This window comes from Chenopodium quinoa, unplaced genomic scaffold (assembly GCF_001683475.1).
Source record: "Chenopodium quinoa cultivar QQ74 unplaced genomic scaffold, ASM168347v1, whole genome shotgun sequence".
Taxonomy (NCBI): domain Eukaryota; kingdom Viridiplantae; phylum Streptophyta; class Magnoliopsida; order Caryophyllales; family Amaranthaceae; genus Chenopodium; species Chenopodium quinoa.
Genome location: NW_018744702.1, coordinates 1,742,586 through 1,886,764, shown reverse-complemented (window position 1 = coordinate 1,886,764; position 144,179 = coordinate 1,742,586). Strand labels below are relative to the sequence as shown.

General features: G+C 38.0%; 3 protein-coding genes across 4 annotated transcripts; 1 reads left to right on the top strand and 2 right to left on the bottom strand.

Moving 5' to 3' along the window:
- Window positions 1–55,552: 55,552 nt before the first annotated feature.
- On the top strand, window positions 55,553–58,950 carry LOC110702785 (protein trichome birefringence-like 38). Its single transcript, XM_021880532.1, has 5 exons — window positions 55,553–55,925; window positions 56,234–56,405; window positions 57,007–57,185; window positions 58,081–58,239; window positions 58,412–58,950. The coding sequence occupies exons 1-5, from the start codon at window positions 55,645–55,647 to the stop codon at window positions 58,728–58,730; spliced, it is 1,110 nt and encodes a 369-aa protein (XP_021736224.1). The 5' UTR covers window positions 55,553–55,644; the 3' UTR covers window positions 58,731–58,950.
- A 5,696-nt stretch (window positions 58,951–64,646) lies between these two features.
- On the bottom strand, window positions 64,647–68,299 carry LOC110702784 (alpha-galactosidase-like). The gene is given in 16 exon segments (XM_021880530.1): window positions 64,647–64,990; window positions 65,110–65,250; window positions 65,343–65,392; window positions 65,475–65,565; window positions 65,648–65,730; window positions 65,821–65,885; window positions 66,046–66,100; window positions 66,103–66,128; window positions 66,251–66,316; window positions 66,461–66,519; window positions 66,644–66,719; window positions 66,853–66,956; window positions 67,186–67,220; window positions 67,347–67,403; window positions 67,497–67,555; window positions 67,878–68,299. Coding segments are annotated over 16 exon segments (1,266 nt in total). The 5' UTR covers window positions 68,087–68,299; the 3' UTR covers window positions 64,647–64,900.
- An 11,187-nt stretch (window positions 68,300–79,486) lies between these two features.
- Window positions 79,487–99,939, bottom strand: LOC110702783 (katanin p80 WD40 repeat-containing subunit B1 homolog). Of its 2 annotated transcripts, XM_021880528.1 has the most exons (19): window positions 98,622–99,939; window positions 98,057–98,242; window positions 97,697–97,827; window positions 96,799–96,916; window positions 96,472–96,698; window positions 93,997–94,099; window positions 93,044–93,114; window positions 92,855–92,929; window positions 92,607–92,750; window positions 92,239–92,461; window positions 91,596–92,105; window positions 90,307–90,360; window positions 90,076–90,200; window positions 88,660–88,806; window positions 86,773–86,847; window positions 86,538–86,650; window positions 83,656–83,772; window positions 80,399–80,467; window positions 79,487–80,319 (listed from the first exon to the last, which is right to left on the bottom strand). In XM_021880528.1, the coding sequence occupies exons 2-19, from the start codon at window positions 98,082–98,084 to the stop codon at window positions 80,253–80,255; spliced, it is 2,397 nt and encodes a 798-aa protein (XP_021736220.1). In that variant the 5' UTR covers window positions 98,085–98,242; window positions 98,622–99,939; the 3' UTR covers window positions 79,487–80,252. The 2 variants fall into 2 exon arrangements, with proteins under 2 accessions (XP_021736220.1, XP_021736221.1); XM_021880529.1 differs by lacking the exon at window positions 98,622–99,939 and having other exon boundaries at window positions 98,057–98,261.
- Between the last annotated feature and the right edge of the window lie 44,240 nt (window positions 99,940–144,179).

The window sequence follows — 144,179 nt, the reverse complement described above, 5'->3', positions numbered from 1 at the left end:
CCTCGGGACATAATCTCGTACTGGCAAGATGACTCTGGAAGAGAGTTTGCTTACTTGAAGGGTTGTTTTCCCCATGAGGTGTTTTTTTGGCTTGAATTGTTCGCTGTTCTGGAGATTCCAAGGACAGAAGATCATGTACATCATTTCAGGTGGTCATCACCGAACCAGAAACCGATGAATGCTTCCGTAGTCTTTTTAATTTGCACTAGGATTGGGTCGGGAAAATATAGACAAGTCACTGACAGTAACCATTAGGGTTTATGGTTACCATGAAGATGCTAAGTTCGGTTTTGAGCGGCGTCAGGAGATTTAGGTGACACTTCACATGTCTTTGCTGGGGGAGGCACCCGAGTTTCTGGATGCCTATGACACTTTCAGGATTGAAAAGCCCATGGATACTAAGGTCTGTATCTCACTTTTGGTTGTTTTGGACTGAAAAGCAAACTTTTATTGATTGTTTGTTTGTGTGTTTTTAGACCCTATCATTGACAGACCTGCTGCATGACTGTGATATCCCTGTTACAATAGCTAAGAAGCTATACCAATTTCACCACCTCGACAAATTTCCCTCCCTCAACCTTTCCGCCGTCAAGAAGCACATCTGCCTTTGGACTCGTCTAAGGACTTGGGTGGATCGAGTCTCTCAATTTGGCGATTCAGAGTTAAACAAGGAGATCAAGTTGGAGGAACTGGGTACTCTCATCGATTCCTTTGAGAATAAGTATTTAAGCAGTCTCTTGGGCTTTTGCCACAACAACATCCGTGTTGGAAACATACTGAGATTGAAGGTTCAAAATCATGTATACTTGACTGTAAGACTACTTTATCTATTGCCTTTTTTCAAAATATGTAATTTGTTCCCCAAAAAGAATACAAACGTTGATATTTGTGTATGTTTGGCTTTAAAAAAATAATTTCTGGTTGTGTTTTTTAACTTTTGATTGTTGTTTTCAACTGCGTAAGTGCTCTGTTGTTGTGTGATTAGGAAAATAAAATACTAATTAGTGATTGTAAACTGTAGTTTAAACTGAGAGATAATTAGTGGTATTCTTGAATTGAACTTCTGAATGCCGGTGTAGTTGGACAGCTTCTTAGAGTCAATCTTTAGTATATGTTGGCTGTTTTGCTTTGGTTTCTGATTGTACTGGAGCTCTCTCAATCTGTTTGTTAGTCTGCTGCTGTAATCCCTTGCACTGAATAGATGGTATGATGGCATGCTTGTAGTGTAGGGCTGTTTTAGCATGGCCTCGTGTACTTGTTATGCTCCTGCAGACCTAATATTTCTCTGATTTAGCTAGTTTTGTATCCTGCTGAAGTCATTCATGTGTTTAGCAAGCAGATGGAACTAACTAACTTTGATCAATTGCTACACAGACGATCTATCTGAGACATTTCAGCAAGCTTAGCTTGCTGTCTGACCAACAATGCTGCTATTCTGAATTTCCTTCCAGCTACTTCTGATAGGGAATAGAATCAATTGATCTAGTAATAATGAGCTGATTTTCTTTAAAAGGAATTTCGAATTTGTAGCTTAAGAGGTGTTTCGGATGAAAACAATCGAATCTCGGAAGATCCTTTTATCTTGAGGGAACTTGGTCTCGGTCCGAACGACGCAGGAGCCGAGGGTTTCCTGCACAACAAATACACGTAAACTAGCCTCGGGGGGGACGCCGAGGAAGGCCCCTCCGATGCTTAAGTCAGTATATTAGAGAGAGAAAGCTGTGCAAGAGTTTAGTTGCTTGAGGCTTATTGTCTTTGTCTTTGTCTTACTCTTACCAAGAATTGACCAAATTGTTGGCTTTTATACCTTGGCTAATGAAGGAGGCGGATTGGGCCCGGAAATCAGTTGGGCTGGGCCAAGCTGATTGGGCCGTTGACTGACCTTGACATGGCTTTGAGGATGTTGATTTTTGACTTTAGCATATTTGGAGAGTTGAACCTTTGCCTTGGGCTTTTAATTGGATCATTCAGTGACCAGGCCCAATTGGACTAAATTGGACCCAAACAACTTGCCCCCCAGACCCGATTTGGAAGGATGACGGGTCGGGTTTGATTTAACCAGAAAAGGAGGGAAGTGAATGATTTGCTGATCCAAAAATGTGAATTTAAACCGTAATTAACCCATGATTAATGAGATAACAACAGTTAATGTGGATGATTGCGGAAGTTGGACGGGTAGTGGGCGATTTAACTGCAAGGTTGTGTGTTTAACGGTTACTTAGTGGGGTGCTTGAGAGAAATTGAAGCGCAGACTCCTTGAATTCCAATTTCTGGAGATATAAATAGAGGCGCGTCTTCTCTCCCCACTCACTCATCAACACAAACCCAGAATTCTCAAGAACGCTCAAGAGCCCGCATCAAAACTTCGCAAATTCCCCGAGCATTAAGCTTAGAAGCTGAGACTTGTCATTACCAATTCGTAAATCGGCGGCTTTTGCTTCAGATCAAGGTAAATTCCTTTGATTTTATTTCATCTTTCTTCGACTTTGCACTCTTTCCCCTTTTTCGACTTTTTCCTTCGAAATTCGTCAATGGTGAGGGGAGTTAGAGGTGGAGCCCATGCTCCAAGAAGAGCAAGGCTAATCCCCGATCCCAGGGTCAGGATTGGGACCTGGAATGGACGAAGGACAGAGTCTGACCCTGCTGAAGGGGTTAGGGCGACTCCCATTTCTTCGGCTCCTCCTCAGAGGGCTGAGGGGGTGAGAGCTTCAGGACGGGATGGTGAAGTTCCCGCTGTCCTTTGGGATATCCTCCCAGGGTTTTCAGAGTGGGAGGATGCCGAAGTAGCTTCGGCCATGATAAAGAACCGTCCCTACTCATGGTGGGTAGAGAACGCCGATCAATATCGATTTGCTGAGCAAATTGAGTTGCACTACGGCATTTTTGAAGCTGATGGATATTGGTGCCGAATGCCCTCAGCATCCGATAGAATCCATCGTCCACCCCCGGGGTATGTGGGGGTGTACACGAGACAGCTTCAGTATGGGCTGAGGTTCCCTTTGGACGTATTCGTCCGAGACTTGCTGATCCATTACAACATTTCCCTGTGCCAGCTGACCCCCACCAGCATCCGAAGGGTAATGACGTACTTATGGGTCTGCAAATTCTTCAGATACGTGCCGAACCTGCACTGCTTCAGAAAGCTCCATCGGCTAGTGCCAAATATTCAGAGTGGGCACGGAAGCCATGGTTCTGGGTGGTATCGGATTGAGTCTCGGCCCCCGTTCCTAACCATGTGGCCGAACGACTCTTCAGACAAGGACTGGAGAGGTCAATGGATTTGGGTTAGGGCGCCCACGGAGCCGAGCCATCCTTATGTTTTCAGCGCTCCCCGGTATCTTGCCGAGCCGGATCCTGATATGGGAAGTTTAGGTCCTCCCGAAGATAGCGGGCCAGACCCGAACCTTAATCAGCAGAACATCTTCGGCAAGCTGCCGAACCGGGGAGGCAGCGGCCGAATGCAGCATATCCCGGAGACTTGGCTCCCCGATACGCACTATGTTTTCCAAGAGAATATGCTGGCAGCTGTCGGCCTCAGCCGAAAGTTTAGGGATGGTAATCTTCTTCGGCTGGGGCCGAGGCCTTTTAATTATCTCTTTTCTTCTTTCATTTTGCTTTCTTGTGATGTGCCGAACTAACTGAATTGACTTCTCCCCTTTTCTTTTTCAGAACGGGACGAGACCAACATCGGCATTGATTACGCTCGCCTTGGCGTCAACCGAGAACGAGTCGTAACTGATCGGGCTCCCCCTATCACTGAACCAAGGCGCCGAGAGGTTCACCTAGACTCTTCCCACTTCCAAATTGAGGCTGTTGCTCTGTACCAGAGGCAGAAGCCTTGGTGGAAGAAGAGGGATCCCTTGTTTCAGCTGCTGGAAGAAGAAGCTGAAGCTGCCCGTACAGCCGAAGAGGTTGCACGGGTTATTGAAGCTTGTGAAGGAGGAGAAGGGTCCTCCAGAGCTGCTGAAGCCGAAGCTGCAGCTAGAGCAGCTGAAGAAGACGAGGCTTTGCTGAAGACCTCGGTGAGTTTTTAGACAACTTTTTTCTTTTTTTTTTTTTTTTTTTTTTTTACTCACACTCTTCTTCCCCCCTGTCTGTTACAGTCTGAAGAGAGTAACAGACACAGAGAAGGCAAAGCTCCTGTTCGTCCCGAAGATCAAATACAAGAGTCTTCAGACTCAGATATGGACGAGCAGCCCCTTCTGAAAAGGCGCCGAAGGATGGCTATCATCGGCCCTCATGATTTTCAGCAGAGGCCGATGACCATCGGCGTCGCAATAAGGGAACCTGAGGAAGGCAATGGATCGCCGAGGGTTCCCCAGCCAACACCCCAATCTCCTCAAAAGACCCCTCCACCACCTCCTGAGATGGAGGTGGATCAGAGAACTCCCGGACCTAAGGGAGGGGTCCAAGAAGAAATCAAGGAGAGTGCTGCTGAGCACGGAAATAAAGATGCCGTGATGTCAAGTGCTGAAGGCTTCACGGCAGATATCGCAAGAGAGGTTGAGGCTTTCGTCCTCACCCCTGAAGAAGAGGAGGTCATAGTACTTGACTCCTCTGAGAAGGACGATGCTGAGACAACCAAAGCTAATCAAGCTCCATCGTCGTCCTTCCCTTCTTTCCAGACTCTGCATTCTGGAGAAATGGGTTTCTCGGCCCCCCGAATTCCAATCCCAGATCACATCTGGGACCTCATATGGGGTCAAAACCGAGAAGGAGCTGCAGCCTACTTCGGCAATTTTGCTGGCATGTCCGAAGTAGACAGGGCAAGGATCTGGTCGCTGAAGGCCACTGCTGGGATGGGCGAATCCAGTAGATCAGTTCCTGACCCAGCCAGGTCTAACCAACTGCTGATGATGCAGGTAATTTTCCTTGCCTTGATTTCTTTCTGAACTCAACCTTTCAGCTATTATTTTTTACTTTTTTAACTTGTGCCCCTGTTTTCAGTTCGTGCACAATCAGACTCTCACTGTAGAGCTGATAGATTCCCTACAAGATAGGGTGGACGCTGCCGAGCACGATCAAAGGGTAGCCGAGGAAGAGCTAAAGCTTGCTAAGCTGAAGCAGGCAGCAGCTGAAGAGAAGCAGCAGGAGGTTGAGGAGTACGGTAAAAAAGCTGCCGAAGCTCTGAAAACCTTCTGTGATGCTATGGAGATGGAGGTTTTTCCCCCACTGATGGAAGGGGAAAAATTCCTCCAAGAGCACCTGGGGGTGGACATCTCCAAGTTCAAGGCTGCTATCGAGAGCCGAATCCAAGGAGCTGCTGCACAGGCTGAGGTGCAGCATCAGCTAGAATCTCTTGAAGCCAGCAGAATGGCTGCTGAAGAGATGCTCCAAGCTAGGGATGTCCAACTCTCAAGGGCTGCTGCTGCTGCTGAAGCTCAAAGAGCTAAGCTACAAGAGGCTGAGGATCAGCTCACTGCCAAGAAGGAAGAAATGGTCCAAGTTCAGGCCGAGGCTTCCCGGGTTCAGCAAGAGTTTACCGAGCTGAAAGGCTCCTCCTCCAAGCTCGTCGATGAGCTGAAGAGATCCGAGGAAGACTTGGAGGAGACGAAGAAGAAGTTGGCCGATGCTGAGGCTCTACTCAAAGTCCGTATCTATACCCAAGAAGAGTATGAAATGGGTTTTAGAAACGGGTTCAGAGTGTGCCGAAGGGTCTGCCTTCATGCTGAGCCGAAGCTGGACTGGTCCAAATGTGCTGAATGGGTCCAAGATCCCGAAGACCCTCACATGAAGTATGCCACTCCAATCGAAGCTGAAATCCTTAAGGCTGAGGAAGCCGAGGAAGAAGCTGAGAGGATGGAGTTGGAGGCTGAGCAGAGGGAAAGGGAGGCTCGGCAGAGTGCAAAGCCTGCTTCTTCTGCTGCTGGAGCTGAGACCACCATTGGGCCCAATGAAGCTGATCAGTCTGATCCTCAGGCTGAAGCATAGGAACTCGGGCAGTCGTCTTCAGAATCTTGCGGTTCATCATGTGCTCAACTTTAGACTCGCCGCTTTCTGAGTTTTTTGCCTTGTTTTTTGCTTCAGCTTGCCTTGTCGTACAGCAGTTTTACTTTTTGCTTATGTACGTATTTCGGCAGCTGTTATTTTCCGCTTGTGGGCGGCTGCCGACTATTTTTGTAATTCAACACTTTTATTTCAAAGAAGTTCACTTTCTCAGCTTTCTTGTGTATTTTTTTTTCTTCGCTTTACCAGTCTTCGCACTTTATTGCTTTCTTTGAATGATCTTTCAAATATTTGCTAAGTGCAGAACTTCGGCTAGCGAGAATCATTTCTGCTGAGACTTCTTTTTGCCGTTTGTACTCGGATGTTTTCAACTTGTGAAAAAAACTGACATAAGTATCAAACTTCGGCTGAGCTGAAGGGTATTAGATCAGTTGTGCCATTTCTCTATTTCCCTCTGCCCCCCCAGAAATCTGAAGATGAGGTCTTCTGAATTCTGGAATGGCTGATAATTTTTCTCGGCTAAGCCGAGGATCTTTGAACACTTTGCTTTATTTTCTACATCTGTTTTTAAAGTACTGATTTCCCACCTGAGAGTTTTCACTCTAGAGATGGTACTCTTGTGACACTTTCTTCAATTCATCCAAGGGAACAACTATCCGAAACACCATGCCGGGGCAGCAGTTTATCTGAAGTACGAGGCATCATCATGCAATACTTCAGAGTTGCAACTACCACCCGGAACTGATTCATCCGAAGTACAAGGCATCACTATGCAATACTTCGGGGCTTTATCAGTTCCTATTTTTTAGGCTATGTTTCGGATAAGTCTATGGCCTTTTTGCCCAAAGGAACAGATTCTCCGAAGTACAAGGCATCACTATGCAATACTTCGGGCTTGTATCCTTTTTTGGCAGGTTTTACGGCTTGCCGAGGTACAAGGCATCATTATGCAATACCCCGGACAGCGCCGAATGAAACCTTGAATTTTTGAAAAACCGTAGAAAGCATAAAGACTTAAAGAATACACGCAATCTGAATGAATACTGGCTCGATGGCCTTTTTACAAACAAAATCAGTGTACTTACATGGATTGTACTATCCGAAGGATTTACACATAGTATTTTTTGAGCACATCGGCATTCCAATGGTTTTTCAGCTCGGTGCCATCCATTTGTTTGAGTCTGAAGGTACCGGGCTGAAGCTCTTGATAAATTTCATAAGGTCCCTCCCAAGATGCTGAGAGTTTGCCATGAATGCGACTTTTTTGAACAGCTGCAGCATTCCTCAGAACTAAATCCCCAACTCTGAGAGGTCGTTGATAGACTCTTCGGTTGTAGGACTTACTCATTCTGAGCTTGTGTGCAGCCATCCTTTCTCGGGCTAGATCTCTAATCTCGTCAAGGAAGTCGAGGGACTCTTTCATGAGCTGCTCATTTTCCTCGGCTGAGAAGAGATTCACTCGTAGGCTTTCTGAGCCCACTTCCACTGGAAGCACTGCTTCGGATCCATACACCAGCTGAAAAGGTGAATGCCCCGTTGCCTCCTTCTCGGTTGTCCGGAGTGACCAGAGGGTTCCCGGAAGTTCCTCTACCCACTTGGACTTTTGATCCTCTACTCTTTTTCTGAGAGCGTTAAGGATCTGTTTATTCGCGGCTTCGGCTTGGCCATTACTCTGAGGGTGGCAAACCGCGGAGTAAGCCAATTTTATCCCGAATTGATCAGTGTATCGGCGCAAGGGCAGGTTGTCAAACTGTCTGCCGTGGTCGAACACAAAAACTTTTGGGATGCCGAACCGAGTTATGATGTTCTGCCAGATGAACTGTCTGACAGTTTGCTCAGATATGCTTGAAGCAGCTTCCGCTTCAATCCATTTGCTGAAATAGTCGATTCCGACTATCAGCCACTTTCTTCTGTATGGGGCCTCGGGAAAGGGTCCCAGAATATCCAACCCCCATTGTGCAAATGGAAGAGGATTAAGAATTGGCTGGAGATCTAGGCATGGCCGATGGATTACCGGTGCAAATTTTTGGCATTTCTCGCATTTTCTGACCATGTTCTTTGCATCCGAGATCATTGTAGGCCAAAAATACCCTGCCCTGAGAGCTTTGTGGGCTAAGGTTCTCCCTCCTATGTGGTTTCCGCAGATGCCGAGGTGAATCTCTCGGAGAATATAGTCGGCATCCGTTGGACCCACGCATTTCAACAATGGAGCGGAGAAGGATTTTCTGAGGAGTTGGCCGCCGAAGACGAGGAATCGTGAACTGATCCGCTTTATCTTGGAGGCCGAATTCCTATCCTCGGGGAGCTCGTCCCTGAGTTTATAAGCCAGGATGTCATCCATCCAGCTCGGCTCGAGTGCAGCGCAGCAGATTGATATTGCTTCGGCTACACTCTTTTCTCGGCGCACCTCCACATAGACAGAACGGCTTAACTCAGTCAGAGTTGAGCTTGCAAGTTTGGAGAGTGCGTCCGCTTGAGCATTTTGACCCCTTGGGATCAGCTCTACTTCGAAAGATCTCAGCTTCGCAATTGTCGATTTGATCCTTGTGAGGTAAGCTGCCATTGAAGGCTCTTTAGCCTCATACTCCCCCCGGATCTGATTGGCGACCAGCTGAGAATCTGTCTTGAGGTAGACATGCTCGGCTTCCAACGATATGCACAGGTCTAAGCCAGCAATGGCTGCTTCATATTCGGCCTCGTTGTTAGAGGCTTTGAATGAAAATTTTAGTGCATACTCGAAGGTTTTGCCTTCGGGAGAGGTAATGACGACCCCTGCCCCCGAACCGTTCACGGTGGAGGACCCATCCGTGAAGACGGTCCAGATTTTCCTCCTTGCATCCAGAGTCTCCTGATAGGAGCACTCGGCCAAGAAGTCTGCCAAGGCTTGCGCCTTGATGGCTGTTCTCGGCTGATAACCGATACTGAACTCGGTGAGCTCGAAAGCCCACTTTGCTAGTCTACCGGATTTTTCAACCTTGCCGAGGACTTTCTCTAACGGCTGATCAGTTAGAACCGCTATTTGATGAGAATCAAAATAGGGTCGCAACTTCCGAGCAGCCACCACCACTGCATAAGCCACTTTTTCTAACAATGGGTAGCGCGTCTCGGCATCCGTCAGGGTGTGGCTGACGAAATAGATCGGCTGTTGAACTTTTTCTTCTTCCCTTAGCAGCACCGCGCTTACCGTGGCTGGACTGACCGCCACGTATAAGTATAGGATGTCTCCTACGAAAGGCTGACTTTTGTTCGTCTCCCCATTCAATGCCTTTTGAATTTTGGAGCTTCAGCGCCTTGAAGAAAGGGAGCCCTTTGTCTGAGGCTCGTGAGATGAACCTGGACAAGGCAGCCATTCTCCCGGCTAGACGCTGAATATCCCTTTTTGTCTTCGGCTCGGGGAGGTCTAAAGCAGCTTGTACTTTGGCGGGGTTTGCATCAATCCCCCTCTTGCTGACCATGAAGCCGAGGAACTTGCCTGACTTCACGCCGAAGACACATTTCTTCGGATTCAGCTTCATTTTGTATTTTCTGAGGGTGGCGAAGGTTTCGGCTAGGTCCGTGACATGATCTTTTTCTTTTATGCTTTTGACGATTGAGTCGTCAACATAAACCTCCATGTTTCGGCCTTTTTGCTCGGCGAAAACCTGATCAACCAACCTCTGATATGTTGCCCCCGCATTTTTCAATCCGAAGGGCATCATTCTGTAATTGTACAACCCGGAACTTGTTATGAACGCTGTTTTAGCTCGGTCCTCGGGGTGCATGAAGATCTGATGGTATCCCGAGAATGCGTCCATGAAACTGAGCAGAGCATGCCCGCTTGTCGAGTCGACCAGTTGGTCGATCCTCGGCAGCGGATAGGAGTCCTTGGGACATGCCCTATTCAGGTCCGTGAAGTCAACGCACATCCTCCAGTTACCATTTGCCTTCTGAACCATTACAACATTGGCCAGCCACTCCGGATACTGACAGGGTTCAATGAACCCAGCATCTAGGAGCTTATCGACCTCAGCTGCGATGTTCTGGTTCTTTTCGGCGGAGTAGTTCCGCTTTTTCTGCTTAATGGGTCGACTGGAGGGGTCGACATTAAGCCTATGGGAGACGAAGTCCGGATCAATCCCGGGCATTTCTGCGGCTGAGAAGGCGAACACGTCTCCACTGGCCCGTAGGAGTTGGACGAGTGCCGCACGGGTGTTTGGCTCCAGTGACGACCCGATGCTAACACATCTGTTCGGATCTCCTACGGTCAGTTCTATTGACTCGGTCAGGTCATCCGTCTCCATGCTCTTAGAGTCGGATTCCTCGAATTCCGGCCTGCTATCAATATTAGCAGACTTTCCTGACCGCGGCTGGCCATCAGAGTCGTTCGGCTCTGAGGCGGAGTCAGCCTTTTGGCCCCCATCAGATTTCTCGTTGTCTGGGGCTTCATTAGCCGAAACGTCTGAGCCTCTCGGCTTTTTGGCGTTTCGGTCCCGGTGCTTTTCCTCCCCATCGCCACGGTCGCCTCGGCGAGACGTGGATGGCTTGAGGTGATTGCATCGGCGGGCTTCTTTTTGACTGCCCTTTATTTTCTCGGAGCGTCCCTCGTCTGAAACGTATATCATGATTTGATGATACGTGGAGACGACTCCTTGAATGCCGTGAATGAGGGGTCTCCCCATGATCACGTTGTATGCAGATGGAGCATCTACGACCAAAAATTCGGCCATGATATTCCTAGCTGCTCGGCCTTCGCCGATGGTGACAGGAAGTGTAATCTTCCCGTCGGGATACGATGAAGAGCCGTTGAACCCAGACACCGGGTAGGGTGCGGGGTCCAGGTGCTCGGCTCCCATCCTCAGCTGGTCGAACGCTCCTCGGAAGAGGATGTTCGCCCCGCTACCGCCGTCGACGAGGGTCCGCCAGACGTTGCGGTTGGCGATGCCCAGAATGATTACTAGTGGGTCATCGTGGGGGTATACCACCCCCTCACAGTCTTCGGCTGTGAACAGGATGTTCGGCGCCGGTGACTGGGACCGCCGAAGCTCAGCCTGATGAATCTGATGGGTTAGACCCCTCAGTTGGCGTTTGGCTGTGCCTCGCGAGATTCCCCCGGAAATAACTAGGATGTCGAGGGACTCCTTGCCCTGAGGTCCCTTATCCTTCTTCCGAGCGAAGTTGAGGTCCTGCCGAGAATCTTTTTCAGCTTTTTTCTCCTCGCGCCTGTCCGCGAGGTATTGGCTCAGGTACCCCTTGCGGACCAGATCCTCAATCTGGTCCTTCAGCTGGACGCAGTCCTCGGTGCGATGTCCGGGTGAGTCATGGAACTCGCACCACTGGTCCTTTCCCCTCGTCTGATGCCAGGGAGGCAACGGACGAGGTTTTTTGAATCTCCCCTCGTCCTTCGTCGTGCTGAAAATCTTAGCACGGGGAAGGGAGAGTGGAGTGTATGAATCGTACCTTCCCGTGTAGGGAAAGTGTCTTTCCTTCTTCGGCTCGGCAGCAGAGGACGGTTCTGAGGCCTTAGCCTTCCCTTTCCTCTGCGCCGAGACTTCTGGCTGCTGCCCTTTCGGCTTCTCAATTCTCGGACGAGACTGAGACCTGGATCTGTTCCACTCCTCGGCTCGGATGAACCTATCCGATGCTTCCAAGGCTTCCTCCAGGGTCTGCGGGGGATGCATGACCATGAAGTCCAGGAACTTTCCAGCTTGGAGGCCGTTCCGTAGCGCGAACACGGCCAGGCCTTGATCCAGGCTTGTGATTCCGGATGACTCGTTGCTGAAGCGAGTCAGATAGTCGCGGAGGCTCTCGTCCTCCGCCTGCTGCAGACTCATTAGCTCTGCAGTGGTCTTCTCTCGGCGGTTGGCCGTAGAGAATTTGCTCTTGAACTTGTTGGAGAGGTCGTTCCAACCGGTTACGGAGCCTTCCTTGAGCCCTTTGGTGATCCAGGATTGGGCAACACCTTTGAGGGTCGTAGGAAAGTATTTACACCAGGTAGCCTCAGACCTCGGGTTCAGATACATGTGCCCCTCGTAAGAGGCAATGTGATCCTTAGGATCTGAGGTACCATCGTAAGTAATATGTGCCGGGATTTTGACCGTTGGCACATGCTCTTCCAGAATCCACTTCCGGAAGGGCGAGTTCGATGGAACCATGACCGCCTTCCCCTTGTACCCGGCCTTAGGGACCTCGCTCCCTCCTCTCACAGAGGTGGAAGTGGTTTTCGTCCCCGGCTGAGACAAGGTTGGGTGGGGTCCGGTATCCTCTGGGAAGGTGAGGCGGCTATGCACACTCACCTCCCTCGAACCCAAGCGTTCGTGAATGCTTCGGCGGGCGAATTCCGGGTCCTTGGAGGGCCCCATAGAATTCTGAGCTTCAGAGTGGTCAGAGGGTTGAGGGTTCCTCCTCCTCTCCTTACTGGAGTTTCGGGTGTCCCCTCGCCACCTCTGGCCGAGCTGTCTATGTGGTGGAACTTGTCCACCATCATCCTGACCGATCCTCCTTTTCAGGTTTCTCGGCTGGTGATCATCAGGCATCTGGATTGGAGCCCCTTGAGCTTTAAGGAACTCCATGCAGATGGCCACTGCTCTGGCCACTTCCTCGGTGGAGGGTCCGGAGGGAGGAGTCTCCTGCGGATGTGACCTGGATTGCACGCTATGGCGCGGCGGGGAGTTCCTCGCACCTGAGCCACTCGGTCTCGGGGATGGCCCCGGCTGCCGAGTGTGGTGCGAGGTGTTCTCCTCCTGGAGGCTAGGACCTCTTGAGGCTCCCCTTTCCGGAGAAATGGGGGCCTCCGATTCGGAAGAGGCTTGCTCCGGGGAGGGATAAACCGGCTGGCGTTCCCTCACCGTAATCCGGCCTCCTCCCTTCTTAGCCTTCTTGGAACTCTTTCCACTCTTAGTCATGGCGACTGCCGGAGTGTTTGATGACTGACGCGAAATTTAGTAGCGTTCCCCACAGACGGCGCCAAATTGTTTCGGATGAAAACAATCGAATCTCGGAAGATCCTTTTATCTTGAGGGAACTTGGTCTCGGTCCGAACGACGCAGGAGCCGAGGGTTTCCTGCACAACAAATACACGTAAACTAGCCTCGGGGGGGACGCCGAGGAAGGCCCCTCCGATGCTTAAGTCAGTATATTAGAGAGAGAAAGCTGTGCAAGAGTTTAGTTGCTTGAGGCTTATTGTCTTTGTCTTTGTCTTACTCTTACCAAGAATTGACCAAATTGTTGGCTTTTATACCTTGGCTAATGAAGGAGGCGGATTGGGCCCGGAAATCAGTTGGGCTGGGCCAAGCTGATTGGGCCGTTGACTGACCTTGACATGGCTTTGAGGATGTTGATTTTTGACTTTAGCATATTTGGAGAGTTGAACCTTTGCCTTGGGCTTTTAATTGGATCATTCAGTGACCAGGCCCAATTGGACTAAATTGGACCCAAACAAGAGGTGTTCAAGTAATCAAGTGATTTAATTTGCTGATGTGTGGAATTGTGAGTTTGATGTTATTTTTTCATTTGGCTTATTACAGTTTTGATGTAAATGATTAGATTGGTGCATAGAGCATAATATGATGTGATAGATTGTGAGACAATACTTGCTGTAATTGGTGCTTAATAATTAAGCAGCTTTGACATTTTGAGTAGCCATTTTTAAATTTTAGTAAATTATATGAGCTTTATTGTCCAAGTGACATGCTCTGTCCGAATTTAATTCAAATAAAATAATTAAGCAGCTTTGACAATTTGTGCTGGTTTATAGGAAAGAGAGGAGAGAAGAAAAAAAATACTAATGGGCTGGTTGGGCCGGATGTTGTGGGCCTTGACCCGGCCCGTTTCATTCTTGTCCGAACCCATCCTGTAGACACTCAAATGTGTCTCCCCAAAACCAAACTCAATGATGAGTACCTTTCACGTCGAATCATAATCGAATGAAGTGAAAGTGTGGAAAGTTTAGTGTTGCGGATAGTTTTAATTTCTTTTCTCTTCTCTCTGTTTTTTGAAAACCTATTTTAAGAAAACAGCCAGTTTGGTTGGTCCATGATATGGGTCCAATAGTATTGTAGTTGGATAGGGCTTGAAAAGACCTTTCCGACGATATATTATAAGCTCAATTCCGATGAATATTGAGGAAGTTATGGTCAAATTACTAGACTGGGCCTGGTTTGAGTTTTATATGCGGCCCAATGATCTAGATGAGGGCCTAATATGGATTTGACATTCCTAATGCAATTAGGAATGGTTTTGGTCTTCTAGATTCTTCTAGAAAGTTCTTTTCATTCCTAATTCAATTAGCATTGATAAATTGACTTTTGTTGACTTTTTAGAGTTTTAATCATAATAAAAGAATGTTTTTGAGGAAAATACGATTTATCCTCCTGTACGACAATTTCTATCTGATTTTTAGAAAACGCGCCAATAATTAAGTTAGCGCCAAACGCCAGCATTAGCGCCTGACGCTAAGCTTGGCGCCTGACACTAGCGTTAGCGCCTGGCGCTAAGGTCAGCGTCTGGCGCTAACCTCGTTTTACACGTCAGAACTCTGTTTCGAGTTTTTATCTTTCTGGCTGATGTTCTCTATAAATAGCCTTGTAAAAACTCCGTTTTAATTCACCAATTCTCGCCAACTCTCATCAAGAAATTCTTGATTACTCTCTCTCTCTCTTTTCTAAACTAGCTCTTCTCAAAATACAAAATTCCGCATTCGCAAGACTTAAATACACCTAACCATATTCGAAGTTGCCTTCGCCGTAGACGTGAAAGGTTTTAATTTCTGAAGGTTTGATCCCTATTCTTTATTTCAATTATTTAATTTAATTGTTTTAGTTATTATTTTCCTTGAAGTTACTAACGTGTGTATTTTGTTATTAGAAAGAGATACGAGGCATCCAAGTAAGTGCTTTAATGGTTTTTATTGATATTGTGATGTAGAAATCATGCTTAGATTGTTATTTTGATTCCTAGTATCATGTTAGGATGGTTTCCTTAATTTGATGTTTAGGGTGACAACAATAAAATCCTAATATCATATTTAGGGTAACTTTAATATCAAGTATGATTAAAAGTATGATGCCTTTTATGTTCTTCCTAGTATTTATTCATGTTAGTATCATGTTAGGGCTATATATTTGATTTTTAATGTTTGGTGACATGCTAGGGTTTGTTATTAATCTTGTTAGTATCATGCCTAGGGTCTTGCTATTAATATTATGCTTTATTATTAACATGAATATTATGATTATAATTGTTATAATAATTGTTATTATGATTATTATGTTGCTTGATTATTTTAATTGTTATTGCTTGATCACACCTTTTATGCATGTTTAAAGGGAATTTGTATTTGTAATCACATTTAATAAGATTATAATTCAAGTGATCGCCAATAATAGATTTCTTTGTGCATTAATATTCAACCAACATAGATAGACAGGTTTAGGGTTGAACCTATTGATTGCATGTTAGTCAGAAAGCGCACATGAATACGATCAGAATAAAGTAGAGGCCTATTATTAGGGTAGGTTCAATCTCTTTTAGGTTGGATTTGTACCTTCATCCCCGAACTACCAGTCATGGTTTCAGACCTATTGGAGTTGACGATCTCTTGGATCGTTAAGGGGTGTAACCTTCACCTCGTGAACGGTTTACAAGTTCCTAAAACTTGTTGGCGACTCTTTTTCTCTATCTTCCTTCCCTTTTGACGCCACCGTACTTTAGTGTATGATCACAGTGGGGTTTAAGCTAGGGGTAATGCTTGAAATATTCCCTACAGTTTTTGGCGACTCCGCTGGGGAGGATTTCTATTTTAATTCCTGAATTTATTTCGGCAATGATTTAGAATGAGTGGATGAGACTGGAAAAGTTCTAAGTATTTCATGTGCGTAATTTTGATTAACATTATTGTCATATGCATAAAAAAGATCTCAATTGAAAGACCATCCGTAATGAGTTAAAACATAGGATTTTTTACACGTAGGAAATTTGAGGAATATCTTTCATAACTAGGACCGAAATAACACTGCGCGAAACTGGAAAATTTTATCGAGCACAGAAAGCTGTTGAGGCATGTAAAAATTAGCGTCAGCGAACAAAAGTTAGCGCTAGAATTTTGACTGTAGCGCCAGACGACAGCTCTATCGCCAGGCGCTAAAGCCAAAAGTTGGCGCCAACCTCTGTTTGCTGGCGCCAAACTCTTCCAATACCGAGCCAGAAATATGCGTTCTAATTTCGACCAGTTTTTAGCATTGTTTGCTCGATCCTAATTCCTGATTGAGTTTTTCTCACTTTTCTGAAACCTATATGTGTTCTACATATGGACACAACCCCCTGGGAATTCATGCTCCATCTACCTGATTGAACGCTCTGAGCAACAAAGAGTACATCCGAGAATGTTGAATTCACCAAACCATGGAAGCGAATTTTTTCTAAATTCGCGGTATCCCATCCACTCGCGCCAACCCTTCACTGTTAGGCTTCCGCGCGGTGCATCCGGACAATTAACCATGGACCCTCTATTGACTAACCCATATCCCGAGCTTTAGAGAACTAGAGCCATGGTTAGGTTGCAAACTCATTGCATCATATTATGCTTACTTGACTAATTGCGCATTATTTGTTGTTTATACTCTATGTGATTTTTTCTAACTGTTTGTTTGACTTGTGCTAAGATTAAATAAATTAATGACTAAAAGAACTTTGCCTAGTTAATTAATTAATTAATTAATTTGAGTAAAATAAAGCCTAATATCTAATCAGAGTTGACTTAGTACGACTTTAGGCATACCCTATAGAGTAATAATACTAATAGCAATTCCGGATCAACGTTCCAGCACTGGCGCCGAGATTTGGACTGCAGCGCCACTCTGTGGAGTGTAGCGCCTGGCGACAACTCTGTCTTCCGGCGCTACACTACACAGTGTGGTGCCAGTCCTGTCGTTTTGGCGACAGTTCGGTTTATTGCTCGAGTCATCACCTTGTGTCTAATTAAACAATTTGCTAATTAATTCTGTTAATTATACCTTGTTAAGTCATTAATTGAGTCTAGTAACATAGTCTAGCCACATGGTCATGACACGAGTCCAAGTATGTCACCTACACTCACTAGTTTAACACATACCTTGTGCATGTCACCATGACCATGTCTTAGGTTCATGCACGAGTCGGTTTCTTCCGTCATTTAAGTTGGGGGTACATTCCATTCCTAATTCTTCATATCCCTCCATCTACATCATCTTTTTTTCACTTCCTCCATCCATTGCATGTTGAATAAAGTTTGAGTCAAATAATTAACAATGAATATCCCCAAATTCCTTTTCCACAGTACTTGGTCGAGGAGAGAAGGGCGATTAATCAAGGATAACCTCTTTACTCAAGTCTTACTTTTTGATAAACCTATTCGTCAAAAGAGGAAGGCTAAAAAGATAATGGCGACTCAAGAGGAAGTTAATGAACTTAGGATTCAATTGACTGACGTGAATGAGGTGTTAAAGGCTTTAACCTTCAAAATCGATGACCCTATGAAGCAACAACAAATGAACCTCATGCAAGAAAGCTTGAACAAGCTATCTAGTGACTATAAATTTCAGGGCATTAGTTCACAAGGAGTCTCGCTGGACAAGGAACTTCTTCCGCATAATTTTAATGTCAACGACATCCCAAAATTCAAGGCAACAGATAACCCTTAGTTTCATCTAAGAGCTTTTGAAACTATAATGAACATTAAGGGGATTGATAAGAAAGTATTTCATTCTTTGTTTTCTTTATTCCTTGAGACCGTTTGTCAACAATGGTTCTTTTCCCTTGACAAAGAGAAAACCTCTTCTTGGGATTCCATAGCAAATGCTTTCATAGATAGATATAAGTGTAACATTCAAGAAGAAACAGACCACAGACAGCTTGAGATGTTAAAACTAAAAGAAAATGAAGGGTTCAATTCTTTCTTCAACAAATGGAGGGAAACTTTTGCTAATATGGTCAAGGTTCCTACCGAAAAAGAATCTGTGAGGATGTTTATCAAGAATCTCTAAGGGAAGTATTCAAAGCACTTAAAATACCAATAAAACTTGAATACTTTCAAGGATGTTTATAATATAGGCATTGACATTGAAGATGACCTTCTGAAAGATAATAGTGCGAGACGAAAGAAGAACGACCATCCTTCTTCTTCCTCTCCCATTAATGAGGTACATGCTACGAACGCCTCTAAACCGCGAATCTAAAGGTCAAAAAGAGTGTTCACTCCACTTGGTATGAGTTATGAAACAGCTTTTAAGAAGCTATATCACAAAGGACTAGTCATGCCCATAGGGCCCATCAAAGATCCAGTTCCAGAAGCCAGGCCACCCAAGTGGGACCATAATAAGCACTGTAAATATCACCAAGGAAAGGGTCATGACACTGAGGAGTGTTGGAAACTCAAAGAAGCTATTCAAGATCTGATCAATGACAATAAAACTTCCGAGGTTCTAGCCATTGAAGAAGATCAAACATTCTTCGATCCATCACTTCTTATCACACCTGTAGGTGAGCCCATGATCGAGACAACTTATATAACCTCTCTCGATGAAGTGGCCATAATTGAGGAGGATGAAAGTCTTTTCTTATATAATACCAGGGAAGACTCGTCAAGTATAAAAGAGGACGTTCGAAAACTGCAAGATGTCGTTGCCATGCTCTTAAATGTGGTAGAAGGACTAGCAAATTGGGTGAGGGTTATCGAACGAAATTCTCGCCAAGTATTTAATAAAGAACTCAATGCTCCTAAGCCACGGGAAAAATGGACCATTGAAGAATACACACCAATAGGAATGACTTACAATGAAGCTTTTGACTGTCTTCACGATCAAAGTCTCATTCACCCCATTGGTCCCAGTCAAGACCCTCTGCTTGAAAAACGGTTTCCCAATTGGGATCCAAATTCTTATTGTCGATACCATAGAAGTCGTGGTCACACCACCGAAGTATGTCTCGCCCTCAAAGATCGTGTTCAAAATCTCATTGATTCAAATCTCCTTCATGTTCCCCCGCACGACAAGAAGGCCAAGATTAGTAACAATAAAAACAGTGGCTGTAAAGGAAAGAAGAACGACTATCCTTCTTCTTCCGAAAACACCTACTCTAGTAACAATATTGGTACTTTAGACCTTAATGAAATCTTAGCCATGGATAATCGAGGATTTAGAAAGCAACTGAGAAAGGATTTCACCCCTATTGTAATTAGCTACGGTGATGCTTTCGATCGACTCCATGTCAAGGGACTCGTTACTCCTATTGGACCTATTCAAGATTCCCCACTTGAGAAGAGATTGCCTAGTTGGAACCCAAATGTACGCTGCAAGTACCGTCAAGGTAGGGGTCATACTACTGAGAGCTGTTGGAAACTAAAGGAAGAAATCCAATATTTGATCGACAATAACGGGCTTCCAATACCTCAAGTCGGCAAGGACACCAAGTGATGATAAACACAAGGCAAGAGGCGAGCTGCAACAACAAGATTTCATGATCTTTCTTTTTTCTATTTCTTTTTCATTTTTTCATCTCCCCAATAAGTCTAGCATAAGCACCTTTCTTTTCCCTTAGATTAAATTTGTAGATTATTTCTTTTTTCATTTTAATAAAATGAGAATTTATTTCCTTGCATATGATCATTACATTGCAAAAAAAAAAAAAAAAAAAAATCATGTGAAAACTAAGCACAAGGTATACCAATGATTTGAGGCACCCCTTGTAGCCACATCATATCACATTTCACCCTTTAAATATGCAATCCTTTTTTGATAAACCACTTTGAGCTTCGTCTAATGATAGACCTTTCATTTTTTCAACCTACATCTACCTAACTTTGGGATGGGATAGTGTGCAACTTATGAAATTCTCAATATCATAAAAAGCTTGAGTGACTTCAAAAGATTAAAATAGCGAAAAAATAAGTAAAAAAAAAATACAAGTGTACAAAAGGGCAAGTGTTCCAATGTCTTTGACATGAACATGCCTTTGATATGAATACGTCTCAGATTGCGTCTCTTATCGAGTGCTCGGTACCGTGCCTGAGAAACATGAATGCCAAGTGAGTGATAGACCGCATGATCGGGATTGCCCACACTTATAAAAATGAAATAAATACTAAAGCAAAAGAAAGAGCTAAAAAAGAGTAGAAAACCTCAAGCATGAAAATACAAATATTCAAATGCAAGGTTGCACACCTTGGGGGCTTATCGAGGGTCTTGAGCCTTTATCCCCTTCTTCTATAACCTTTAGCCTAACCACGTTACAACCTTTGAAAGACCTTTTTGAGGTATACACATACTTGTGCGATGTTCGGCTAGAGCTACGTCCGGCCTAATTCCTAACGAATACGTAGGCAACCTCACATCGAGGTGCGACTGTAATAAACATTCATTCATATTCACATTCACACACCATGATCATATCAAGGGATCTCCTATGCTCATCCCTACTTACTTAGAGCTAGACTTGGGGGCTTGATCCCTACATCATTAGCTTACCTAGCCTAAGAGTCACCACCATTTGACTCTTTTCAATAATATCTTTCCACACACTTAGCCTTTGCGGCCTAACTTTAGTGTCACTATCACACACTGCACAGACACATGACCAAATATACTTTCCCTTAGGAACCCTTTGTCATGAAATCTTAACACAACGTTGAAGCATGTATTGTCATATCAAAATCACTCATCAATCATAATCATCATTGCATCGAACTATGAAGTGCTTAGCCTCCGCGCTTAAGTTACCTAAATATTTTCATTATCGAGTCAACTAGGATAGTCTAAGATGTTAGAATCCTTGTACTGTGAGAAACAAAATTTGACTAAGCTCATTCAACATGCACCTTCAAAAACTTCGCTTCTTTCTTTTTGGGTCTTTTTTTTTCGGGAGAAAGTCAGTACCCTCCACAAAAATGACGGAATTTTTTTTTCTTTTTTGCATTTTTGAGTCTCACGATCACATTATAAAGCACACACGAGTCATGTACACATTGAGTCATGTCATGTCATATCACCTTGATTTGAATCTAACACATGTGTCAAACACTTTGAGTCGAGTCAACCTCGAGTCAATCACAGTGAGTCAAGTTTATACCTTGAGTCGTGTCGTGTCAATGAGTCAAGCAACGCTAAGCCTTAGGTCAACCCTAAGATAATTAAAGAAATTACCATAATCCTATAGTAAAAAATAAATACAGGTGCAGCAGAATAGAGAAGACCCTACTCCAGCGCCAGACGAAAACATCTAGCGTCTGGCAACAGTTTTTAGCGCCTGGCGCTAGATCCCAGCGTCTGGTGACAGAGCCAATTCTTGGCGCCAGAGATATTTCAGCAGCGACGGAACGCTCAACCACTCTGAACGGTTATTTCAACCTCTTTCAGCAAATTTTGGGTTCCTTGGTACGCCAGTTAGCCCCTATAAGAAATTTGACATGATTAAGTAGTCTGTTTGATTACAATCGCAATAAGTGATCGACCTGACAAAAGATCGTCTCACTTAGCTAAAAGCGCCTAAGCATTGGCTCATTGCAGAGACACCGACGTACTGGTTCATAAATAACAGAGACACCGACATACTGGTTCATAAACAGCAGAGGCACCGACATAATGGTTCACAAGCAGCAAACCGCCAACGTACTGGCATAGCGGAAGCAAAGTTCAAGCGAGCTTTAGAGATCGACAAGCGTTGGTCATCGGAAATTTTTTCTTCGGAATATTATCGCAATAAACATTCAAGCTCTTTTGTTCAGAGACGCATGGAAATTTCATCAAAGCTCTTTTGTTCAAAGACGCGTGGACATATCATCAAAGCTCTTTTGTTCAGAGACGCGTGGACATTTCTTTCAAGCTCTTTTGTTCAGAGACGCTTGGACACATCATCAAAGCTCTTTTGCTTAGAGGCGCATGGGCATATTACTTCAAAGCTTTGTTCAGAGACGCGTGGACATATCATTCAAAAGCTCTTTGTTCAGAGACGCGTGGGCATCCTATCATTCAAAAGCTCTTTTGTTCAGAGACGCGTGAACATATCCAAAAAGCTCTGTTGTTTAGAGGCGAGTGAACATCAAAACAGCAAGATACGCGTTTCTTAACTCTTTTATCTGTTTAACTAACGCTAATTTGCAGGTATCGGCGTTACAAGAATGATTTAGGATTGCAGAACGTTCTGAGTCATTCTCCGTCCCTATCGCTACTTTGACTTTTGTTTTCGAAACTTGCGTTTCTCCAAACTCAGTCAAATGGTGGCTTATGTAGACACCCAAATGTGTCTCCCCAAAACCAAACCCAGTGGTGAGTACCTTTCACGTCGAATCATAATCAAATGAAGTGAAAGTGTGAAAAGTTTAGTGTTGTAGATAGTTTTAATTTCTTTTCTCTTCTCTCTGTTTTTTGAAAACCTATTTTAAGAAAACAGCCAATCCAGTTTGATTGGTCCATGATATGGGTCCAATAGTAGTGTAGTTGGATAGGGCTTAAAAAGACCTTTCCGACGATATATTATAAGCTCAATTCCGATGAATATTGAGGAAGTTATGGCCAAATTACTAAACTGGGCCTCTTTTGAGCTTTATATGCGGCTCAATGATCTAGAGGAGGGCCTAATATGGATTTGTCATTCCTAATGCAATTAGGAATGGTTTTGGTCTTCTAGATTCTTCTAGAAGGTTCTTTTCATTCCTAATTCAATTAGCATTGATAAATTGACTTTTGTTGACTTTTTAGAGTTTTAATCATAATAAAAGAATGTTTTTGATGAAAATACGATTTTATCCTCCTGTACGTCAATTTCTATCTGATTTTTAGAAAACGCGTCAATAATTAAGTTAGCGCCAAACGACAGCATTAGCGACTGACGCTAAGCTTGGCGCCTGGCGCTAGCGTTAGCGCCTGACACTAATATCAGCGTCTAGCGCTAACCTCGTTTTACGCGTCAGAACTCTGTTTCGATTTTTTATCTTTTTGGCTGATGTTCTCTATAAATAGCCTTCTAAAAACTCCATTTTAATTCACCAATTCTCGCCAACTCTCATCAAGAAATTCTTGATTACTCTCTCTCTCTCTTTTCTAAACTAGCTCTTCCCAAAATACAAAATTCCGCATTCGCAAGACTTAAATACACCTAACCATATTCGAAGTTGCCTTCGCCCTAAATATGAAAGGTTTTAATTTCTGAGGGTTTGATCCCTAATCTTTATTTCAATTATTTAATTTAATTGTTTTAATTATTATTTTCCTTGAAGTTACTAACGTGTGTATTTTGTTATTAGAAAGAGATACGAGGCATCCAAGTAAGTGCTTTAATGGTTTTTATTGATATTGTGATGTAGAAATCATGCTTAGATTGTTATTTTGATTCCTAGTATCATGTTAGGATGATTTCCTTAATTTGATGTTTAGGGTGACAATAATAAATTCCTAGTATCATATTTAGGGTAACTTTAATATCAAGTATGATTAAAAGCATGATGTCTTTTATGTTCTTCCTAATATTTATTCATGTTAGTATCATGTTAGGGCTATATATTTGATTTTTGATGTTTAGTGACATGCTAGGGTTTGTTATTAATCTTGTTAGTATCATGCCTAGGGTCTTGCTATTAATATTATGCTTTATTATTAACATGAATATTATGATTATAATTATTATAATAATTGTTATTATGAGTATTATGTTGCTTGATTATATTTATTGTTATTGCTTGATCACACCTTTTATGCATGTTTAAAGGGAATTTGTATTTATAATCACGCTTAATAAGATAATTAATAACCTTGTTTAGGGTTAATTTGATTATAATTCAAGTGATCGCCAATAATAGATTTCTTTGTGCATTAATATTCAACCAACATAGATAAACAGGTTTAGGGTTGAACCTATTGATTGCATGTTAGTCAGAAAGCGCACATGAATACGATCAGAATAAAGTAGAGGCCTATTATTAGGGCAGGTTCAATCTCTTTTAGGTTGGATTTGTACCTTCATCCCCGAACTACCAGTCATGGTTCCTGACCTATTGAAGTTGACGATCTGTTGGATCGTTAAGGGGTGTAACCTTCACCTCGTGAACGGTTTACAAGTTCCTAAAACTTGTTGGCGACTCTTTTTCTCTATCTTCCTTCCCTTTGGACGCCACCGTACTTTAGTGTATGATCACAGTGGGGGTTCAAGCTAGGGGTAATTCTAACCCCATCCTCCAAACTCGTCGGAAACTAACCACCCTCTCCCCACCCCCTAACCCACCGGAACCCTAACCCCAGCCTCCAAACTCGCCGGAAACCAACCCACCAACCCCCCTAAACCACCGAAAACAGTCGGCCGTTTTCGCCCCCTTTAGCCCTGCAGCACCACGACAACCACAGTGCACCAGCCACGCACCACCACACAACCGTAGCACGACGACCACGCATCTCACTTCCCTAGTACCCCCACCATTTTCACCCCATTTACCACCGTTTTCTCCCCTTCCCTGCCGGATTCCGCCTACCCATCCCTTTCCCTGTCAAATTCCACCCCTTTCCTCGTCGAATGTCACCCCCTTTCCGTTCCCCGGTTTTGGTGCGTGAGAGGAGAGACATGGGGTTGTGGTTGTGGTCGTGGAAAGTGAAGGAGCATGGGAGGGTGGGTGGTGGCCGTGGTGCCGACACCAGGGCAGGAATAGGGGTCTGGGCGGTGGTCGATGCTCCGGGGGAAGGTGTTTGTGGCCGTGGGTGGGTGGGTGGGGTGAGTCGTTGCTGTCATGGGGGAAGGTTTTGGTTTTTTTTTTTTTAATTTATTTTTTAATCTTTAATTTTTTTTAATTTTTTTTAACCAATCATTATGTGACACGTGTGCAACTAATCACAAGCAGTGGCGATTCCAGGATTTTTCATTATGGGTTCGGATTCTCGGAGCTCATTACTTCATTAGATAATCTAGTTGATCGATATATCGATAAATATAACAAGATATACAAAATAAAAGTATGATTGTGTAAAATAAAATACTCCACATGCTTTGACTTTAATGAAAAGGAAAAAATATTCAGTAACAACAGGAAATGAAGCAAAAATAATTATTGAAATTTACAAGGTACTCCGTAGTATATAAGGATAGTTTTACAATGACCACATTGTAGCCACTATAATATTTTGATCCATACCGTTAATTACTATTATTAGATCCACACCCTCCAATTCATACTATGGTGTCTTGAATCTTAATTAGATACATACTACCAATAATGATCAGTAATCGTGCAAGAATAACAAAAAAGTAAATACATATTTAATAAATTTAATAAAAAAGTAGAAACAATATAATGAAAGTCAAATGAAGCAACAAAACAATCATAGTAACAACAGGAAATGAAACAAAAATAATTATTGAAATTTACAAGGTACTCCGTAGTATATAAGGATAGTTTTACAATGACCACACTAATTTTGTAGCCACTATAATATCTTGATCCATACCATTAATTACTATTATTAGATCCCCACCCTCCTATTCATACTATGGTGTCTTGAATCTTAATTAGATACATACTGCCAATAATGATCAGTAATCGTGCAAGAATAATAAAAAAGTAAATAAATATTTAATAAATTTAATAAAAAAAGTAGAAACAATATAATGAAAGTCTAATGAAGCAACAAAACAATCATAGAAATTAATAGGAGGGTAGTACTATATAAACTGTGCAGTTTTTTTTGGAAAAAAATAAAAAAAGCAAAATGGGTTTGGCATGGGATTAGATCCCGCGTCAACTAGTGAGAGTCTTTCATAATAGTTCTTGACCGCTGAACCACAGACAATACATAGTACCATTTAGTAGTTGCATATTTATTTATCTTATATTTATTTTATCTCTAAATTACGAATTTTCCCCAAATTCAGTATGGGTTCAGCTGAACCCACTAAACCCATACTGGAATCGCCACTGATCACAAGTGAGCAAAATTTACCTCTTCAACCGGTTTCAAGTCATTTGGGTGCAATAGAAATTAATACCCCCCTAAAGTTGAGAGTGATAGATAATAAACGAAAGTTGGGATTAATTTGGGCGGACGAGGCAACGTTCAGATTAATGGGAGCGATTTTTCCTTTTACCTTTTAATAAAAATGAGCATTTATTTTCTTGCATATGATCATTTCATTATATCGCATATAAAAAAATGTCAAACTAAGTACAAGGTATACTAATAATTTGAGGCACCCCTTGTAGCCGCATCATATCATCTTACCCTTCAAATATGCAATCCTTTCTTGATAAACCACTTTGAGCCTCATCTAACGATTGACCTTTCTTTCTTCAACCAACTTCTACCTAACCTTGGGATAGGACAGTGTGCAACTTAAGCAATTTTAAAAAGCTTGAGTGATTTCAAAAGTAAGTGTAACAAAGGGCAAGTGTTCCAATGTCTTTAACATGAACATGTCTTTGATATGAACAAGTCTCAGATTGCGTCTCATCGAGTGCTCTGTACCGTGCCTGAGAAACATGAATGCCAAGTGAGTGATAGACCGCATGATCCGGATTGCCCACACTTATAAAAAAAAGGTTCAGAATAAAAAAAAAAAAAAAAAAAAAAAAAAAAGAGAGAGAAAGAGCTCAAAAGTGAGAAACCTCCAGTATAATAATACAAAGATTCAAAAGCAAGGTTGCACACCTTGGGGGCTTATCTAGGGTCTTGAGCCTTTCGTCCCCTTCTTCTTTAACCTTTAGCCTAACCACGTTACAACCCTCAAAAGACCACTTTGAGGAATACATATACTTGTGCAAGGTTCGACTAAAGCTACGCTCAGCCTGATTCCTAACGGATACGTAGGAAACCTCACATTGGGGTGCGGCCGTAATAAACATGCATTCACATTTACATTCATAATTGATCATATAAAGGGATCCCGTATGCTCATCCTTATCTACTTAGAGCTAGACTTGGCGGCTTGATGCCTACATTGTTAGCTTACCTAGCCGAAGAGTCACCATTTTTTGACTCTTCTCAAAATACTTTTCCACCGTTAACCCTTGCGGCCTAACCTTTGTGTCATTTTCACACACTGCACGGATACATGACCAAATAGTATTCCCCTTACGAACCCTTTGTCATGAAATCTTAACACAACGCTGAAGCATACTTTGTCATATTAAAATCACTCATTGTTATAACCATCATTGCATCAAAAATATGAAGTGCTTAGCCTCTGTGCCTAAGTTACCGAAATGCTTTCAAGATAGCCTAGGATATTGCACCCCAAGATACAACATCGACGCATATAGTTGCTTAAATCATTTCAACATGCATCGTAACACTTTACTCTTGTCTTTTCATTTTTTCTTTTTAGGGGAGAAAGTCGGATTCCCTTCATTAATAATAAAAATGACAGAAATTTTTGCGCAAAATCAATCACAAATTTTTTGCATACACACATATGCACATAAAATGAAAAAAAAAATGCAAGGATAATATAGTCATAATAAATAATAGTTTGTATGTACAATGTGTCTAAAATGCAAATACAATCGGTAAAGTCCTACAAAGTCAAAATAAATACAAGCACAGGTACAACTATAGCGTCGGAGGGCGCAAATGAGGAGGAATGTTCATTATATCGAAGAACACCGCAGACCAAGGAGTATGCTTCTCACCAGCTCTAGACTCGCCAGTAGGCAGGAACCTCAACTTAGGGCCAGTCTACCCAGGCTCACCCTGGTACTGAATCGACAAAGGTTGAGGCTGATGTGGCTGCTGCGACAACGAGCCAAACTCATACGTCCCACCACCCACCGGAGGAGCCGCCGATGTCGCGCCTCCCTGGCCCATCGGCCCAGTCTGTGCACCCTCACATGAAGAACAGGAACCTTCCAATGTATCGGTCCGAGCAGCATGAGATTGGACACCCCAACCACAAGAAGCAGTGCGGCGACGCCTCAAGACAGACCTGGACAGCTCCCTCTTAGTCTCAGGTCTTGTCCGAGTACGTGAAGGAATAGGTTGTTCCTGCAAAATTAAATCAAGTCAGATGCAAAGAAAACAAGAGGATAAACAATACAAAATAAAGGAAAAGATACCTCCTCAGCAACGTTGTCACGACGAAAGGAAGCTAGGTTTTTCATCCTCACCAGCTGACTTCGAAAGGCGTCTATACACCTCGCCATCGCTGTCACCACCTTGCGAGAGAACTATAAAAAACAAGGTCAGTAACAATACAAGACAAGTATAAATAAATAGCAAGCAGGTAACTCACCCGAGTCTGGTGACGAGGAATAGACCGCTCGACGAAACGCTGATCCTCAGATGCTGGAGGAATCATCTCCTCAACTAGTAGCCGATGGACATCCTAAGAGGAACGAACTCAGCAGGAGCAGCCTATCAAAAAGCAAATCCAAGTAATTAAAATCCACTTGGGGGCTATCTAGCAAAGAACTAAAGGATAAAAAGCATACCGCCGCCTCCTCGGATAAAACAGGGGTCGGAGCAAGCAATGGCAGTAAATCCTCCTCATAACACCGCCCCGGACGAGCATGAGATCGCCAAGGGGTACCACAGGCGACCTCTCCGCCAGGTTTATCAGCATCGCCTCATGGAACATGTGTCGAGACGAAGGAGTAGGGACGACAAAGATCTTCGAAGAGTGTTGAATAGCCACTCTCTCATTAAGGTACACCACGGCCTCGTACGTCCCCTGAAAGTAGCGACGTTCAGTAGTGTACTGCGCAGCTAGGGGAGGAATAGCAAGATCGGTCCATGGCCGATACACTACATCAGGCTCCTGCAAAACACGTCTGTAAGATAAAAGTCAATTAAAAAAGCGATACAAGAGACAAGCGTCTAAAAAGAACATACTGAGAGGATCAATTGATGCCCTGATAACAAGCGTACATGGGCAGTAATGCCCTGATAACTGATGCGACCTCCCCAACAGCCGCCAATAGGGAGATCGCGAGGAGATGGTCTCGCTGGCGCTAGCGACGAAAAATACTCGTAGAACCAAATTTAAAAAGACTAAAGAAGATCAGCAAATGAGTGGAAAACCTTCTGCATCGCCAAACGACAGTTTTGTCGCCTGGCGACGAGCTCTGTCGTTGGCGAAAGAAGAGAGTTTTATTCCTTTTCGAACTCTGATTCGTTTCTATCGATTCCGGACTATTTTCTTAAAAATAGGGTCCCTGGGCCTCCATTTTCAATAATCAACTCTCAATCAGAATTCTCTAATTCTTCTCTTTCTCCCTCTTTCTAGCCTTTTATAAACACAATTCCTCATACATTAGCACTAGACACACCTAGCCAAGTTCGAAGTTGTCTTCGCCCTAGACGTGGAAGGTTTGATACTTCTGAGGGTTTAGTCCCAAATCTCTATTTCAATTAATTAATTTAATTTTTGATTTAATATTTTCCTTGAAGTTACTAACGTGTGTATTTTCTTATTAGAAAGAGATACGAGTCATCCAAGTAAGTGCTTAAATTGCTTTATTGATATTGTGATATAGAAATCATGTTTATATTATTATTTTGATTCCTAGTATCATGTTAGGATGCTTTTTATGATTTCTATGATGCTTCCTATTTTCTTTCCTAATATCATGTTAAGGTTAAAGCTTTGATTTTTATTGTTTAGTGACATGCTAGGATTCGTTATTAATCTTGTTAGTATCTTGCCTAGAATCTTGCTATTATTATGCTTTATTTTTAACATGATTAAATTTAATTATTATTATTTTGATGATTATGATGATTATTGTCATGATTATTATGATCATTATGTTGCTTGATATATATTTGTTGTTATTACTTGATCACACCTTTTATGCATGTTTAAAAGGAATTTGTACTTGTAATCATGCTTAATAAGATAATTAATATTCTTGTTTAGGCTTATTTGATTATAATTCAAGTGATCGCCAATAATAGTTTTATTTGTGCATTAATATACAACAAACATAGATAAACAGGTTTACGGTAAACCTATTAATTGCATGTTAGTCAGATAGCGCACATGAATACAAGCAGCATAAAGTAGAAGCCTATTATTAGGGCAAGTTCTTTCTCTTTTAGATTGAATTTGTACCTTCATCCCCGAACTTCCAGTCTTGATTCCAAACCTATTGGAGTTGATGATCTCCTGGATCGTTAAGGGGTGTAACTTCACCCTGTGAACGGTTTACAAGTTCCTAAAACTTGTTGGCGACTCTTTTGCTCTTGTTTCTTTCCCTTTGGACGCCATCATACTTAAGTGTATGATCACAGTGGTGTTCAATCTAGGGGTAATGCTTGAAATATTCCCTACTTTTAGTAACCAAAAAATCCTAAGAGAAAATTAATATCAACATGTGAACTTGCCCTTTGATTTTTAGCCATAAAAATTTTTACATTCTACGTTAGGGTTTCGTAAGGAAAAAAAAGGTGACATTATTAGGTAATATGAGTAAATCTTGTACATCATTTTATTTTCCAAATGCAACATATTCTTGCATGAGTGCGTGACTACTAGCAGCTATATAAATGGAGTACTAGTGTAGACACCCATTTGTGTCTCCCCAAAACCAAACCCAGTGATGAGTACCTTTCACGTCGAATCATAATCGAATGAAGTGAAAGTGTGGAAATTTTAGTGTTGCGGATAGTTTTAATTTTTTTTCTCTTCTCTCTGTTTTTGAAAACTTATTTTAAGAAAACAGCCAATCTAGTTTGGTTGGTCCATGATATGGGTCCAATAATAGTGTAGTTGGATGGGGTTTGAAAAGACCTTTCTAGCGATATATTATAAGCCCAATTCCGATGAATATTGAGGAAGTTATGACCAATTTACTAACTGGGCCCGATTTGGTTTTTATATGCGGCCCAATGATCTAGAGGAGGGCCTATTATTAATTATCATTCCTAAAGCTATTAGGATTGATTATAGTCTTTTAGAATACTGTAGAAGGTTCTTTTAAATCCTAATGGAGTTAGGATTGATAATTATGTTTTAAAGAATTTGAAATTGAATAAAACTACTCCTTTTAAGAATCCTTGTTTTGTACGAAGTGGAATATATTAAGATTTTATTTTTGTGCCTCATAATATTTATCCAAATTTTATATTGTTGGATAGATCTTGAAACTATCTTTCCAATGATGTATTATAATATTAAATCCGAGTTATAACGAAAAAGATATGAATGAGACATGAAACTTTATCCAAAACTGACACCCTTCCACTATTTTGGCAATACATTTTTATCTACAAAATATTTTAATCTGATTCTAATTGGGTTGGAAATTATACTTTAAGAGCTTTCCAAGGACATATTATATGCCTTATTTGGACTTCCGGATCAAAAGATATGATAAGAACAAAAACGCGTTAAAAACAGGCTTGGCGCCTGACTCCAGGCCTGGCGCCAGCCATTGGCGCCTGGTGCTAGCCATTGGCGCCAGGCGCCAATGGCCAATGCCTAGCGCCAACCTCGTTTTGCGTGCGCCAGACTCTTTTTTGTTAATTTTATCTTTTTGGCTGATTTTCTCTATAAATATCGTATTAAAACTCCGTTTTCGATAACCAGATTTCACCAATTCTTTTAATTCACCAACTCTCATCAAGATTTTCTTGATTATTCTCTCTTTCTTTCTCTTCCTAAACTTTGTTTTTTTCATACAAAATTCCGCATTCGCAAGATCTAGAAACACCTAGCCATATTCGAAGTTGCCTTCGCCCTAGACGTGAAAGGTTTTAATTTCTGAGGGTTTGGTCCCAAATCTCTCTTTCAATTATTTAATTTAGTTGTTTTGATTATTATTTTCCTTGAAGTTACTAATGTGTGTGTTTGTTATTAGAAAGAGGTACGAGGCATCAAATTAAGTACTTTATTGATTAATTGATATTATGATGTAGAAATCATGTTTAGGGAAAAGGTTATAATATCAAATATATTAAATATGATTGCTATGATGCCTTTTATTCTCTTCCTAATATTTATTCATTTTAGAATCATGTTAGGGTTAAAGATTTGATTTTTATTGCTTAGTGACATGCTAGGGTTTGCTATTAATCTTGTTAGTATCATGCCTAGGATCTTGCAATTATTATGCTTTAATATTAACATGATTATGATTATAATCGTTATAATTTATGATTATGAATGTTATTAGTATTATTATTATTTTGATGATGATTATTTTATTTATGATGATGTTATTATTATTACAATTATTATTCATGATATTGATTATTTATTATGTTGCTTGATATTTATTTTGTTATTGTTTGATCACACCTTTTATTGCATGTTTAAAGGGAATTTATACTTGTAATCATGCTTTATAAGATAATTAATAATCTTGTTTAGCGTTAATATGATTATAAATTCAAGTGATCGCCAATAATAGTTTATTTGTGCATTATATTCAACCAACATAGATAAACAGGTTTAGGGTTAATCCTATTGATTGCATGTTAATCAGAAAGCGCACATGAATACGATCAGAATAAAGTAGAGGCCTATTATTAGGGCAGGTTCAATCTCTTTTAGGTTGGATTTGTACCTTCATCCCCGAACCCTTATTTGGTTCATGATTTTATGGAGTTGACGATCTCTTGGATCGTTAAGGGGTGTAACCTTCACCTCGTGAACGGTTTACAAGTTCCTAAAAAACTTGTTGGCGACTCTTTTTCTCTATCTTCTTCCCTTTTGGACGCCACCGTACTTTAGTGTATGATCACAGTGGGGTTCGAGCTTGTGGGATTTAAGGCTTGAAATTATTCCCTACAGTTTTTGGCGACTCCACTGGGAGGATTTCTATTTTAATTCCTGAATTTGTTTCGGCAATGATTTAGAATGAGTGGATGAGACTCGAAAAGTTCTAAGTATTTCATGTGTGTAATTTTGATTAACATTATTGTCATATGCATAAAAAAGATCTCATTGGAAAGACCATCCGTAATGAGTTAAAAACATAGGATTTTACACGTAGGAAATTTGAGAAATATCTTTCACAACTAGGACCGAAATAACACCGCGCAAAACTGAAAAATTTTATCGAGCACAGAAAGCTGCTGAGGCATGTGGGAAGTAGCGTCAGGGGCCAGAGCTTGGCGCCAGTAGTTGTAGCGCCAGACGCCAGTATTGGCGCCATGCGCTACAGTTAAAAGCTTGCACCAGTCTCTGTTTACTGGCGCTAACCTCCCCCAATACCGAGCCAGAAATATGCGTTCTAATTTCAACCGGTTTTTCGTATTGTTTGCTCGATCCTACTTCCTAATTGACTTTTTTCTCACTTTTCTGAAACCCATATGTGTTCTACATATGGACATAACCCTCTGGGAATTCATGCTCCATCTACCCGATTGAACGCTCCGTACAACAAAGGGTACATCCGAGATTGTTGAATTCACCAAACCATGGAAGCGAGTTTTTCTAAACTCGCGGTGTCCCATCTACTCGCGCCAGCCCTTCACGGTTAGGCTTCCGCGCGGTGCATCCGGATAATTAACCATGGACCCTCTATTGAATAACCCATATCCCGAACTTTAGAGAACTAGATCCATGGTTAGGTGGCAAACGCATTGCATCATATTGTGTCTACTTGACTAATTGTGCATTATTTGTTGTGCATATATACTCAATGTGATTTTTCCTAACCGTTTATTTGACTTGTGCTAAGACTAAATAAACTGATTAATGACTAAAGGACTTTGTTTAATTAATTAATTAATTAATTTGAGCTAAAAAATAAACTTAAAATCGAGTCATAGTCCCTTTAAGTCAACCCGGATTTTTATTCCCGTATACTGCACAAGCGTCAACTTGTTTTGGTCATAGCTGGAGTTCTAGAAAGAGCTACGAGTTGTATAACCTATGTATCTGTAGCCCCGAGTTTTATCTTTAATTTGGCGTTGGTTTTATCCAAATGAGATCACAGATAAAAAGTTATGACTGAAATACCACAGTCTGTCAAGTTTAATGCATATACGTGAAGTCTTAACTTAGTCTTTGTTTGAGTCTAGTCACATAGTCTAGCCACATGGTCATGACACGAGTCTTAACATATCACCTACACTCACTAGTCTTAGCACACACTTTGAGTACACATCACCATGACCATGTCTTAGGTTCATGCATGAGTCGGTTTTTTTCCGTCATTTGAGTTGGGGGGTACATTCTATTCCTAATTCTTCATATCCCTCCACCTCCATCATCTTTTTTTTTTCACTTTCTATTCCATCTTTCTTCACTCCCTCCATTCATTGCATGTTGAATAAAGTTTGAGTCAAATAATTAACAATGAATATCCCCAAATTCCTTTTTCACAGTACTTGGTCGAGGAGAGAAGGGCGATTAATCAAGGACAACACCTTTGTTCAAGTCTTACTTTTTGATAAACCGATTTGTCAAAAGAGGAAGGCTAAAAAGATAATGGCAACTCAAGAGGAAGTTAATGAACTTAGGAGTCAATTTACTAACGTAACTGAGACACTGAAGCTACTCACCCTCAAGGTTGATGATCCCGTGAAGCAACAACAAATGAACCTCATGCAAGAAAGCTTGAGCAAGCTACCTAGTGACTACAAATTTCAGGGCATGAGTTCACAAGGGGTCTCGCTGGACAAGGAACTTCTTCCATATAAGTTCAACGCCACTGACATCCCTAAATTCAAGGCAACAGATAACCTTTACTTCCATTTAAGAGCTTTCGAAACTATAATGAATATTAAGGGTATCGATAAGAAGGTTTTCCCCTCTCTGTTCCCACTATCTCTTGAAACCGTTTGCCAACAATGGTACTTCTCCCTTGACAAGGAGAAAACTTCTACCTGGGAATCGATAGTAAACGCTTTCATTGAAAGGTACAAGTGCAATATTCAAGTTGAAACCGATCATAGACAACTTGAGATGCTAAGACAAAAAGAGAATGAAGGTTTTACTTCTTTCTTTAATAAATAGAGGGAAACTTCCACTAAGATGATTGACGTCCCCACCAAAAAGGAATCTGTGAGGATGTTTATCAAGAATCTCCAAGAAAAGTATTCAAAGCATTTAAAATATCAACACAACTTGAATACTTTCAAGGCCGTTTATGACATCGGAATTGAAATCGAAGACGACCTCGCAAAGCAAAAAGCTATTAACAATAGTAACCACGGTGGCTGGAAAGGAAAGAAGAGAGACAATCCTTCTTCTTCCGAAAACGCCCACTCTAGTAACAATGTTAGTACCTTTGATCTCAGTGAAGTTTTAGCCATGAATAACCAAGGATATAAGAAGCAACTAAGGAAAGACTTCACCCCCATTGGGATGAGCTACGATACTGCCTTCGATCGACTCCATGCCAAAGGACTCATTACTCCCATTAGACCTATTCAAGATCCCGCACCTGAAAAGAGATTGCCTAGTTGGAATCCAAACGAACACTGCAAGTACCACCAAGGTAGGGGTCATGCTACTGAGAGCTGTTGGAAGCTAAAGGAGGCTATCCAACATTTGATTGATAATAACAAGCTTCTCATGCCTCCAGTTAACAAGAAGAGCGAGTGATGATAAAGGAAACAACACAAGACAAGAGGCGAGCTTCAACGACAAGATTTTGCGACCTCCTTTTTTCTATTTCTTTTTTATTTACCCTTTTCCCTAATAAGTCTAGCATAGGCACCTTTTTTATTCTCTTTAGATTTATTTTGTAGGATTATTATATATTTTCTTTTAATAAAAATGAGCATTTATTTCCTTACATATGATCATTTCATTATATTGCATTAAAAACAAAAAAAAAATCCATGTCGATTAAGCACAAGGTATACCAATGATTTGAGGCACCCCTTGTAGCCACGTCATATCTCCTTTCACCTTTCAAATATGCAATCCTTTCTTCATAAACCACTTTGAGCCCCGTCTAACGATATACCTTTCTTTTTTCAACCTACATCTATCTAACCTTGGGATGGGATGGTTTGCAACTTTTGCAATTCTAAAGAAAGCTTGAGCAAATTCAAAGATTAAACTAGCAAAAAAAAAAGCAAAAAAATAAATAAAAGTGTACAAAAGGGTAAGTGTTCCAATGTCTTTGATATGAAAATATCTTTGATAAGAACACGTCTCAGATTGCGTCTCTTATCGAGTGCTCGGTACCGTGCCTGAGAAACATGAATGCCAAGTGAGTGATAGACCGCATGATCGAGATTGCTCACACTTATAAAAATGAAATAAATGCTAAAGCAAAAGAAAGAGCTAAAAAAAGAGTAGAAACTCAAGCATAAAATTATAAAGATTCAAAAGCGAGGTTGCACACCTTGGAGGCTTATCTAGGGTCTTGAGCCTTTATCCCCTTCTTCTTCAGCCTTTAGCCTAACCACGTTACAACCCTTAAAAAGTCCTTTTTGAGGTATACACACTTGTGCGAGGTTCGGCTAGAGCTACGTTCGGCCTGATTCCTAACGGATACGTAGGCAACCTCACATCGAGGTGCGGCCCTAATAAACATGCATTCATATTCACATTCACACACTTACACCATGATCATATCAAGGGATTTCCTATGCTCATCCCTATTAATTTAGAGCTAGACTTGGGGGCTTGATCCCTACATCATTAGATTACCTAGCCTAAGAGTCACCACCATTTGACTCTTTTAACAAATAATATCTTTCCACACACTTAGCTCTTGAGGCCTAGCTTTAGTGTCACTATCACACACATCACACATACATGACCAAATATACTTCCCTTAGGAACCCTTTGTCATGAAATCTTAACACAACGCTGAAGCATGCCTTATCATATCAACATCACTCATCAATCATAATCATCATTGCATCACAAAGTACGAAGTGCTTAGCCTCCGTGCCTAAGTTACCTAAATGCTTTCATCATTGAGTCAACAGTTGAGATAACCTAGGATGGATTAATCCTTGCACCTTGAGAGATAGTATCAAACAACATTTGACTAAGCTCATTTAACATGCACTTTCAAACACTTCGATTCTTTTTTCGCGTCTTTCTTTTTCGGGAGAAAGTAAGTACCCTCCACAAAAATGACAGAATTTTTTTGCTTTTTTGCATTTTCGAGTCGCATAATCAACACTATCCACACACGAGTCATGTACACATTGAGTCATGTCGTGTCATATCACTTTGATTTGAGTCTAACACATGTGTCATTTCACTTTGAGTCGAGTCAACCTCGAGTCAGTCAATCAGTAAGTCAAGTTTATACCTTGAGTCGTGTCAAGTCGATGAGTCAAGCAACACTAAGCCTTAGGTCAACCCTAAGATAATTAAAAAGATTGGCAAAGTTCTATAGTCAAAATAAATATAGGTGCAGCAGAACAGGGAAGACCCTATCACAGTGTTCAGCGACAGAGTCAATTCATGGCGCCAGAGATATTTCAGCAACGACAAAGCTCGAAACCTCTCATAAAGGTGATTTCGACCTCATACAGCAATTTTGGGTTCCTGGGTACGCCAGTTAGCCTCTCTAAGCAATTTGACATGATTTAGTAATCGGCTTGATTACCTAAAGTGATCGACCTGATGAAAGATCGTCTCACTTAGCTTAAAGCGCCTAAGCATTGGCTCACTAACAAAAAGCACCGACATACTGGTTCATTCGCAAAAGGACACCGACGTACAGGTTCAAAGCAACAGAAGCGCCGACGTACAGGCATAGCGGAAGCAAAGTTCAGGCAAACTTTTAAGGATCGACAGATGGAGGTCTTCGGTAATTTCCTTAGGAAAATTATCGCATCAAATGAGGATGACTTCAAGTAAAGTTATTTTCGACGACATTCGCTAAGATTGTGGAAGTTGTCACTAAAGATTTGAGAAGATAGCATGAGATGGGCGGTCTTCGACGACATTCGCTAAGATTGTGGAAGTTGTCACTAAAGATTTGAGAAGATAGCACGAGATGGGCGGTCTTCGACGGCATTCGCTAAGATTGTGGAGGTTGTCACCCAAGATTTGAGAAGATAGCATGAGATGGGCGGTCTTCGACGGCGTTCGCTAAGATTGTGGAGGTTGTCACCAAGATATGAGAAGAGCGGTTCATGATGAGGCGGTCTTTGATGAATTTTTCTATGATTGGAAAGGTTGTCACTATGACTCAAGAAAAGGCTCAAGATGTAGCAACATTGATCGACGGGGTTTCCTAGATTGTGGAAGATCGTCAAAACAAACAACAAGATGGCGTTCCATAGATTGTGGAAAGTTGTCAAAAAACAATTGAGGATTGTTTCAAGAGAAGCAATCTTCGATAGTATTCCCTTGGACGTGGAATATTATCAATGCGGATGAGGATTTGTTTCAAGAGAAGCAATCTTCGATAAGTATTCCCTTGGATGTGGAATACTATCATAGCGGAGGAGGATCGTTTCAGGCGAAGCAATCTTCTAATTTGGAAGCAGTTACAAGCGTAGCGGTTTTCAAGCGGGATGGCATTCTCTAGCTTGTAGGAGGTCATCAAAGCAAGGATACAGCAAATCGATTACTTTCAGAGACGTGTGCTCGACGGTGCAAGATACGCGTTTCTTAACTCTTTTATCTGTTTAACTAACGCTAGTTTTGCTGGTATCGGCGTTATAAGATTGATTTAGGATCGCAGAACGTTTGGAATCATTCTCCGTCCCTATCAGTACTTTGACTTTCGTTTTCGAAACTTGCGTTTCTCCCAACTCAGTCAAAGTGGGGGCTTCTGTAGACGCCCATTTGTGTCTCCCCAAAACCAAACCCAGTGATGATTACCTTTCACGTCGAATCATAATCGAATGAAGTGAAAGTGTGGAAATTTTAGTGTTGCGGATAGTTTTAATTTTTTTCTCTTCTCTCTGTTTTTGAAAACTTATTTTAAGAAAACAGCCAATCCAGTTTGGTTGGTCCATGATATGGGTCCAATAGTAGTGTAGTTGGATGGGGTTTGAAAAGACCTTTCCAACGATATATTATAAGCCCAATTCCGATGAATATTGAGGAAGTTATGGTCAATTTACTAAACTGGGCCCGATTTGGTTTTTATATGCGGCCCAATGATCTAGAGGAGGGCCTATTATTAATTATCATTCCTAAACCTATTAGGATTGATTATAGTCTTTTATAATACTCTATAAGGTTCTTTTAAATCCTAATGGAGTTAGGATTGATAATTATGTTTTAAAGAGTTTGAAATTGAATAAAACTACTCCTTTTAAGAATCCTTGTTTTGTACGAAGTGGAATATATTCAGATTTTATTTTTGTGCCTCATAATATTTATCCAAATTTTATATTGTTGGATAGATCTTGAAACTATCTTTCCAATGATGTATTATAATATTAAATCCGAGTTATAACGAAAAAGATATGAATGAGACATGAAACTTTATCCAAAACTGACACCCTTCCATTATTTTGCCCATATATTTTTATCTACAAAATATTTTAATCTGATTCTAAATGGGTTGGAAAGTATACTTTAAGAGCTTTCCAACGACATATTATATGCCTTATTTGGACTTTCGGATCAAAAGATATGATAAGACGTGAAAGGTTTTAATTTCTGAGAGTTTGGTCCCAAATCTCTCTTTCAATTATTTAATTTAGTTGTTTTGATTATTATTTTCCTTGAAGTTACTAACGTGTGTATTTTGTTATTAGAAAGAGGTACGAGGCATCAAATTAAGTACTTTATTGATTAATTTATATTATGATGTAGAAATCATGTTTAGGGAAAAGGTTATAATATCAAATATATTAAATATGATCGCTATGATGCCTTTTATTCTCTTCCTAATATTTATTCATTTTAGTATCATGTTAGGGTTAAAGATTTGATTTTTATTGCTTAGTGACATGCTAGGGTTTGCTATTAATCTTGTTAGTATCATGCCTAGGATCTTGCAATTATTATGCTTTAATATTAACATGATTATGATTATAATCGTTATAATTTATGATTATGAATGTTATTAGTATTATTATTACTTTGATGATGATTATTTTATTTATGATGATATTATTATTATTACAATTATTATTCATGATATTGATTATTTATTATGTTGCTTGATATTTATTTTGTTATTGCTTGATCACACCTTTTATTGCATGTTTAAAGGAAATTTGTACTTGTAATCATGCTTAATAAGATAATTAATAATCTTGTTTAGGGTTAATATGATTATAAATTCAAGTGATCGCCAATAATAGTTTATTTGTGCATTATATTCAACCAACATAGATAAACAGGTTTAGGGTTAATCCTATTGATTGCATGTTAATCAGAAAGCGCACATGAATACGATCAGAATAAAGTAGAGGCCTATTATTAGGTCAGGTTCAATCTCTTTTAGGTTGGATTTGTACCTTCATCCCCGAACCCTTATTTGGTTCATGACCTTATGGAGTTGACGATCTCTTTGATCGTTAAGGGGTGTAACCTTCACCTCGTGAACGGTTTACAAGTTCCTAAAAAACTTGTTGGCGACTCTTTTGCTCTATCTTCTTCCCTTTTGGACGCCACCGTACTTTAGTGTATGATCACAGTGGGGTTCAAGCTAGTGGGATTTAAGGCTTGAAATTATTCCCTACAACTAGTTAATTAAGCTTCTCATTTCCACCAAAAAAAAAAGAAAAATAAGTTATCAAAACTTTCACACTTAACTAATACCTACCAATAATATGGTTATTGTCTTATTTAATTTACAAGGCTTCCTTAGTACTACAAATTCGTATGTATATTAATTATCTTTAATTAAAGTCTAAATAATTTTATATATTCTTTTGCAAATTCTTATTTTACATCAGTTATGTTTGTAGATATTTTTATAGTTGGACTTCTCTATTTATTATAATCTTAAGGATTACCATCACATATTAACAATACAAGTATAGCTAATATTAGTTGGAAATGTTGTAAGTAAAATTGGCTAATAAATTAACCTTCCTAAAATAGATTATAAAATATAAAATGGATTTTATTTATTCTAATGTGCAGTGTAATGTGGGTTCTTGAAAAACCTTTACGCGGGAGGTTGTGTAGTATCCTCCTACTCAAAAATGTTTTCTCTCTCTAGTTTGCAAAAACTCTCTCAAGGGTCATCAAGGATTTCCCTTCTTGCTTAGGCAAGGGGGCCTTGGGAACCTTTGTTTATGATTTTGTAAGCTTTCTTTCTCAAATTGTTTTTTCTTTTATAGGTATTCAGCCGTCGAGTTTCGTTCATGCCCTGTCCTATTTTCGTTGTCTTCCTTTTTGTTTCCCTTTCCTTATTTATTTCAAGTTCAATGGATAGTCCTTCCTTTTCTGTCCTAAGTCCAGTTCCAGTCAGTAACGCTAATGAGGGTACTCATCATGGTATTAATGAAGATCATGAGGGTATGCAAGCCCATGATGGTTTAGGCTTTCATGGCGCTAATGATCTCAATATTGGCATAGGTGTTCATGTTGCTAATAAAGCCTCTAGTGAAATTAATTATCGAAAAGTCCAATCAATTAATGGTGAAGGTTTCAAGAGTGATGTTCTTACCCTTACTAATCATGGTGGTATTGATCATGGTACTAATGATCTCAATGATGTTTCGACCCCTACTGATACGAACATGACATTGAATCAAGATGATTCTATGCCTTCAATTGAGGTTACACCTAGTGAAGATGTCCATATGTTGAATGAAGACATAGTAAGCAATGATGTAAGACCTCCTACTTTAATCAAACAGTCCTTTCTAGAGGCTGTTAACTCCTCTTCTCAATGGTTCTCTGAGGCTCAAAAAATAGTTTTCACTTCCACTGAATAGGAAGAGGAAATTTTACCCCCACCCGATCCTTTAAAAGCAGTTTCCTTCCAAAAAGAAACTATAGATAAATTAAGAAAGCCATGGAAATTAACCTTGATGGGAAAATGTTTGGGAATTTCGGTTAGACCATCATTCATAACTCAAAGAGTTAGAGCCATGTGGAGACCTAAAGGTTCTCTTGAAGTTATTGAATTAGGAAAAGAAGTTTATCTTTTTCGATTTTCTATTCAAGATGATTATGATCGAGCCATGTTAGGTGGGCCTTGGTTTATCCTAGACCATTATCTAATGTTAACAAAGCGGAAACCAAATTTCCAACCATCGATGAATCCATTCGATAGAATGACTGTTTGGATACGTTTCCCGAAATTGCCAGTGGAATATGATACTGATTATCAGGTAATCCTCTTTAACATAGCCCTCTTTAACATAGCTAAATTAGCAGGTAATCCTCTACGTGTTGATTATGCTACTGGTTATCTCGCTCGGGCTAGATATGCTAGAGTTTGTTTAGATATTGATCTAACTATTCCTTTAGTTACCAATGTTTGGGTAGGTAATGGCTGGCAAGCTATAGAATATGAAAATTTACAATGTTTATGTTGTATTTATAGTAAAATCGGTCACTCTAAAGAAAAATGTAACCTAAAGGTTAATTTGGTGGATAAAGGAAAAGGTACTTTTTCTACCTCTACTTCTACAAACAATGATGTTTCAAGCATGGAAAAGTCTTCACCCTCCACTTCCTATGAAAAATCTCCTTTCCCACTACACATGGAAATTCCTCTCCATCCACTCACCATGATTTAGGGGTCTTGTTTCCCCATAATTCTTAGGAATATGGTCCTTGGACTATTGTTTCCAATAAGAAGAAATTTAATCAAGCAAAATCCACATTGAAAAAAAATCCAACTCCCATTAAACCAAATAGCCAACCAAGGATTAATTCTATTTCTAAGCCCATTTTAACCAAGTCCAACTCTCAGCCCTCCTCTAAGCCCAGCCCAAATACCACAAAGTCTAAACCCCACAAAATATTGAGAAACAAAAAATCAGAATTCTTCTTCCAACCCTTTTGCTATTCTAGACTCCACTTCTAATTTACCCAATTACAATTTAAGCAATAATATATTAGAAGGCAATGATGAGTTTATTATAAGAAATAATCAACAAAATCACAAAAATATTTCCCCCAATATTATTTCCCCACACGCTTCCCCTAGCTACATCTTCCATTGCTCCACCCAAAAACACCAATTGCCATTTGGCATCCTACAACTCGGCTTCAGCAATGGACATACATGCAAACCCTTCAACTCCCTCTATATTACTTCAAAACTCAGAGCTCATGATCATCAACGAAAAACAAACCACTGAAAAACAATTCAAAGAAAATAACTCCAGTGGAAAAGAACAAAGCTAAATTACCCCCAATTCGACCACCGCGTCGGACTGTTAAAATCAACCGGAGAGAATCCTTTCCTCCAATGCAGCTCTCACTCCCTCACACCAACCTCTCCCTCTCATCGTCGAGCTCTCAACCCCTCCAGGGTCTTCAGGTAACCCCAGCCTAGCCAATCTCGATGCGCATGCCATCCCCTCCTCTATTCAATCCCTCTCTCCCGATTCAATCCCCAACTCAATTTCCATTCCGACCATCTCTATCACCTGCTCAAATTTCAAAGATTGTCTCGACTCCTCCGACCCCTCTAATTCCTCTCATATGGTCGTCGATTGAGTCTTCTCCGATACCAGCGAAAATAGAGTTGATAAACAACACCTTGCTTCAGATTACACGTATGATGAACTCTCAATTCCACCACAATCAGCCCAATTCACCTCCTCCAACACCTCAATCCGCTCGACCATGGTACAAGCAACAAGTCCCATGGCCGAGTTACCTCCACCACGACCTGGTTCCACCTCCTTCCAACCCTCAAATAATCGATCTTACTTTGGAAAACAACGAACAAGATCTAGATAGCCCAGATCACCTTATGAAAATTTTCACGATAAAAAAAGGGATAGTGGGTTTAGAGATAGATGTGAACTTCTGGGAGATAAAGAACACAATCAGGGAGTTGGACTCCATGGTTCTTCCGCTGAAAATGCACGATGTCGTGTCGATGGATCGTGCGATGCAATGGAAGGAATGGGAAAAATTTGATGCTCTGTTCTGCAATGGAAAGCCCGTACCAGATTTCCCTGACCTTAATATGAAGGTAGTTCTATGGAATGTAAGGGGAGCAACTAGGAATGAATTTATTCCTCACACTTGGGAGGTAATTGCTATCCATAAGCCTAGAATTTTTATCATTCTAGAGACTAAGAGTGATGGATTACATGCTGAAAAGGTTGCAAATTTTCTTGGTTTTGATGATTTTCAGTTTATTAAACCTAATGGCCTTAGAGGAGGTATTTGGTTAATGTATAATAGGAATGTTAAACTGATTGACTATGTGGAGAGGCACACCAAAAATTATTTCCATGCTTTATTTAATTCTCCCCTGATAGTAAAGAAGTTCTTTTAACTGCTGTCCATGCTCCTTCATCTCCTGCTAAAAGACATAAATTATGGAATGACTTAAAAGCTTCCATTCCCCCTGATAATACCCCGGGGCTCTTCTTGGGTGATCTCAATGAGGTCACTCGACCCTCTGAAAAATCTGGTGGTCTTAATTTTAGACAATCTCAGTGTGCTGATCTTCCTAAACTTGTTGAGGCTGCTTGCATGGTCGATCTTGGTTTCTCTGGAAACCCTTTTACCTGGAATAATGCAAGGTAAGGGCTTGATCTCATTCAAGAACGACTTGACAGGGCTTTAGGAAACCCGAGTTGGCTGAATACTTATCCTAATACTCAGGTATCTCATCTTGCTCGTACCTACTCAGATCATTGTCCTATTTTAATTTCCATATTTGACAATCGTAAAGGTGGCCCTTACCCTTTTAAGGTGTAAGGCTGCTTGGTTAGAACATTGTGATTTTTCTGTCTTTTTTGTTTATAATTGGGATCTGCATAATTTCAATTTTCTTAAGGGCAGAAGTGAGTTTTTGGCTAATATTAAATTTTGGAATCATGATATATTTGGAAATGAGGAGCTGTAGCAGACAAATTGGGAAAACATAGACAACCGAAAACCCGTAAATGGTCATAGGAAGGGTTTTTATGAAACAAAGCCTGAGCCGGGGTCATTTGCTTAAGAGATTTGGTGGGAAAAATATTAAGAAGATAAGTGGTCGTCTCTAGAGCATGTGACCAATATGTAGGGGGCAATGAGGCATAGAATAAGAGAGTGTGTTTGATATTATTAAGAGTCAGAATCATACATTAGGCCTTCCCGTTTTGAGAGGACGGTTGGGGATAAGAGAACCTAAAAACCATACCATTGTTAAGGCAAAAATTTTTGAATGGGTCATTATCAAATTCGCAACTGTGATCGCTTTGGAAAGATTTAATGGGACGTTCAAATTGAGTTTGCACATATTATCTAAAATGAAGAAAAGATTGGTAGGCTTGATATTTATAAGCTAAGGGTATGGCCCACACATAATGAATGAAATCATCAAGATGTATTAAATAGTATTTGTGACCATCAATGCTTCTAATAGGAGATGTCCATAAATTGGCATGAATAATATCAAAAGCTGAAAAAGTATTATTATTTGAATCATAAAACGGAAGTCTGACATGTTTCCCTAACTGAGATGAATTGCAAAAAGTGGAGTCATGCTCCTTATTACATGAAATAAAATTATTGCTCCATAGAAAACTTAAATAGGAAGCCCCGGTATGTCCTAAACGATCATGCCACAGGGTAACTGTAGTGAGAGTAGTGGCTAGGAAAGTGCTTAGTGAAGATGAGGTGACTGGATAAAGCTCCCTAGTGCTATTGCATCTCGTTATTACCCTCCCTGTGCGAAGATCCTTCACAGTAAACCATTAGGGGCAAATTCTATAGATATCGAATTATCAGTTGTAAATTTACGAATAGAAATAAGGTTCTTAATAATTTGAGGTGCAAGAAGAACATTTTTAAGGATTAGGGAATTATTTGGGAGGGTGGTGTGACCATAACCAGTAATTGGATTGCTATGACCATTGCCTACTAAATTATGATTATTAGTGCTTAAATTAAAAAGGGGAAGAAGTCTACCGGCATTGTTGTCATATGAGAAGTAGCTCTGGAGTCCATGTACCATCCGTTGTTCGATGGTGTGAGGTTCATCGAGGAGTATGCACTAACAAACTCCGTGGGATTCATAGGTGGCCCGTAGTTGGATAACCCAACCGTATAGGCCTGTTGAGTTGGCCCACGGCCATAATTGGGCCTAGCTTGAAACTGACCAGTAGTGGGAAAAGGTGCTGGTGGGAGGGCCCATCCTTGTGGCCAATATGGAGGATTGGGCCAAGGGGATTTAGGGGCCCAATGTTGCTTATTCGAATTGGTCGTCCCCTGTTGCTGCTAAGGTTGCTGTTGTTGTGAAGGTGGCGCCCCTTGCTGCTGCTAGCCATGGGTGGCGCCTCGTCCCTGTGAAACACGGCCACAGCCTTTATCGCCACTACCGCGACCGCACCCAGCACCATCGCCTCTGCCGACGTTCGTAGTTGGTTGCTGCTGTTGTGAGGAGCGGCAGAGCCCAAAACCTGCTGTTGTTGGTGTTGGGCGACGAAAGAGGTCGCGACCGAAGTTGACTCGGAATTCCGGTGAGTCTCTTCAAGAAGAAGACGGGAGTGTGCGGTATTAAAGGAGGCAGAGGGTTGGTTTGAGCAATCATTGTCGCCACCGTATAAAAATCGGACTTCGAAAGCCCGACAACCAAGCAAAGAACAAGCTTTTGATCAGAGACTGGTTGATCAACATTCGCAAGTTGGTCGGAGATGCTCTTCAATTGCTGGCAATAAGCAGTAACATTGGGAAAGCTGTCAATATGAATAGCGTTGAATTGGTTGTCAAGATACACCGCCCAAGTGCTCTTATTGTCTTGGAATATTTCCGTAATTCGATCCCAAATTTGTTGTACAGTGGCCTTCGGTGAAAGAATCGTCGTGAAAAGGTCGACGGGGATAATTCCATAGATCCATTTGTTTAACAATGGCATCAATTCTAATCCACAAAGAGTCGAAAATATCAGAAGATCGTGGTGTTTTTGGGTCGATGTGGTCAAGGACATTTTAGGCACAAGCATTATTTTCAAATAGTTCAACCCAACTAGAGTATTGCACATTCTCGAAATTGAGGATGAGGGGAATAGCATTCTTGATGTTGATCACAGTGAGGGCTGGGTGAAATTTGTTCACCGGCGGTGGTGGAGGAGGGGTGTCATCATTTTTGCCATGTTAACTCAAACAAGAAAAGGCAGTGAGTTGGAGTTGCAAAAGCAATAAAGTGCTGCTAAAATCGAAAGAACCAGAGAACAGGAAAGGAACAAAATTGCGGAAAAAACATGGAAAAGGCAAGGTCCCAATTAAACCAAAAAACCATGAATTTGGAAAACAATAAAAAAAATTGAGATCTAAAACCTAAGATGTGATATTATGTTAGATTTCAAGAAAACTCCTCAGATTGGAGTGTGTACCATTGATAAATATTTATAGAGGTTTACATGAGTTCCTATTATGATAAGGATACAAGGTATAACAAAATATATACAAAAATTATCCTAATCTGCGACAAATATTATCGTAAATATAATATCTATCATTATTAATAATCGAAGTATATATCAACCATGAAAAATCCTTAATGATGCCACACATGCAAAACTATAATATTAAATGCCATGCTTAGCTTAAGTTACACAAATCTGAATTGGTAAAGCTTAAGGCTCCGCTTGGCAATTCATCTTAGGCATCTTGATTAAATGGTAATGATGTTTAACAACCTTCGCAACTCATTTTAGGCATCTTAAATGATAATGATGTTTAACAACCTTGACAATTCGTAAGTGTAGACACCTAAAAATGTCTCCCCAAAACCAAACCCATTGATAAATGCCTTTTACCGCCATTATTGTTCGGGTTGAGTATTTAATATTTGGAATGCTTAAATACATATTCTATCCAATATATTTCATGAACCAATCCAATTTCTAGCTCATTTCCCTAAACCATAACCTATTTTCCACTTTTCGTGTCCACATCGCAAAACTGAGAGAAATTGATTTTATGGCTATACAATTTTGATCCAATGATTATTTTGTTGGATATTAATTTAAATAAAATTTCCAAACATATATCATAAGCCCAATTCCGAGCTATAACGAAAAGGATATGAGCAAAACACTAAACTCGGCCTAAAACTGACACCCTTCCACTAAAATGGATATATCTTAAAATATACAAATTATTTTAACCTGATTCTAATTGTATTAGAAAGTAAACTTGATAAGAAATCCAATGATATATTATATGCCTTATTCTGAGTTACGGATCAAAATTTATGATAATTTTAAAAACGGGTTAAAAACTGGAATCACCGCGCACAGTGCAAAAGCACCGTGTCACGGGAGTTTGCGCCGTCTGACGGTGCCTTGTGCCGTGACACGGTACTGTACATCATTTCACGATGCCATTTTTGAATCTCTTTCGCGTCAAATTCCACCGTGGCACGGTACCTGTTGCCGTGACACGGTACCTGCTTCCGTGACACGATATTTCCCACCGTGTCACGGTGCTTTTTCCATGTTATTTCCGCTTTTTCCATGTTATTTCCGCATTTTCCCATACCGTGACACGGTGTACTGTACTGTGCCACGGTGGACACTGCCATGTCACGGTACGTGTGCCGTGTCATGGAATTTTCTCGTGTCTTTTCCGCGTAAATCCTTCACGCGTTTTCACTTCCCGTAGGTCAAATATTTCCCGCGTCACGGGATTTTACCCCGTGTGACGGTGCCTGGCACCGTGTCACGGTTTTCTCTACCGTGTCGCGATGTTATTTTTTAGGGTTTTTATATTTTTAGGGTTCCGTGTGTTCCCTCTGCTCATTTTTCCTATAAATGAAACCCCCCTTTCTGCAGTTCGGGGCACCAATATTCATTCTCTCTCACCTTACACCAAAAATCGTTCTCTTCTCCCTCTTTAACCTAATTTCTAGCCTCCTTATTCTTCCATAATAATTCCCCTAAGCGCTCCAAGGAGTCCATACTTAACCCGAGGTTCCGTCCTTAAACCAAGGCGTGAAAGATACACATAACTGAGGGTTTGGACCAAATCAAATCTACATTTATTTAATTTAATTTCTATTTGATTTATATTTTATTTATTGAAGTTAGTAACAGTTTATTCATGATGTAGCAATTTAAAGGAACGCGCGGAATGTGAGTAATTAATTTAATTACTTATTTTTATTTTAATATTTCTAGTATCATGATTAGGATTATTTTATATTTTATTTGACTAACGCTATTATTGTTAAATTGCTTCCAATATTAATTTTTATTCTATTATTATTATGATCACCCTATTGCATGTTTAAAGGGAATATGTAATTGAAAATCACGCCTAATAAAATAATTTGGACAACCGGTTTAGGTTCCTTTTTTAATCTTGTTATTAAATCAAGTGATCACAATATTTTAGAATAATGTGTTGCATTAATATTTAACCAATTTAGCCTAATAATAGTTTGGAGCAAATTGAATATTTTGTTTGTATGCCTTTGAGATCGCAGGAATCACTTTTCACTATAAGAATCGAGTAGAGGCCAATACGGGCGAATGTGACTCCATGACTCACTTCTTACCATCATCCCCGATCCTCCTTTCGTGGTTCCGAACCATATGGAGTTAGTAATCTCATGGATTATGAATGGGGTGTAACCTTCACGGGTTAATCTATCGTTGTTGCCTATCGTTGTCCCTTATCGTGGTTGCCTTTTTATGATCCGTGAACGGTTTACAAGTTCCTTAAAAACTTGTTGGCGGCTCCCTACTTTATTTGTCCCTAATCGTATTATGTCAATTCCCACTTCCTATGAGTGTCAAGCATATTCACACATGCTTTAACGTAGGTGCACTTCGAGCGACGCCTACGGTAAGAAATTGTCTAATAACAACCTTGGCCGAAAACTAATGTTTTTTTGGTTCAATTTGGACATATATATGTAGAATGAAGATCCTAGTTAATACTTCCTCCGTTTTTTGTACTTGACCCGCTTTAACTTTTACATTATTCACCACCCTCCTTTAACCGGCTTTTGTGAATAATATATAAGGATCATCGTATTCATGTGGGCTCTTTTTGAATTCGTCTCAATAACTACTATCATTATATAAACTGATTGTATAATAATTACTTATGGATTTATGGGAAATTTGATCCTCTGAACTTTACCAAGAAGAGAAGCAACTTAGCATAATTAATTCACAAGAACTAATTAATTCATGTTGAATCAAGTTTTCATAAGGAAAAGGCATACTCTTTTAGTTGTTGGTTTCTCACCCCTATTGATAGGGGTAATTGTACATGAAATAATCTAGAAACCCTATATCCTACTTGGCATCCTAATTAGACTTGGATTTTTAACCCAAAATCTAATATAATCTAAGTAATTTGAAAAAAAAAAAAAAGTTGATTAAACTATCTCAAAACCTAATTCATTCCTAATTAATAATTAAAATAGAAAACGTTTTCAAGTGAAACATACAAACCTATATATATGTAAAATCTAGATAACTAGTAGAAACAAAAACAAGAATTTCCCATATTGAATATGCATTAGGTAGGGCCGGTGCTAAAATGTTAAGGCATCGACCTTAAATTATATAATTATAGGCGTTTGGCAAATGCCTTAAAATAGATATAGACGTTGAAATGAACTTGAATTGAGATATTATTAGGTACTTTGAGTATTATCTCAATGGACCTATGATTTTCCCTAGTATTATTATATTATTATAGGCATCATTTGAAGTTTGTCTACCTTAGCATGTGTGAATATGATTGGAAATCATCGAAAGTTGAATTTGACATTATAATGATTAGGGACGAAAAAGTAGAGAGCCGTTAATAAGTATTTTATGAAACTTGTAAATTGTTCATATATCACTTAAGGTAACCATAAAAAGGGACAAACTAAAAAGCAAAACTGATTCGATCCATAAAGGTTACACTCTATTGATAATTCATAAGATTACTAACTACATAATTATCCTAACCACAACTAGATAATTGGTCATTAAGGTAAAAAATTGAGTCGGGAAGTCAATTACGACATTATTGACCTCTACTCGATTTTTATAACGACATGTTAACTGAAACCTATAAATATACAAATAATTATTCAATTTGCTCCAAACTAGTTATGCTAAGTTGGTTTAATTTAATGCACACACAAACTAATTAATTATTGTGATGATCATCACTTGAATAAAACAACAAGATAAAACTGAACCTTAACCGATTGTCCAAATTTTCTTATTAGTCATTATTTTTAATTACAAGTCTTGATTAAAACATCATGCAATCCATGATCATAATAACAGATAAATAAACATGCATAAACATAGGTTTCCCACCACATAGCCTAAACGAGACTAAGCATGATGCTAAGGAATTATTAGTACAAACCTAACCATTGATACTAACATGATTAATAAAACTCCTAATCATAATACTAATAATTGAATAATCCCTAAACATGATGCTAACAAGGAATAATCAAGATAAAAATTGAATAAACCCTAAGATTTTTTATTAAGAGTACTTTACAGAGATTGAGAAACCTTCAAACTACATCATGCACAAAACGTTAATAAAATTAATAAATCAAAGTAAACTAATTGCAAATAATTAGATTTGAGGTTTAAATCCTAAGAATTTTAAACCTTTCAGGACATGATTTGTACTCGGAGCTTCTTGTTTAGTATACATCCACGTCAATACTTAATTAATTGTGAGGGAATAGGAAGCCGCCGAAATTTTAGAAGAGAAAAGTAGCCCACCATATGCACTGGCAATGAGACACGATACACAATGTCGTGTTGCGGCGCCAGCAGGAATTGTGGGTCACGCCACAATGTTATGGGGGCGTGGCACGACGCGATGCATCGCGACACAATAGAAAATGCTGATCACAACAAAATTAGTGTAACACATTGCTTGTGCAGCACGACATGTTTCTGTGCGGCCCGCCAAGCCAAATTTGGCATGTTGACCTGTATTGTCGATTTAGAAATTTTTGCTTCTATCATAACTTTTGGTCCCAAATTTAAATTTAGGGAAATAATTTACCATTAGAAAAATCTAGAATTCTACTTCCTAACTGTAGACACCCATTTGTGTCTCCCCAAAACCAAACCCAGTGATGATTACCTTTCACGTCGAATCATAATCGAATGAAGTGAAAGTGTGGAAATTTTAGTGTTGCGGATAGTTTTAATTTTTTTCTCTTCTCTCTGTTTTTGAAAACTTATTTTAAGAAAACAGTCAATCCAGTTTGGTTGGTCCATGATATGGGTCCAATAATAGTGTAGTTGTATGGGGCTTGCAAAGAGCTTTGCAACGATATATTATAATCCCAATTCCGATGAATATTGAGGAAATTATGGTCAATTTACTAAACTGGGCCCGGTTTGAGCCTTATATGCGGCCCAATGATCTTAGGGAGGGCCTAATATGATTTATCACTCCTAATGCAATTAGGAATGGTTTTAGTCTTCTAGAATCTTCTAGAAGGTTCTTTTCATTCATAATTCAATTGGCATTGATAAATTGACTTTTGACTTTTCAGAGTTTTAATTAAAATCAAATAGCATTTTCGAGGAAATTATATAATTTTATCCTTCAGTACGACAAATTTATCTGATTTTTGAAAACGCGTTAAAACCATGCCTTGTCGCCTGGAACCAGGCCTGGCGCTAGCCATTGACGCCTGGCGCTAGTGTTGGTGTCTGGCGCCAGTTAGCCAAGGGTGGCGCCAGCTCTGTTTTCTGTGCGTCAGACTCTGTTTTGTTTATTTTATCTTTTCGGCTGATTTTCTCTATAAATAACGTATTAAAAACTCCGTTTTCATTGATCATCTACATCCATCATTCACCAATTCTCACCAACTCTCATCAAGATTTTCTTGATTATTCTTTTTCATTCATCTCTTTCATTCATCTCGTTCTTTCTTTCTTCCAAACTTTGTTTCTACATACAAAATTCCGTATTCACAAGATCTAGAAACACCTAGCCATATTCGAAGTTGTCTTCGCCCTAGACGTGAAAGGTTTAATTTCTGAGGGTTTGGTCCCAAATCTCTATTTCAATTATTTAATTTAATTGTCTTGATTATTATTTTCCTTGAAGTTACTAACGTGTGTATTTTGTTATTAGAAAGAGGTACGAGGCATCAAAGTAAGTGCTTTAATGGTTTTAATTGATATTATGATGTAGAAATCGTGTTTAGATTGTTATTATGATTCCTAGTATCATGTCTAGGGTAATTTTAATATTAAATATGATTGTTATGATGCTTCCTATGTTCTTCCTAATATTTATGATTGTTAGTATCATGTTAGGGCTAAAGATTTGATTTTTATTGCTTAGTGACATGCTAGGGTTTGTTATTAATCTTGTTAGTATCATGCCTAGGATCTTGCTATTATTATTATGCTTTAATATTAACATGAACATGATTATGATTATAATTGTTATAATTTATGGTTATTATTATTATTTTGATGATGATTATTTTTATTCATGATTACTATTATTATTATGATGATATTATTTATGATTATTATTATTATTATTATGATTATGTTGCTTGATACATTATTTATTCTTTATTGCTTGATCACCTTCATTGCCTGTTTAAAGGGAATTGGTACTTGTAATCATGCTTAATAAGATAATTAATAATCTTGTTTAGGGTTAATTGTGATTATAATTTCAAGTGATCACCAATAATAGATTTATTTGTGCATTAATATTCAACCAACATAGATAATTAGGTTTAGGGTTAATCCTATTGATTGCATGTTAGTCAGAAAGCGCACATGAATACGATCAGAATAAAGTAGAGGCCTATTATTAGGGCAGGTTCAATCTCTTTTAGGTTGGATTTGTACCTTCATCCCCGAACCCTTATTTGGTTCTAGACCTTATGGAGTTGGTGATCTCTTGGATCGTTAAGGGGTGTAACCTTCATCCTATGAACGGTTTACAAGTTCCTAAAAAAAACTTGTTGGCGACTCTTTTGCTCTATCTTCTTCCCTTTTGGAGCCACCGTACTTTAGTGTATGATCACAGTGGGGTTCGAGCTAGGGGTTAACGCTTGAAATTTATTCCCTACACTAACCAAACTAGAATCAAGTCAACATCGATTATTTCTATATTTATGGATATGTCAAAAAAGTGTAAGGGGTGTCGGCTTTGGACTGAGTATGCAAAACATTTTGTTCATATCTCCATCGTTATAAATCTCAATTGGGATTATGATCATATGTCATTGGAAAGATTATTAGAAGTGCTATCCAACCATGTAAAATTTGCATAAAAATTATAAAGCACAAAAGTCAAATTAAGCTCGATTTTAGGTTGCCGTTGTTAAAAGAGGAAATTGGGCTAAAGTAGTTTATGAATTTTGGATTAGGAAAAGTGCTTGGGCTATTGAAAAGGCTAAAATGGCTTGAAATGACAGAAAATGGTATTAGATTGGGTTTCTAAGCAAGACTCAAGTGTTCCTTCGATCCAATACAAAACTCGAATCAAATGGCGGTGAAAGGTTTATTCATCACTAGGTTTGGTCGGAAATTTTTTAAGTGTCTGAAATTAACTTTTATTTCAATTATTAAAAAACATATTCAAAATATTTCAGCTCTTTATTAATCAATAGAAAATTTTGTCAACAACTACCAATTAAAGCACGTGTTTTGAAAATAACCACCTATTGAATTTTTTTAAAAAAAGAACTACCACAAACTTTTAAAAACTTTAACTAGCACTACCACTCTAACAATTTCGGCTAGAATCTCCGGCATTTGGGTCTCACTTTTTATAACTTTTTACCTTTATGAAGGGTAATTTAGCCAATTTAGATGGTGGTTTTATGAGGTAAAGGTAAAAAATGGAACTTACATGCCGTATATTCTAGCCGAAATTGTTATAGTGGTACTGGTAGTTAAATTTTTTTACAACTTTGTAGTAGTTTTTTTAAAAAAAATTAATAGATAGTTATTTCCAAAACACGTGCTTTAATTGGTAGTTGTTGACAAAATTTCTTAAACAATAACCATTACCTAATTTAAATGTTACTCTACCTCCTTATTATTAGTTTCAGTATCTTATCTTTCTAAGTTTCAGTTTCATTTAAGTTAGGGGGTGTTTGGTATAAACATTGTAAATGAAACGGAAAGAATTCAAATAATTAAGGCAAATGGTAATGATAAACGTTACCTTTACTATATGTTTGGTATCCTACAAGAATGGAAACAATTGAGGAGATTGCAATTGAGTAAGGAAACGTATAGTATTTTGTTTCCACTAGTTTGTCAAGGGTAACAACTTGGGGAATTTTATTACCCTCCGGAAACGGTATATGTTACTTTTAACTCATACCAAACAACTAGAAATGAAAACACTTAATTGAATCCGTTTCGTACATCTAAAATTATTGTACCAAACACCCCCTTAGTGTTGCAAAACATAGCCTAAATTATTCATCCAAGATTTTGACAAAAGATAATAAGGTACAGAATTGACGGACATGTTTTTGCATTGCTTACTTTGTAACCTTCACTTATTTTAAAAGTGTCTTATGGTTCAAGAACAAGCTAGCTATACATAACAATAATCTATAATATGTAACATTGAATAAATTAATCAAAAAGCTTAGTATATCTATATATCATTATCAATCATAGAGCCCACAGTTAATCATGAAAATACAAATAGTGAACGAAAATCTAAGCTAACTAACCATATCATATTATAAAAGCTCACATTTTTTTCTTTCTAGCTCTTACTCACCTAAACACATTCTCTCTTTTCCTCATACTTTGATGCAATGGAGTGCAAATTTGCTTTAGCCATATTTGTTTTACTTTTGCATCAATGTATAGCTAATGTTGAGGATTATTCAACAACAATAGAGGTTTCGAAATCGAATAAATCTTCTGGTTGTAATCTTTTCCAAGGTAGTTGGGTGTATGACGATGCTTATACTCCATATTATGACTCCTCTACTTGTTCATCTATCATCAAAGAGTTTGATTGCTTAAGCAATGGGCGCCCGGATCAACTCTACCTCAAATATAGGTGGAAGCCTAGTGATTGCGATTTACCAAGGTAACTCCTTAACCACGTCGTTTACTGTATAATGAGCCACTCGGGTATATGATGAATATTAGAGGACCAACTCACCAAAAGTTTAAGTTGATGGTTGAGCTCTATAATTATGTTTTATATTCTATCAATGAGATCACCTTAAGTGGCATATTTACGTCCATCTAAAGCAGTGATACTTGCCTATTTGGCTTTATGTAAGAAATTGTGTAAGAATTTTTGTGCATATACATTTCCAATGGAAGAATTTGCATGCATGTTTTGTTAATTTTTATATTTTCTTAATATATTATATACTATTTATCATATAGATTCGATGGTCAAGATTTTGTGACAAGGTTCACGGGAAAGAAGATAATGTTCGTGGGAGATTCCTTAAGTCTTGATCAATGGCAATCATTTACATGCATGTTGCAAGCTTCCCTGCCTCATTGTAATCACAAGCTTACAGTAAAAGGCGCCCTCTCTACACATACCATAATTGTACATGCTTATTATTACTTATTATCCCATTATATTATACTACGTATAAATGCTTGATTTATACGGAATAATATGTTATCATGTACGTTTTATGTCCCTCTGATTTTTAAATGTGTTTCGATAACCGTTTAAATCCATTCTTTAGATTAGGTTTCTGTATTCTACTAGTGTGTTTTTCTTTTAATCTTTTCGACCACGCCATATAAGTTTACTTTATTTATTAAATAATGCTCAAATCTATTAAAAAAAAAAAAAAACTTTTCTTCTATCTATCCAAAAATAAAGGGAAAAAATCTTGAAGGGCGCACATTTTTTTGTTTAGTTACAATAAATTTATGGAACAAAGTATATATGCTTTAAAAGTAAGTAATTAACTAATTATAAATTATGATATTGTCCTAACCTATCACGTTTTTTTGAAAAATTATAACAAAAATGTTTGTTGCCCATCACATCTAAAGTTGCTTTTACTACTTGTATAAGAAAATATGTGACATGTTTTGATTGGAATGTCCTTAAATTGTCGATTTATGGTATTATTATTTTGAGGAAGAAAGTATAAAAATGATGATTATATGTCTTTTGTGTCTAACATATATAGGAGTACAACATTTCGGTGATGTTATATCGAACTCCATATTTGGTTGATATTGTAAGTGAAAAGATTGGGAAGGTGCTAAAGCTTGATTCTATAAACAATGGCAATGCTTGGAAAGGGATGGATGTTCTCATCTTCAACAGTTGGCATTGGTGGGTCCATAAAGGAAGCAAAAGTCAAGGGTAACATACAATACATCTCTTTGACACTACTCCCTTTATAGTTTTGAATTAATAATTACACTTTACTTTTCATCTAAAGCATACAAATGATTGAAAAATTATACTCCCTTTATTTTAAACTAAATATCCTAATTTGATTATCACATATATCCTAATAATATTTCTAATTACTGGTATGTAGAAATGATAAATAGTTGATAGATATTATACATTAACTCTGTTTAAAGATCAACTCAACCAAAAGTTTAAGTTGATGGTTGAAGCTTAGGAATTATGTTTTATACTCTATCAAACTCAATTGAGAGTATGATTTTAACATGTACCTAGATACATCAATATATTTAGCATTACCGTTTAACTATTAAGTTTATATCAACATTGGTCAACATAGTGTATATGAATAGTTTTTCTAATAAAAATTTAAAATGAAACATTTATTTTGAAATAGATGGAGTAAGTAAAAGAGAGAAAATAGAAGGTGAAATCATGGTGGAAACTTTTTGCATAATCATCAATCAATCAATCAATAACTATATACTAAAAGTTTCATCAGTAATGACACATGTCAATTTCTAGTGTGTCCTTAGTATATTATTATTTTTTAATAATTAATTACTATATTTATTTAAGGAAGTTATTTTTTGTAAAAAAAAATAAATAAATAAAAAATCAACTATATAAATGAGCAATTATATTTATCATTCTTATGTTATACGCAATTGATTACTCGGTATGAAATAGTAAGAAAATATATATCGCTTTAATCCTTTTAAACACCTATGTTTCTATTTAAAAGGATTAAAATTTATAGATATAAACACTAACTAGATTATGATTAATGTTAAATTAACTCTTATCAGCCATTATCTGATTCTTAATTTCAACATAAAATCAGATGGGATTACATCCAAAAGGGCAAAAAGATTTACAAGGACATGGACCGTTTGACTGCTTATAAATATGGATTGACAACTTGGTCTAAGTGGGTTGACAAATATGCTAACAACAACAACATTCAAGTTTTCTTCCAAGGCATCTCCCCCACTCACTACAGGTTAGTATCACATGCTCATTTACGTCTAATACAATCTCTGTTTCTGTTTCATAATATCTGACCCTTTTTTTTTTAACAAATTTGATTTAATAATTTGCTAATACACAATTTTAACCCTCAGAATTGTTAATAACACTCTTAGTTGATTCTTTTCAAATATATGTTGTACTAGGTCTCAAGAGTGGAACGCGAGTACCGGAGATTGTAAAGGAGAAACAAAACCGATACCAGGATCAACATATCCAGCAGGCTTACCACCAGCCGACGGAGTAGTAAAGCAAATATTGAGTAACATGTCAACAAAGGTTACGTTACTAGACGTAACAACAATGTCACAACTAAGAAAAGATGGACATCCTTCAATATATGGTTTGGATGGCAATGATTGTTCTCATTGGTGTCTTCCTGGTGTCCCTGATACTTGGAATGAACTCTTGTCAGCTCTTCTTGTTTCTCAAGCTAAGAAAACCCTACAATTCAACCAACTTTGATTGCTAGATTCAAATTTATTGTGATGGACACATTATTATTTGGATCTTGTATTATTTATTATATCCAGGTATGCGGAATTTAAATTTAATTTAATTTAACTCCTACTTTCTATATGAAATTAATTAATATAAACTTGTGGATCATAGTGATTTTCATCATTGATCCATATTTATAGAATTATAGGGTTACATGCTATGTATGCAGAATTTAAATTTTATTTAATATGTTAATGTATAAATTTCCAAATTGTGATTTCTACATTCACTTTTACGGTAAGTCACTTATTTTCAATTCAATTTGTAATGACAATTCATTTATTAATACAAACATTTACAAGTTATAACTTATAATTTTGTTTATTTTTTCTTTTTTAAGGCAAAGGCAGTTTTATTAAAAAAAATAATAATAATAATTCTTTTATCATAGGGGTTTTTTTTGTAAAAATTAGAAGAAGGAAGAAATAATTATCCCTCCGTGTTTTAATAAGTGTTATAGTTTGACTTTTTCACTATTCACATAATGGTTTTGACTTGCTTAATTTAGCGGTATATATAAAAAAACAAATGTTATTGCATAATACATTGACTGATTTGATACAATGTATACTTTCATATTATAAAATGTCATAGGATTTTACTAACATATAAGTAGATAAATTAATGGTCATGTCTTGTCAAGCGTGTTTGTTCAAACTGTAACACTTATTAATACACGTACGGAGGGAGTATCATTAGTAAACAATCATACGACATCTATAATTTCATTGAATATGTAATAGAGTAATTCCAGCCAAATCGTGTGAAACGTCCGCTTTTATTGTTTTGGCTATATACTAGTGAAGATTGAGTATTGAGTTGATTCTAATTATTGTTTTGATCCAATAATCTTCACTGTTTACACTCATTGAAGTTTCAGCTAAGATGGAATTATCTTCACTCTTTACACTCATTGAAGTTTCAGATTTTAATAGTACAAAATCTATATCTAGTTAAGATGGTAATAGGTATGGTTTTTATTTACGCGGTTTGGTGTTCAAACTTGTTTGTATACACATTTTTATTTAATAATGACATGGAATTAAAATTGATTGGTGAATGGTTGTGTGGCATGATTCTAGTGTAAAAAACGATTACATGTGGCACATAAACATATTTAGAAGCACTTTTTAATGTATAGTTTAGATAATGTAACACGTTTATATTTAAAACCATTGATGGCTTGTGGCCAGACTTTTGTTTATTGGGTTGGGTCCAAATTTTGGTATGTAGTAGACAAGCACATTGTTTTTGTTTCAAGATAAGTCTACTTGATTGTTATTTGTCTAAAATTATTAATACAATGTAACAATTTGATTTAGAAGGCTTCTAAATTTATGACCAACTAGTTTTGGCCTCGTGCAACACAGATTTATATAGTACGATTTATTATTAATAATAATAGTCAATTGAAATAGAGTTAATTGAAATTAAATGACTTATTTAACATTTTTTTTTTAAAATTTAAATTTATTAATGTCTATCCTTTAAATTCCTATGCTTTACAAATATATATATATATATATATATATATATATATATATATATATATATATATATATATATATATATATATATATACGGGGAGGTTCCGCTAAAAACAGAGCTTATGGAAAAAACTAAAAACAAGCAATCTTAGCCATTCATTAGTAGCACAAAAGATCAGACAATTCTAAAGTCCTAAGATCATTCCAACCTTACATATAATCAATTCAACCGTTTTAAAGGGTTTTTTTTTTTTTTTTTTTTTTTTTTTTTACAAAGGCAACATTTTAAAAGTCACTACATGCTAAAATAAGGTAACTTTATCTAAATTGACGATGTTTACATAGAGTCACTATATATAAAAATAACGTAACTATATACAAAAATAGGGTAGCTATATCAATTTTTACAATATTTACATTAAGGTCACTATATACAAAAATAGGGTAACTATTTCAATTTTGACCAAACTTACATAGAGGTCACTATATACAAAAATAGGGTAACTATAACAATTTTTACAACATTTACATTAAGGTCACTATATACAAAAATAAAGTAACTATATCGACTGAGTTTTTGACACCATTTACATAAAGGTCACTATATACAAAAATAAAGGTCACTATATATAAAAATAAGGTGACTGAAACAAAATTTACAACATTTCCATAATTCTAAGGTCATTATATCGAAAATAGGTAACTATATATTAACTTCGGATAATTATATCAATTTGACACCATTTACCCAGAGGTCAATAAATATAAAAATAAGTATTAAAAAAGTCTATGTAGGATTCGAACCTACATCCCGTGATTACACGGTGCTCGACCAATTGAGCTAATAGGTTTTCAACATGCCAAAACAGCCAATAAAAGCATACCAACATCACAGACCAACATCATACAGACTGAAGCAAAACAAGCTTGATAAGATCAACGTTTCAAGAACAGAAGTAGAGGCAAATAAAAGCATACCAGGATATCATGATACGAGCAAGCCACCTGTATATGATATTGAACAGGCAGGCACCAAAAATCATACAATCAGAGATAAATCTTCACAAAGGCTGAAGAAGGTTACTACACTAACTCCAGCTGACAAGGTAAGATCAGGCATGATAGAGCTCGCAATAACACAAACTAGCATACTCGAATTCTAGAAATAAATTTCTAAAGACACGCTTCTACCATTTAACAGATATAAGCCTATGAGGCTATGATTCCCAAAACAATACATGTCTAGCTCCGTATCAGAGTGCACTTAGATTCTGGTACCATTACCTCAAAAGAAAGTCTATAGTAGGATAACAATACATTTGACCACTTGGTACTAACATTTAACTCTCTGACTCTTTAAGTGGAATAATAAAATCTTAAATGAAAATGTACAAATCTACTGCAGAATTAAACAAAATATCGTTCACAATCACAATCACAATCACAATCACAATCACAATCACAATCACAATCACAATCACAAGCAGAACTTAACCAATCACATTCTTTCTTATACAAAACATATAACAACCCATAAATAGGCAAAATCACATATCTACACATCACAACACACAGGAGTGAAATCAACATGCTCACAATCACAAGCAGAACTTTCACCCAATCACACACCTATACACAAACGAGCAGCTTACAGTCCATTCACAAACGAGCAGCTTACTGTTCAATTATAGGTTGTATATATAAACAATTTCTACGGCAATACAAAAGCAAGGAAATCACATTTATGACAATCAGACTAAATACATCAATAAAATGCAGCAACATTAGAAAAATATCATCAAAATAATCAAATAAAACACAAAGTTCAGAAAATTTGATGATGAAATTGAAAATCGAACACAAAGTGATAAACTAAGCCGAAAAAATCGAGTGCCTATGATGAATAAAAACAAAACCAATCAAAGAGTGGGAAAAGACAACAACTTGAAAATTTCTACTAGGTATTTCATCCAACAGGTGGTGTGAACTATCAAAATTTTGAATGAGCAGAGCACAAAACCTCCATTGAAACTCAAATATCCAAAAAAAAATGTGAAAAATAACTCAAATCTATCATCAAACTCAATAAATTTAGGAAGAGGGAACAATTTCGATCAGATTAAGATATTCAGGTCGTCGCATGCACAAATACACATTATTAACACATCGTAAATCGGACAATCAAGTTAAAGAAATAAACAGTAATACAGATTAAATATTTCTACTGGGCATTTCGTCGAACAGGTTGTGGACACTATAAAAAAATAATGCATGAACACTAAACTTCCATTGAAGCTCAATCTGCAACAAGATAACAACTCAAACCAAAAAATGTACAAAATCGATTTCATACCATCATAGTGTTACAGAAAGATAACAACATAACAACAAAGTAAACAATTTGTATGGTTAATCAACAATCATAAGCTTACCACCACTCATTTTCTTCGTTCTTCTCTATCTCTTCCTTTACAATCACATGCATCTACTCTTACATCTTTCGCAACCTATAATATACAAGCACAAAATCAAATCAGTACAAAAAAAATAAATCAATTCACACGCTCAAAGTTGTAGAATCGGATGGGAAAAATTGAGATTTTGAGAGATGTTGAGTAATTACATAAAAGCCTAATCTACTAAATCAAGAAAAATTACACAAAATGCAGCTCAAAACTAATCCTATGAAGCTAAATTTGAAATCGAAAGTCAAAAAATTGAAATCGAAAAATCATTTTGATTTTCTGAAGGAAAAGTACAAAACACAAAATTAAACATAAATTAAAAACGTAGAAATAACATCATAGCTCACATAATAGATTGTTGATTGAGAAATTGAACAAAATCAAACAGGAAATCGCAAAATCAAACAAAATCGAACAAAATTTATATTCTAGTCAAGAATAGAATTGAAACAGCGAATTTTGATTTTAAAATTAATAGAGTAAGAAGATGAAGATGAAGATGATATCAAACCAGCGGAAGATCGGAGATTTCTGGATTCGGAGAGTTCAAGATCTTCAGGAAATTGGGGGAAAAAATGTCGAGAAATTAGGAGAGAGGAGAGAGAAGGAGGAGAGATAAATCTGACGGCTTATAACGCGAGTTTCATCTAATCCATCCGATACAAATCTGACGGTCCTAATCATCCGTTTTCAGTTTTCACACTAAGATTTGTTTTCACATAATCCACACTCTATATATATATATATATATATATATATATATATATATAAAATAAAAAAAAATAAAAAATTAAAAAAAATATTATTAAAAGAATATTTTTTTTTTAAAAAAAATAACATTTTGGAGGGAAATTTTTTTCACAAAATTATGCCAAGTGTCTCCTCCGGTGATTAGTTTAGTATATAGTATAGATTATAGTAGCTACTGCAATACAGATGCTTGAATCCATGATTAAATCTCTGTGCTGAAGCACTTATGTTGCTAATGCCGTCCTTAATGGAATTGACTGTGTTATGCTTAATGGTGAGAGTGCAGCTGGGGCTTACCCTGAGCTTGCTGTCAAGATCATGGCCTGTATATGTATCGAGGCAGAATCTTCCCTTGATTATGCAGCTATTTTCAAAGCGATGATTAGGGCTACACCTTTACCAATGAGCCCCTTGGAGAGTTTTGCATCTTCAGCTATCCGAACTGCTATTAAAGCCCAGGCCAAGCTCATTGTTGTGATGACATGTGGTGTTACAGCGGCCAAATTGGTTGCCAAGTATACAGAGGTTTAATTTCTCTATTAGCTGAAGGGTCTGCCAAGGCTACTGATTCAGAATCTACTGAGGTGATTCTGGAGGCTGCTTAGCAACGGAAAGGGGCCTGTGTCTTCCCGGTGATTCTATTGTAGCACTTCATCATATTGGGGCTGCTTCTGTTATCAATGATTTGCATTGTCAAGGGATTGGCCGATTGGGTAAGACATTAGTCTCTGATTCTCGTCTATTGGAAGAAATGGGAGAAATAAACCAAGGACAGATATTTCAGGCAAACTGTGTTTTGTTCTCGGATTTCTTCCTGCAGACCTCCTGCTATAATGTTTTCTTCGATGTGTTTCATTATTTACTTGAGCATTATTTCGTGTTGTACATTTTTAGAGTTGTCCCATCTAGAACGTTGCAATGAGGTATTCTATTGTGGTGGTGCCTTAGATGATTATTTTTTAAGTTTGAACACAACAAAGAGGATGTTATTATGACTCTCAACATTTGGAATATGCTTTCTTTATGCAGAATGCCAACAGTTCTGAATATGTAAGAGTGTGTGATTTTTATTCATGTTCCCTTATATTATACATCATATTCTTTTTCTCTTTGCTAAGAAAATGTACATTATAATTATATTTACGTGACATAGAATGAGTTTAATTGCACAGCACAGGTAGTAACAAATATAATTCTTGATTTTCAAGAATTAGCAGTACTTGATTTGAATCTCACTTTTGTTATTGGAAAATACTGCCCATAAACATAACATGTATATATTGGGTAGTACTGTAGTATACAATATGAAAAACTGTCTTAAGTGTTTTGCATAGGTCTGTTTTCCTAGTTATTGAATCATCTTTTCCTCTCCCTGCTGATCATACAAGAAGATTTGCTTTTACGCGATCTATTTGGCTTTGGCTTGGAAATCTCACATATGGGGTGTTAAGATGTACATCTTAACTGCATGCGAATCAACTTGAGCAGAAAGCTGAGCTTTGACACCACGCTGAGTTGAATGCTGCTTTTTCAAGGGTATTGAATGAAGACGGATCATGGAGTTAGATTGAACATCAAGTAAAACAAGTAAATTGTCCTGTTCAACGATTTATAAGAAACAAAAGGCAACAACGAACTCACCCTCCATAAGTCCCGAGCATCCACTATAGTTGTTGGCTTAAGACCTATATCGGACCAATATGCAGTTATATTTGATGATGAAGATCCTCTATTCCATAGAATAACAGCCATCCTCCTCTGAGTCAATGGGCCAGCCCATACCTAAACATTTCATAAGATATTAGTCTGAGACATGCATGCCAAAAATGATCATTTGGACTCCGAAAAAGTAGTGTATACAAAGTATATATTACCTCAAGATCACCATTTTTCTTAACCTTTCTCCCTTGAACGCCTAGCTTATCTGGTTATAAAACTTAAACTTGTCGATCAGTAAGTTCACTGGGTATATATGAAGTAATTGACAACCTCCTCCAGTCCTTTACCTTGATTGACAGCAATGACCTCCTTGTTGCTTAGCAGTTCAAGAGTTGCCTGATCCATTGATCGCACATCACATCCAACCAACAAAGGAGCCTGCAGAAACCCAAGGTTTTAATTACAGGCCAATCATCTTGATCGAGTTGCATAATAAAAAGTCGGAAAATTAGAATGGTACCTTTACTAATGCCCATATGCTGAAGTGAGAACGATACTCCTCTTTAGTCATCCCTCCGTTACCAACTTCAAGCATGTCCGGATCTGCAGACAATGTTAAACCCCTTTTATCTGTCATATCGAAAACAGCTCTGAAACTCAAAAAAAAAAAGAGAATATGTTTCTTATTGTTACCATTCCATCCTCCAGGACGAGCATATGATGCCCATTTGTCATTTTTGTCTGCTATATCTGTCATACTGAAGCACAACAAGAGTTTCCAGATTTAATAGCCCAATAAAGCATTAGAAAAAATAAACTTTTGTTCTATTCTTGAACTAGTACAGTCCCTCATTTTAACTGCTAAAAATAGATGTTCAGATCAAATATTAGAATGTGTATTGAACTTTACTCTTTTACCTTTTCCATGTATCTTGAATGTCACCCGTCGTTCTCCAACTATTTCCAATACTCGGGCCCAAGTTGCAGGATCTTCTTGTCCCCTGCTCATCACCAAGTTTTATTGTGAGAGAATCATGCTATTGTTCTGTCGAATATCCTCATATTAAACTAAATTTGAAATTACAACTCCTTCGAGTTGAACTTGCATTGATGAATTACTTACCATTCACATAGGGAGAAAAATATATGTCTTCCACTTTCTAGTAAGGCCTTACTCATCTTAGGGTACCTATTCACAATTGATAGTGTTAGTGATAGAAAGGTGTAATGTTCAACCTGAAACCTTGGGGCTGCTAATGTAGCAGATTAATTTCAGATTGTTGATAAAACATCAGTGAACAATTACATCAATATTATGTAAGTAGTTACAAACCTTTCCTTTGGGTCAATCCCGTTGTTCTCACAGTTGTCATATTTCAAGTAATCAACACCCTATTTCAGACATTTTTTTGGGGAGAAAAAAAGTCAAAAATACAGCTGATGAGTGATGAGCAATCTGTATTTTACCATTCCATGTTGAGTGACCTTGTATCATATCAAGATATCAATTACTCACCCAGGAGGCAAAGGTTTTCGCATCCTGCGTTTCATGGCCAAGCGAGCCTGGCATGGTCTTGCTACAAGTCTGAATTCTGAACCAGCAATCTTGGTATCAGATTTAAGCTGCTTTAACATGCATAGAATTGTAACATGATTGACTTCATAACATTACTATTTTTTTTTTTTTCTGAGATGACCCATAAAATTTTGAGATAGAGTGAATACCCTGCATCTGAGTAAATTCCAAGCTTCAGCCCTTTGCTATGAACATAATTTGCTAGTGCTTTAATTCCTGATGGAAAGTAAGAAGCTTTGGGAACCAAGTGTCCCTAGAATATTTGAACGGAGTAAGATTAGTGGGAGAAATCATAAATGTGAAGAATACAGTTTTTTTTTTTTTTTTTTTTTTTTCCTTTGGTGTTTAGAGGGCCACAAGGATAAGGGTGAGAAACGATCCCATGATTTCCTGGAACCGGGAGGAAAGCTCTAACCACTTGAGCTATCCCTCACTCTCGAAGATACAGTAAGATAATCAGAAATTCAAGGGTGAGAATGCACCTGAGAATCTCTGTTGAGTTCTGCCCAGCAATCATCTGTTATGTTACAGTTGATGACTTAGTAAGAACCTTTTTTTTAAGGGCTAAAATGTTTTAGAATTTCGGTACTTAAAAGAACAGTAAGCCAAGCCAAACATTATCTCAAAAAGTTTGTAGATTTACCAATGTTTATGTATTTATACCCAAGATCTGCTAGGCCACTCGACACCATAGCATCAGCTGCAGGAATGATTTACAAAGATGTCCATCATATATTCATATCATGGAACATATGGAGAATCTCCAAATATTACTGATTAGAAAAGCAGTTACCTGTTTCTCTTATCAAATGCTCGTCAATCTTACATCTAAAATGGTTCCAGCTGTTCCACCTACTCAGACGAAGAAATACATGACAGATTCAACTATAAAGAAAAATATGACAGAATTGGTTTTCACTTTTCACAAAGATTTGGTTTTTCAGATTGAGTTTCTTCTTTTTTTTTGACACCACATTCGTGTTTATTAAAAGGAGAGTTAAACTAGGAAACTTGCATGAACACAAAGAGGGGAAAGTTAAATAACCTTAAAACAATATCATGCTGACCTTTGTTTTTAGATTAAATATTTATGAACTATAAGCAATTGAATATTTATTTGTCCTTGACTGAATTTCAAGTTTAAAGGATGACAAGAAAGAAGTAGTACACGTACCCCATTTGTGGAGTAAGACCAAGGCCATTATTTAGGAGACTACGGCGCCTGCCACCCGCCGACGTATTTGGCACTGATCTGTTATCAGGAAGATGCATAAGAGTTGCATGTGCAGCTCCTGCAACCAATATGATCCATACCAGTATCCTACCAATGTCATGACCAATACGCGATGTCATAATTGTTGCTCGCATGTTTAGTTGTAACATTTCTCCGAAAGCTGCAAGCAGCAAGCTAGTAATGAATGGATGGAAATAAAGGATATGATTAGGTGAGAATTAATGAGGTGGGCTTATGAAGATGTTTTCAAAAAAGGGTAAAGACTAAAGAATTAGGTGTAACTGTAAGGCCAGTTAACTAGTAGCATAATTCAGTGGCATTTGAAGTATGCATTTTCAGTAGCATATATGCTGAGATGAGGTACTTTATTCTACCTAGCTAGCTAGCACTAGCAGTAACTAATTATCCTACTTGCTTAGAAGTCACGTTGTACCATAACACACGGGTAGAAAATACTTGAAAAGGAATCAAACTGGGACCAGAACAATCTATAAAGCTATACCTTTACCTAATTAAAAATAAAAAAAGTAATAATAATTTTTGGCAGGGCTGGTGCCACCCAGGCCATTTAATAAGTCCGTCCCTGCTCACAATAACCTTAATGTTCTCACAATAACTTTTTGATGTCTCACAAATTTATTTTTTTGAAAATTTTGCTATTTACGTATCAATGTCATTTTGAAAATTAATACCGCGAATTGATTTTGAAAATTGTTTTTACTACCCGACTTCATTTTAAATAATTTATGACATCATCTTTACGTATCAACTAGGGATGGCAATATTAAGTGACTTTAAATAAATAGATAAAACCCCGAATTAAATGGATGAGAAGCGGGTGATGGATCGCATCAGATATGGATGTTACTTTTTTCACCCGCTAACCATCAACCCACCCTTTGAACATATATTAAATTTTTAATCTAAGAATTTTAATAATAAAATATGAAATGTGCAAGAAAGTTACTTGTTTTTTTGTAGCAATTTAATTTTTCAAACAATATGTTGTTATTGTTTCCTTTTTAAAATATGTTGTTATTGTTTCCTTTTTATTAATAAAATAAAAAAAAATTATATAAATAACCAAAATAATTAGTTAATATTCATCCATTAGTCATCCGCTCCACCTGTTTCATCCGCGGATGATGGACACACAGCTATAAATGATGGGTGAAGCGGATGACGGATGGATGTGGATGGAGCTATTAGAAAAATGGATGGATGCGGGTGAAGCTCCACCCAATCCGAATCCGATCCACTATTATCTCTACCTGGAACAATTGGAGGATTAATGGAAAGAATTAGGGTATATTCTGATTGACTGAATTGAGTTGAACTGAACTGAACTTATTAGAGCTGAACTGAATATTTTATGAGAGAAGGAATTGAAATTAAGATAAGAACTGAACTGAACTTATTGAAGCTGAAGTAAACTGAACTGAACTTAATTGAAAATAAGCTGAAGAGAACGCACCCTTAGTGTGAATTTGGAGCAAGAATCTAGAAGGGTATTAGCAATGGTGAAGGAGAAAGATTAGTTAGATAGGGTAACCATGGTTTAGGAGGGATTTTATTATTCCTTTATTTTTTGGGTGGTTAATGGTTAACCAAAGGTTAAATATGGGTTAAGAAAAAAAAGATGATGTCATAAATGGTCTAAAGAGAAATCTGGAAGTAAAATCAAAATTTTTAAATTTTTATGGTAGTAATTCACAAGATTGTTAATTTGTAGTAGTAATTTTGAGTGCAAATAGGAATTTCTAGGGTGTTACAAAGTGGTATATGGGAGCTTTGGTTGAGATTTTATTACCACTAAAGCAAAAAAATGTATTTTAAAGTGTTTTGTTTTAAAACTTGGCCAGGCCAAGTGCTTATTTAATTAAACGGTGTTAAACTAATTTGTTTTGAATTTTATTTTTGTTTTTATTTTAGGAATGACCAAATTTTTTTTATGAAGAAAATCCGATTTTTTTTTTAAGGATGTCCGAATTTTTTTTTAAGAAAGCCGAAAATTTTTCGGTCTTTTTCAATGCTTATTTTTGTATTTCTTTTTTTAAAAAAAAAAAAAGAGTCAAAAATATTTTTAGTTTGTTCATGTTGCAGGAAAGCAAGGATTGAGGTAAGAAATATGTGTTAAAAGCTTTTGTAAGCATGTTGGTGAGCTTGGGTAGGAGAAGAAAATGGCATATAGGCTAGAATTTAATTTCTTTCCTATGTGCATATATATTTTTTTAAGAGGTGTTCAAGAATGTTGTATGACTAAATATTTATTGATGACAACATGTAATATGTGATTCATTATATGTGAGCTATCAAGATTGTTTGATTGAACATCGAACTTAATTTTCTGCAAGAACTGTATTATATGGTTATGGGAAGGGTTTGCTATTGGTAGTTAATCTCGTTTTCTTGTAGGATCCCTAAACCTATACCCTATGAGTTTCTATGATGAGAATTTTGAGGAATGTTAAGGATTTCGAGAGTTCAATTGCTTATGTTAGGATGGTTCGCTTCAATGGTCTTATTTGAGATGTATTTTCGAAGAAATTTTGGATGCACATCATCACATGAATGTGAGTATTGTTTTTGGGATAATTTGTTGTCTAGATATTAAAAATGAGTAATTTGAGTTTTGTACACTTGTGTATGGAGACACCAAGTTATAAGGATAAAGAGATTGATTTTAATGCATATGGTTAAGGAGTTTAAGGATGAAATCGTTTGGGATATTATCTATTCTGAGGAATATGTTTTGTCTTTGAGTATGAGTTTGAATTGGAATCGAAATTGAACAAGAGCCCAAGAGAGGTGAGCAAAGGAATTGATTAGAGATGAGTAATGATGAAAGTTATTATATGAGTTGAGGGATACTCAATGCGGATCAATTGAAGTTTGACATTTTAAGCTTAGTGACTTATCATTTCTTATGATTAAAGTTATTTAATTTGGGATGGAGAATTGAGCATATATATTTTAATATATGGTTGGAGTTTTGAGAAGTTATGATCTTGTTGAAATATTGAGGACTCTTGTTATGTTGGATCTTAAAAACATTGACACATGTTCAACCTTGAGAATATTGACATATGTTATTTAGGAGTTATGAGTATTTATTCTTTCACTTGGGATATGAGGATAATTATTTTACTTCAAGAAGTCATTTTGGGTAGCAATACTATCATTTTGGAGAACAATCTTGAATTTATTCACCTAATCTTTTAGAGTTGTTCAACAACCTTATGATTTCTATTGTTTTCCAAGTGTTACTCATTTCTTTCTTCCCTTTGTGAGTAGCAGTTAATGGGGATATTTTTTTATTTTTTATTTTTGATTGTTTGTTTAAGTATATGAATTTTGGTTGTTTATCAATCAAGATTTTATATATTCGAATTATTGGGAATGAGGACATAAAAAAAAAAAAAAAATTTACCTCAAACCTTAATTCAAATTAAATGATAATTGTTTCTTGATTGAGTTTAATTTAGTGGTTGGTGTTAGTTGATTAGAATAAGAGGAAGCTAAGTGTTTCAACCCAACCTATATAGCAACCAGTTTTATCATCAAGAAAGTATGGTAACAAGAAGCAATTTTAGTAATGGAATTATTTGAACAAGGTAGTAAGGCAAGCTTGACAGATTGCCAAGGAGGCAAGGATGATATAACCACCAACAATCCCATAGTGGGAAAAGGGTGAAACAAGATGGTGTTAAGAAGTGAAAACTATATATATATATACCAAAGGGAGATCAATTCCTGAAGTTTTGACGGTTGAGTTAAAGAGTTATACAAGTTGTTTAAAAACAATTTGTGTCTTGAGAATTTGAGAGTGAATAAAAGTTTGTATGGTAAGTATTGGAGAGAGTTGATTTTTACCATGTTAGTGGGAACGAACAAGTTATGAATACATCCGATCTTATTTGGAGATGTTTGAGATAACAAACCCGAAATAAGTTTTACCAGTTTTTCGTGCAGATAGAAAGAAAAGATAGTGAGGTTTAATTAAGTGGAAATGAAAAGATTATTGGTTTCGAGAAGTACTCCAAGTTGTTAAGATCTCTCAGTATTCAAGAAAATGATATTGCTTTAAACTTAAGGGAATGAGTTGAAGGATGGCGAACTATGAGTTTAAGGGTGGTTTTCAAGACATAAAGTCTTTGGGATTTTGATTGAATTGAATTATAAATAATCAATTCATATATTAGCTAAAAGAAAGGTAAGATCAAAAATAAAGATAAGGATTCAAATCAAGAAAGAAGGTAGGCGAAAGTTCAACAAAATGGCTAAAGAGCTTTAAAGGAATATTTTGGAAATGATAAAAATTTTGAAAGCGACTTGAGTAACTCTTGAAACTTAAGAAAATTTGAATTATGAAGACGCTGTATACTTGAAAGTGTCGAGAATATTGAACTATGGATGTAAAAATGTCATAAAGGAGGAAGAGTTTATGACAAGATTTATGAATTTGATTGAGACGTGTTGAAATAACTTGAGTAAGGATTGTATATGAGGTGATTGAAGTTGAGATTATTTAGGGGTCACGAGATTTATTCAAGGGACGCTAGAAGAAAGATTATGGATTTAATTGGAGGAAACATGTAAGCATGGGATATATAAGCAAGGATATAAAGGTTAAGTGAAGTTGGAGGTATTATATGGACATATTTGCGTGTGGAGAAAGGGTTAATGTTGCATTGCTTAAAGGGGGTTGAAAGATACTATTGAAGTCATTGAAAGAAGGTTACATCACCCTGGAGAGTGCATGTAATTGTTAAAGAAAGGGATGGAAGTGTTTGTAAAGTGCCTATGAGGGATTGGTCAATGTGACAAAGAAGTATAATTATCCTTTGCTTTAAAGCGACGACTTGTTTGATCAAATGAAAGGAGCAAATACAATTTTGAGATTAGACTTGAGGATAGAACTACTAAGTAAAAATATTTGAAAGAGGATATTTAGAATTTGGCGCTTATGACAAGGTTTGGACGATTCGAGTTTTCATTTTTGCCTTTTGGGATATTGAATCACCTATAATTTCCATGGACTTATGGAATTCAATATTTTCATTGAAGGTATTTCGGTGAACTCTAAGAATGGGAAGGAAAGGACGGAGTGAACATCTGTAATAAAACGTGTTGATGCTTAGAGAGAAGCAACTTCACGCAAGTTTTTCCCGAGTGTGAGTTGTGATTGAGAAATGACCATTTTGGGAAACCTTGCGATAAGAGGAAAAGTTGATGTAACAGGGATAGAAGCGGTGAATTATGGACTCCGTGATAAAACAATTGTAGTTGAGGTTTAAGTTGGACAACGATGTGGAAGATTTTGATAGATTCGAAAGGATTATTAACAAGTGAATGCCCTGGCGAAGAATAATTGGAAGTTCATGGAAAGTAAAAAGTGTGAAATAACTTGGTAATGTTTATTTGTGAATGAATTTTAAAGTTTGATATATACTCTCACACATAAGGATTTAAATATGTAACAAGAAATTATTGGAGTTGATAAAGGACCGTGGAAGAGACATTCAATGTCATTGAAAGGGAAGCAATGTATTGGGCAAATACGTTGCTAATAATGTTAAAGTTAAGGGGGAATAAGGAAATTAATCTCCTCGAAAGTGTTGGAAAAGGAAAGTTAAAAAAATGTTGGGGTAACTACAGCATGAGACCAACAATATTCGAGGAAATGAAGAAAAAAAAATCAAGTAGAGAGTGTGAAGTTGATCGAATTTGTAAGAGGGTATGTCATTTTAATATTCATGGAGATAAAAGCTTGAGTATACTTTGTAAGAGTAAGAAGTTTAAAGGAAATATAACGAAAGGAAAGTGAAATACAACCAGGAAAGGACAAGCTGCAAAAATGATTTGGTAAAGGTGTACTGAGGGTTTAGAGTGATTAATTTATTCGGATTGTGGTGGATAGATTGTCTAAGTCCGCAATGTTTAAAACCCGATGAAGGAGACTTCGAAGATGGAGCAACTTGCGAAATCTTACATCAAATTCGTTGTGAGATTACATGAAGTTCCTGAAAATATCATGTCAGATAAAAATTCCTAGTTTCTTTCAAAATCCTAGAAGGAGGTATACAGGAGAACTTTGGTAATACATTGGAGACGATTACAACCTCCACCCATTGGTATAATAGCGAAATAATATTTGACAGGGGAATTTATGCAGAAAACAAGCGTATTCAATTTCAGAAAAGGATGTAACAAAGTCACCATACAAGCCAGCATTGGTATGGCAACATTTTGAGGTTGGAATAAAAGAACCATGAAAGTTCACTATGTTGGGGAACATTAGTGTCCGAAGCAAGAAAAGTATACATGAATGGATTTGATCTGAGTAGTGCAAGTTAAACAACGGACAAGGCACAAGTGTTATTGAAAGTGTAACCCATAAGACAAAAGATGAATTTTGGTAAGAAAGAAAATTTGAGCCAAAGTATATAGAAATATATATGAATTTGCATAGAATTGGTAAAGTGGCAAATAACTTGGCATATTATCGGACCTTGGTAAAGTATAAGACAATTTTCATAAGTTATTGTGAAAGAACATTAACTAAAGGTATGAGTTGCAAAGAGATCTATTGAGTTCAGCCAATTTGATCATGAAAAGGCTAGACAAATCAAAGTTTCGAATATCAAAGTGCTTCATACTTTTACTAGAGGATGGGTGAAAGATAGTATAGATGGAAATTGATTACTTTTGGTATAATGAGTAAGGAATTAATAAGAATTTTGGTTCGCAACAAAGAGTGCATACAGAGAATTGTTATGACCTTATCAAGGATGGAATGAGAAAAGATCAACATGATTCTAAAGTTGAGTTAAGTGGAGTTACGGGGGCGTAACTCGTTTTACTTAAGGGGGGTAGAGTACGATAGAATTACGCGCTTTTTCCTTAATTTTGGCATTTTAAAGTGCTTTTTCGTCAGTTTTACACTGATTTAGTTGATAAGTTTGATTATTTTACACACTAAGATGTGTAAGTTTATTACCAAAGTTGATTCTTACACTAATGCTAGTGTGAGTTTGTTAGATAGTCTAATAGTTTACACATTATTTTGTGTAAGTTTGTTAGTAAAGTTGTTATCTTACACATTATTTTGTGTAAGTGGGTCAGCAAGTTGGTTACTTTACATACTAGTTTGTGTGTGAATGAATAGATGAGGTAGAAAGGAAGTATCACAAAAGTACAACAACTAAAAGTATTAAGAAAAGTTTTTGAGATTTTAAGTATTTATTTGCCTTTAAACGAGTTTTTAAAGTTTTCGTACCTAAGTTTCGAGGACGAAACTTCTTTTACGGGGGGTAGAATGTAATACCCCGTATTTTTATGTATTTTTATAAAGTATTTAAGTATTAATAAAATGTATTGTCAAGGGCTTAATTAAATATTTTAAAGGGTTAAAGCATTTTAAATATAAAGTTTTATAAAAGTAAAATAAGTTTTGGGCCAAACGTTTATTAATTATTGGGCAATGTAAATTATTCCTACATACTCTTATTGGAATAACCCATTCCAAAACCTATAACTTAAGCCCTATCTCATAACTCAAGCCCACATTTTTATAAGCCCTTATTTAACCCTACACTCTCTACTCTATAAATACCCCATGAATCCCCAAAAATTTCCCACACAAAAAAGGTTAGTCTTATTTTCTCTCTCCTTTGTTTTATTAATTTGTGTAATTATAATTATTGATTTATGGGTTTTGATTTTATTGTTTGAAATTAATTTAATTAGTATCAAATTGTATTTTGATGATTAAACTTTATAATTTTCAGATTTTGTAAATTTTATAACCTAGGGTTTTTAATTATTGAAAATCATGATTTTAGGGTTTTAATGAATAATTGATTTAGGGCTTTTATAGTAATGATGTTTTGAAATTTTGGTGATTATAACTACTTATTAGTTTAACTTAATTCCAGATTATTTTGAACACGTAAATTCATGTTTTAATTATTAGATTTCCGTTCGTTAATATTAATCCCGTTTTAATCCCGATCAGGTTCGGAACTCCTCCGATTTAGATAAAAAAAGTAGTGTTTTTCGTGTGGAAACAACGTTTTAAGATTAATGGTGTTGGTGATTAACCATAACTTAATCCCGTTTTAACTTAATGTTTTTCGTGTGGAAACAACGTTTTAAGAACATACTCTCGTGGCCAAATTCAGCCTCTAAATATGATTTTCGGGCATTTTTTTATTTTTAACGAAGTTTTTTTTTTATGCTTTGAATTTTATCCTTGAGTTTAAAAGGGGTAAGAGACAATTTAATGTTTCTATGGATAATTTAAGTATAAAGAAGTATTTTGATGAAGTTTTAAAGGGTTTTTTATTAGTTTAAAATGTTGAAATTTTATTTAAAGTAGTATAATTGTGATTTTTAATAAAAGGGTGTGATTATCCATTAAAAAGGAGTTTAATTAGGGGTTTTTAAATAAGTTTCAGATTATTTTAAGTATTCTAAAGTAAATTTAAGTTGCTGGAAATTTTGAATACAAGGAGAATTAATATAGTATTATTGTCCCTTTATGTAGGAGACTTAATTCGGGAATTGTTGTAGTGTAATCGGCTACTTTAAGGGCTCATTTGAGGTACGTTCGCGTACTTAGCATATTTTGATGATGTAGAATCATGCTAGGATTGATTTCAATCAATTACAAGTAGTATCATGCTAAGGTTTATGTATGGAATTGTGAATTAATGGTGTTGGTGATTGAATTGTGAAGCACGAATTATTTGTGATGGTTTATGGATTGGAAAATTATATTTTGGGCATGTCGTGTTTGAACCACACTTTTATTTATGGCATGTTAGAATTCATGATTAATTAAACTACATGTTTAATTATGTTAGGAATATTGAAAAGGAATTTTATTATGGTTCAAATAATTTTTATTGATGCTTTAAGCATGAGGAAGGAGCTATATAAGTGTCTATGTACACGAGGAATAAATTGTATGTTGGTGCCTTTGTGCACTTAAGGTGTTTTTAACACCGAGGGATATGATTTTTGGCGCTTTATGCGTTTAAGGTGTCTTTGACACTGAGGTAGAATTTAAAAGAGGTTCGACATTATATTAAATAATATGTGGTCACTAATTATTCAAGAATTAAATTGGTATGTTTGGTTGATTGAATAATTATTGTTGATTGATTTATTATTCTTTGAGAGTCATCACCAAGTCCAATAACATGTAAATAACGTAAAGTGAAAGAGATTACGCACCAAAAGTCTTGGAACGTATATACCTTGAGTATGAACAATGGGGGGAGTTATGGGGTTTTATATTTAATTTAACCATAACTTCTAATGGAGTACAGGACGTTGTACATTCCTTTTTATTTATTATTATGCGCAGGAATTCCGCCACCTTTGAGTGGTTTTGTCGCTAGCACGATTAGCTCCCGTGTCAGTTAACCTCAATTTATTTGGGGGAGGGATAGTTGGAAACCCGTTCGATGCGTAATCAACGCTAAATAAATTATTTAGTGTCTAGTTAAAGAATCTTGTTGAATGTGGTGTGTGCTTGTTCACAGGTGCATTGAGGTAAGGGTGTGTTGGTAGCTGAAAGCATGTTAGTGTATTTATTTACGCTTATGTACTCAGCTTTGCTGATTGTGTGTGTTTGTGTGTTTTGGCCTTGTCTTTACTTTGGCCCTACGACGACCCATTTTCTAATGGCGAGTAGTGGGGACAAATAGAGAGGAGGTTTTCAGGTGATGAAGCATATTCATGATGGACATGAGTGAAAGAGCGAATCATGCTTAGTTTCCATAGGAATATGATGTGATTTATTGCTTTATTGATTATATTATTATTATACTTGTGAGACTAACGCAAAGGTTTTCACGTTTCATTTGGTTTTGTTAAGGGCCTACAATTGTTCCAAGTTGTAGGTTGTTTTTGTTTGACTTTACTTTTGTTTGGTTTGTTTTGTTTTGGATGGTTTTAAGGATAGTTTTCCGCTGTGCATCTTTGATAATTGCCTTAGCCGTTTTCACGGTGGCGGTAATATCTTAGATATTCCTATTTAAATTTTTAAACATGGCAAAACAAGTATTTTAAAAGAAAGGAATTTCTAGGATGTTACAGTTAATTAGTAAATTCACTTAGTTTTTGAGATCTTTTTATTGCTACAGTGGTATTTTTAGTATACCATTATACTTACAGTGAAACTTTTAATGTACTACTAGAATATAAACAATTTTACTAGTGTACTATTATAGCTATTATAGGTAACAATGGTACAAATATTGAACCACTAGGAAAAAAATATTCACCACTCTTTTGTCGTATAGCTACTATTTACTTGGCACGTAAATAGCAGCTATGCGTCAATACTTAACAAGTAATTTTCAAAATGACATTAATACGCGGTAATATTTGACAAATTTAACTTTTTTTTTAATGTTTGAGACATGCAAGGTAGCATGTACTGTGAAGTCTCCATCTGTTTCATACCCACCCCATCCCCCACTGTCACGGCTCTCCCGTTGTACAAGTCTCACCCCATCCCCCAATCAATCTACAACTTTCAAAGGCAGACCCTACTAAGCTGATCAATCTAGCACAAAAAACCAAGTACCCAAGAAGCAAAATAGATCAAGCAATCAAATTTCACAATTCAAGTCAATAATCTAACAAATCAAAAATCATCAAAAACTCGAAATTAATGAAACCAGAAAAGTTTATACCTTTGTCATAAAAATATAATCCAAAAGGAGGTTCATCTTGAATTATTACCAGGACCAACAGTAAGAGGCCAATGATAAGAAACCACTGAAGCATACTTGATCCCTGACTGCACCATCATTCCATTCCCACCATTACTAAACTGAATATAATTATAATGATTATTACTATAATTATGATTATGATTTTGATTATTCTAATTCTGCTCAAACCCATTATCATTCCCATCATCAAAATTCTGGTGGGAGGGAAGAGAGAGTATAGTGGTACCGGAGGTTGGTGGCAGCGTTTGTTAGCAACTAAAGGTCTATTCTCATAGGCTAAACTCAGCTGAACTAAACTAAACTGAACTGAAATGAATATTTTACAAGAAAAGGAAATTAGGAGCTGAACTGAACTGAAATGAAATAAACGTATGAGAAAAGGCCCTAAGGTGTTGTGGGATTTGTCAAGGGAAGTGCTTGTGAGGACTCAGGAGAGAACAAGTGATGGACATGGTGGTGTTGGTGATTTCAAGTATTAATCAAGGGAATTCATAATTTCATATTAATTGGATTAGTTTTAGTACTTAAATATGTTTATGAGAGTGAGGAATAATTCAAGTGGTTAGAGCTCCCTTCCTCTTCCAAGAGATCTTGGGATCGATTAACATGCTGGATTCTAGAGTGTGATCAAATGTGTTTTCAAGTCCATGCATGTATCTAATTCTAATTTCTGTCCATCGGCTACAACAGTCCTGTGTATGTAAGAGTATGTGATCAAATTAAATGGGGTGTTACTTCATTTCTGCAATATGTGAATGTACAGTAAAATGCCAATTGAAATTGTAATCGAGAGTTATGTTCAAGAAGCAATATTTTTTACCCAATAGAATGTACAGCCTCTACGGGCTAAGGTTAATTCATTAACATCATACAACATTTTTTATGTTCAAGAAGCTGGTGAAGTATATAAACAATGCTTAGACTGCCATAAGTTATGTTTTCAATAAAAATTTAAGGTAGCACCATTTATCTTCATTACTCCGTACCCCATACCAAGGCTTTACACTCTCAAACCCTAATTTGGAAACACTAAATCTACTACCACTACTCACAGATTTCCCAACATAATTTGTTAGTACTACTGCAGATAACTAAACAGCAGCAGCAACATGGGTAAAGCTATCTACACGACACGCACAAAAATTGAACATTTTGAGTGAATCAACTTTCTTGGTACACAAATACAAATGGAACAAAAGAAATTTAATACACCTCTTCACTCAAGAAACCAGTGGTTACAGAATATTGGGTTAGAGGAGTAAAAGCACCAATAGCTTTCGCTCCAGGAGGCACAATGGATCAGTTGCCGCCTGCATTACTTTGCGACTTTAGCAGGTGGGGCTACACAAGCAAGCTTCCGCCTTCAGTAACCATGAAGTATAAACAGTATTGGTTAATGATTTCAGTTAGCATGTGATTAAACACACAAGCCCAGACAGCATGAACTTGCATGCTGCATATGGTGTTTGACTTGTACTGGGACAGATCAGGTGCAGCAGTCTCATCAATTAAATACAGTCAGGTGGTTTGGATGTTATGTTCCAACAAGAAATGGAATCTGTCATCATTCAGAAGCAGCACTTAGCGCTAGATTTAGCTCCTGTGCAGACTTCGCAACTGAGCCCCCTCTTCTATAGAAAGCAAAAGGAGCTGGTTATTCAAAAGTCAAATTTAAAAGAAGAGTAAAACACAACCAGAAGATACTCTAACCTCATAAGCGCTGGCAGACATAGCTTAACCCTTTCAAGTTCAATGTAACAAAGGTTGCACCGCTCCAACCTACAGATTTTAACAGAGGCAATAATATCTTATGTCAGATGACCTTTGTCAGTTCCTCAACCGTCAACCCCAATTTTATGTTCTTCATAGTTGTACTTTTTTCCACATCCTCTCTTAGGGATGTTAATGACTCACCATCGTGGACAACACACCACGATCAGTCAAAAACTCAAAGCCCATCCATAAACAAACAGGAAAAAAAGTCAGGCTCATTTAGTTAACAACCAACTCAAATAATATGATGTTTACCTCATTTAGGCTAATGAACAACTCAATTGTATGGGTTCAAAAAAAATTTCATAAGCATTAATAACTTGGCTAAACTCGGTGAGAATTTCAAGGTTTGGTAAAGCAATACTTCGTGTTATGGTTTTGAGAAGACAAAAATTCTGAGTAGCTTATAAGACATCTATATACATACTACCAAAGGCAATACTAAGAGGGACACTTGGGCAATGTATTATAAAAAAATCTTACACAAAATCTAAAGTGAACTTCCTAAAATATCAAACTGCCCATTATAGCTATTACATATTTACATGTGTAATTATTTTATCTCGTGTGTTTTTATAGTTTCAACATATTTCATACTTTTTGATACTTGGGGGAGTAATTTCACTACGTTTTATAAATGTTTTGTTATATAAAAATTTATTATCAGTACAACTATTTAACACCCATGCATTGCACAGGACTAAAACTAGCATGAAAAATCTAGAGGAAAGAACAAAAAATCCCATTCCACAAATCCATTATACCCAAATGTGAAGACCTATGAGTTATAACAGCCTCTTTTGATCCAACATTTAGCAATCTTAGCATGTATAAAGCTCATTTTAACATATTCTTGCCTATAGTTTGACTTAAATTGAACTTAAAAAACCTTAAGTATTAACAAGCTAAACTCAAACAATCAGTCAAAAGCTCGGGTGAGCTCAAGCCAAATTTGAGTTATCCTCAAGAAATTTTGCGAGAAAGGACCTTTTTTAGTAACTTATTTGTAAGAAAAGACCTTACATAATAAAGGTGGCATATTGGGACCCTTTTTTTTCTTTTTCTTTTTCTTTTTTTTTTTTTTTGGTGAAAAGGGACCTTTTGACGGAATACACCATTGACCCAAAATTTCAGGCATTGACTATCACGAGCCGACATTAAAAAAATTAAAAAAAATATATCTTCTTCTTTCTCCTCCTTCCCCTCCACCATAGCACTACCGTTTTCTCTCCTCCTTCCCCTACCCCGTCACCTCCTCCAACCCAACCAGTCATCGCAACAACCGTCAAAACCCTAAACACTACCATATGAAAGCTGAACTACCAATCCCTAGCCATCTCACTAGCCACCACCAACGAAAACAAACCCCACCCACCCTCAAAAACCCTCCCTCCCACCTAAAACCCCAAAACGAAACCATCCTAGCCATAAGCAGTCGATGGTAGCCAAGACTAAGGGTGAGGTGGTTTCGTTATCAGGTGGGTTGGGCCACTGGGGTGGGGTTTCGGTGGGAGTACATAGGATTTCAGGATGGGGACGAGGGCTGACGAAGAATGCTAGCAACGGGAGATGGACAGAAAATATGGAAGGCGAAAGGGAAAGGGTGATAGACAACGCTGGAAATTTTAGGTCAATGGCCGGATTCCGTTAAAAGGTCCCATCTCACACAAAAAAAAAAAAAAAAAAAGAAATAAGGCCCCAATTTGGCACTTTTTCTACGGGAATTCTGAATGGTGACCCTGCTACGCACACATGATGACCCTCTTGAAAATCAATTATACAAAATGGCCTTAGTTAACAATTTTTTCCCACTTATTCCCTGTTCACTTCACCTTAAAAAAAATAACATTAAGTAAAAATAATTTCACTTCAATAAAATTAATTTCAGTTCAGTAAAAATAATTTCAGTTCAGTAAAAATAAGTTCAGAAAGAAGAATTATAATAGAAAATCAGTAAAAATAATTTCAATTCAGCAAAAATAATTTCAATCCGGTAAAATTAATTTAAGTTCAGTAAAATTAATTTCAGTTTAGCAAATATAATTTTGTTTCAGTAAAAATAATTTCAGTTCAGCAAAAATAAGGTGAAGTGAACGGAGCCTTATAACTTTATTTCATTAAATTGTTAATTTAAACTAACTATGGTTAGATTATTTAAAAAAAAACACATTTTTAAAAAATTAACCACCACCAAACATCTACCCACAACACCGCCTCCAACTCCACCACCACCTTCACCAAAACTTTACCACCTCACCTCAGCCTAAACTCTAGCACCACGGCAAAGGACTAGGTCGTCAAAGGAGAGAGGAGTGAGGTATTCAGAGTTCGGGTGGTTTGGGTCTGAGCCGAGGGGAAAGAGAGGGTCTGGGTTATGGTTGGAGGAGCGATTGTCGGTTGGGTTTAGATTTGGGCATGGGAGAGGTCGCAGGAGAGATAAAGGATGTTTGTAGGTTGTGGTGGAAGGATGAGTAGTGGGTTTGGTCTAGTGGCGGGGCGGTTCTTGGTATGGTGGGGAATGTCGGGATGAGGTGAGGAAGAGGGCAGAGGTGGTGGTGGCGGTTAGGAGAGAGGAGGGTCTTTGGCAAGTTAGGGGTTCTGGCGGTGGTCAAGGTTGAGCAGCGTTGCCGGCGGGGGGGGGGGGGGGGGAGCTTGGAGCAGCGTCGCCAGAAGAGGAGATTCTGGTAGCAGGTGAGGTTGGTGATTGGTTTAATTTTTTTTAGTTTTTCTTTTTTTCTTTTTAAATTAATCCAACCATAGTTAGTTTTAATTAATTATTTAATGAAATAAAGTTATAAATGGGATAAAATTCTTAAATAAGGTCATTTTGTATAATCCATTTTCAAGATGGTTACCATGTGTGCATAGCAGAAGTTGGGAGTCAACGTTGAGAATTTCCGTTTTTTTATATATAAGGTCCTTTCACACAAATAGGTCATTAAAAAAGTCCTTTTTTCGCAAATTTTCCTTATGCTTATCAAGCTTTAACTTTAGCTAGAACATGTTTATGTGTGTCAAGGAAATTTCTTTGTACAAAATGACATTACAGAAGCAAAGAACAATATAGCTTGATAGATTTACCCTTTCACTCTTTTAGCACAATAAATTCAGGATAGATGACCGAATTAAAGTAAAATTTCAAAATATAAGTCGCAAGATAGACAAAACTACAAGTCAAGGAAAGAATACCCCACCTTTGCTCTGCCTCAATATCCACACCCACAGAAGATGATGCAGATACTGCAGAATAAATTACTGAACCGAATACTCTCACCAGCTTTACCAGCATATCAAGTGAAACACCTAAATGCCTGAGTATAATCAAGCTGTTAATTTAAAGATCTTCAACAAAAATATAATCATGTTTATTCACTATATATATATAAAAAATAAAAAAAATAAAAAATAAAAAACACCAGGAAACAGAAGAATTGAGACCTTTGCTATATACATTGCTAAAACCTTAAAAATAAATTCCTTTCTAAGGCTACACCACAAAAATGGCATTGCCACCTTGACAGTACATCTTTTCAGGTTATGGCACTTTCTAAGCAATAGATCTTAAGCAACATCACCGAGGTATGTAGCACAAACAATCATATGGCCATATCACGGATATAGGGGTAAACCGAACAATGCTCGTTGGGTTAGGAGATGAGTCATGACACTAAGGTGCCTTAGCTCATAAGGACACTAACAAGGTTACTGTGTCTCATGAATTATCAAGAGAAAAGGCAACTCCATTACAACTATGACCATTTTGTTCCAGCCAAATGGTCCAAATGACGGTCATCATATTACTTCATATTTAGCAACGTCAACTTCTTCTCTTTCACCCTTCAAAAACCATGAACCGTAAGAAAGTTTAAGGAAAATTTGTCAATTACTACCGCAAATTAATACCACTTTGTAAATTACTACCGCAAATTAAAAAAGTTGTGAATTACTACCGCAAAAAATTTTAAGATGTTGCGATTACTACCAAACCCCCATTAAACCCAACTATGACGTCATTATATCACTTTAACCCATGGTTAAAACTCTTAACCATGGTCAAACATGGGTTAAAGCCCTTAACCGTGACGTCATTATATCCCTAACCCATTTTCTTTTTTGGGGGGGCTGGTTAAAGCCCTTAACCATGGTCAAACATGGGTTAAAGGGATATAATGACGTCATAGTTGGGTTTAATGGGGGTTTGGTAGTAATCCCAACATCTTAAATTTTTTTGCGGTAGTAATTCACAACTTTTTAAATTTGTGGTAGTAATTTACAAAGTGGTATTAACATGCGGTAGTAATTAGCAAATTATCCAAAGTTTAATGAAATCTTTACATTTACCTTTAATGAGATTATACATTGGTAGTTTCTGCTGCAGCAAAATTCATTTCTGCTATTTAGTTATAATCATGTAGAAATTATCATTATAACATCAGGTCATAGTCATATGGCTGTTTAGAAAATCTATATATATATATATATATATATATATATATATATATATATATATATATATATATATATATATATATATATATATATATATATATATATATATATATATATAGGTCAAATGAGAAGGATTTTTTGTGCATGATTTTTGTATTGAATGTGCATATTTTTTGAACTAAATGTGCCAAAAAAAAATGACTCAAATTTAATGTGCATAATATTTTAACAAATGTGCATAATTTTCGTTTTTTCAGAAAATTAAAAATTTTACCAGTTTGAAACACAATTATGCACATTCAATATTAAAAAAATTGCACATATAATATAAAATATATGCACATTTATTCCTTCTCATCCTTTTCATTGGATCCCAACCCTATATATATAGGAAAACTTGTCAAAAAAAACATTTTAAAAGCTTCATTTGCAAAAAAAAAAAAACCTTTTAAAAGTTTTTTGGTTAAAAAAAACCACCACGTTCACTATTTTGGCAAGAGGAAACCCATTTCCTTAATTATCCTCTAACGAATTTAATTAGACTCTAAATTCCTCCCATTTCTTCTTATTAACCTCTAATACTCCTAATTACTTAATAATTAGATTACTTCAAAAAAACCATCACCCCTACCCTTCTTCCTCACTTTCCCCCTCCCTTAGAAGCAACCCCCTCACCCACCGAACTGCCGCCCAAATCCCGGCACCTTTGGCGACCTACCTCCATCACCGGTTGACCATCCTTTTCCCTCTAATCCCCGTTGGCGACCACCACCCCCTTCAAATTTTTTGCTCTTATTTACTCAAATATGCTCAAATCAAGTCCAAATTGATTGCAATTTGATTCTAAATCACCCTACCATCACATACATACATACATACATACATAATCAAACCCAAAACAAGTATTAATTGCAAGCAAGATGCACAAAATTTAAAAAATAAATAAAAATAAAAATAAAAAACAAACAAAACAAAAAAAACCAAATCAATTTTCTAGGGTTTTCAAAATCAAGGAGGTGGTTGTCGAGCATTAGGGGGAAAGGGAGGGTTGTCTGACGGTGGAAGAGGTCGCCAAAGGTGGGGATTTGGACAGTGGGTCTGGTGGGGAGGGGGGTTGATGCCATGGGAGGAAGAAGGAGAAAGGAGGAAGAAGGGGAGGAGGAAAGGGAGGAGGAGGGGAGGGGGTGGTGGTTTTTTATATATATTAATTAAATTTAACTATTTAGTAATTCGGTGGATTAGAGGTTAATTAGAAGAAATTAGAGTCTAATTAAGTTAATTAGATCGTAATTAGGGAAATAGCAAATAGGTTTCCTCTTGCAAAAAAAATGAACGTGGTGGTTTTTTTTTAACCAAAAAGCTTTTAAAAGGTTTTTTTTCGCAAAATGGTGCTTTTAAAAGGTTTTTTTTTGACAAATTTTCCATATATACACACACACACACACACACACACACACACATAAGCAATGGGTTTCTACAAAGCATTTTACATCAGAATGACCCTTTTTGGTAGTGCCATGGTGAGGCAACATAGCACCAATCTGCTAATATGCCTCTCCATTTTACAATAATATCACTACTATGAAGACTAATTTGCAAGCATAAAAATTTGCAGCAAGCTTTTTACCTATCTATATCACTTTCAAGAAGGCTTGCAAGTAGTGACAAGAGGCACGTACAAATCTCCAATGTAACAATGTCAGTTTTCTCTGTCAAAAGGCTAACTACATCAGCAATGACCTGCATTACATAGTGAACCTGCTCTGAGCTAAAGAGTTTCTATTTTTTTTAAATGATAAAGTATCTTAGGGAAATAAAAGGAAAAGATAAAGTGAAAAATACATCGGAAGTAGAAAGCTTACACTATGATCAGCCATCTTCTCCATAGCACCTATAGCCCCTTTAACATCATTACGATCCCAAAATCTACGCACTGCCTGAAAAAACATCAGGAAAGGTTAAGCTGACCAAGTAATAAAAATGCTGGCAGAGATACCTCGTTCTTGTTGAGTACCAATAACATAATTGGTGATCTTCAAACTACAAATTGACAAATTTTCTGCTTCCAAATCATCAAAAACTCTCGAGATTTTATCGCCTTTATGACAAAAGATTTGTAAGGCAGTCAAGCATATAGTGATTTTTTGTGAAATCTTATCAGGAACTGCTAATACATAGACCAGACTTAGTCTCCTTTTGATTTCAAAGACTAGAGATGTGAGATCATTAAAACAAAGTATTCTACTATTTCAGTTCAATAGAGAGCAACATAAGAGGCCAAACATTGAGGTAGGCTAATAGTAGTTCTTAGAGGTTTACTTCAAAAATCAAGTTACTTTCCTGTAACCTTTCTGCCATATAATAGTGGGAGAAGGTTGGATGTTTTGAGGCACAAGTTATGGACATGAGATTAGCAAAGAACTAGTTGACGCTAAAATCAAAAGAAGACAACCAGAACAGATAAGATTACCTTTGAATAAGCTTCTATAAACATTACTAAATATAAACATGAAGAAGGAATAACTACCCATGTAAGATTGGGCAAAATCAAGTATTATTGGCTTTTCTCTAAGGCCCTCGATGCCGCCAAGACTTGAAAAGAGGTTAAGGGAAAGGATAAAGAATCAAAAGAGTTATTTAGGATGAAGTCATGAAGATCAAAGAAAGAAATAGAGGTCAGATGAAACAGGAAACTCCTTAATCCAGCAGATTGGAAAGTACACTTCTAAAACTAAACAAAAATTCATAGGAGAAACGACTCATAATAGTTGGACCTTTTGACCAGTAGAGACTCTAGAGAGGTCTTGGGACACTAGATATGCACTACTGCGATTGCAAAAAAAAAAAAAAAAAAAAAAAAAAAAAAAAAAAAAAAAAAGAAACAGCAAAATACTATTATACATTAAAGTTGTTGCACTTGAAAAACAACTAAGTTAATTATCTCTCCACCCTAAAAAAAGAAGGCATAAAAGAATGTACAAGTAAATGCCCAATACTATATTAGGTTTTAAAATTATTCCAAATTTCCAACTGTTCATGTTTTTTCTGTTCTGCATCAAAAACAGCAAAAACTACTTTCTCCTGAGAGATATTGTGATGACTAAGCCATGGTTGACTGATCAGTCCATAACTTAAATTTAGGGTCTAGCATCTAGGTACATAGTACTGATGCATGAACTGCTATTATGAAGGAAATTACCAAGCCAATAAAAGTTAAATGTTGGAAATTGAGATACAGCCCCCAGCTATGAACTCCCATTCCAAGAGGATAAAAAGGATGTGCATCAAACAACTCCCCTCCATTATTTACAATGCCAATTTTCTCACCTGTCACTCAACAGAGACTTACATGCTGGTTGAGGTAACTTTAGCAATTTAAGACTTACATTAGAAAACACATGCAGGTAATTTCTCACCTGTGCACTTCATATTCTTGAAACTTCTTTCCCACACACCCCCATTTTCCAGGTTTCCAACAAGACCCATGAAAAAATAATGATAATAAAGACTTTGCCACTATGTTTCAGACTATGCTAAGGGTTAAGTTGTTATCAGCATAACTTTTCTTAGCTTCCAGTTTATCCTAGACACCAATAAATTCAGATGTGTTCAAATAATGGAGGAAGAAAAAGAACCAACTTGCCAATTTTATAAAAATAAAAATAACTAACAAATTTTTAAAAATAATATAAGAAAAAAAAATTAATTTAAAAAAAAATAAAAGGGAAACAGAAGGTTCTGGTAGATACCTGTAATTTACCCAGACGTGATTGCATAGAACAAAGAAAATGATCGTGCCTTCCAATAATCTGGGCAATAATATCATCATCTGTGACGGAACTCACTGAAGGCATGTCTTTTTCAGTCGAATGAGAATTTCCCCGCGGCTTAGATTTCTGTGGATTATCACAAAATATATAGAGATTACTACATTTGTAGAAAGCAGATGACGAATATTTAATACCATAGGCGGAAATGAAATTCACATAGTTGCACTCCCTTTGTTTCAAAAAGAAAGTTAATTTATCCACCAAATAAAGAAAAAGAAAATGGAGGGAAAAAAAAAACACTTAAAAGAAGCAATGAAAAATCTGCAAGAGAATGAGACTCAATAGGATGTCAAGCACAGGAATATTTACATCCTTTTGAGGGAAGAGAAACAGATGTATTCCAGACCAAACTCTAAACAATCCAATGTAGCACTCATTCTCAAAATACAATATGCAATCTGCTAAACGCCTAATCCAATTTCACAAACAAAACTTTACTAAGATATCTCCTTGTCAGTGAAATTAAAGAACTTGTACATTTGTACCTTCCCTTCCATAATAAAAAAAAATAAAAAAAAAAAAAAAAAAAATAGATACTAACAAATAGAGCTTAAAAATACCTACATACTCCTGCCAAGAGAGAGAATCTATAAACACAATGACATTGTACATTTATCAGTATTCAAATTATACAGATGATCACCAAATGACCATTAAGTTATCACTGTCTGAAATTCAATCTGGTTCTAGCTTGGACAATGTTGTGGATAGCCATTAAAGTGTGCATTTTAATAGGCTGGAAAACAAACATAAGAAACCACTTTGCGTGGAATACAAGCACATATATTCATAATGTAGTAAGATTCTAAACTCATGGAAGTCTACCTCTGCATGTGCTCTACTCCCTACTGTTTAAACCAACCTTAAAAACTGAATAACTAACTTTAATTTTGCTTGATAACAGGAATATCATGGCTCAGAAAACAGTATATTTTAAGTGGTAAAGCTGTTCATAATAAAACAATATTCCCCGAGTCTTAGTTCGAAATTAAAAATCACCAAAAAAGCAGATTAAAAGAAAGGCATTTTCCTTTTAGTATGTTTGTTCTCTGCTTGGGAAACACCGCCAACCCACCCACCCACCCACTTTTTTCTCTCAATTTAATCATTGTACCCCAAATTACTGTTCAGTTTGAGCAGGGATAAAAGGAATACTAAAGTCTCAGAACCTAAACAATTACAATAGGAAAGAGATAATATAATCATAGACATGCAATTGAAATTATCCAATAAAGTATCAGAGCTAATGCCACAATGTTAAGAATACCAAGCAGTAGCCATAGAAAAGCATATGAAAGAAAAGGCTGACAGCATAAGGGATCATGGAGAGCATACCATCTTAATAGGGCGTGAGTCAACAACACAGCTTGCAATAGAGGTACTGCTGGTAGTAGTAGGATCTTCAGAAGAGGGGGATATTTCTCTATTCTCCCAGTTTGCAACCAATGAGCGGGTTCTTCCTAGTTCATGTAGAAATGAACACAAAATTCAGATATACAGATACCATAAATAAGGCAATCCAGAACATCAAAAAAAAGAAGAAATTATCAGGGATCAAGGCAATACCAGCACGTTCTGTGGAACCGGCATCTTTACTAGTTTTAGATACTCGAATTTCAACTGGAAAGAAAATATAAGGCAAACAATCACTTAAATTGTCATAACTGCGGGAATCAGAATTTGATTTTCTGGTTTTATACATATCAATCATAAGTTTGAAATTTGTTACTTCCACAGTTTCTACAATTTAAGAGTCAATCTTAAGACCCTACAACATTTTCTAATACATGATATTTTTATACTGCTTCAAAACCTTGAAGTTCCCTTTCAAGGCCTCTATGCCTTAAAAAATTAACACCATACATGAGCAATCCCTGTTACTCCCAAATCACTCATTAATTCGCCATCCTCAATCCTGACACATGAACGACACTTATAAATGCACATTTAACAGTTGAGATTCTGCTTAGAAATTGGGAGGCTAAATTCCTTATTCAAAACTTGAAAAGCTTGAATGATTGCAGGTAAAATAGCACAATCCTAGTCAATGATGAGAACACTGAGCAAACGATCCTATATTTATACCCAAAACTCCAAAAGGTATTATATACTTGGGAATAAGACTTTCTTGAATAACACTAAGCTCCAAATCAGATCAGATCAGGAAGCAAAGAGCATAAAAGGCTCAGAAGCAAATTTCTCACTGGGCCCAATGTTCTTTCCATGGGTATCTCAGGAAGTCAGGATATATCATATAATAGACTACTATATTTTCAGAACTTTCAGGAATCTGATGAAGGATAGAGAAAAGAAACCTTGACAAAAAATGATATGATTTTCATAAGTGTTTAAAAATGGTGTCAAGTGAGCTTCAACCACAGTAACACTGAGCAGGAAAGCTAATTCATTTAGCTCCACATAATGGTTTTCTACACATCTGCAGTCAATCCCACCATACAGAAGGACCACAGCTGAGACACAAGAATGATCGTATCAGGACAGAAGGACCAATGCAAACTTGCTACTTGCTAGAGTACAAACTAGATACATCATAACTTTCACATCTTACCCGACCAGTTGAATAGCACCACCTTGCTTCACTGTTGTTTACTGTGTTACAATGACTCATGGAAAAGATTCGAAGATGGATAAAAAATTAAGTGTCTAGCACTAGATCCCCAAATGAAATGTTATGTGATAAGTTGCCATGAGCAACAGATGCGCCGATTAGAACGTGATGTAGTAGATTAATTCCTCACTAGGTCAATTCAAGCCAAAGTTATCAAACTCATACTTGATGTGGTAAATTAGTGCATTAATATAAAAATATTACAGGAAGCTATCAGAGAACATACAATTGTCAAGCGGAGAGCTGGTAAGAGGCTGTGATGAGGAATTAGATTCAACCTTCATAGAGCCGACACATCTATCCTCTTTCAGGTTCCTCTCCGTAACAGGTTGACTAGTATTCAGGTTTCTGGCAGCAAGTAACATACTCTTGTTAGCAACTCCGCCCATTTCTGGTGCCTTAACAGCTGTGTTTTCAGGTTGGGCGGTAATAGTTGGCCCATCAAATTCTTCAGTTGCGCTTGAAAACCTTCTCGACTCAGAAGACTTAGACTGTGAAGGATGAGGAACAATTCTCCTGGAAAATACTTCCCTCTTGAATTCTGCTTGCTCTAGTCTTGCATCATCTCTTGGGACAATTATGGGCACAACATCAGGTTTACTGTTTATAGAAGCATTTGGCATTGATTGTGTTTTTGAGGAATTCCTTTTCTGAACTACCGCTGTAGGTTGCAGTGTGTTTCTTGGACTAGTGCTCATATTGACTCGCTGAGGGGTGCTAGGTATACCACCGGGATCTAACAGCAAACATAACCAAAAGGAAAACGAGTCAGCATCATATCTCTGAACAACAGCATTTGAGAGCGCAATATACCTAAGAGAGGAACAGAGGTAAATAAAGAGGACAGTCTAGTGAATCTGTTGACATACTTGGAGAGACTCTGGAATCTTTATTTGGCTGGTTTGAGTTTGCCAAATGCCTTCCTGAAGGTTTTGTTTCTTTTTCTGCTAAATCTGAATTATGTGATGTTGATAGCCGGCCTGATCCAACCTTAGCAGGGTTTTCGTTTTGTAATGACAAATTACCAGATGAAGCAGACTTCAATTCAGAATGTCCATTGGAGCGCGTACGAACTGAATATGGCTCTATCCGCTGAAAACAAAGTAACACAATGTACAAATCAATTAACTGTAAATCAAAATTAGTTAACCAACCTCCACACACACACACACACACCAAAAAAAAAAAGGCATACACAGTCCACTAGATATATTGATTTGATTATAAATTCACTTACCGAGATGTCAACTACCCAAACTCCAACACAGCTCTGATTATAAGAGCAGCCAAGAAGCTTTCCCTCATGCACATTCAGATCTGACAACCTAGACCATCCAACATCCACGGTATCGTGGCAACGAATCGGTTCCCAAGAAAAAACCTACATTGTGGGATTAAAAGATAAATCAATTTGGCATGTAATTATTAAAAACAAAAATCCCCAAGTTTCAGTTATTGCCAGCAAAAATAGGGATGGATAAGTACCTTTAGGCTTTCATGTAATCCACAGAGCAGGGTCCTCCCATCAGGATTAAAGGCCATACAACGCACTCCTGATGTCTTATGGGCACAAGATAAATTCAACTAATGAGTGACTCGACATCAGAAACTGAGTAACATGAAATACATCTATAAGAAGTCAAAGCCTGATTAAGCATTATTTGGAATTTTTACCTCAGGTCCTGCTGAACCAATTAGCTCAAAAGTCTCAAGGTCCCAGAATTTGACTGTTTTGTCAGAAGAACCTATGCAAGACATAAGCAAAGTTGATACAAAGATCAGCACACAGATAACACAAAGGGGAGAGTAATATTCAGTTAAGTTCATGTGTATACAATACAAACATCAGAAAAATATATTGACATGACTCTTTATGGAAAAGATACAATACAGACCAAATGGGTAGATACTAGATACAAGTCATACAACCAATGTCAACTTTTATCTCAAAGCCATATACTGATGTGTTGAGTAGCTCATTACAAATACTGAATTACACTTCCTATGTTACATAAATATTGCAACATGTAGGAATTTACACTTCCCAATACACAGCTTTTAATCACTTGTATCTTCAATTATATTCTAAGTAATATAATAAAAATTGATATTTTAAAAGTATCTATCAAGACAAATGTAACAAGATCCCACATGATTCCTTTCCCCTTTGTATAAATCATAATACATGATTATATGGGAGTATGTGAATAGCTAAAAAGCCCATATGATAAAAATATATGTGGAATGGAGGACGTATGCTCAAGGACATCTAATTCATTAAAACCCACTCTTGGTTATATTTCATTATTTCATCATGACCCTCTAACATGAAGCAATAATACAATAAAAATGGACCTCTATAAACTTTGATCCCCATACAGACTTATGATACGCCTATTTAATTATAAAAGAAACTTTGTGCCATAAATTTGAAGTTTCATGTGAAATCTTTTACAGACACTCAATCCACTTTCATCTATTGTTTTAGCTCTTAATCTAAAACTTTGTTGAAGAAAAGTTGAAGCTATGCAATATCAATATTTCTTTCAAAGCTACTCTAACAAAAATCAACAGATTTAATGCTAGAAAAGAAAATTGATATTCAGCTTAAAGGAAGCGTGATGAACCTGTAGCCAAAAGGAACTCATGCGGATGGAAATCTATGCATTGAACCTGCCCCTCATGAGACTTAAACTCATGTAGTAGTTTGCCGGCCGTAAGGTCCCACAGCTGTCAAAGAACGGCATCATTATAAGGACTGTGTACTCTGCTTCTTAAACAATTCACATAAGTAAACAGGCAAGTAAATCTATGGGATAAATGCACTCTAATTGAATTGATTAAACAATAATAACTGCAGAAAAAAAAGCAAAAAGAGGTAAACAGTTATACTGTCTCCAAACTCTCCACCCAAAATAACTACTACCTCCGATTCGTATTATTTGCAACTTTGATGTATTGTTTATGAGACATAAAAATTTCCAAAGTTGCATATAATACGACCCGGAGGTAGTACTACTTTTTCTTTTACATGGGTACAGGATACCAATTAATTTACATGTTTTAAAATGACAATATATGAAATTAGCTTTTGTCATGCTACAATTACACAAAGATCTTTCTTTCCCTATACAATGTGGCATTTCGAAAAACAAGTTACAATCTTTTAGATAGGTTTAAAGATATTTATAAAAAAATAATAAAAAATCTAAAAAAAAATAAAGCCAAGCAAGGGTCATCTTAAGGTTAAAAGTGTGCCCTCAAGCTGTTATGATAACAATTTGTCTACAAAATAAAGAAACATTAAGCTCCCCAAAGATTTCAATTTAGCCAATTAATAGCCTCAAAAATAAGAACTTGAACTCTTGATGCGTGCAAACTCCATCCTTAAAATCTAATGCTTTCTTTTTCTCCAAGAGCACCACCACATTGCCAACAAAACCATCCCCATAAATCAGCAATCCAACCTTTCTTCCTTTTTATTTTACATGCCAGAGAAATATCATTGGCAAAGATACCCAACTCATCCCAAACAAAACTGAGGATAAAAATCAAACAAAGATGATTAACTCTTCCTCCTCATGAAATCAACCAAGCAAATGGAATAGAAAAACCATAGGCATATTGAATATTGGTACTATATCAAGTCATACAATATAGTAAAGCTATGGCTCAAGTAATAAAGAACTTAGGTAAACCAACAGTTATCAATATAGCACCTCCGGAGCTTCCATCATCAGCAACTCATAACTGTTTCACAGGCTTTGCAACTTGAGAGTAGTTGATAAGGCTTGTGTAACTTTCTAATCTAAAAACCAAACAAGAGTAAGGCCCCCCAAATCTTTCTTATCTTGGGCCAACTAAAGCTATATGTACAGCTACATTAGCAGGTTTGTTGGTTTATTCCCTTTATGTTTTGGGACAAACTAAGAGATATTTACTCCCTTCGTCCCACAAAAAACTTCTCATCTCTATCAGAAACATATTGTTAAGAGGATGTTGGTTGTGGGGTTTTGTTTAGTACAAGTGGATAAAAATAATAAGGTAGTGAGTACTGTTTACTGTTTTTAAATGGAAGTGCAAAGCGGGAACCATAACGCTTTAAGGGGTTAGAAAGAAGCATTACTGCATTAAATATAGCCTTTCCCTCTTGCCACATATTTCTAACTCCCCAATTACTTGATAAGTGCTGTCATTTTCAAAATCTTTGAAGTAAGCATTGATTTTGTTGGTGATATAACTCCACATTTTTATTTTTTTTATTTTTTTGTTCAATATAGCTCCACATTGTTGATTGGTAACAATCAAAACTACTTTAGCCACTTAGCCCTTTAAATTTGTAAAACATTTATCAGAATTCTGGGAATCTGGGTGCTGCATTCCATATTGAACTATGAGTAGAACTTTAGCACTTCAAAAAAACCACCGCCTAAATATTCAGCTCTTGAAATCAAGACTTTAAAAGCAAGTTAAGGATATATATCATCAAATAGCATTTAAGAGCATTGTTTTATTGTTGACACATAAAAGAGGAAGTTCTCAAAGTCTTGGAATATATGTAGAGGTAGACAATAATCGCGAAATGTGATTAAAGTACAATATCATGGTTGGTGCCAATCCGTATCTTAACCACAATAGAAAAAAGTTTCTGCAATATCTGTTGCTAGATTAGCATGCGATTAAGTTCAATCAATGTGTCATATGAAGACCATTGATGGACCTACATGCCTAAACAAGCATGGTAACAACATCCTTAAATTTACAAGAAATAGCTAAATTCAGTAAAGCAAGAAAATTGTTCAATTAATTCAATATTGCAAGTTGCAACAATGAAAGGAAGAATAATAAAAGTGTAAAAATTGTCAGGTTGACATTATTTAGTATCCCATCTGAAAATTCCTACATCTTCCAATGTGTGCGACAATGAAAAACAAAACAAATAAATAAGGTATGATGATCATAATTTACTCTAGACGCGGGGAAAAAAAAACACTTAGATAGTCACTAGTCTCACTACTCACTAGAAGCTAGTATTATGAAGTAAAAGAGGCAATCACACTATACTGCAACTACACTATAATTTTCATAAAGACAATTCTAACCTTGACAGTGTTGTCCTCACCACCAGATACAACCCAGCGCCCATCCGGTGTAAATCTAATGGCATTGACCCCTCGAGTGTGGCCTTTGTAAGTGTGAATGCAACCTTTCCTTCTAATGTCCCATATCTTTAAATTTGTATCCAGAGATCCAGATGCAAAGAACTCCCCAAATGGATGGAAGTCCACAGATATACAGTTGGATCTATGGCCCGTAAGTGTTCGAACAACTAAAAGAAATATATATTAATTTCAAATAGATAAGAGCCTCAAAAACAAATACAGAGACATTGAAAATGCAATGTGCCTAATTACAGCTGGTATACATACTCTTTGCTTCTTCTAGATCCCAAAGCTTGATTGTTCCACTTGCTGCTCCAGCAGCGACAAGAACTTCTGAAGAATCAAAACCTACTGAGTCAATTCCACTTGAGTGACCTGACAAACTCTGCATGAGAAGTCATAGTTACAAAAGGATGACAAATTTCAACAAATTATGAACCACAGGTATTTGAGAAAAACAAGTGCATTCAATATACGTCTGAGAAGCCTCTTCTTATTTGTAAGATTGTCGTGATACTTACAACAAAACTACACTTGAGCTAACTCTCTGGAAGAACCATAGCCGCCAACTCTCCCCATCTTTTTTACAAATTAAAGAGAAAGGAACAACAAAAAAAAAGTACCATATACCACGTAGCATCCCCATGTTTTCTTCTTTAAATGATGAAGTTTTTTTATAAGCAAGAAAAATGTTCAACGCCACAAAGGAACTTAATATGATCAATGAAAAACAACTACTAAAAAATTTGAGAAAACTTAAATGCCTAAGTGGATATCTTCTATGCCACTTTTCCAAACAACATGTACAACACTCCAAAGTTCTCAGTTACTTTCCCTTCACAAAATCGACATAAAGGCAAGAAGTAAATTGATTCTGGCCAAGTCATATGCTTCTTGATACTTAAAATAAGTTTGTATTGTTAGTCTGAAACAAGTTTACCAATTCCGGCAGCATCACAACTCCACCCTGTAATTCTATGAAGCGTGGCTGGCACTTAAACAAAACTAATAAATGTTCTTTTCCCCTTATTTTCCTCTGTTTTACCTTTAAGGCAAAAATTCCTTCTGTGTAATCTTAATACTCCAACCCCCCCCCCCCTTGAACAAGACTGTTGAAGTAAAAGCAAATATACATGTTGTCGATGTTGAAGCTGAATGAACTAACCAATATGGCATTGGGTTTTCCAATGGCCCAAAGATTGACTTTGTGGTCTTCTCCTCCAGTGACTAAAACCCTTGACGACTTCCTTCCAATTTTCAGGCAATTGACAGCGGAAGTATGCGCTACAAATTCCTCTGTAACCAATTCGTTAAGGAAACAAATCCAAAGACACGATACATAAAAATAAAAGAACCATCGTTGGACAATGTAGTACAGAAACAGGGAATATTAAACGACTTAGGACACTGATCAAGTAATTAGGGCCACAGTTTCCAAGCATTGACTAAAAACTCTCATAACTCAGAAAATTAACAAAATAGTCCAAAGAGTAAAGTAACAATCGTATAAGAACGAAAAGGATACGTAGCTTATAAGCACGTTTGGTCGTCATGAAGGCGAGGCGGGAAGATTTAATCTATGACACCACTCACCAGTATAAAAACCTTGAAGAAGTTCCGTCTTGGGTGGACAGGACAGTTGCTGTTCATCTTACAGACCTACCCATTTAGATCTCCCCCAATTCAGCAGCAATGTATGTCCTCTTTTCCCCTTAAAATTAAACATTATACTAAAATCAATCAGCATAATATTATTATTATTACTATTATCATTATAAATATTAAATATATATTGTTTGGAGAAACGGTCCATTTTCATGGTTTCATCCTGACATTGAAGAGTTATATGAACCAAAGCCTGCAACACATTATCAACCAAAGTTGACTCAATTTATCAAAAAATAAGTTGAACTCCTCTTAATTTAATTTAAGTATATAAAATTATAAATAGCAAAATTGTAGCAATAAGATCGCTCGTTATAATCCTTCATAACTTGAGTTTTTGCAACCAATTGCTCAATAATCAGCATTTGAAGAACCCTAATTTGAGTAAGTGACAATTAAATTAAACGATAAAAAAAATATCTTACCTCGGGAGCTGCTTCAATGGAGGAGATAGAGCTCACAAGCCACTACAATGGAGGAGATAGAGCTCAGAAGTCGCTTTAATGGAGGAGAAAAAGCTCAGAAGTCGCTTTAATGGAGAATACACAGTACGCTTCAATGGAGGAGAGAGAAGAGGTGCAGCGCAAACGTGAGGAAGAAATATAGATCTAGGAGGAAATGAGGAATAGTGATGGCTCTCAAAAAAAAAAGAAACACGCCTATAAAACTTGAATTCAAATTATCAAATTCATATTAATTTCACTTTTCCATTGAAGTTTATGAGGGGAATTAGGAAAAATTGAAAAGAATAATCCCACTTTTCACCCATTTGCTCAAAATAATTCCACCTCGTCAAATTTCAAAAATAATCCCACCTTGTAACCCCATCTCCCCAAAATGAACCTTTTACCGGTTTGTGAAATTAGTAACCTGTTGTAGAAGGTGACTTGACACTTGTCACCTTCTAATTGGTCCTAACTTTAAATAATTAAAAAAACAAAATAATTAAAAAAAAATTAAATCTCTCCCAACCCAAGACCACCATTACAACCCCTGCCACCACCCCTTTATCGCCACCATCACAACCCCCTCCCACCACCCCTTTATCACCACCATTACAACCCATGCCACCGCCTCTTACCACCATCACAACCTGAAATCCCCACCTAACCCTGAACCCGAAACCCTAACATCCCTGAACCTGAAGCCCCGCCAACCCTGAACCCGAAGCCCCACCTAACTGGGAGGAAATGGAAGTCGGTCAGCCTCTAGATCGATAGCGAAACATCCACCTCCCCAACAACCCACGAAAACCACCTCCACCCCCGATTTAGGCTGATTTGTGGGTTGAGTTGCAAATTCTAGAGCTATTTTTGTTCAAATTGGAGGCTATTTAGGCTGATGCGATGTCGGTTCTCGTGATTGTTGGCGTGAAACACCTATACGGCGTGAAATTGGCGTGAAAGTACTAAACGACGTCTGAGGACTGAGGTAGTGGGTGTTATACGGCGGAGAGGCATAGGGTTTGCGGTTGTTCGGTAGCTGGTGGTGAACAGATTGGTGGCGCAACGCCGCTGGTTGCCGTGGTTGGTTGTTGCGAGGTTAGGGATGGTGGAAGTCAGGTGGTGGTGAAGGGGGTGGGAATGGGAATAGGTTGGAATTAGGATTTTGGGAGGAGGTCAGGTGGTGTTGTGGAGGTGGTTATGGTGGTTGACATGGATGCAGCTATGGAGGGGGTGAGGTGAGAAAAGAGAGATTAGAGAAAAATAAAAATAAAAAATATAATTTAACCTGTTTTACAAGTTGAAGGTAAAAAGGTTCATTTTGGGAAGATGGGGTTACAAGGTGGGATTATTTCTGGAATTCGACGAGGTGGGATTATTTTGAGCAGATGGGTGAAAGGTGGGATTATTGTTTTCAATTTTTCCTTTAAATTTTTTAATCATCAAATATTAATTTCACAATCTAGCTTTATTGTTAATTTAAAAAAGAAGATTGATAATAAATAATAATAATAATAACAATAATTAGTGTTCCTTTCTTTAAAAAAAATAATAAAAAAAATAAAAAAATATTGTTCCTAATTCTTTCCAAAAAAATAGTGTTCCTAATCAAGTGAAACTCTTTATGAATTATAACTTATAAGTACTAAACTAGTTTGTGATCTGGGCAATACCTCGGGTTATGTTTTTTTTTTTGGTGCATAAAGAGAGATCAGGGATCTCAGAAATGAAAAAACAAAATTAATAAATAAAAAGCCTAAACAGGAATTAAATGTGGCAAGGCCACCCCAACTATGTCATCATGTAGAATTCGACCTAAATCAATAGGCGGGAATTGAATCAACTCTAAGTGGTTGTTCTGAACGACACCTTGGTTAGCTAGCCAGTCTGCAGCTCTATTTGCTTCCCGATACACATGATGAACCTCCACCTGCCATGAATCTACCTCTATTAGCTTCTTGCAATTGTTGATAATGTGGTACCCCTGTCCTCTTTGTTGGTCAGTAGTAGTGATGGCTGCAATGACTGCTTGACTATCCAGCTGTACTTGTAATTTTGTTGCACCCATCCTTTTTGCTAGTTCAAGCCCATACTCAATTGCTTTAAGTTCTGCTATAAAAGCAATACAAGCCCCTAATTTAATTGCAAAAGCATGGATTAGCTTCCCAGTGTAGTCTCTTATAAGCCCTCCTCCCCCTGCTATTTCAGGGGAGCCTTTGGCTGCTCCATCGGTGTTAAGGGCCAGCCAACCAATAGGGGGAGCAAGCCATTTCACAAATACTTCATTCCGTCGAGCAGCTTGGTTAGGGAGATGGTCAATATGCTCTCTGTCATTCAGTAGACGCCAGGTTTCTTCGAATTTTCCAAGGAGAAATTGCTTAATATCAATCGGATTATCATGTGTTCTAAGACAACATTATTTCTCCATTTCCATATCCACCAAAGTGCAATTGTGAAGTAGGTTGGCCAAATTTCAGGAGAAAGATCATTCCTTATTTGAACCTTAATATTCTGGTCAATCCAATGCTTCAGATTGCCGATGAAAAACAAAGGTGAAGAGGCTGGCCCTCCAACCTGTCTCTAGACCTGTCTGACTGCTCTACAATCACGAAGGGCGTGCAGGGTAGTCTCTTCATAAGAATTGCAGTTGGCACACCAAGGAACATTAGATAGGTTTCGCTTTACTCGATTGGCATTAGTCATAATTCTGTCGTGCATTGCCAACCATAGAAAAACTTTTGCTCGTTGTTGAACCTTAATTTTCCAAATAAGATTCTAACTTCCATCATTTCCTACATTATCATCCTTTCTAATAATTGTCAAGGCAGATTTAATTGTAAATTTGCCTCTAGAGGAACTTCTCCAATATAAGAGACCACCCACTCCATTATTTTCCTTCAAAGCGTGAGCTTCAATCAGCAGTAGCACATTGGCAGGTAGTAAGTCAGCAAAAATTTCCCACTTCCACCCATTCTCTGCATCCCAAAGTTCAGTGACTGTAGCACCATCAATTTCAGTAGGAATAGTATCAATTGCAACATCTCTTAAAGGCTTGGGCATTGCCCAATTATGATCCCAGAATAGAGTTGTTGTTCCATCATTAATGTCGACTCTCGAGCCTATGCTAATAAGCTTAGCATTATCTGAGATGCCCCTCCACACATTTGACATATTAGTCTTGGGTTCGAACATATCAATATCACATCTTCCTTTGCAGTATTTTGCTCTTAAAACACGCGCCCACAAAGCATTCGACTTCGTTAGTACCCTCCATCCAAGTTTTGCTAGGAAAGCTGCATTGATTTGTCTTGCCGAACGTATACCCAGGCCCCCTTTTTCTTTAGGTTGATGTATACATTCCCAGGATAATAGGTGGATACACATGTGTTCCTCATCTCCACCCCAAATAAATCGTCTAACTCTTTTATCTATGTCATCACAGATGAACCGAGGGATCTTTGCCATTTGCATGGCATAAGAGCTCATGGTGGTAAGGGTAGTGGTAGCTAGAGTTATTCGTCTAGCCAGGGAGATGTATTTAGATTTCCACCCCGCAAGGCGTCTATCAATTTTTTCACAAAGATATGCAAAAGTATCTCGAGTCACCCTGCTAGTTAGAGTTGGCATACCTAAATAGGTTCCCAAATCCTCTGTTTCATCAATGCCGAGTGTATGATATATTGGTATAATATCCTCCGTTTTCATATTTTGTGAGAAGTATACTCGAGACTTTGGATAGCTAACCTTTAAGAAAAATGCACTACAAAATAAGGCTAAGCATTCCTGGATTATCACAGCTTGCTCCACCGTAGCTTCAGCAAAAAGTATGATGTCATCCGCAAAACACAAATTTGACAATTTTGGCCCATTCCTACTAGCATATATCGGCTTCCACATATTACCAATGATAAACTCCTCAATAAGTTGATTAAGCCTTTCCATGCACAAAACAAGAGATGTAAGGTGATAAGGGATCACCTTGGCGTATTCCTCTTCCCGGTTTGAAATCTGGAGTCGGTTCACCATTCCAAAGAACCCTCATTGAAGAAGTTGTGATGCATTCCATTATTGTAGGGAATATTTCAAGCATTAATCCCTAGCTTGAACCCCACTGTGATCATACACTAAAGTACGGTGACATCCAAAGGGAAAGAAGATATAGCAAAAGAGTCGCCATCAAGTTTTAGGAACTTGTAAACCGTTCACAGGGTGAAGTTACACCCCTTAACGATCCAAGAGATCGTCAACTCCAATAGGTCTGGAACCATGACTAATAGTTCAGGGATAAAGGTACAAATCCAACCTAAAAGAGATTGATCCTTCCCTAATAATAGGCCTCTACTTTATTTTGATCGTATTCATGTGCGCTTTCTGACTAACATACAATCAATAGGATTAACCCTAAACCTGTTTATCTATGTTGGTTGAATATTAATGCACAAATAAATCTATTATTGGCGATCACTTGAATTATAATCATATTAACCCTAAACAAGATTATTAATTATCTTATTAAGCGTGATTACAAGTACAAATATCCTTTAACATGCATAAAAGGTGTGATCAAGCAATAACAATAAATAAGTATCAAGAAACATAATAATAATAATCATCATAATAATAATTATAACAATCATAAAATTATAATCATAATCAAAACAATTATAAAAATAATCATGAATCATGTTAAAGCATAATAATAGAAAAATCCTAGGCATGATACTAACAAGATTAATAACAAACCCTAGCATGTCACTAAACAATAAAAATCAAAACTTTAGCCCTAACATGATACTATTAGGAAAGACAATAAAAGGCATCATAGAAATCATAGTTGATACAAGCAAATCACCCTAAATATCATACTAAAGAAAGCATCCTAACATGATACTAGGAACATCCTAAACATGATACTAGGAATCAATAAAACATCCTAACATGATACTAGGAAACAAAATAACAATCTAAGCATGATTTCTATATCATAAAATCAATGCAAACAATTAAAGCACTTATTTGGATGTCTCGTACCTCTTTTTAATAATAAAATACACACGTTAGTAACTTCAAGGAAAATAATAAAATCAAAACAATTAAATTAAATAATTGAAATAGAGATTTGGGACCAAACCCTCAGAAATTAAAACCTTTCACGTCTAGGGCGAAGGCAACTTCGAATATGGCTAGGTGTATCTAGGTCTTGTGAATGCGAAATTTTGTATTTTGAGAAAAGGCTAGTTTAGAAAAGTGAGAGAGAGAGTAATCAAGAGAATCTTGATGAGAGTTGGTGAATGAAAACGGAGTTTTTAGAAGGCTATTTATAGAGAAAATCAGCCAAAAATATAAAAAATCAAAACGGAGTTCTGACGCGTAAAACGAGGGTTAGTGCCTGGCGCTGACATTAGCGCCAGACGCTAATGCTAATGCCATGCGCCAGGCTTAGCGTCAGACGCTAATGCTGACGTTTGGCGCTAACTTAATTATTGACGCGTTTTCTAAAATCAGATAGAAATTGACCGTACAGGAGCATAAAATCGTATTTTCCTCAAAACATTCTTTTATTCTGATTAAAAAGTCAACTTATCAATGCTAATTGAATTAGGAATGAAAAGAACCTTTTAGAAGAATCTAGAAGACTAAAACCATTCCTAATTGCATTAGGAATGATAAATCTATATTAGGCCCTCCTCTAGATCATTGGGCCGCATATGAGGCTCAAACCGGGCCCAGTTCAGTAATTTGGCCATAACTTCCTCAATATTCATCGGAATTGGGCTTATAATATAACATTGGAAAGCTCTTTTCAAGCCCTATCCAACTACACTACTATTAGACCCATATCATGGACCAACCAAACTGGATTGGCTGTTTTCTTAAAATAGGTTTTAAAAAATAGAGAAAAGAGAAAAGAAATTAAAACTATCCGCAGCACTAAACTTTTCACACTTTCACTTCATTCGATTATGATTCGACGTGAAAAATACTCATCACTGGGTTTGGTTTTGGGGAGACACAATTGGGTGTCTACAATTATTAAACCTGTTATTAGAGGGGAAATTGAATTTCATAAAGGGTGTCCTTGATGAAATCCCATCGTAGCCTATCATAGGCTTTCTCAAAATCAATCTTGATTGCCATAAGACCCTTTCCACTTCTCTTATTTTTCATAGTGTGGATCACTTCTTGAACAATGACAATATTATCTGTAATCTGTCTCCCCGGAACAAAACTAGTTTGAGTGCATGATGTTAAATGGGGCATCATCGGTCGGTTAACAATGGCCTTTGTAATTATTTTATATGCCACATTACAAAGGCTAATGGGACGAAACTGAGTTGCTAGTTCAGGATTGTCCACCTTGGGAATTAAGACTATAAAAGTCTCATTTAGATTTTCCGGTAACACCTTGCCATTTAAAGCATCCATATCCACCTTGTACACATTCTCCGCTACTAAATCCCAATGTTTCTGAAAAAATAGAGCTTGGAAACCATCTGGCCCTGGGGCTTTTAGAGCACCCATTTCAAATACTGATTACTCGATCTCACATTTAGCAAAGGGTCTCGAGAGAGTATCCCAATCACGACTAGTAAATTATGGGAATATGCCTGTGGGCATTGTACCAATCAGGGGGGGTCTCCTCGGCAGCAAATAGAGATTTGAAATATGAAACAATATTATTCTGAACTTGATCCTTCTCATACAACCAATTTCCATTTTCCGTTTCTTTTATTGCAGTGACTTTATTTCTCCATCGACGTGCTATCGTGCTGAGGTGAAAGAACGAGATATTCCTATCCCCATCCCTAATCCATTCAACCCTCGATTTTTGATACCATAGCAGCTCTTCTTGCTCTAACACTTCATCAAGATCCTTCCGAAGTTTCGATTCAAGTTTGATTAAATCTCTTGACCTTTGTTCCGCAAGACATTTTTGCACCCCACCAAGCCGAGCCAACAAGTTGCGTTTCTTTTTAAAAATGTTATGGAAAACATTTTTATTCCATTCTTGTAATTCATGCGCTACCTGGCTAAGAAGGGGAACGAGAGGAATTTTTTGTCCCATTTATCTTCAATAAAACCACGAAATTGATCATGCGTTAACCATGCAGCCTGGAACTTAAAAGGCCTGTTAACCGAGGAGATAGGTGCAAAGCCGTTTGGTGATATGAGAATAGGGCAATGATCTGATTGCACAGCTGGTAGTACTTTAGCTCCTACATTTGCAAATCTTAGGCTCCATTCACCATTTCACAATTCTCTGTCAAGCCTAGCACTTGTATAAGTTTCAACAGAATTTCCACGAGACCAAGTATGATTCGGCCCGCTAAACTCCACCTCCAATAAATCCATCTCCTCCACCCATTCATTAAATCTTGTTGTTCTCCTACTACTTCTCTATGCTTTTGTGTAGTGTCCTTCTCAATAGCTATTAGTGAATTTTCTTTCCCTGTAAGTTCTTTAGCACAAGATGTTTGTACTGGTGGCTTGAGTGTAGTCACGTTTGTAATTGGAGCAAGTGGCGTACTAGCTTGGTTTATACCCTTTGCGACCCTTGTAGCGTCTTTTTTCTTGTTATTAAATGAGCCTCCAATTTTCTTCCCCTGATTATTCTTCCCAAAATTAAAAGATAATGATTTGGGTTGATTTCCAAAATTATCTTGTGATTGGTCACCAAGATTAACGGTGGGAATATTTAGTTCACCACTAGTCAAAGATGATATTCTCAAATCTTTAGAATTATCCCCTGTTTCCAAATTAATAGCTTTTGGTTGCTTATCTTTTCCCACAAAATCTTCCAAAAAAGCATCATGATCTTTATCTTGGGAGGCAAGTACTTCAAAATTAGATCTTTTTCCTTCCATGCTACCAGAATTTTTTGTAGTATTTTATTTAAATTTTGGTTTGGCTCCTTAATTAAAATAGTACTTTCCTGTTTTTCCCCTGACCCGTTTTCTCGGATTTGGAGGTGCGCTTTTGACCCGGTTTTTTCACCAGCATCCAATCACCGTAGTTATCAACCTCTTCAGGTTTTTGCACAGCTTCCTTGTGCTGAAAATTAGTAGTGTTTAACTGATTATTGACATTATCAATCACCATTTGATCCTTATTTTTATCAATTACACATCGATCCTCGACATGCCCGAGTTTACCACATTTATAACATAACATTTTAATTCCCTCGTATTGCATCCTCCAGATTTTACCTTTTAGCCATAATTTAGCTAAGAGGGGTTTCGATAGATCAATTTCTACACTTAATCTAGTGAATTGTCCCCTCTCCGCATAGGCTGTAGACTTATCTACCCTAACCACTTTACCAATCTTAGCTCCAATTTTCTTAAGGAACTCCTTATCAATATATTCGACTAGGAGATTTGGGATTCTTACCCAAGCAGTCAATACATTAATTGAAGCTTCCTCAAGGATAAAATTCGGAGACCATTTTCGTATAGTTAAATATTTATCATCAATCAGCCAAGGACCTTGCGTGAGCACATAATTGTAATCATCAACATTATTGAATCTTGCAATGAAATACTTACACCCTATGTCCGTGAGAATCAGGTCACCCTTGAGACTCCATTTCCTTTGAGTCTTTTCATCAGTCCCATATAACCTAGACTCCCATCAAACATCCTGATGATGAGAGTGTGCTTCCATGCTTGGCGCAGGGCACGTTTCTCCTCCTTAGTAAGCAAGATAATAGGGCGTCTCTCATTATCCCCCATTCCTTCCGGGGCTTCATCATCATCAGAGACATCATCCTCTTCAATCTCAAGGGGGTTTTCCATGTCTCCATGGATAATAAGTTGAGTATCCCTTATCATATCCCGAAAGGACTTAGGCACAACATTATTGGCCTGAGGGATTGGGTTTTGTCCATTGGCCATGTGTTCTGCCTCCGAGTTTGTTGTGTGACCTAAATGGCCTCTCAAAACATTCCCATCTTCAAGATCCATATCTGTGTTATCTTGGTTACTTCTAGGCTCGGTTTCTCTATTAAAGAATAGATGCGTAACCTTTCTTTTTGGTTTCTTATTTGAACGATTCAATTGATCAACCATGTTAGGGGGGTTTGGAAGCAGATGATTATGGCTCATTCTTAGAGAGAAAAGATTGTCTATACCCCGGGTAATGTTTACAAAAAATGAAAAAAATTAGATTGAGTGTCTAAATAATATTTTCTAACCAATGCCTTAAATTTAAATAATAATACAAAAATGGTAAAATGAATGTTAATTAAGTAATAAAGTGACACTAATGGTGGAATAGGGTGGTAATGAAAAGTTTGGAATTTGTAATGGTTTATATCTATTCTAATATTAATGTGTAGTCATGTCATCATCCATGTGGCGCTATGTCATACTTCCTCCGTTTTTTTATAGTTGTGTAGGGAATAATTTCAATCCTTTAAAAATCCCACTAGCTTGAACCCCACTGTGATCATACACTAAAGTACGGTGGCGTCCAAAAGGGAAGAAGATAGAGCAAAAGAGTCGCCAACAAGTTTTTTAAGGAGCTTGTAAACCGTTCACGAGGTGAAGGTTACACCCCTTAACGATCTAAGAGATCGTCAACTGCATAAGGTCTAGAACCAAATAAGGATTCGGGGATGAAGGTACAAATCCAACCTAAAAGAAATTGAACATGCCCTAATAATAGGCCTCTACTTTATTCTGATCGTATTCATGTGCGCTTTTTAATTAATATGCAATCATTAAGATTAACCCTAAACCTGTTTATCTATGTTGGTTGAATATTAATGCACAAATAAATCTATTATTGGCGATCACTTGAATTTATAATCAAATTAACCCTAAACAAGATTATTAATATCTTATTAAGCGTGATTACAAGTACCAATTCCCTTTAAACATGCATAAAAGGTGTGATCAAGCAATAAAGAATAAATATCAAGAAACATAATAATAATCATAACAATAATTATAATTATAATCATGAATCATGTTAAAGCATAATAAAAATAGCAAGATCCTAAGCATGATATTAACAAGATTAATAACAAACCCTAGCATGTCACTAAGCAATAAAAATCAAATCTTTAGCCCTAACATGATACTAGCAATCATAAATATTAGGAAGAAAATAGGAAGCATCGCAGGAATCATATTTAATATTAAAATTACCTTAGACATGATACTAGGAATATCATAATAACAATGTAAACATGATTTCTACATCATAACATCAATTAAAACCAATTAAAGCACTTACTTTGATGCCTCGTATCTCTTTCTAATAACAAAATACACACGTTAGTAATTTCAAGGAAAATAATAGACAAACAATTAAATTAAATAATTGAAATAGATATTTGGGACCAAACCCTCAGAAATTAAACCATTCACGTCTAGAGCGAAGGCAACTTCGAATCTGGCTAGGTGTTTCTAGATCTTGTGAATGCGGAATTTTGTATGAAAAAGCAAAGGTTGAAAGAAAGAATTGAATGTTTTAAGAGAGATGAATGATTTAGAGAAAGAATAATGATTGTTGATGAATGATGGATGTAGATGATTAATTGATAATGAATGGTGAATGAAAACAAAGTTTTTAATACGATATTTATAGAGAAAATCAGCCAAAAAGATAAATTAACAAAACAGAGTCTGACGCTCAGAAAACAGAGCTGGCGCCACCCTTGGCTAACTGGCGCCAGGCACCACCACTAACGCCAGGCGCCAATGGCTAGCGCCAGGCGCCAGGCCTGGTTCTAGGCGCCAAGGCCTGGGGTTAGGCGCCAAGCCTGATTCCTACGCGTTTTCCGAAAATCCGATAAGTTTACCGTACTGGAGGATAAAATAATATAATTTCCTCAAAAATGCTATTTGATTTTGATTAAAACTCTGAAAAGTCAACAAAAGTCAATTTATCAATGCTAATTGAATTAGGAATGAAAAGAACCTTCTAGAAGAATCTAGAAGACTAGAACCATTCCTAATTGCATTAGGAATGATAAATCATATTAGGCCCTCCCCTAGATCATTGGGCCGTACTTAAAGCTCAAATCGGGCCCAGTTCAGTAAATTGGCCATAACTTCCTCAATATTCATCGGAATTGGGCTTATAATATATCGTTGGAAAGGTCTTTGCAAGCCCCATCCAACTAAACTACTATTGGACCCATATCATGGACCTAACAAACCGGATTGGCTGTTTTCTTAAAATAAGTTTTTCAAAAACAGAAAGAAGAGAAAAGAAATTAAAACTTTCCACAACACTAGACTTTCCACACTTTCGTTTCATTCGATTATGATTCGACACGAAAGGTACTCATCACTGGGTTTGGTTTTTGGGAGACACAAATGGGTGTCTACAGAAGCCCCCACTTTGACTGAGTTTGGAGAAACGCGAGTTTCGAAAAACAAAAGTCAAAGTATCGATAGGGACGGAGAATGATTCAGAACGTTCTGCGATCCTAAATCAGTCTTGCAACGCCGATACTTGTAAAACTAGCATTAGTTAAACAGATAAAAGAGTTAAGAAACGCGTATCTTGCACTGTCGAGCACACGTCTCTGAAAGTAACCAATTGTTTTGATGACCTCCTGCAAGCTAGAGAATGTCATCCCGCCTGAATACCGCTACGCCCATAACTGCTTCCAATATAGAAGATTGCCTTGCCTGAAATGATCCTCATCCGCATTGATAATATTCCACATCCTAGGGAATACCATCGAAGATTATTTCTCTTGAAACAATCCTCATCCGCATTGATAATATTCCACATCCTAGGGAACACTATCGAAGATTATTTCTCTTGAAACAATCCTCATCCGCATTGATAATATTCCACATCCTAGGGAATACCATCGAAGATTATTTCTCTTGAAACAATCCTCAATTGATGCGATGATTTTCCAAAGGTTCGCCTGAACTTTGCTCCCGCTATGCCTGTACGTCGGCGCTTCTGTTGCTTTAAACCTGTATGTCGGTGCTCTTTTGCTCTTGAACCTATATGTCGATGCCTTTTGCTAATGAGCCAATGCTTAGGCGCTTTAAGCTAAGTGAGACGATCTTTTATCAGGTCGATCACTTTATGTAATCAAGCCGATTACTAAATCATGTCAAATTGCTTAGAGGGGCTAACTGGCGTACTAAGGAACCCAAATTATGTTGCTGAAGACTAACATAACCTCATCAGGTGGCTGGGTGCTTTGGCGTCGCTGAAAAACCATCAGCGCCACACAGATGGCCTTAGCGCCAGGCGCCAAGCCAAATTTGTGACGCCAATGCATAGGGCCTGGCGCCAGCACGAGGACTTCCTTAAATACCCCTTTCCTCTTCATTTCGCTGCTTTGTTCGTCGCGAAACTGCTCGAAGAAACCATAAAGCTTCAATTGCTCATTGCTTGCTCGTTTCTCAACCGAATTCGCTCAAATTTGTTGCAAATCAAAGCTCTTTTCATCTATTTTCTTGATCTATGTAGGTTTTCTTCAAACTCACACCAGCTTTTATGAATTCTTGGCATGTTTATTCACGAATTTCATGAAAATTCGAAACTTATAATGATCAATTTGCTTGGTTTGCCAAGTTTTATGCCATGAAATTGCTTGATTATGTTTATATATTGTCTTGGGAGTAATTTGAGACTTGTTTGACTCAATTTGGTGAAGAAATGAGCAATTTGCCATTGTTAGACCTCCTAAGGTCGTGAAGAACAATGTGACTAGTTCTTGATGTTTTTGCTAGCAATTCTTGTTTAATTTGTCACAATAATCACTATAGTGTTGCAAGAAATTGTTTGATTGCTTGAAAAATGCTGTCATGCTCAATTTGAATTTGTGCTCTGTTTTAGTATTACGTACTCTGTTTTTGCGAACATAGTATCATGCGGCTAGGCGAACCTTAGATAGTATAGAACCTTAATTCATGATAATTTTGCACAATGTAGCATGGCTAGACAACAAGGCTCGGGTTCACGGTCCCGAAACACTAGACGGGAGCATGAGCCCGTAGAGGATGACATCACGCCTTCCACTTCGCTTGGTCGACTTCCGGAGTGGGATGAGCGGACCTTATTCTTTGCCCCTATCCACCACATTTCTGAGAGAGTGAGACGGGGCACCAAGCCCGGGAGGACACGACATCACGGCTCCGGCTGCAATGGTTTAGGCGATTTGTACAGGATGTACATTGCCAGGGATCTTGAGACGAGGCTCCTATGGGAGTCTTGCGGGCTAGCTACTCTGTTCGAGACCTCCGAGGCTATGGTCGCCTCCAGCGGGGGTCATCATGTAGTGCGTGCTTTGGTGGAGTTCTTCTGGGACACCACCAACACCTTCCATTTCCCTTGGGGCGAGATGATGGTAACCCCTACGGACTTCAGTCTCATCACAGGACTTGAGTTCACTTCTGTGCCACTGCCGTTTGATAGTGGAATCGACGTCTTCTCTTCGGAGGTCGAGGAGTTGTTGGGGCCGATCGCTATTTGGGCCCGGGCTGAGGTCGAGACGACTCAGTTTAGTGCTAGAGAAATTCGCCGCTCGACGCTGGCAGCGGCTCTTGATGACGATGCGACCACCCGAGAGCAGCGGGTGCGTATCTTTGTGCTGATGTTGTTGTCAGGAACATTCTCCCCTGACAAGGGTAGTAGGGCATTGCTTTACTACCTCCATCTGTCCGTGATCTCCACCGGATCGAAACTTATGACTGGGATAGTTTGGCCTATGCTGACTTCGTTCGTGCGCTGAGGGACTCGTGTCGACACCGGTCCTTTGGGACGAACGTTGCTTTGTTTGCCTTTTGGAAGGTCGTAGAGGTAAACATTTATTCCCTATAAAGTTTAGCTCTACATATTAGTTAGCATTTTCTCACACTTCTAACTCCTTGTAGATCTGGTTCTACGAGTACTTTCCTTCTGTTGCGCCGGCGAGACAATCGCCGCGAGGATTTCCAGTGAGCGCCTCTTGGGGCGGTCATCATGTGGATATGTCTACTACACATGTCCGGAACCGGATCATTTCGGTACAATTTTTATTGTTTATCTTGCTTTTCCGCGGTGTTTTATATGTATTCTTGCCTGATTGATGCTTTTTTATAGGGACCTGAGGTGGTATACCAGCCGTGGGGCGGTTGGACAGTCCCTGGGTTAGCCGCACAGTATTCTACCGAGCGTCACTATTTCCTGGGGACTTATGGAGCGATCGCGTACTTAGGAGATAGGGTCGCTAGACAACATTCTTTTGATGTCTTCGTCGTTCCTGCTGCTCCACCACGTCATATGTTCGACGAGGCGCGGTTGTCGAGCATGTCTGAGGGAGCTGATACCCCTTGGCGGTCCCATGTGATCCTCGGGCGGTGTTACGCTGAGGAGCTACTACCTTTGTTAGCTCCAGCCCCTGTACCGCTGAGGATGTGAGGGTAAGATTTTCTTAGCTTTACTTTCCACTAAGTAGCCCCCAAGTAATGTTTTACTGACCTTTTTGTCTTATCAGGACGGTGCTGCTGGGTTCGTGCCACCCCGTATGTCCATCCACTACCAGGGGATGTACGGGCCGATTGAGGAGATGATTTCTCCGGCTCCCGAGGGTGAGCGCTTCGTAGAGCGGTCAATTCCTCGCCACCAGACTCAAGTAAGCCTAGTTTTTTCAGACTTTTGTGTTAATATATCATGCATATTTACTGACTTATTTTTCTGACAGTTTTCACACAAGGTGGTTTCCGGAGCTAGCTCGTCCGGATGAGGAATGCGGCCACTTGCCGTCGGGATGACGTCATCCGAGAGGTAGCCTTTCTTTACTCATTATTTTTGCATTGCTGCTTCAATTTTATTTTGTTTCTGATTTAATTCTTTTTGCAGGGCCAGCCCATTGCTTCTCACACTGGCACGAGACATGAGGAGCGGAGGGATCCAGCGAGGTCTAGCTCGAGACGTCGACGCACTTCGTCAGGGGGTAGAGGTGGTCGCCGTGAGGCTACTCGAGCTGACGTCGCAGAGGGCTCGGGATCTTCTTCTGAGGGTGCTCATGCTGCGCCGGTAGGAGAGGCTACCTCGGCTTTCAGAGGTGGTGGGATGTACGAGGGAGGCTCTTCATCGCAGCAGCCTTCGCGGCCTAAGCCTCAAGTTGATCCTGGCTGGAGTGGTCCCATATTGAGTCTTCCTCCTCCTACGAAGACTGGAGCTGGCGCTGGTGGAGAGGTGACTCCTCGTACGGCGCAATTTTATGATATGATGGGCCTACGTCCTTCGGCGTCGTAGTTTGTTCCTGTATGTATTTTATTTTGACTTTTTTATAGAACTTTGCTTTAGACTCATTATTTAGACACATTTGTATATTTATGTAATCATAAATTTGTTTACTGTTATGTGTATGTTAGTGTGTGCAAGAAAAGCGTGACAACAATTTTGCGCAAAAATTCCGTCATTTTTATTATTGATGGAGGGTATCCGACTCTTTCCCCTAAAAAGAAAAAATAAAAAAGGAAAAAAATCGAATGAAAGTGTCGGGTGTTTGGAATTTAAAAATAAAGTCCAAAAGTAATAATATAAATTAAAAATAGTAGCTATATTTAATTAATTATGAAAAAGGATAGAAAAGGATTAAACAGAGCCATAAAGTCATTAACCGACTCGAGTTTAATATTAAAAACGCAAGTTGAGCACGCGCGGTTGGTCTGGCAACTTGGTGCCAGCTGGCGCCACACTATGGCGCGTGGCGCCAGGCGCTATACTTAGCGTGTGGCGCCAAGCGCAGGCGGTTGGCGCCAATCACGGGGTTTTGACGCCAATTGACGCTGACTCTATATTTTAATCTGATTAAAATTCCTCGTAATTTGTGTATAAAAATCCCCTTGCTCAGTCGATTCTTTTCATAATTCCAGCGAATAAATAATTCTCTTCTATATAACAACAATGATGTCTTTAGTCACCAAGACCTTCACCCAATATACTCATGAATGGTGTCGATCTCTAAATGCGAGGGAGAGAAAAGAATTAGATTTATTTCACCTGGGGGTAATTTATGGCATCAAAGGGGTAGATCTTGACCTAGACTTCATACATACTGCTTTAGAATTTTGGAATATTGATACCCATTGTTTCAGAATAGGGTATGGTGAGATTAGCCCTTTGCCGGAGGAATTTGGTGCTCTCTTAGGCTTCCCTGCAATAGACCCTATAGCAATCCCTAGAGTAGATGCATATTATTATAAGGATTTTGAGCGCTTCTTTAATTTAAAGGAAAGAGATTTATCAAAAATAGTAGATGGCAATATAGTTAGTTTGAAAGAATTTGCACGCCATTATTTTGATAAACCTCTTTCTGAATCTTTTCATATATATAGAAGAAGGGCGTTCTTATTTTGCATGCTTAATCAATTTTTTCTTAGTAGTGGTAAAGATAATGAGGGTCAATCAATTATAACCACTGTACTAGAACAAATTGAATCAGGGAGAAATCCAATGCCATTAATAGTTGGAGAGACTATGATTAGTCTAGATGAATTGAAAAGGGACCCAAAAGCGCCTCTTCGCGGCTCTCCAATTTTATTACAGGTAGAAAAATAATATTTTTAATTACAGAAATCAAAATATATATTTTTGTATTGTAATAATAATTTATTTGCATTGCATTTTTTTTACAGATGTGGCTAAAGGAGAGGCTAGGATTAATTAGCCCTCCGGACGACATTGAAAAATATACTCCCAATTGCTTCGTGAGAAGGAAGAAGCGCATCCCTAAAATTGGGCGCCATGGTTGGAGAAAAGTCTTTGAATCACGTGATTTTGCTATCAAGTGGGTCATCCCATGGTGGAAAATAGAAAGGATGGTTGGTGTTAACAAGCAACCTTTCTGCCGTCTTCCAAGCTTGTCTCGTGTAACTTATTATTATCCCTGCAGGGTAAAAAGACAATACGACTTGCTTCAGAATATTCCCTCCGGGGATCTTCGTCCTCCCTATGAGTACCCTGTATCTCAAGAAGTAGATAGATTCGATGCTTACTGGAGCGCTAGACCTTTATGGAAAGTGATTACCCAAAAGGTTCCTCCTTCTTTACCTAATGATGTAAAGAAGTGGTTGCTGAAGAAATCTTCGATTGATCAGGGTAGAACCGATGTGAAGAATCGTCTAGGTGACAGGGTGACTCCTGCTAAGGAACGCTTAGGTGCAAGAATTGAATTCAAAACACCTGCAACGCCTAGGAAGAAAGTTACTACCAAAGACAAAGGGAAAAGGGAAGCTTACACCACGGATAAAAGAGCTTGGGTGGAAAAGAAGCATGGAGTGTTAGCTGAAGGGGAGACCATCTACTCTAAAATCGAATGTAGGTCCTCTAAAGGATTCCTACTAGCTAAAGTGATGGATAAAGAGGAGGAAGCAGACAAGAATTGGAAAAGAGCTAGAAAGGAAAAGAAAGATTAAGAGCATTGCTTAGCTTTAGACTTATTAGACTTAGATTGGTATTTTTATTCAAAGTTAATTTATTTCAGCTTTATTCAAATTCCATCAATAATGTAATTTTATTTTATTAATGAAATTTTAGCTTTCAATTAAAATATTTACTTCAAATTTATTTTATTAAAGCAATGAAAATTAAAAAAAAAAAAAATTTAATTTTCCAGAAATTCTTCGAGTACGGAAGTCGAAATTTTTCCAAAAAACACCGAAATTCGCCCAGAGCTTATTTCCAGATTGGCGCCAGTTATTGGCATTTGGCGTCTGCCATTGAAGTCTGGCGCCAGGCGCCAATTCCATCGGCTGGCGCTGATGACTTCTGGCTGGCGCCAAGCTCTGTTCTGCGACGCCAATAATTCGCCGATTTTCTGTTGAATTTTTAATCTATTCTGGAACGCGGTGATCTCGAAAAATAAAGTGGCCGCACCCGTAAAGGGTTGCCTACGTATCCTTTCTTAAGGAATCAGGTCGAACGTAGCTCTCTTGAGTATCCTACTCAAGTACTTATGGGTAGTATTTCTTAAGTTAGTCAAGATTTGTCATGTTTGAGAATTCATTGCCATCCATATCAGTTAGTTTTGCTGCACCTCCTGATAGGATTGTCTTGACAATGTAGGGTCCAGACCAATTAGGTCTAAATTTTCCCCTTGGGTCTAAAACATTTTTCCTTAGTGCTTTTAATACCAAATCTCCTACTTTGATATTTCTTGTCTTGACCTTCTTATTAAAATCCCTAGCCATACGAGTTTGGTAACACTGAGTGTGATGTAGAGCTTCTAGTTGTTTCTCATCGAGTAGAATCAATTCTTCGTATCTTGCCCTAGACCATTCAACTTCATCGAGTTTACTCTCTAACGCGATGCGTAGAGATGGTATTTCTAGTTCGACAGGTTGTACGACATCCATTCCATATACCAAGGAAAATGGCGTATTTCCTGTTGATGTACAGATTGACGTGCGATAACCCCACAATGGGAAGTGAAGCTTTTCAGGCCAATCCTTATAATTTTCCGTCATGTTCTCAATGATAGTCTTTAGATTTTTATTAGCTGCCTTAACTGCTCCGTTTGCTTGAGGTCTATAAGGGGAAGAATGATGATGTTGAATGCCATATTTTTGTAGCAACTCTTCACATTCGGCTTGAAAGTGAGTTCCATTATCACTTATCATTTCATGTGGGACTCCATATCGACAAATAATATTTATTTCAATAAAGAGTGCTACATGTTTTGCAGTGAGTTTGGCGTATGATTGCGCTTCGACCCACTTTGTGAAGTAATCGATTGCTACTAGAATGAATTCTTGGCCTCCTGTTCCTGGGGGAGTAATTTTGCCAATGATGTCAATTCCCCATGTAGAGAAAGGCCATGGTGATGTGTAGGTGTAGAGCAAAGATGGAGGGACATGTTGTAAATTGGCATAAATTTGGCACTTAGGGCATCTTTTTACATATTGATGGCAATCCTTATTCATTGTAGTCCAATAATATCCTTCTCGAATTATTTTCTGGACTAACATTTTGCCGTTTACATGAGTGCCATAAATTCCTTCGTGAACTATTCTCATTACTCTTTGTGCATCCATCTTCCCTACACATAAGAGAGCTCGACCTTTAGGTACCCTTTTATGTAGCTCGTTGTCTATGAGTACATATTGAGAAGCCAAAAGTCTTAATGCTCGCTTTGCTCTTTTGTCAGCATGAGGAGGGTATTCTCCATTGGTGACATAATTGAGTATGTCTGTGTACCATGGTTCTTCTTCTTCTTCTTCTTCTTCTTGGACTAAGTCGTCATCTTCTATAGCCTGGATGTATGCTGGTTTGTGCCTTTTTCGATAGTTAGAGGCATTTGCTCAATTTCCATGGGAATCCTAACCATTGAGGCTAATTTTGCCAAGGCATCAACAAATTGGTTTTCCTCTCTAGGTAGATATGTATATTCTACCTTCTCTAGTTGATCGGTAAGAGTTTCCAGATAGGTTTGGTAAGGGGCTAGGCTTTCGCTCCTTACTTTCCACCTTTTAGATATCTGATTGATGATCAAAGAAGAGTCTCCGAATATCCTTAATTTCTTTACTCCCAATGCCAAAGCTATTTCAAGGCCTACCACGCATGCTTCATATTCAGCAGCATTGTTGGTAACGTCGAAATCGAGCTTTATGGAGATTGGAACATGCTCCTCTTTAGGTGATACTAGTAGTACTCCAACGGCACATCCCTTTTGGTTTGAGGCTCCGTCAAAATACAAGGTCCAAGTATCATCTTCAGTGACCATTAGGTCTTCATCTGGAAATTCATTGTCTTGAATTGGCGTCGAGTCTTCTATTGGAAAATCTGCTAGAAAGTTTGACACCACGGATCCTTTAATAGCTTTTTGTGGCATAAACCTTACATCGAACTGGGCTAGATTGACTATCCATCTTGAAATGCGTCCATTGAGTGTAGATTTCTCGAATAGATACTTGAGTGGATCTAATCGGGAGACTACGAAAACAGTATGCACCAACATGTAATGTCTTAACTTAGTTGTGGCCCACACCAAGGTGAGGCACAATTTCTCAAGCGGCGTATAGCGTGTTTCGTATTCGAGAATCTTTTTACTTAGGTAGTAGATTGCGTTCTCTTTGCTTTATATTTCTTGTGCTAGCATGGCTCCCATTATCTCTTTGGTAACCGTCAAATATAACCTAAGAGGTATTCCGGGAAGTGCTGGTGCTAATACGGGAGGATTTCCGAGATAGGCTTTGATCTTTTCAAAGGCTTTTTGACACTCGTCATCCCATATTACTGGTACATTCTTTTTGAGCTTCTTGAAGATTGGTTCACATATCGTCGTCAGTTTTGATATGAATCTACTTATGTATTGCAACCGGCCAATAAATCCTCGAATCTGTTTCTCAGTCTTGGGCGGTAGCATTGACATGATTGCTTTAATCTTGGTTGGATCTACCTCTATTCCTCTAGAGCTTATGACGTATCCCAAGAGCTTGCCTGAGGTGACTCCAAAAGCACATTTTGATGGATTCAACCTCATGTTATACTTTCTTAGCCTTTCGAAAAATTTCCTTAAGGCTACTTGATGGCCTGGACGGTCTTTTGATTTTACAATCATGTCATCGACATATACTTCGACTTCTTTGTGCATCATGTCATGGAGTAAAGCAGTCGCTGCACGTTGGTAAGTAGCACCCGCGTTTTTCAACCCGAATGACATTACCGTGTAGTAATAAGTGCCCCATGGTGTTATAAAAGTTGTTTTCTCCATGTCTTCTTCTGCCATGAGAATCTGGTTGTAACCCGCGTATCCGTCCATGAATGAGAGAAGCGCGGGATTTGCCGTGTTATCTACTAGAATATCGATGTGTGGCAAAGGGAAGTCGTCCTTTGGATTTGCCTTATTTAGATCTTGATAGTCGACACACATTCTTACCCTTCCGTCTTTCTTCGGAACTGGGACGACGTTGGCGACCCATTCGGGGTATTTGGATACCTTGATGAAACCTGCAGTTATTTGTTTTTGAACTTCTTCTTTAATTTTAAGTGCTACGTCAGGTTTCATTCGACGTAATTTTTGTTTTACAGGTTTCATTCCTGGAACTAGTGGTATAGTGTGTTGAGCTATTTCTCTGTTAATGCCTGGCATATCTTCGTAAGACCAAGAAAATATATCGATAAATTCTTTAAGTAAGTTAATTAAATCGGTTCTTTCTTGCTTATTCAATGTTAATCCGATTTTAACTTCTCTTTTATGAGTTGAATCATTCGAGATGTCAACTGTTTCAGTTTCTTCAATTCCCGGTGTTTTCTTTTCGAGTGTTTCCATTGCTTTAATAATTTGTTTGTCTTTTTCATCGTTAGCTAAGCAATGCTCGTTATCTTGAGTTAGGGAAGAACACACGAAGTAAGGAGAATGAGAGATATTATTATACTCTTAGATCATTACATCAAAGAGTGATATGTCCTCAGGGACTGGATCACTAACTATCCTAGGAGAAGAAATAAGAGGGGAAGATGTTACTACTAAAGACTTGGAAGACTCTAAAGGGAAAGACTCCGACTCCGACTCTGACTCAGTCGACTCCTCAAACATCGGTCCCTGTCCTGTCGTGATTGATATGTTCCTTCCGCTTGGAGTAGTCACTTTGATAGTCTTGCGCCACCCTTGTAATTATCCTTCAGCTGGAGTAATTAGCTTTGAGGGGTCGAAGCTTTCACTTTGTAGGACAGTTTGAATGAGTGAGGAGTTATCTTCTTCATAAGTTGGCTCATTATTTTCTCGCCCAAACAGTAATCCCATGACGTTAAAGTCAAAGCATGGGGGTGCTTTCTCCTTATGGACGGGAGTTGGGATTTCATCAGTGAAGTAGCAATCCAAGAAAATCTCGAATCCCGGTTTCCTTATGTCGTTTAAAACGAATGGCTCGGGAAATTCATGACATGGATAGTCCTCTCCCTCTTTTATGAACTGACCATTGAGCGTAAGGGGGTACTGATCCATTAGAATTGCTTTCTTTTGAATGCGAGCGTCCCTGCGTGCGTTAAACTTGTCCTGGGCTCGCTTGAGATCTTTCCGTGTCGGTTCAAAACCAAGTCCGAAAGTATCTAACTTAGGGAAGCCAGGTGACTCCAGCGGTTTTGCCACTCCTTTCTTCTTTCCTAAAGTCATCCCAGGAAAGTGTCCTTGTTTCTTCAGCATGGCGTTGACAATCATGTTGGAATGGGGGTCATGGCAAAGAGATGTCCTTTCATCCTCCTGGATTAAGGAGACTTCTTCGTTAAAGCCCCGTAGGTCTTCATCATCTTCGTCGTGCTCTACGTTAATGATTGGATTTTCTATGGATTTGATTCTCATTGGCGAAGCATATATAGTGATTGGAATTCCTCCAACTATGGCTTTTACTTGTTGGTGGAGAGATGAAGGGACGACCTTTAGATCATGAAGCCAAGGGCGTCCAATAATAAGTTGAATGAGGCTTTGATGTCCACTACTTGGAAAGTAGTAGCATGTTCTATTGCTCCTGCCGTTACATTTAGAGTAATTTTGCCGAGAGCTTGACGACGAGTATTATCGTAGGCTCTTATTCCTTGTGTGGACGGAGTTAAGTCTTCATCCCTTATGCCGAGCATCCTCACAGTTCTAAGTGGACAGACATTGATAGCCGATCCATTGTCTACAAGAGTCATAGGAACATTCATCCTTTTGCAGACTACCGTGAGGTTTAATGCCTTGTAATGTTTGTCACCTTCTGGGGGTAAATCTTTGTCAGAAAAGGTGATCAAATTAATCGGACTAGGAAGGTCACTTGTGAGGAAGTTAGCTAGTCCGTCAGGAGTAGTGTCAGAATCTATCCCAATTTTATCCAAGGCATTCATTACAGCCAACCTATGTTCTCGAGATGTTGTCAGGAGCTTCCACACATTCATCTCAACTTTTGTCTTCTCAAACTGTTTAACAATGTCGTTGTCTTCGATGATAGGTATGGGAACTTGTTGTACGGTAGGCATAGGTTGTGTTGAAACGGGAGGTTGCATCCTCCCGGATCTTGTGAGAACGGCTATTGATGAATCTTCTTCAGCCCAAATGTCATATGTGGTGTATGATACAGAAGGTGAAGGTCCTACTATGTCCTTTAGGTAGACATCTTCTTCATCACTGTCCCAAACTCCATTAATGGTTGTATCCTCTTCTTGTTGAATTTGGACTAGTTTCTTTTCATCAATCATTTTCTGTACCAAATCCTTGAATTTGAAACAGTTTTCTATAGTGTGCCCCCCTGATTGATGATACTGACAGTAATACCTATCTGTCCTTTTTAATGACTCGAATGGTCTCGGTTCGAGAGGTTTGACCTCGCCACTCTCGGAGAGCATTTCGAACATTTGCGCATATGGGATCCCAATTGGAGTGTAGATTCTATTGCTCTTCTTGGGTTTTTCAGTGACTTGTAAGGGAAAGTGCTTTGCCTCATAAGTCGTTCTCACTGGTGTGAATTCTCTTTTAGGTTCTTCTTTTGGAAGTGGAAGCTCATCATATTTCTTGTGGGGTTCGTTCATAACTTTGAGAGCTTCACGTAGTAGTTGCGATGCCTCCTTCATAGACAATGTGAGCAATTGTATATCTTCTTTATTCGCCAGTTCTGGAAGGTTATCATTGACATCGAAAAAGATCTCCTCTTCTTTTTCTATGGCACTGATTTCTTTAACAGGTTTAATGAGAGAGGAGGGGTCAACCTCGTTTTCCTCATCGGAGATAGCTAGGGTATGAGCTAGAGGTGCATTGTCGATGCTTGGCTTCTTACTGGAAGGGGGCAATGGCAGTTTGTTATTGTCGATTAGGTCTTGGATAGCCTCTTTAAGCTTCCAACAGCTTTCAGTGGAATGGCCCCTACCTTGGTGATACTTGCAGTGTGCATTAGGGTTCCAGTTAACCGACCTCTTCTCAACTGGTGGGTCCCCAAATGGTCTAATGGGAGTTATGAGACCTTTTGAATTTAATCGATCGAATGCGGTGTCATAACTCATGCCAATAGGAGTGAAGTTTCACCTAAATGGTTTCTTTTGTCCTTGGTTGTTCATGGAAAGAACTTCTCCTAAATTAAAGGTGCTAACATTATTTGAGTGGGCGGTTTTGGAAGAAGAAGGATTGTCGTTCTTCTTTCCTTTCCAGCCACTGTTGGAGTTATTGTTGGCAGCTTTTGACTTAGCCAAGTCATCTTCAATATTGATCCCAATATCATAAACGGCCTTGAAAGTATGGAGATTATTTTGGTATTTGAGATGCTTGGAATATTTTTCTTGGAGATTTTTGATAAACAGTCTCACAGACTCTTTTTCACTTGGCACCTCAATCTTCTTTGCTGAGGTTTCTCTCCACTTGTTAAAGAAAGAGGTAAAGCCTTCATTCTCTTTTTGTTTGAGGATTTCAAGTTCTCTATGGTCAGTCTCGACTTAAATGTTGCACTTGTACCTATCGACAAAAGCGTTTGCTATTGACTCCCAGGTAGAGGTCTTTTCTTTCTCGAGAGAAAAGAACCATTGTTGGCAAACGGTCTCGAGAGATAGCGAGAACATAGAAGGGAATACCTTCTTATCGATACCCTTGATACTCATTATTGTTTCAAATGCTCTTAAATGGAAGTAAGGGTTATAATTGACTAATTCTTGAGTTGCCATTATAACCCTAGCTTTCCTCTTGCGAGCTATAGGTTTGTCGAAAAGTTGGACTTGTACGAAGAGGTTATCTTTGATTAATCGTCCTTCCTTTCTTGACCACGCGCTGTAAATAAACCATTTTGCGTTTTAATTACTTGACTCGAATCAACTTGACTTTATGGTTTATTTTAAGGGAAAAAGAAAAAAGAAAAGGGTGTATATATTTGGCAAAAATAATGTACATAATGTACATATTTTTAGGGAATTAAGTATTATTATTTTTATATTGGAGGATTAATATCCGACTTACCCCCCTAAAAAAAATGACGGAAAAACGGGCACACAAGACTCTCTTAATCATGGTCAAAGTATGTGTATTGGTGTGTGCGTTGAGTGTAAGTGACATGCTTGGACTCTTGTGTAAGACCATGGGATTTAGTGCCTAAACTCGATCATTGATTCAATTAAATATTATTGACAGCAAAATTAACCGAATTAAACAGAAAACTGATTAATTAGACTCTAGGTGATGACTCGACCAATAATCCGAACTAATCCATAGTGTGGCGCTACAGTTCAGACCTTGGCGCCAATAGTGGAGCTTCGGTCTGGGACTGTTTTCGGTGTTATTAGTCAACTGGGATATGCCTAAAGTCGTACTAGGCCAATTCCGATTAAAATATAAGACTTTTTTGACTCAAATTAATTAATTAATTAATTAATTAATTAATCAGGCAAAGTTCTTTAAGTCATTAATTTATTTAATCTCAACACAAGTCAACAAACGGTTAAGAAAAACATAGAATATATATGCACAACAAATAATGCACAATTAGTCAAGTAGGCACAATATGATGCAATGAGTTCGCAACCTAACCATGGCTCTAGTTCTCTAAAGTTCGGGATATGGTTTAGTCAATAGAGGGTCCATGGTTAATTGTCCGGATGCACCGCGCAGAAGCCTAACCGTGAAGGGTTGGCGCGAGTGGACGGGACACCGCAAGCTTTAAAAAAAAACTCGCTTCCATGGTTTGGTGAATTCAACATCTCGGATGTACCCTTTGTTGCACAGAGCGTTCAATCGGGTAGATGGAGCATGAATTCCCAGAGGGTTATGTCCATATGTAGAACACATATGGGTTTCAGAAAAGTGAGAAAAAAATTCAATCAGGAAGTAGGATCGAGTAAACAATACGAAAAACCGGTCGAAATTATAACGCATATTTCTGGCTCGGTATTGGGGGAAATTGGCGCCAGCAATCAGAGATTGGCGCCAGCTTTTAACTGTAGCGCCTGGCGCCAATACTGGCGTCTGGCGCTACGACTAAAATGCTGGCGCCAAGCTCTGGCCCCTGGCGCTACTTCCCACATGCCTCAGCAGCTTTCTGTGCTCGATAAAATTTTATAGTTTCGCGCGGTGTTTTTTCAGTCCTAGTTGTGTAAGATATTTCTCAAACTTCCTACGTGTAAAATCCTATGTTTTTAACTCATTACGGATGCTCTTTCCAAAGAGATCTTTTTGTTATGCATATGACAATAATGTTAATCAAAATTACGCACATGAAATACTTAGAACTTTTCGAGTCTCATCCACTCATTCTAAATCATTGCCGAAACAAATTCAGGAATTAAAATAGAAATCCTCCCCAGTGGAGTCGCCAAAAACTGTAGGGAATAATTTCAAGCCTTTAAAAATCCCACTAGCTTGAACCCCACTGTGATCATACACTAAAGTACGGTGGCGTCCAAAAGGGAAGAAGATAGAGCAAAAGAGTCGCCAACAAGTTTTTTAAGGAGCTTGTAAACCGTTCACGAGGTGAAGGTTACACCCCTTAACGATCCAAGAGATCGTCAACTCCATAAGGTCTAGAACCAAATAAGGGTTCGGGGATGAAGGTACAAATCCAACCTAAAAGAGATTGAACCTGCCCTAATAATAGGCCTCTACTTTATTCTGATCGTATTCATGTGCGCTTTTTAATTAACATGCAATCATTAGGATTAACCCTAAACCTGTTTATCTATGTTGGTTGAATATTAATGCACAAATAAATCTATTATTGGCGATCACTTGAATTTATAATCAAATTAACCCTAAACAAGATTATTAATATCTTATTAAGCGTGATTACAAGTACCAATTCCCTTTAAACATGCATAAAAGGTGTGATCAAGCAATAAAGAATAAATATCAAGAAACATAATAATAATCATAACAATAATTATAATTATAATCATGAATCATGTTAAAGCATAATAAAAATAGCAAGATCCTAAGCATGATATTAACAAGATTAATAACAAACCCTAGCATGTCACTAAGCAATAAAAATCAAATCTTTAGCCCTAACATGATACTAGCAATCATAAATATTAGGAAGAAAATAGGAAGCATCGCAGGAATCATATTTAATATTAAAATTACCTTAGACATGATACTAGGAATATCATAATAACAATGTAAACATGATTTCTACATCATAACATCAATTAAAACCAATTAAAGCACTTACTTTGATGCCTCGTATCTCTTTCTAATAACAAAATACACACGTTAGTAATTTCAAGGAAATTAATAGACAAACAATTAAATTAAATAATTGAAATAGATATTTGGGACCAAACCCTCAGAAATTAAACCATTCACGTCTAGAGCGAAGGCAACTTCGAATCTGGCTAGGTGTTTCTAGATCTTGTGAATGCGGAATTTTGTATGAAAAAGCAAAGGTTGAAAGAAAGAATTGAATGTTTTAAGAGAGATGAATGATTTAGAGAAAGAATAATGATTGTTGATGAATGATGGGTGTAGATGATTAATTGATAATGAATGGTGAATGAAAACAGAGTTTTTAATACGCCATTTATAGAAAAAACCAGCCAAAAAGATAAATTAACAAAACAGAGTCTGTGTAGGAAATAATTCCAAGCCTTTGAAATCCCACTAGCTTGAACCCCACTGTGATCATACACTAAAGTACGGTGGCGTCCAAAAGGGAAGAAGATAGAGCAAAAGAGTCGTCAAAAAGTTTTAAGGAACTTGTAGACCGTTCATAGGATGAAGGTTACACCCCTTAACGATCCAAGAGATCGTCAACTCCATAAGGTCATGAACCAAATAAGGGTTCGGGGATGAAGGTACAAATCCAACCTAAAAGAGATTGACATGTGCGCTTTCCGATTAACATGCAATCAATAGGATTAACCTTAAACTAATTTATCTATGTTGGTTGAATATTAATGTACAAACAAATCTATTATTGGCGATCACTTGAATTATAATCATATTAACCCTAACAAGATTATTAAATATCTTATTAAGCGTGATTACAAGTACAAATTCATGTTAAACATGCATAAAAGGTGTGATCAAGCAATAAAAAATAAATCAAGCGACATAATAAATAACCATAACAATAATTATAATCATAATCATGTTCATGTTAATATTAAAGCATAATAAACATAGCAAGATCCTAGGCATGATACTAACAAGATTAATAACAAACCCTAGCATGTCAATAAGCATAAAAAATCAAATCTTTAACCTTAACATGATACTAACAATCATAAATATTAGGAAGAATATAGGAAGCATCGTAACAATCATATTTAACATTAAAATTACCCTAGACATGATACTAGGAATATCATAATAATAATATAAACATGATTTCTACATCATAATATCAGTAAAAACCATTAAAGTACTTACTTTGATGCCTCGTACCTCTTTCTAATAACAAAATACACACGTTAGTAACTTCAAGGAAAACAATAATCAAAACAATTAAATTAAATAATTGAAATAGAGATTTGGGACCAAACCCTCAGAAATTAAAACCTTTCACGTCTAGGGCGAAGGCAACTTCGAATATGGCTAGGTGTTTCTTGATCTTGTGAATGCGGAATTTTGTATGAAAACAAGGTAAGAAAGAATTGAAAGAGAGAATGCTAATGAAAACTTGTGAATGAGGAGAATTGGTTGTAGGTGAATGTAGATGATGAATTGGTGAATGAAAACGGAGTTTTTGATCGATATTTATAGAGAAAATCAGCCAAAAAAGATAATTTAACAAAACAGAGTCTGACGCACGCAAAACAAGGTTGGCGCCAACCCTGGCTAGCTGACGCCAGGCACCAATGGCTAGCGCCAGGCGCCAATGGCTAGCGTCTGGCGCCAAGCCTGGTTCCAGGCGCCAAGGCCTGGTGTTGGACGCCAGTCTTGATTTTAACGCGTTTTCGAAAATCCGATAAGTTTACCGTACTGGAGGATAAAATAATATAATTCCTTCGAAAATGCTATTTGATTTTGATTAAAACTCTAAAAAGTCAACAAAGTCAACTTATCAATGCTAATTGAATTAGGAATGAAAAGAACCTTCTAGAAGATTCTAGAAGACTAAAACCATTCCTAATTGCATTAGGAATGATAAATCATATTAGGCCCTCCCCTAGATCATTGGGCCGCACATAAAGCTCAAACCGGGCCCAGTTTGGTAAATTGGCCATAACTTCCTCAATATTCATTGGAATTGGGCTTATAATATATCGTTGGAAAGGTCTTTGCAGGCCCCATCCAACTACACTACTATTGGACCCATATCATGGACCAACCAAACTGGATTGGCTGTTTTCTTAAAATAAAGTTTTCAATAACAGAGAGAAGAGAAATTAAAACTTTTCGCAACACTAGACCTTTCCACACTTTCGTTTCATTCGATTATGATTCGACGTGAAAGGTACTCATCACTAGGTTTGGTTTTGGGGAGACACAAATGGGTGTCTACAGAAGCCCCCACTTTGACTGAGTTTGGAGAAACGCAAGTTTCGAAAACAAAAGTCAAAGTATTGATAGGGACGGAGAATGATTCAGAACGTTCTGCGACCCTAAATCACTCTTGCAACGCCGATACCTGCAAAACTAGCGTTAGTTAAACAGATAAAAGAGTTAAGAAACGTGTATCTTGCACCGTCGAGCACACGTCTCTGAAAGTAACCGATTTGTTTTGATGACCTCCTGCAAGCTAGAGAATGCCATTCCACTTGAAAACCGCTACGCCTGTAACTGCTTCCAAATTAGAAGATTGCTTCGCCTGAAACGATCCTCCTCCGCAATGATAATATTCCGCGTCCAAGGGAATACCATCGAAGATTATTTCTCTTGAAATAATCCTTATCCTCCTTGATAATATTCCACATCCTAGGGAACATCATCGAAGATTATTTCTCTTGAAATAATCCTCATCCGCATTGATAATATTCCACATCCTAGGGAACATCATTGAAGATTATTTCTCTTGAAACAATCTCCAGTTGTTTGTGGCAACTCTCCACAAGCTAGGGAATGATGTCGAAGATATCTTCTCTTGAAGTTATCCTCACTCTATGTGATAATTTTCCAAAGGAAATTACCGAAGATCCACGCTCGTCGATCTTTAAAAGTTCGCCTGAACTTTGCCTCCGCTATGCCTGTACGTCGGCGCTCTTTGCTCTTGAACCTATATGTCGGTGCTCTTTGCTCTTGAACCTATATGTCGGCGCCCTTTGCTCTTGAGCCAATGCTTAGGCGCTTTAAACTAAGTGAGACGATCTCTTATCAGGTCGATCACTTTATGTAATCAAGCCGATTACTTAAATCATGTCAAATTGCTTAGAGGGGCTAACTGGCGTACCAAGGAACCCAAAACATGTTGTAAAAGGCTAACACAACCTCAACAGGTGGCTAAGTGCTTTGGCGTCACTGAAAATCCATCAGTGCCAGCCATTTGGTGTTAACGCCAAGCGCTGATGTTGGCGCCAGGCGCCAAGCCCAGATTGTGACGCCAATGCCTAGGGACTGGCGCTAGTACGGGATTTTCTTTAATTGCCCATTTTCGTTTCATTTGCTGCTCTGTTCGTCGCGAAACTGCTCGAAAGAAGCCCGAAACTTCAATTGCTCATTGCTTGCTCGTTTTTCAACCGAATTCGCTCAAAATTGTTGCAAATCAAAGATCTTCTCATATATTTTCCCGATCTATGTATGTTTTCCTCAAACTCACATCGGTTTTTATGAATTCTTGGCATGAACATTCATGAATTTCATGAAAATTCGAATTCTATGATGCTAAATTTGCTTTGTTTGTCAAGTTTTATGCCATTAAATTGCTTGTTTATGTTTATATATTGCCTTGGGAGTAATTTGAGACTTGTTTGACTCAATTTGGTGAAGAAATAAGCAATCTGCCATTGTTGGACCTCTTAAGGTCGTGAAGAACAATGTGGTTTGTTCTTGACATTTTTGCTTGCAATTCTTGTTCAATTTGTCACAATAATCACTATAGTTTTGCAAGAAATTGTTTGATTGCTTGAAAAAATGTTGTCATGCTCAATTTTGAATTTTACTCTGTTTTAGTACTACGTACTCTGTTTTTGCAAACATAGTATCATGCGGCTAGGCAAACCTTAGATACTATAGAACCTTAATTTATGATGATTCTGCACAATGTAGCATGTCCAGACTACGAGGCTCGGGTTCACGGTCCTGAAACACTAGACGGGAGTATGAGCCCGTGGAGGACGACGCCACGCCGTCCACTTCGCTTGGTCGGCTTCCGGAGTGGGACGAGCAGACTCTGTTCTTTGCCCCTGTCCACCACATTTCTGAGAGGGTGAGACGGGGTACCGAGCTCGGGAGAACACAACATCACGGCTCTGGCTGTGACGGTCTAGGCGACTTGTACAAAATGCACATCGCCAGGGACCTCGAGACGAGACTCCTATGGGAGTCCTGCGGGCTAGTTACTCTGTTTGGGACCTCTGAGGCTATGGTCGCCTCCAGCGGGGGTCATCACGTAGTGCGCGCTTTGGTGGAGTTCTTCTGGGACACCACCAACACCTTCCTTTTTCCCTGGGGCGAGATGATGGTCACCCCTACAGACTTCAGTCTCATCACAGGACTGGAGTTCACTTTTGTGCCACTATTGTTCGACGGTGGGATCGACGTCTTTTCTTCAGAGGTCGAGGAGTTGTTGGGGCCGATTGCTATTCGGGCCCGAGCTGAGGTCGAGACGACTCTGTTCAGTGCTAGAGGGATTCGCCGCTCAACGCTGGCAGCGGCTCTTGATGATGATGTGACCACCCGAGAGCAGCGGGTGCGCATCTTTGTGCTGATGTTGTTGTTAGGGACATTCTCCCCTAACAAGGGTAGTAGGGCATTGCTTTACTACCTCCCTGCTGTCCGTGATCTCCAGCTGAACAGGACTTATGACTGGGCCAGCTTGGCCTATGCCGATTTCGTTTGTGCTCTGAGGGACTCGTGTCGTCATCGGTCCTTTAGGACGAACGTTGCTTTGTCTGCTTTCTGGAAGGTCGTAGAGGTAAACATTATTCCCTATAAAGCTTAGCCCTACATATTAGTTAGCATTTATTTACACTTTTAACTTTTTGTAGATCTGGTTCTACGAGCACTTTCCTTCTGTTGCGCCGGCGAGACCATCGCCGAGGGGATTTCCGGTGAGCGCCTCTTGGGGCGGCCACCACGTGGACATGTCTACTGCACGTGTCCGGAGCTGGATCATCTCGGTATGACTTTTAATGTTTATCTTGCTCTTCCACGGTGCTTTAGATATATTCTTGCCTGATTGATGCTTTTTATAGGGACATGAGGTGGTATACCGACCGTGGGGCGGTTGGACAGTCCCTGGATTAGCCGCACAGTACTCTGCTGAGCGTCGCTATTTTCTGGGGACCTATGGAACGGTCGTGTACTTAGGAGAGAGAGTCGCTAGACAACACTCTTCTGATGTCTTCGTCGTTCCTGCTCCTCCGCCACGTCACATGTTCGACGAGGCACGGTTATCGAGCATGGCTGAGGGAGCTGGTTCCCTCTGGCGGTCCCATGTGATCCTCTGGCGGTGTTACGCTGAGGAGCTACTACCTTTATTAGCTCCAGCCCCTGTGCCGGCTGAGGATGTAAGGGTAAGATTCTTAACTTTTTATTTTTCGCTAAGTAGCCCCCAAGTAATAATTTATTGATTTTTTTCTATTTTATCAGAATGGTCCTGCTGAGTTTGTGCCGCCCCGTATGTCCATTCACTACCAGGGGATATACGGGCCGATCGAGGGGATGATTTCTCCGGCTCCCGAGGGCGAGCGCTTCGTAGAGAGGTCGATTCCTCGCCACCAGACTAGTGTAAGCCTAGTTTAAATTCAGATTTTTGTGTGTTTATTTATCATGTATTTTCACTGACTTATTTTTCTGACAGTTTTCACGCGAGGTGGTTTCGTTTATGGCACGATGCATAGATGCCTTACGGAGCCAGCTTGTCCGGATGAGGAACGTGGCCACCTGTCGTCGGGATGACGTTGTCCCAGAGGTAACCTTTCTTCACTCATTATTATGGCTTCAGTTTTACCTTGTTTCTGATTTAATTCTTTTTTTGCAGGGCCAGCCTATCGCTTCTCACACCCGTACGAGACCTGAGGGGCGGAGAGATCCGGCGAGGTCTAGCTCGAGACGTCGTCGTACTTCGTCAGGGGGTAGAGGCGGTCGCTCTGAGGCTGCTCGAGCCGACGTTGGTGAGGGCTCGGGATCTCCTTCTGAGGGTGCTCCTGCTGCACCGGTAGGAGAGGCTACCTCGGCTTTCAGAGGTGGTGGGATGTACGAGGTCGGCTCGTCATCGCAGCAGCCTCCGCGGTCTTAGCCTCAGGTTGATCCTGGCTAGAGTGGTCCTATCTTGAGTCTTCCTCCTCCCACGGAGACTGGAGCTGGTGCTGAAGCTGGAGCTGAAGCTGGAGCTGGTGCTGAAGCTGGAGCTGGTGGAGAGGTGACTCCTCGTACGGCGCAATTTTATGGCATGATGGGCCTACGTCCTCCGGCGCCGTAGTCTGTTTCTATATATATATTTTATTTTGACTTTTTATAAAACTTTGCCTTTGACTCATTATTTAGACACATTTTGTATTTTTATGTTATCGTAAATTTATTTGATCGTTTATTATTATGTTAGTGTGTGAAAAAGAAGTGTGATAACAATTTTTTTTTGCGCAAAAATTCCGTCATTTTTATTATTGATGGAGGATATTATCCGACTCTCTCCCCCAAAAAGAAAAAATAAAAAGGAAAAGAAAACGGAAAAATTCCTTTTTTTTTTTTTGAAAATTAAAATAAAATCCAAAAAAAAAGAATAAAATAAATTAAAAATAATTGCTGTATTTAATTAATTAAGAAAAAAGATAGAAAAGATATTTAGGAAAATTAAACGGGGCCATAATGTCATTAACCGACTCAAGTTTAATATCAAAAACGCAAACTGAGCACGCGCGGCTGTCATGGTGACTTGGCGCCAGCTGGCGCCAAACTATGGCGTGTGGCGCCAGGCGCTACACTTAGCGTGTGGCGCCAAGCTCTAGAGGGTGGCGCCAATGTCGGGGCTTTGACGCCAATTGACGCTGACTCCGCGTTTCGGTCTGATTAGAACTCTTCGCAATTCGTGCATAAATAGCCCCCTGCTCAGCCGATTCTTCTCATAAAAAATATTCTCTTCTTTAGAAAAAATAATAATCATGTCTTTAGCCACTAAAACCTTCACCCAATACACTCATGAAGGGTGTCGATCCCTTAATGCTAGAGACAACAAAGAATTAGATTTATTTCACTTGGGGGAAATTTATGGCATCAAAGGGGTAGATTTAGACCTAGACTTCATACATATCGCTTAAGAATTTTGGAATATTGATACGCATTGTTTCAGAATAGGGTATGATGAGATTAGCCCTTTGCCAGAGGAATTTGGTGCTATCTTAGGCTTCCCTGCAATAGACCTGGTAGTAATCCCTAGAGTAGATGCATACTACTATAAGGATTTTGAGCGCTTCTTTAATTTAAAGGAAAGGGATTTATCAAAAATAGTAGATGGCAATATAGTTAATTTGAGAGAATTCGCACGCTATTATTTTGATAAACCTCTTTCTGAATCCTTTCATATATATAGAAGAAGGGCGTTTTTATTTTGCATGCTCAATCAATTTTTTCTTAGTAGTGGTAAAAATAATGAGGGTCAATCAATTATCACCACTGTACTAGAACAAATTGAATCAGGGAGGAATCCAATGCCATTAATAGTTGGAGAGACCATGATTAGTCTCGATGAATTGAAAAGGGACCCAAAAGCGCCTTTTCGCGGTTCTCCAATTTTATTACAGGTAGAAAAATAATATTTTTAATTACAGAAATCAAAAAAATATTTTTGTATTGTAATAATAATTTTGTGTACATTGCAAGTTTTACAGATGTGGCTAATGGAGAGGCTAGGATTAATTAGCCCTCCAGATGACATTGAAAAATATACTCCCAATTGCTTCGTGAGAAGAAAGAAGCGCATCCCTAAGATTGGGCGCCATGGGTGGAGAAAAGTATTTGAATCACGTGATTTTGCTATTAAGTGGGTCATCCCATGGTGGAAAATAGAAAGGATGGTTGGTGTTAACACGCAACCTTTTTGTCGTCTTCCAAGCTTGTCTCGCGTAACATGTTATTATCCTTGCAGGATAAAGAGACAATACGACTTACTTCAAAATATTCCTTCAGGGGATCTTTGTCCTCCCTATGAGTACCCTGTATCTCAAGAAGTAGATAGATTCGACGCTTACTGGAGCGCTAGACCTTTATGGGAAGTGATTACCCAAAAGGTTCCCCCTTCTTTACCTAATGATGTAAAAAAAGTGGTTGCTGAAGAAATCTTCGATTGATCAGGGTAGAACCGATGTGAAGAATCGTCTAGGTGACAGGGTGACACCTGCCAAAGAACGCTTAGGTGCAAGAATTGAATTCAAAACACCTACAATGCCTAGGAAGAAAAATACTACTAGAGACAAAGGAAAAAGGAAAGCTAACACCACAAACAAAAAGGCTTGGGTGGAAAAGAAGCATGGAGTGCTAGCTGAAGGGGAGACAATCTATTCAAAAATTGAATGTAGGTCCTCTAAAGGTGCCTACTAGCTAAAGTGATGGATGAAGAGGAGGAAGCAGAAAAGAATTGGAAAAGAGCTAAAAAGGAAAAGAAAGATTAAAAGCATTGCTTAGCTTTAGATTTATTAGACTTAGATTGTTATTTTTATTTAAAGTTCATTTATTTCAGCCTTATTTAAATTCCATCAATAATGTAATTTTATTTTATTAATGAAATTTCAGCTTTCAATTAAATTGTTACTTTAAATTTATTTTATTAAAGCAATGAAAATCGAAAAAAAAATTAATTTTCCAGAAGTTCTTCGAGTACGGAAGTCGAAAATTTTCCGAAAAACACCGAAATTTTCCCAGGTTTTATTTTCAAATTGGCGCCAGTAATTGGGGTTTGGCGCCAGCTATTGAGGTTTGGCGCCAGGCGCCAATACCATCGGCTGGCGCTGATGACTTCTGGCTGGCGCCAGGCTCTGTTCTGCGACGCCAATTATTTGCCGATTTTCTGTTGACCTTTTAATTGATTCTGGAATGCGGAGATGTCGAAAAATAAAGTGGCCGCACCCGTAAAGGGTTGCCTACGTATCCTTTCCTAAGGAATCAGGCCGAACGTAGCTCTCTTGAGTATCCTACTCAAGTAATTATGGGTAGTATTTCTTAAGTTGGTCAAGATTGGTCATGTTTGAGAATTCATTGCCATCCATATCAGTTAGTTTCGCTGCACCACCTGACAGGATTGCTTTGACAATGTAAGGGCCAGACCAGTTAGGTTTAAATTTTCCCCTTGGGTCTAAAACATTTTTCCTTAGTGCTTTTAATACCAAATCCCCTACTTTGATATTTCTTGTCTTGACCTTCTTGTTAAAATGTCTAGCCATACGAGTTTGATAGCACTGAGTGTGATGTAGAGCTTCTAGTCGTTTTTCGTCGAGTAGAATCAATTCTTCATATCTTGCCCTAGTCCATTCAACTTCATCGAGTTTACTCTCTAGCGCAATGCATAGAGATGGTATTTCTAGTTCGACATGTTGTACGACATCCATTCCATATACCAAGGAAAATGGCGTATTTCCTGTTGATGTACGGATTGACGTGCAATAACCCCACAATGCGAAGTGTACGGATTGACGTGCAATAACCCCACAATGCGAAGTTGATGTACGGATTGACGTGCAATAACCCCAAAATGCTGCCTCGACTTCTCCGTTTGCTTGAGGTCTATAAGGGGACGAATGATGATGTTAGATGCCATATTTTTGTAGCAATTCTTCACATTCGGGTTGAAAGTGAGTTCCATTGTCACTTATCATTTCATGTGGGACTCCATATCGACAAATAATATTTCTCTCGATAAAGAGTGCTACATGTTTTGCAGTGAGTTTAGCATATGATTGCGCTTCCACCCACTTTGTAAAGTAATCAATTGCTACTAGAATAAATTCGTGGCCTCCTGTCCCTGGGGGAGTGATTTTGCCAATTATGTCAATTCCCCATGTAGAGAATGGCCATGGCGATGTGTAGGTGTAGAGCACTGATGGAGGGACATGTTGTAAATTGGCATAAATTTGACACTTAGGGCATCTTTTTACGTATTGATGGCAATCCCTATTCATTGTAGTCCAATAACATCCTTCTTGCATTATTTTCTGGACTAACATTTTGCCATTTACATGAGTTCCACAGATTCCTTCGTGAACTATTCTCATTATTCTTTGTGCATCTATCTTTCCTACGCATAGGAGAGCTCGACCTTTAGGTACCCTTTTATGTAGCTCGTTGTCTATGAGTACATATTGAGAAGCCAAAAGTCTTAGTGCTCGCTTTGCTCTTTTGTCAGCATGAGGAGGGTATTCTCCATTGGTGACATAGTTGAGTATGTCTGTGTACCATGGTTCTTCTTCTTGTTCTTCTTCTTCGTCTTGGACTAAGTCGTCGTCTTCTATAGCCTGTATATACGTTGGTTTATGCCTTTTTTCAATAGTTAGAGGCATTTGCTCGATTTCCGTGGGAATCCTAACCATCGAGGCTAATTTTGCCAAGGCATCAGCAAATTGGTTTTCTTCTCTAGGTAGATATGTGTATTCTACCTTCTCTAACTGATCGGTAAGAGTTTCTAGATAGGTTTGGTAAGGGGCTAGGCTTTCACTCCTTACTTTCCACCTTTTAGATATCTGATTGATGATCAAAGAAGAGTCTCCGAATATCCTTAACTTCTTTACTCCCAATGTCAGGGCTGTTTCAAGGCCTACCACGCATGCTTCATATCCAGTAGCGTTGTTGGACGTCGAAATCAAGTTTTATTGAGATTGGAACGTGTTCTTATTTAGGTGATACTAGTAGCACTCCGACGCCACATCCCTTTTGGTTTGAGGCTCCGTCGAAATACAAGGTCCAAGTATCATCTTCGGTAACCATCAAATCTTCATTTGGAAATTCATTGTCCTTTATTGGTGTCGAGTCTTCTATTGGAAAGTCTGCCAGAAAGTCTAACACCACGGATCCTTTAATAGATTTTTGTGGCATGAACCGTACATCAAATTGGGCTAGATTGACTATCCATCTTGAAATACGTCCATTAAGTGTTGATTTCTCGAACAGATACTTGAGTGGATCCAGTCGGGAGACTACGAAAACGGTATGTACCAACATGTAATGTCTCAACTTAGTTGTGGCCCATACTAAAGCGAGGCACAATTTCTCGAGCGGTGTATAGCGTGTTTCGTATTCGAGCATCTTTTTACTTAGGTAATAGATTGCGTTCTCTTTGCCTTCTATCTCTTGTGCTAGCATGGCTCCCATTGTCTCTTTGGTAACCGTCAAGTATAACCTAAATGGTATTCCGGGAAGTGCTGGCGCTAATACGGGAGGATTTGCGAGATAGGCTTTGATCTTGTCAAAGGATTTTTGACACTCATCATCCCATATTACTGGTACATTCTTCTTGAGCTTCTTGAAGATTGGTTCACATATCGTTGCCAGTTTTGATATGAACCTACTTATGTATTGCAACCGGCCAATAAATCCTCGAATCTGTTTCTCAGTCTTGGGCGGTGGCATCAACATGATTGCTTTAATCTTGGTTGGATCTACCTCTATTCCTCTAGAGATTATGACGTATCCCAAGAGCTTACCCGAGGTGACTCCAAAAGCACATTTTGATGGATTCAACCTCATATTATATTTTCTTAGCCTTTAAAAAAATTTCCTTAAGGCTACTTGATAGCCTGGACGGTCCTTTGATTTCACAATAATGTCGTCAACATATACTTCTACTTCTTTATGCATCATGTCATGGAGTAAGGCAGTTGCTGCACGTTGGTAAGTAGCACCCGCGTTTTTCAACCCAAATGGCATTACCGTGTAGCAGTAAGTGCCCCATGGTGTGATAAAGGTCGTTTTCTCCATGTCTTCTTCTGCCATGAGAATCTGATTGTACCCTGCGTATCCATCCATGAATGAGAGAAGCGCGTGATTTGCCGTGTTGTCTACCAGAATATCGATGTGTGGCAAAGGGAAGTTGTCCTTTGGACTTACCTTATTTAGATCTCGATAGTCGACACACATCCTTACCCTTCCGTCTTTCTTTGGAACTGGAACGACGTTGGCGACCCATTCGGGGTATTTGGAGACCTTGATGAAACCTGCAGTTATTTGTTTTTGAACTTCTTCTTTTATTTTAAGTGCTACGTCAGGTTTCATTCGTCGCAACTTTTGTTTTACAGGTTTCATTCCTGGGATTAGTGGTATAGTGTGTTGAGCTATTTCTCTGTTAATGCCTGGCATATCTTCATATGACCAAGCAAATACATCGATAAATTCTTTAAGCAAGTTAATTAAACCGGTTCTTTCTTTTTTATTCAACGTTAATCCGATTTTAACTTCTCTTTTATGAGTTGAATCAGTCGAGATGTCAACTGTTTCAGTTTCCTCAATTACTGGTGTTTTCTTTTCAAGTGTTTCCATTGCTTTAATAATTTCTTTGTCTTTTTCATCGTTAGCTAAGCAATGCTCGTCATCTTGTGTTAGGGAAGAACACAAGAAGTAAGGAAAATGAGAAATATTATTGTACTCTGAGATCATTACATCAAAGAGTGATATGTCCTCAGGGACTGGATCACTAACTATCCTAGGAGGAGAAATAGGAAGGGAAGGTGTTATTTCTAAAGACTTAGAAGACTCTAAAGGGAAAGACTCTGACTCCGACGACTCTTCGAACATCGGCCCTTGCCCTGTCGTGATTGATATCTTCCTTCCGCTTGGAGTAGTCACTTTGATAGTATTGCGCCACCCTTATAGTGATCCTTCGGCTGGAGTAATTAGCTTCGAGGGGTCGAAGTTTTCGTTTTGTAGGACTGTTTGAATGAACTAATGGCTCGGGAAATTCATGGCATGGATAGTCCTCTCCTTCTTTTATGAACTAACCATTAAGCGTAAGAGGGTACTGATCCATTGGAATTTCTTTCTTTTGAATGTGAGCGTCCCTACTTGCTTTCAACTTGTCCTAGGCTCGCTTGAGATCTTTCCGAGTCGGTTGGAAACCAAGTCCGAAAGTATCTAGCTTAGGGAGGCCAGGTGACTCCAGCGATTTTGCTATCCCCTTCTTCTTTCCTAGGGTCGTCCCAGGGAAGTGTCCTTGTTTCTTCAGCATGGTGTTGACAATCATGTTGGAATGGGGGTCATGGCAAAGAGATATCCTTTCATCCTCCTGGATTAAGGAGACTTCTTTGTTAAAACCCCATAGGTCTTCATCATCTTCGTCATGCTCCACATTGATGATTGGATTTTCTATGGATTTGATTCTCATCGGCGAAGCATCGATTAGTGATTGGAATTCCTCCAACTATGGCTTTCACCTGTTGGTGGAGAGATGAAGGGACGACCTTTAGATCATGAAGCCAAGGGCGTCCAATAATAAGTTGAATGAGGCTTTGATGTCCACTACTTGGAAAGTAGTAGCATGTTCTATTGCTCCTGCCGTTACATTTAGAGTAATTTTGCCGAGAGCTTGACGACGAGTATTATCGTAGGCTCTTATTCCTTGTGTGGACGGAGTTAAGTCTTCATCCCTTATGCCGAGCATCCTCGCAGTTCTAAGTGGACAGACATTGATAGCCGATCCATTGTCTACAAGAGTCATAGGAACATTCATCCTTTTGCAGACTACCGTGAGGTTTAATGCCTTGTAATGTTTGTCACCTTCTGGGGGTAAATCTTTGTCAGAAAAGGTGATCAAATTAATCGGACTAGGAAGGTCACTTGTGAGGAAGTTAGCTAGTCCGTCAGGAGTAGTGTCAGAATCTATCCCAATTTTATCCAAGGCATTCATTACAGCCAACCTATGTTCTCGAGATGTTGTCAGGAGCTTCCACACATTCATCTCAACTTTTGTCTTCTCAAACTGTTTAACAATGTCGTTGTCTTCGATGATAGGTATGGGAACTTGTTGTACGGTAGGCATAGGTTGTGTTGAAACGGGAGGTTGCATCCTCCCGGATCTTGTGAGAACGGCTATTGATGAATCTTCTTCAGCCTAAATGTCGTCTGTGGTGTATGATACAGAAGGTGAAGGTCCTACTATGTCCTTTAGGTAGACATCTTCTTCATCACTGTCCCACACTCCATTAACGGTTATATCCTCTTCTTGTTGAACTTGGACTAATTTCTTTTCATCAATCATTTTCTGTACCAAATCTTTGAATTTGAAACAGTTTTCTATGGTGTGCCCCTTTGATTGATGGTACTGACAGTAATATCTATCTGTCCTTTTTAATGACTCAAATGGTCTCGGTTCGAGTGGTTTGACCTCGCCACTCTCGGAGAGCATTTCGAACATTTGCGCATATAGGATCCCAATTGGAGTGTAAATTCTATTGCTTTTCTTGGGTTTTTCGGTGACTTGTAAGGGAAAATATTTTGCCTCATAAGTCGTTCTCACTGGTGTGAATTCTCTTTTAGGTTCTTCCTTTGGACATGGAAGCTCATCATATTTCTTGCGAAGTTCGTTCATAACTTTGAGAGCTTCACGTAGTAGTTGCGATGCCTCCTTCATAGACAATGTGAGCGGTTGTATGTCTTCCTTATTTGCCGGTTCTGAAAGGTTATCTCTGACATCGAAAAATATCTCCTCTCCTTTTTCTTCGACATTGATTTCTTCGACAAACTTAATGAGAGATGAGGGGTCAACCTCGTTTTCTTCATCGGAGATAGCCAAAGTATGAGCTAGAGGTGTATTGTCAATGCTTGGCTTCTTACTGGCAAGGGGCAACGGCAGTTTGTTATTGTCGATTAGGTCTTGGATAGCTTCCTTAAGCTTCCAACAGCTTTCAGCAGAATGGCCCCTACCTTGGTGATACTTGCAATGTGCGTTGGGGTTCCAGTTAACCGACCTCTTCTCAACTGGTGGATCTCCAAATGGTCCAATGGGAGTTATAAGACCTTTTGCATTTAATCGATCAAACGCGGTGTCATAACTCATGCCAATAGGAGTGAAGTTCCTCCTAAATGGTTTCCTTTGTCCTTGGTTGTTCATGGCGAGGACTTCTCCTAGATTAAAGGTGCTAACGTTATTTGAGTGGGCGATTTTGGAAGAAGAAGGATTGTCGTTCTTCTTTCCTTTCCAGCCACTGTTGGAGTTATTGTTGGCAGCTTTTGACTTAGCCAAGTCATCTTCAATATTGATCCCAATATCATAAACAGCCTTACTTAGGTATGGAGGTTATTTTGATATTTAAGATGTTTGGAATATTTTTCTTGGAGATTCTTGATAAACAGTCTCACAGACTCTTTTTCACTTGGTACCTCAATCATTTTAGCTGAGGTTTCTCTCCACTTGTTAAAGAAAGAAGTGAAGCCTTCATTCTCTTTCTGTTTGAGGATTTCAAGTTCTCTATGGTCAGTCTCGACTTGAATGTTGCATTTGTACCTATCAATGAAAGCGTTTGCTATAGACTCCCAGGTAGAGGTTTTTTCTTTCTCGAGAGAAAAGAACCATTGTTGGCAAACGGTCTCGAGAGATAGTGAGAAAAGAGAAGGGAAGACCTTCTTATCAATACCCTTGATACTCATTATTGTTTCAAATGCTCTTAAGTGGAAGTAAGGGTTGTCAATTGCTCTGAATTTTGGGATTTCGTTGGCGTTGAACTTCTGCGGAAGAAGATCTTTATCCACCGAGACCCCTTGGGATGTGAGTTCTTGAAACTTGTAGTCGCTGGACAACTTGCTTAGGCTCTTTTGCATGAGATCCATTTGTTGTTGTTTCATCATCGATCCTAAGTGTGAGAAGCTTCAGTGTCTCGGTCACAGTAGCCAGTTGGTTTTTAAGATCATTGACTTCTTCTTGAGTTGCCATTATAACTCTTGCTTTCCTCTTGCGGGCTATAGGTTTTTCGAAAAGTTGGACTTGTACGAAGAGGTTATCTTTGATTAATCGTCCTTCCTTTCTTGACCACGCGCTGTAAATTAAACCAATTTGCGTTTTAACTACTTGACTCGAATCAACTTGACTTTATGGTTTATTTTAAGGGAAAAAGAGAGGGTGCATATTTTTGGCAAAAATAACGTACATATTTTTAGGGAACTAAGTATTATTATTTACATTGGAGGATTAATATCCGACTTACCCCCCTAAAAAAAGACGGAAAAAACGCGCACACAAGACTCTCTTAATCATGGTCAAAATATGTGTATTGGTGTGTTCATTGAGTGTAAGTGACATGCTTGGACTGTTGTGTAAGACCATGGGATTTAGTGCCTGAACTCGATCATTGATTCAATTAAGCATTATTTTCAGCAAAGTTAACCAAATTAAACAGAAGACTGATTAATTAGACTTTAGGTGACGACTCGACAAATGATCCGAACAATCGGCCAAGCGACAGGACTGGCGTCACACTGTGGTGGTTGGCGCCAGGCAACTTAGCCGTCGTCTGGCGCTACACACCATAGTGTGGCGCTACAGCTCAGAATTTGGCGCCAATAGTGGAGCTTTGGTCTGGGACTGTTTTCGGTATTATTAATCAACTGGGGTATGCCTAAAGTCGTACTAGGTCAATTCCGATTGAAAAATTAGACTTTATTGACTCAAATTAATTAATTAATTAATTAGGCAAAGTTCTTTAAGTCATTAATTTATTTATTCTCAACACAAATCATCAAACTGTTAAGAGAAACATAGAATATATATGCACAACAAATAATGCACAATTAGTCAAGTAAGCATGATATGATGCAATGAGTTCGCAACCTAACCATGGCTCTAGTTCTCTAAAGTTCGGGATATGGTTTAGTCAAAGAGGGTCCATGGTCCCCAGTGGAGTCGCCAAAAACTGTAGGGAATAATTTCAAGCCTTTGAAATCCCACTAGCTTGAACCTCACTGTGATCATACACTAAAGTACGGTGGCGTCCAAAAAGGAAGAAGATAGAGCAAAAGAGTCGCCAACAAGTTTTTAAGGAACTTGTAAACCGTTCATAGGATGAAGGTTACACCCCTTAACGATCCAAGAGATCGTCAACTCCATAAGTTCATGAACCAAATAAGGGTTCGAGGATGAAGGTACAAATCCAACCTAAAAGAGATTGAACCTGCCCTAATAATAGGCCTCTACTTTATTCTGATCGTATTCATGTGTGCTTTCCGATTAACATGCAATCAATAGGATTAACCTTAAACTTGTTTATCTATGTTGGTTGAATATTAATGCACAAACAAATCTATTATTGGCGATCACTTGAATTATAATCATATTAACCCTAACAAGATTATTAAATATCTTATTAAGCGTGATTACAAGTACAAATTCCCTTTAAACATGCATAAAAGGTGTGATCAAGCAATAAAGAATAAATCAAGCGACATAATAAATAACCAAAACAATAATTATAATTATAATCATGAATCATGTTAAAGCATAATAAAAATATCAAGATCCTAGGCATGATACTAACAAGATTAATAACAAACCCTAGCATGTCACTAAGCAATAAAAATCAAATCTTTAGCCCTAACATGATACTAGCAATCATAAATATTAGGAAGAAAATAGGAAGCATCGTAGGAATCATATTTAATATTAAAATTACCCTAGACATGATACTAGGAATATCATAATAACAATGTAAACATGATTTCTACATCATAATATCAATTAAAACCAATTAAAGCACTTACTTTGATGCCTTGTATCTCTTTCTAATAACAAAATACACACGTTAGTAATTTCAAGGAAAATAATAGACAAACAATTAAATTAAATAATTGAAATAGAGATTTGGGACCAAACCCTCAGAAATTAAACCTTTCACGTCTAGAGCGAAGGCAACTTCGAATATGGCTAGGGGTTTCTAGATCTTGTGAATGCAGAATTTTGTATGAAAAAGCAAAGGTTGAAAGAAAGAATTGAATGTTTTAAGAGAGATGAATGATTTAGAGAAAGAATAATGATGGTTGATGAATGATGGATGTAGATGATTAATTGATAATGAATGGTGAATGAAAACAGAGTTTTTAATACGCCATTTATAGAGAAAATCAGCCAAAAAGATAAATTAACAAAATAGAGTCTGTGTAGGGAATAATTTCAAGCCTTTGAAATCCCACTAGCTTAAACCCCACTGTGATCATACACTAAAGTACAGTGGCATCCAAAAGGGAAGAAGATAGAGCAAAAGAGTCGCCAACAAATTTTTAAGGAACTTGTAAACCGTTCATAGGAAGAAGGTTACACCCCTTAACGATCCAAGAGATCGTCAACTCCATAAGGTCATGGACCAAATAAGGGTTCGGGGATGAAGGTACAAATCCAACCTAAAAGAGATTTAACCTGCCCTAATAATAGGCCTCTACTTTATTCTGATCGTATTCATGTGTGCTTTCCGATTAACATGCAATCAATAGGATTAACCTTAAACTTGTTTATCTATGTTGGTTGAATATTAATGCACAAACAAATCTATTATTGGCGATCACTTGAATTATAATCATATTAACCCTAACAAGATTATTAAATATCTTATTAAGCGTGATTACAAGTA

Excerpts from the sequence above, each read along its gene's own strand:
- LOC110702785 (XM_021880532.1), top strand. The coding sequence starts at position 55,645 with ATGGAGTGCAAATTTGCTTTAGCCATATTTGTTTTACTTTTGCATCAA. Across the intron at positions 56,406-57,006 it reads TCTCTACACATACCATAATT|GAGTACAACATTTCGGTGAT; the intron begins GTACATGCTTAT and ends TAACATATATAG. Across the intron at positions 58,240-58,411 it reads ATCTCCCCCACTCACTACAG|GTCTCAAGAGTGGAACGCGA; the intron begins GTTAGTATCACA and ends ATGTTGTACTAG.
- LOC110702783 (XM_021880528.1), bottom strand. The coding sequence starts at position 98,084 with ATGACGACCAAACGTGCTTATAAGCTAC. Across the intron at positions 96,699-96,798 it reads GGATCTAGAAGAAGCAAAGA|TTGTTCGAACACTTACGGGC; the intron begins GTATGTATACCA and ends TATTTCTTTTAG. Across the intron at positions 86,848-88,659 it reads CACGTCTGGGTAAATTACAG|GCAGTGCGTAGATTTTGGGA; the intron begins GTATCTACCAGA and ends ATGTTTTTTCAG.